Source organism: Salvelinus alpinus, chromosome 3 (assembly GCF_045679555.1).
Source record: "Salvelinus alpinus chromosome 3, SLU_Salpinus.1, whole genome shotgun sequence".
NCBI lineage: Eukaryota > Metazoa > Chordata > Actinopteri > Salmoniformes > Salmonidae > Salvelinus > Salvelinus alpinus.
Genome location: NC_092088.1, coordinates 46,774,508 through 46,892,435, shown reverse-complemented (window position 1 = coordinate 46,892,435; position 117,928 = coordinate 46,774,508). Strand labels below are relative to the sequence as shown.

The following is a 117,928-nucleotide window of genomic DNA, read 5'->3' as shown; positions in this document are numbered from 1 at the left end:
AATAACCCAATGGAAAGCTCCTTCAAAGAGGTAATATGCCAGGCCTATTGGGCCAAAATCAATGATGGCCTATTGTATAGATAATAGAACGAACATAAACAAAACTTTTAAGAGATAGGATTTTTAATCTATAAATGCTTAGCTACAATGACACACTTAGCTATGTGGCTACCCACCTCCGTTCCTTTCTGTTAGCATGTGCACATAGTAAATACACTATCATGCTTTCGGGATACTTGTCTTTTCAGATTCCACAATGATTATTTAGTTGTAGACACTACATCACCACACTCCCTCTCTTGCTCTTGGTCCTCATCTTTGTAAGTCACCTTGATTTTTCACCTGTGTGTTTTATCAGTTTCTTTATGAAAATATTTAGTATACTAGATGACAGTAGCTAAAGCAGGGGGCTATAGCAGCACACAAGTTACAAATGCATGCTGGGCCGGGAATGGCCTGAGCCCTCTTAGTGAGCTCTATTGGAGCTGGCGAGAAGACCGATGGTCCAGGTTTTGGGGAACTCACTCTGCACTCCAGTCAAATTGGGCATTGATGAACAAGGAGTACAGGAGGGGACTGAGCATGCACCACTGAGAGGCCCCTGTGTTTAGGGTCAGCATGGCGGATGTGTTGTTACCTACCCTCACCACCAGAGGGCGGTCCGTCAGGAAGTCAAGGATCCAGTTGCAAAGGGAGGTGTTCAGTCCACGGGTCCTAAGCTTGGTGACAAGGTTGGAAGGGACAATGGTGTTGAACGCTGAGCTGTAGTCAATGAACAGCATTCTCACATAGGTATTCCTCTTATCTAGGTGGGTGTGATGTGCGATTGAGATTGTGTCTATGGATCTGTTGGGGTGGAATGCAAATTGAAGTGGGTCTTGGGAGTTGGGATGATGGGAGTCTGGGATGAAAGTACATTGTCCACAGACGATGCGATCACCATCACACTGCCCTATCCCATCTGGACAGCAGGAATACCTATGTAAGAATACTGTTCATAAGGCGCTCCCGAGTGGCGTAGTGGTCTAAGGCACTCCATCGCAGTGCTAGCTGTGCCACTAGAAATTCTGCGTTCGAGTCCCGGCTTTGTCGCGACTGGGAGACCCTTGGGGCGGCGCACAATTGCCCAGCATCGTCCGGTTTAGGGGAGAGTTTGGCCGGCAGGGATGTCCTTGTCCCATCACGGACTAATAACTCCTATGCCGGGAGCAGTGTACGCTGACACAGGTGTACGGTGTTTCCTCCGACACATTGGTGCGGCTGGCTTCCGGGTTAAGTTGGAATTGTGTCAATAAGTAGTTTGGCTTGGTTGGGTTGTGTTTAGGAGGACACACGGCTCTCGACCTTCGCCTCTCCCGAGTCTGTACAAGACTGTAACGGTAGTTGGATACCACGAAATTGAGAAGGGGTAAAAAAAAATATTATGCTGTTCATTGACTACAGCTCAGCATTCAACCCCATAGTACCCTCCAAGCTCATCACTAAGCTTGAGGCCCTGGGTCTCAACCCCGCCCTGTGCAATTGGGTCCTGGACTTTAACGGGCCGCCCCCCAGGTGGTGAAGGTAGGAAACAACACCTCCATTTCACTGATCCTCAACACTGGGGCCCCACAAGGATGCGTGCTCAGCCCCATCCTGTACTCCCTGTTCACCCATGACTGTGTGGCCATGCACTCCTCCAACTCAATCATCAAGTTTGCAGACGACACAACAGTAGTAGGCTTGATCACCAACAACAATGAGACAGCCTATAGGGAGGAGTGTGGTGTCAGGAAAACAACCTCTCACTCAACGTCAACAAAACAAAGGAGATGATTGTGGACTTTAGGAGACAGCAGAGGGAGCACCCCTCTATCCACATCGAAGGGACAGCAGGTGGAAAGTTAAGTTCCTCAGCGTACACATAACGGACAAACTGAAATGGTAAACCCACACAGATAGGAGGCTGAAGAAATTTGACTTGTCACCTAAAACCCCCACAAACTCTTACAGATGCACAATTGAAAGCATCCTGTCGGGCTGCATTACCGCCTGGTACGGCAACTGCACCGCCCACAACCGCAGGGCTCTCCAGAGGGTGGTGCGGTCTGAACAACGCATCATCGGGGGCAAACTACCTGCCCTCCAGGACACCTACAGCACCCGACATCACAGGAAGGCCAAAAAGATCAAGGACAACAACCACCCGAGCAACTGCCTGTTCACCCCGCTACCGTCCAGAAGGCGAGGTCAGTACAGGTGCATCAAAGCTGGGACCGAGAGACTGAAAATTAGCTTCTATCTCAAGGCCATGAGACTGTTTAACAGCCATCACTAACACAGAGGCTGCTGCCTACATACAGACTTGAAATCATTGGCCACTTTAATAAATGGATTACTAGTCACTTTAATAATGTTTACATATCTTGCATTACTCATCTCATATGTATTTACTGTATTTCATACCATCTATTGCATCTTGCCTGTACCGCTCGGTCATTGCTCATCCATATTTGTATATATTCTTATTCCATTGCTATACTTAGATGTGTGTATTAGGTAGTTGTTGTGGAATTGTTAGATTACTTGTTAGATATTGCTTCACTGTCAGAACTAGAAGCACAAGCATTTCGCTACACTCACAATAACATCTGCTAACCATGTATGTGACCAATAAAATTTGATGATTACAGATGTGAGTGCTACATGGTATTAGTCATTGTAGCATGAAGCCTTAAGAGTTCTTGGGAACCGGAATGATGATGGCCATCTTAAAACGTGAGGGAATTACAGACTGGGACAAGGAGAGGTTGAAAATGACTGTGAATATGCCTGCCAGCTGTTCTGCGCATGCTCTGAGAATGCACCCTGGAATACCATTGGGCCCCGCAGCCTTGCAGGTGTTGACCTGATTAAAGACTTTACATAGTCCCTAGCATGAGTCATTTACTGTCAGCCTGGGTGTAAAAGGAGAGAGGTAATTGTCTCATGGAAGATCAGTTTACAGATGTAAGATTGTGGTGGATCTTGGGTATATGTATCAATGAGAACAAATTGATTAAACACACCATACATATCTCAATAAAACAGTCATTACATACAGTAATCCATTTAAATATATATTTTTATTTTATTTTTTATAATTCATAAGGCTTACATTTTCTTTCATAAAATGTGTTATAAAACATGGTTTGGATTAGAAAACAGCAATCCTCCAAAAAGTTAATATAGTCAAAATGTTGAGGTGTCCAAACAGTTGGTCCTTGGCACTGATATCCTCCATTCTGAAGGACTCTGGTCAAATCCTCATAAGAGATTCCTTTAGCTGCTCATACATATGCTGGTCCTATAGAGAGGGGACAATAAAGTGCATTTGTTTGGGTCATTAAAAATCCTGACTTTCTCTCTCCCTCCAACGCAGTTAAGCCAAAACCACGCCCCATTATTCCGAGGGATGTTCTACTACTCTCCCATTGGCTAGCTAGCTTGTCTCACTCACAGGCGATCAGTGCAGAGACAGTGACCTTCCAAGGTAAGGATGGAAAGTGTAATTTAACAATTAGCTGCCAACCGTAATGCAGGCCTATTATCATCATCATGTTTGTGTAACGGATGTGAAATGGCTAGCTAGTTAGCGGTGGTGCGCGCTAATAGCGTTTCAATCGGTTACGTCACTCGCTTTGAGACCTTGAAGTAGTGGTTCCTTTACTCTGCAAAAGCCGCGGCCTTTGTGGAGCGATGGGTAACGATGCTTCGTGGGTGACTGTTGTTGATGTGTGCAGAGGGTCCCTGGTTCGCACCCGGGTCGGGGCGAGGGGACGCCATAAAGTTAAACTGTTACATTTTTGATGTTGATCCAGGTCACGGCACCAATGTAACAGTTTAACTTTACGTCCGTCCCCTCGTCCATACCCGGGCTCGAACCAGGGACCCTCTGCACACATCAACAACAGTCACCCACGAAGCATCTTTACCCATCACGCCACAAAAGCCACGGCCCTTGCAGAGCAAGGGGAACCACTACTTCAAGGTCTCAAAGCGAGTGGCGTAACCGATCGAAACGCTATTAGCGCGCACCACCGCTAACTAGCTAGCCATTTCACATCCGTTACATTTGGTAACATTTGCAGATGTATTTATTTTCAGAGTTTCAATGAGTTGTAAAAATGTCTCAAGATAATTCCCTCAACTGAATGTCAGCTAAATTAACCTAGGCTACTAGCTCGGTATTTGAAGTTGTTATATTATCATCAGTAGTCTCAGGTAAAAGCATATGCTTATTTTTCATCATTTCTCAAATATTGATTAGCTAATCATTCAGTCGAATACGCTATGCTACAGCCATTGAATCTGTCTTTGAGCGTTAAGGGACGTTATACTATTGTAACAGTATTGCTTCCGTTCCTCTCCTCGCCCCTACCTGGGCTTGAACCAGAGATCCTCTGCACACATCAACAACAGCCACCCTTGTAACAACTACTTCAGGTCTCAGAGCGAGTGACGTCACCGATTGAAACGCTATTAGCCATTTCACATCGGTTACACTATTATATTTTTCGAACTTGAAATACAAGGGCAAATGTTATTAATCCGTGACTAAAATGTCGCGCTACGTGATATTCACTTCCGTACTTGGAGTGCTCAAAGGGTTGTAGAACGCCCCTCTGAATAACGGGGAGTGGTTTTGTCTTAACTGCGTTGGGGGGAAAAAAGACGCGTCTACAGCGGGTGGTCCCTAAAACCACAGAGTATCCATTATATTGACCAGATAGTCTAGTGGCCCCTCTAACAATGAAAATAAATGTATTAAAAAATGGAAGGCAGTCGGAAGGAGGCAAGATCAGGTGGGACGATTCTAGCCAATGAGCGGATAGGTTCGCTTTTGAACAACAGGCACAACGGTTTCCATTAGTTACCACAGACAGAAATTCATTATCATAAAAAAAAAAATGCTTTTTGGTTTTAATTTAATGTTAAGCATACGGATAGCAGTGTGGTTAATGTTTGGTTAAAAATTACATTTTAAAAAGATACATTTAAAAAAATAGGCGGTGTTTATAACTCTGGTAACCAGGCGGAACTCCGATAAAACCCTTTATTTTTCGAAGTCGAGGGGATGCCATGTGTCCTACTTATATCAGTACACTTGTAACAACCTAATCACTGCGACACTTATATTCGACCAAATAAGCCACACGTAGCAAATAAGCCATTCCATTTTTATTTTTTTATAAATATTTTTTTCTACACTCATTGACCTCCATACAAAAAAAATGGAGAGCTCCCAGTTATCCCTCTTGCTATGCCTTTTCCTCTCGGCTAAAACACAGTGTGTAAGTAAAAAGCACACGACTTCATTGTATGACCACAGGCTAGACCACGTTTACTTTGGGCTTAATTTACATCTGTACGGGCCTCCCGAGTGGCGCAGTGGTCTAGGCTGTGCCACTCGAGATTCTGGGTTCGAGTCCAGACTCTGTCACAGCCGGCCGCGACTGGGAGACCCATGGGGCAGCGCACAATTGACCCAGCGTCGTCCGGGTTAGTGGAGGGTTTGGCCGGCAGGGATGTCCTTGTCCCATCGCGCACTAGCGACTCCTGTGGCGGGCCCGGGCACAGGGCACGCTGACACGGTTGCCAGGCGTACGGTGTTTCCTCCAACACATTGGTGCAGCTGGCTTCCGGCTTAAGTGGGCATTGTGTCAAGAAGCAGTGCGGCTTGGTTGGGTTGTGTTTCAGAGTACGCATGGCTCTCGACAGCCGCCTCTCCCGAGTCCGTATGGGAGTTGCAGCGATGAGACAAGACTACCAATTGGAAACCACGAAATTAGGGAGAAAACAGGGTAAAAAAATAAAGATGTACATCTGTATGCAAATAGGGATGGAAATAGTAATTACGGAACAGTTAGTTCCCCAGAGTCCACAAACCACCTGAGGCTGTGTGGGAATAATGTGCTGACCCCCTCCTTCATTGTTAATGATTTAGGAATGCTGAGCCTAAGGATGACTGAGGCAACTCAACAAGCCATTTCCAGACACACACTCACTGGGGACATAACTAAATACTTAGACTTGTCTAATCGATTTGGATTCGAGGTGAGTCACTCACTGGGTAAATGATGACAGTGCAGGAGATTTGGGGTTTAGTTACATGCATGTCTGTGCAGTCATTAATTTGTCCATGTCCCACTGCATCTCACCTTTTTAGACACAGACGGCCGTACTTTCTTGAAGGCGTCCTCAAAGTTTCTCAAAGTGCTTGCTGACCCTGATGTCGGCCACAGGGCCGTTGGAGTAGCTATGACCTGAGGGGTTAATAAGTACAGACTCAGACGGAGAGGAAGTGGACTGGTGACCTTGAGGCTAATAGCGCAGTATCCTCCCTGGTGGAGGATACTGTACAATTGCTATGACCTTGGCTACGGTACTTATCTTGCCTTAGAAAGCATTGTAAACAGAAATCCAGCTTTCTAAATGGCAGACATGGGGAAATGCATGTGAGCAGTAAACCGAGGTTGCAGAGTGTTCCATAAAAAAATAAAAAGATTAAAGAGGCAGAGAGGACCTAGATGTCTTTAGGCCAGTATTACCTGTGTAAGATGGGTTGGGTTGAGTCAGGAGGTAGGCTCTCAGAGCATTGACAGAGGCTTCCCTCACCAACGCAGACAGGTCTGCCCCACTGCATGGAACACAGACACACATACACTCAAACGCATAATATCCACTGTGTTATTATAGCCACTGTGTTGATGAAGGCGGAGTGAACATCTGTAACAAAATCATCAGGGTGTTCTAAGGGAGTGGGTTTTATTTCTCCCGGTGGAGCAGACAGACAGGTTTAGATGCATTTTGCTCCCTCCTTCCTTCTCTGGGACACTCACGTGAAGCAGTCACTGCGCACGTCATGGGCTATCTCTTCCAGACACATCCTGCTCCAGATGAGGTTTGCTTCCCCCCTATGACAGACACAGTAATCATGAAACAACCCTTCTCCCGGCAACAAACATTATGAGAGGCTCATGGACCATCGTGAGCTTCCATCCATGGCATTCCACATTACCCTGGTGATGGTGAGTAAGATGGCGTGTCGGTCTGACGGAGGTGGGAGGCCCACATACAGGGTCTTGTCCAGACGGCCTGGTCTCAGCACAGCAGGGTCAATAATATCTACAGGGACAGCGTCAATAATGGTGAATACAAAACTGTACATGTGTCAATATAATCATACCCCAAAACACTGAATAATAATATTTGTGATAGGTGAATATCCATGTCAGTGAGGGAGTGAAATTATGCCAGACCTGGTCTGTTGGTAGCCGCCATGATGAAGACCTGCCGCCTGGCCTCCAGTCTGTCCATCTCAGTAAGCAGCTGGTTGACCACACAGACACTGGCTCCAGACTGAGGACACACCGCCACCATCACCCACATGTCAACAATACTATTCTCATCCACGCGATGGTGACCATCAGATAGCGGATTATTGGCCCCTCTCACCTCATGCCCGGAGCGGCGGGGGCACAGTGAGTCAATCTCATCAAAAAAGATGACACAAGGGGCAGAGTTCCGTCCTCTCTGGAACACCTGTCGCACAGCCCGCTCGCTCTCTCCGACATACTGAGGAACAAGAGAGGCAACGATGTCTAAGCTACATAACGCTAAGATAATAATTCAGGACCCCAGGATCCTTTGTGTTTTACTTCACATTATATAAAGTCAGTGGGCATGAGTTAGGAATGTTACCTCCCAGTGTGAACGGTATCTGATGTAATGCCAATTAAGGTTATAGATGGCTGTGACTACAGGTAACGGGAGCCCTCTCCAAGTAAATAATGCACAAGGCTGTTGGATCAGTTAAGCCTGCTTTCGAGAGCTACGGCGATGCTATTGATTTCAGTGGGGCACTTCAGTTACAAATATACATTTCAGCAGATCTACCAACACAGAGGCAATATTACTGGACAGGGCAAAGGGTCACAGGGAAAAGAGTGACGTCGAGGCACTCCAGGAATCTGTATAGCTGGATGTCTCACCGTGTTCAGCAACTCTGGCCCCTTGACAGAGATGAAGTTAAATCCAGACTCATTGGCAACAGCCTGAAATAAGAGAAAACGGTATAATGTTTTAAATGATTAATTACTTAAAACTACCACAAGCCTTCAACATTCCACTTATTTTAGCAGCTGGCAAATGGTACCTTGACCAGCAGGGTCTTTCCACAGCCTGGAGGTCCAGCTAGCAACACCCCTGCAGGAGCACTGAGACCCAGGGCTTTGAACTGCTCAGGAGAACGCACAGGGGCCTATGGACACACACAAAGTTACACACACACTGCCCTTATTCATCTAAACAGCACACTGCCCGCATTCCTTCTGATGTCAACCACATTGAATGAATGCTGGCATGCTACCAGGACTATTTGCATTGTCCCCCCTCCCCCATTTTTACGCTGCTGCTACTCTGTTTATTATCCATGCGTAGTCACTCTACCTCTACCTACATGTACACATTATCTCAATTACCTTGACTAACCTGTGCCCTCGCAGCAGTACACCCTGTATATAGCCTCGCTACTGTTATTTTATTGTTGCTCCTTAATTATTTGTTATTTTTGTGTTTTTCTTATTTATTTTTTACTTCAGTTTATTTTAGTAAATACTTTAACACTTATTTCTCTTAAAACTACATTGTTGGTTAAGGGTTTGTAAGTAAGCATTTCACTGTAAGGTCTACCACACCTGAAATACACCCTACCACAATCCCGTCTGAATCTGGTGTTTAGAGCTAGATAGAGATAAAAGGCCTGTCATACAATTTTAATGTATGTATAACAATTACAATTAGGGACAAGATGTTACCAGTATCACTATACTCGTTAGTATTGTAGCAAGGAGACAAAACACTGACAAAACAATAACTTCTTTAGGAAAACAGCCCTAATGTTAGAAACAAACACCATTATGTTGTCATCCAGAGTCAAATGTATTTTCCAAGCTGTAGCACACAATACTTCACATACAGCAGATTTTTAAAGAACCAATGAGTTCGGTCAGCTTCTTGTTTAGATTTTTGCCATGGAAAAAAGATATAGATAATGGTATCGTCCCGGCCCCATTTACAATGTGCCATTAACTCTGTGAACACTGCTATTGACCGTGTAAATTGACTGACATCATGCAGTTGTTAAATGAACCCAAAGAGAACATATGGTTCCTTGTGTTGCTACTTATTCAAATCATAGCAGTTGAGTCAAACTACCATGTTGTTGGTGAGGAAGCCAATTATATATGGTTAAGTTCCCACTGTCAATCACATGCTCAGAACAGGTATATTTCCTTTGTTCTGATGACAATACCTTCTAGGGTGGGGACAATTGCTGTATGGTGTTATGCTTTTAGAGTAGATAGTTGAATGTTTCTTAAAGAGCTAACCGCGATAGAGGTTGATATTTAACTTGGCCAACTTAGATGCTACAAGAGCAAAGGAACTGTTCAATTATACTTTAAGGAGGAGGCAAGGAGTTTTTCCTGACCATGTGACCTGACCAGAAAAACTCCTGGCCCAAATTAAGTCAAAATCTTAATATGTTGGTGCGCAGTGGCAACACTGAGCCCAACATATTAGATATTTTGTTTCAGGCCTATCGAGGCGATACCCACCAGGAGGGCCATGGTGAGCTCTTCGCGGATGTCATGCAGGGCCCCCACATCTTCCCAGGTGACGTCTGGCACCGTGGCGAAGCGTTCACGCTTGGCAGAGGGCTGCACGCTGGCCAGTGAGCCCTGGAAGTCTGACATGAGGATGCACAGGCCAGCCATCTGTTCCTCAAACAGAGATTCACTGCTCTTCAGCAGAGACAGCAGGTGACACAGCTCCCCCTGGTGGTAAAGACAGAAGTGGAACATTTTCACATCACTGAATCTGGTGAACATCCCACCTTAATAGTCAGAGGGAATAGTGGATCCCATACTATGTACAGCATTCTGCCCTGGTGAAAAACACAACTAGTCTACACTTATGGAGTCAAATATATCACCCTGAAGATTGTCTCTGTGGCCAGAGGCTGCTGCTCATCTCTCGGTGGTACGTTGCTTAGGTCTGTCATCTCCTGGCTTTCTGTGTCTGCTAAAGCCTGACAGCTCTCATCACCTGCTCCCTCCTTGGCCTCTGGGCCCTGTGGGAGAGGACATGCGCCCTGAGGCCGTTCTGACTCTCCCCTCTGCCTTGGGGACCAGCCCCTGGTTCTTGTCCTGCATCTCCAGCAGGACCCTGTTGACGGCGCCCATGGCGGCCTCGCGGCTTGGCGCCATGAGGTCAGCTCCCACGTACCCAGGGGTCAGACGGGCCAGCTGCCGGTAGTCAAAGTCCTCAGGGAGCTTCAGCTTCCGACAAAGGGTCTTCAGAATTCTGAGAGCAGGAATCAACACATGGCGGGTGACTTACAGTTGCAACACCAGAGCTAGCAACCACATTCTTGTCAACACCACTATTATTATAGGAGACAAGCCCACTCACCTGAGACGAGCTGCTTCGTCAGGGATCCCCAGACAGATTTCTTTGTCAAAGCGTCCAGCCCGGCGCAGCGCTGGGTCCAGAGAGTCTGGCCGATTGGTGGCACCAATAACCATCACCTGGGCTGTGACAGCTAAAGAGTTCAGGTCTGGAGGAACATATCGATGAGTGAAGGGAAGATGAAAGTCAACCAAAAGTACCAGAGAACGTGAATTGATCCTCTCCCAAGCCTGCCAACAAAATATGTCATATTGATATTTGTATCATAAGTACTAAAACGGAGATATTCCTATCAACAAAATGAAATTATGAAATCAACAAATGTATTCCACTAGTATCTCTCACCATCCATGCAAGTGAGCAGCTGAGCAACAATCCGTCTCTCCATGTCCTTGGATGCCACCTCTCTTAGGAGTGATTGCATCAATCTCATCAATGAACAGGATGCAGGGGGAGCTGGTCTGCAAGGGTAAAATGACCAGAATTGTTAGTTTGAGCGAGCTGTCCTTAAAAAAAAGGCACAGTTAGCTGTAAAATGACATTTTAAAAACCTAAATGTGTAGCAGCCTGACAGTAAGGACTCAGGAGTAGGGCTTTCCCCAACAACAACAAAACATCTTTGTTCCTAGAGTTGGAACTTTGAGACTCGAAATTGAGCTCAGGTGCATTCTGTTTCCATTAATCATACTTGAGATGTTTCTAGAACTGGATTGGAGTCCACCTGTGGTAAATTCAATTGATTGGACATGATTTGGAAAGGCACACACCTGTCTATATATAAGGTCTCACAGTTGACAGTGCATGTCAGGGCAAAAACCAAGCCATGAGGTTGAAGGAATTGTCCGTAGAGCGCCGAGACAGGATTGTGTCGAGGCACAGATCTGGGACATGGTAACAAAAAACATTCTGCAGCATTGAAGGTCCCCAAGAACACAATGGCCTCCGTCATTCTTAAAATGGAAGAAGTTTGGAACCACCAAAATCTTCCGAGAGCTGGCTGCCCAGCTAAGCTGCGCAATCGGGGGGGAAAGGGCCTTGGTCAGGGAGGTGACCAAGAACCCGCTGGTCATTCTGACAGAGCTCCAGAGTTCCTCTGTGTAGATGGGAGAACCTTCCAGAAGGACAACCATCTCAGCAGCACTCCACCAATCAGGCCTTTACACTAGTGGCCAGACAGAAGCCACTCCTCAGTAAAAGGCATATGACAGCTTGCTTGGAGTTTGCCAAAGGCACCTAAAGACTCTCAGACCATGAGAAACAAGATTCTCTGGTCTGTTGAAACCAATATTGAACTCTTTGGCCTGAATGGATCAAGGGAAAGATAAACGGAGCAAAGTACAGAGAGATCATTGATGAAAACCTGCTCCAGAGCACTCAGGACCTCAGACTGGGGTGACGGTTCCCCTTCCAACAGGACAACGCAGGAGTGGCTTCGTGACAAGTCTCGATGTCCTTGAGTGGCCCAGCCAGAGCCCGGACTTGAACCCGATCTAACATCTCTGGAGACTTGAAAATAGCTGTGCAGCGACGCTCTCCATCCAACCTGACAGAGCTTGAGAGGATCTGCAATTGCTGCCAAAGGTGCTTCAACAAAGTACTGAGTAAAGGGTCTGAATACTAATGTAAAAGTTATTTTTTTTATATATACATTTGCAAAAATGTCTAAACCTGTTTTTGCTTCATCATTATGGGGTATTGTGTGTAGACTGATAGGAAAAATAAAATGTAATCCATTTTAAAATAAGGCTGTAATGCAACAACATTTTGAAAAAGTCAAGGGGTCTGAATACTTTCCGGATGCACTGTATGTTTGCGACTGCTCGACCCAAATCTCGGTCGGCCAAAAGCCTATCCACCAAACAATCGACAAAATGGTGTCAGCCCTACTTAGGAGTGACACTTACCACAGCCTGCTCAAACAGCTCTCTCAGCTTCTGCTCAGACTCCCCAGACACCAGCTCTGGCGCAGACACCTTCAGCAAGGGCAACTCCATTTCCTGTTAACGCAGAGGGAAATGACTAAGTCACCTAGAAACCACTATATTATTTGCAGATTTTTCCAGGAAATGTGTAAAAAGAGCTACCAAGAAAACAGGTTTTGCACATTAGTGAGGAAAAAAAAGAAATCACACAACCAGCTACATATGGACAACATGCAGACCAAGGTTATTAGTCAACAAAAAATAATTAAAACAAAATCATTAACAAACCCGTTTGAAAAACTAAAACTATTATACTTGACTACAAAACTAACTAAAATCCATCATGAATTATGTTCAATTAGATTTTTTCTAAACTTCAGCCAAAAACCTAAGCTTTTTGAAGGTTGTCTAGTTACTGAATCTGGCAGGTAAATGTGGCTGGGAGATGGCAATGTTTCAAATAGGCCTAGCTTGTGCATCCCTATTACTAGCGATCACTAGATAACAGAAAATAAAAAAATGTCTAGGTTGCCTACTAGATTCTGCCTTTTCTACTAAAGTTAAAAAGCAGTGGATTGGTGTAAACATGGGCGAAAGAGTTTCTCTGTAACAGAGTTAAGAACGTACCATAAGCTCACGCCACAGATAGCTTGTGATGTTGCCGATGGAGCTATCGATTAGGTCTTTTTCGATAGCTCAAACGGTTGGTACGTTGTCAAGTAAATCAAATTGTCACATGAGTCTAATACAACTGTTGTAGACTTTACCTTGAAATGCTTGCTTACGAGCCCTTCCCAACAATGCAGAGTTTAAACTAAAATACACAAGAATGGAGCTATATACAGGAAGTACCAGATCAATGTGCAGGGATACAAGGTAGGTATTTGAAGTAGATATGTCCATGAAGGCAGGGTAAAGTGACTAGGCATAAGGATAGATAATAGTAAAATAAATAACTGAGTAGCAGCACACTAACGTCCATTTCACTGGTGCCATGATCCAAATCGGCAGTTGGGCTCAGCTCAACGGCTGGGGTGGCTCGCTGTGTAGTGTTGATAAAACAAATTTACTGGAGAACTGAGACGAAGTAGAGACTCTGGACAGGGTGGATGAGGTTTAATTAAATGCAATTTATTCAGAGGTAAAGATATCTGAAATAGCGTGCACGGACCCTTTTCATCAAGCTCAAATGGAACTATCCGAAAGAAGCCCAGATAACAGAGTGCATATACATTTTATACAGTACAGAAAGTAGGTTGAGTCTGGAAGTTCTGGTCCTCTGGTTGGTTCTGATGAGTTGGGCGAGGTCTCCTTCAGGCCAGTATCACTGTCCCATTGGCTCTGAGTAGAGTTCTTTGTCTTCAGAAATGTTCAGCTAAAACAGGAGATTAGGTGTGTGCGTAGATGTTCCTATTTTGACATTTCTGTGTGTCTCTGTAAAATGTTCAGACTGAAGAGGAGTTTTTGTGTGTGCGAAGATGTTCCTGTCTTATCTGTGTTTATGAAAGGTTTACGTCAGCCCTCTGTCCTTGGGTATGTGTGTGTCTCAGTTTCTCGTGATATGCAGTACCAGGCACCACTTTTCTTATCAGTCTTTATGAAAAGGCCTGTGTCAGCCATCTGTCTCTGGGTGTGTGTGGGTCTCCGTATCTGCTATGAGTTTGTGAGAAACCCTGTTTGGAAAGAAGTTAGTTATAACAATGTATTAGCAAATATGCTTGTGTTATAATAAATGATATTTATTACAGTAGCGAGTTTAAAAGGAGTGTAACAGAGTTAAGAATGTACCGTAGGCGCACTCCACAGCTAGCTTGAAATGTCACCGATGAGCTATTGAATGAGATATTTTTCGATAGCTCAAACGGTTGATATGTTGTCAAGTAGGGCGGTCACGTGCGTCTGCGAGCAGAGGACAACTGGTTTGAGCCCAGTATGGTGACAGGGAAAGAAGCTACACTGTTAGCAGTTTCACTTCCACCATATTTTTTTTACACCAGTCTCTCACAGACTATTCCTTTCAAATCCAAGTCACATTGAGATGGGTTTAAAATTATATAATCAAACCTATAACCTGACCCGTCACCTTGTATTACTGCCAAACAGTTGCAAAGTGACATCCCAAAAAAACGATTCAACACAAATGACTAGCCTAGCCTCTCATGCATGCTTTCTATCCCTAACACTAAATAATATAAAAAACGAAATATTTGTATACAACTTAAACTAAATAAAAACTAGCAAACCAGGTCTGAAAACTAACTGAAACAAAACTGCAAATAAAAATCCCAAATTGTACAGAAAACTATAACGGCAGGTAGCCAAGCGCATAGGAGTGTTGGGCCAGTAACTGAAAGGTTGCTGGTTCGAATCCCCGAGTCAACTAGGTGAAACATCTGAAATAACCTTGATCCAGACTCGCCACAGCCTGGGCAAGGAGAGTCTTTCCACAGCCATGGGGGGCCATGGAGCAGATAACCCCGTGGAGGGACAACCCTCAGCTGCTGGTACACCTCTGGGTGACGCATATGGATCAGCAGCTTGCACACCTCCTACAGTTACAAAGAGCCAAGCCATTATGGTTCAGCACCTGGGTCATCATGTTCAGTAGGATACAATGTGGCAAAATGCTTTGAAATGAATACGAGCATTCTTCATCTGTACAAACAATAGTATGCAAATATAAACACCATGGGACCACGCAACCGTCATACCGCTCAGGAAGGAGATGCGTTCTGTCTCCTAGAGATGAATGTACTTTAATGCGAAAAGTGCAAATCAATCCCAGAACAACAGCAAAGGACCTTGTGAAGATGCTGGAAGAAACAGGTATAAAAGTATCTATATTCACAGTAAAACGAGTCCTATATCGACATAACCTGAAAGGCCGCTCAGCAAGGAAGAAGCCACTGCTCCAAAATCGCCATAAAAAGCCAGTCTATGGTTTGCAACTGCACATGGTGACAAAGATTGTACTTTTTGGAGAAATGCCCTCTGGTCTGGTGAAACAAAATTAGAACTGTTTGGCCATAATGACCATCATTATGTTTGGAGGAAAAAGGGGGAAGCTTGCAAGCCGAAGAACACCATCCCAACTGTGAAGCACGGGGGTGGCAACATCATGTTGTGGGGGTGCTTTGATGCAGGAAGGACTGGTGCACTTCACAAAATAGATGGCATCATGAGGTAGGAAAATTATGTGGATATATTGAAGCAACATCTCAAGACATCAGTCAGGAAGTTAAATCTTGGTCACAAATGGGTCTTCCAAATGGACAATGACCCCAAGCATTCTTCCAAAGTTGTGGCAAATGGCTTAAGGACAACAAAGTCAAGGTATTGGAGTGGCCATCACAAAGCCCTGACCTCAATTCTATACAAAATTTGTGGGCAGAACTGAAAAAGCATGTGCGAGCATGGAGGCCTACAAACCTGACTCAGTTACACCAGCTCTGTCAGGAGGAATGGGCCAAAATTCACCCAACTTATTGTGGGAAGCTTGTGGAAGGCTACCCAAAACGTTTGACCCAAGTTAAACAATTTAAAGTCAATGCTACCAAATACGAATTGAGTGTATGTAAACTTCTGACCCACTGGGAATGTGATGAAAGAAATAAAAGCTGAAATAAATCACTCTCTCTACTATTATGCTGACATTTCACATTCTTTAAATAAAGTGGTGATCCTAACTGACCTAAGACAGGGAATTTTTATGGATTGGATTAAATGTCAGGAATTGTGAAAAACTGAGTTTAAATGTATTTGGCTAACGTGTATGTAAACTTCCGACTTCAACTGTTTTTATTTTCATGTCTATCAACATTAACGTTACTTTCACTGAGAACATACACTATATAAACAAAAGTATGTGGTTACCCCTTCAAATGAGTGAATTTGGCTATTTCAGCCACACCCGTTGCTGATAGGTGTATAAAATCGATCACACAGCCATGCAATCTCCATAGACAAACATTGGCAGTAGAATGGCCTTACTGAAGAGCTCAGTGATTTTCAACGAGGCACCGTCATAGGATGCTACCTTTCTAACAAGTCAGTTTGTCAGGTTTCAGCCCTGCTAAAGCTGCCCCGGTCAACTGTAAGTGTTGTTATTGTGAAAGTGGAAAAGTCTAGGAGCAACAACGGCTCAGCCGCAAAGTGGTAAGCCACACAAGCTCACAGAACGGGACCACCGAGTGCCGAAGCGGGGAGCTTGTAAAAATCGCCTGTCCTCGGTTGCAACACTCACTACCGAGTTCCAAACTGCCTCTGGAAGCAATGTCAGCGCAAGAACTGTTCATCGGGAGCATAAAAGCACTCTGAACAACTGCAAAATGACTGATTTATTTGTATAATTCATCAGGCAATGGAAAGTGATCCATGCCTGATGACCTTTTGATTTTGTTAGGACAACTCTGATAGGGCATTGTACTGAGTGTACAAAACATTAGGAACACCTTCCTAATATTGAGTTGCACACCCTTTTGCCCTCAGAACAGCTTAAATTAGCCGGGGCATGGACTACAAGGTGTCAAAAGCGTTCCACAGGGATGCTGGCCCATGTTGACTCCAATGCTTCCCAAAATTGTGTCAAATTGGTTGGATGTCCTTTGGGTGGTGGACCATTCTGGATACACACGGGAAACTGTTGAGCGTGAAAAACCCAGCAGTGTTGCAGTTTTTGACACAATCAAACCGGTGCGCCTGGCACCTACTACTATACCCTGTTCAAAGTCACTTAAATATTTTGTCTTGCCCATTCACCCTCTGAATGGCACACATACACAATCCATGTCTCAAGGCTTAAAAAACATTCTTCAACTTGTCTCCTCCCCTTCATCTATACTGATTGAAGTGGATTTAACAAGTTACATCAATAGGGATCATAGTTTTCACCTGGTCAGTTTGTCATGGAAAGAACAGGTGTTCCTAATGTTCCGTGCATATAATCAGATGCACAACTCGACAGTGATCACCTTACAGAAACATGAAAACTAAGAATTCTCATATGCACTTAATGGACTTCCTCCGTCAATTACTGACACCTAGATTATAACAGAGGACAATACATGTCAAGAATTACAGGTGAACTTCTCCATTATAAAATAATTCCATCATAACAGTTTCACATCAGGGAAAAACACAGTACACACTTCAAATGAAAGTTGACATTTAATTGCAAAAATACATTACATAATATTTGCAGCACTAAATCAAGGTTGAACCAAGTGAAATATAAACACAAACAAATGTCACCATGGCCCAATATGAGAGGTTTTTAAAATAAAAATGTACAGTAAGTTAATTGTCAATGGGATCAGTGGCTGGCAGCAAAATGATTCTGAACATGATAAATGCTGTATTCACCTGGAATGTCCTGTCCTCCAACAGCATTTAATGAAAAGGTGCTGTTATCCACTACAACACAATAGGGATTGTTGAAAAAAGACAACCTCAAAAGGAGAGAACAGGTCACAGGAATACAGTTTCCTTCTAACTTTCAAAGCTACAACTTCTGAAACAACCACAATGCCAAACTTACCTAATGCCAGGTCATCCACAGAAACAATCAAACCAGGACATGCAGTACAGCAGCTAAGACTTCTCATCCTTTTCTTTCTTTTTCTTCTTCTTCTTCTTTTTGTTGCCTTTAGGAGATTTACTTTTCTCGTTGTCACTGCTGGAACTGCGTTCTCCATTATCTTTATCCTTTTTGTGGGTGGGCTTTCCTTTGGTCGCAACCTCATCTGGTTTCACCCTACCGTGTTTCCCACTGGCAGGGCCAGAGGAAGTAGCACCAGAGCCCTTATCCACCATTGCCTTCTCCTCTCTCCCCCTGGACTTCTGCAGACCTGGTGGAGTGTGCCCGCAGACCATAGTCATCTTTATCCTGGGGCTTCCAGGTTGTTCCTCTTTGACATATATCTTCTCCCTGTCGTTCCTGTAACCCTTTGGGCCCTCGCCTAGTTTGCATTTAAGATCAGGATGCCTGTGATCCCTCTGGTGCTCAGGATTCCTCTGATCTCTTGGGTCTCTCTGGTCCCTCCACTTTGGGGCCAGGGGGTGTCTGCTGTGATAGTTAGGGTGGCCTCTGTCATCTTCAGGTCGTCTGTCATCTTCAGGTCGTCTGTCTCCATGCTTCTGCTATAGACAAGGTGAAACAAGTAGCTAGAAATTATATTGATACAGTTTGGGATTATAATACCGAAAATAGTATCTGGATGTGCGCATGTTCTTCAGCTTTTGTACCAAAAATAATACCACAATTATTTTGGGGGAATTTTACATTTCTATGGATTCTCAAGACAAGTGGACTGGAAAGAAACCTAAAGTTTATACTGAGGGGTAATCTAGGTTATGAACAATGCAAGGGTTTAACTAGACAATTTCTTTGGTCAATTCAGTGTAACTTCTACAGTTGGGTAGTGGTTGCGGGGAGGTTGCCTAGTGGTTACAGCGTTGCGCCAGTAACCGAAAGGTTGCTAGATCGAATCCCCGACCTGACAAGGTAAAAATCTTTCGTTCTGCCCCTGAACAAGGCAGTTAACCCACTGTTCCTAAGCCGTCATTGTAAATAAGAATTTGTCCTTAACTGACTTTCCTAGCTAAATAAAGGTAAAAAAAAATTAAAAATCTTGCCATGCTAAGCTCATTCCACCAGTGGGTTGCTGCGTGGCTCTCAGCAGTGGTCATGTCTTCAAAGAACTCCTCATACTTCTGGCAGTAGAACCCGAGATGACAAGAACTAAAAAGCTAGACCCTGAAAAATATAGGAATGAAAAGGCATTTAAGATACATTCTATTAGCAAGTAATGATAGAATCAACAAATAATGCTTAAATTATATAGATAGAGAATGACGGGTCTATAATGAATAATATTGTACCATCCTACTTTAGCAATTCCTCCAGTTCCGTCACAAGAGTCTCTTTCCTTTTCATTTGGTCCTGTCTCGATCTCCTCTGACTCGCATGGCCATCTTTGCTCTAGAAAGTCCCATTTCATCAGAATATTAAAATGCAGTGTTTTACAGTTTACACATCACAACATACTGTACACAACATACAGTACCTGTCAAAAGTTTGGACACACCTACTCATTCAAGGGTTTTTATTTATTTGTACATCAAAACTATGAAATAACACATGGAATTGTGTTAAACAAATCAAAATATATTATATATTTCAGATTCTTCAAAGTAGCCACCCTTTGCCTTGATGGGAGCTTAGCACACTCTTGGAATTCTCTCAACCAGCTTCATGAGGTAGTCACCTGGAATGCATTTCAATTAACAGGTGTGCCTTAACAGATAACATCTTGACGTCATTATGCCCCTTATAGTGTGCTCTCAAATATGGAGTGTATAGATTCTGAAATACACATTTTCACATTCATTTATTCAACATTAAAATATGAATATTAAAATCCTTAAGAGTCCAAGTAACATAATCCCCATCCAAATTCGTCAGTTCAAGGTAGAGTTTTTTTTGCATGGGCTGCGTCTCAATTAACCACATCTGCCTATGTCGGCCTTCCGTATCTGCGGTGGAAGGTGGCCGAGCTAAATTCTCACAAAAACGTCTGTAGCGTCTGTGGAAAGGGGAGATGGTGTTCTCGTTTTGTTCTACGTCCCCCACAAGTGTCACAGGACTCATCTGAAGGTAATCCACACAAATGAATGGAAGTATAAAGGTAGTTTTGTGCCAACAAATATAAGACGTTAAATATGTGTCCAAAAAAACCTCAAACATTTCCTGAGCTTTCTTATATGTCCTAGATATAGGACAGACACTTCAAAACCTTATTCCTTAAGATGTATTTTTTGACTGTCTTTTTTGCCATTTATGAATATGTTATTCAATGTGTTTCTATGGGCTATAGTAGTAAAGGCCATTTTTACATAGAATTTGACATTATAGGTCACAGCCCTCATTTTGGATTGCACATTCAGCAAATTACCAGCAGAGGGAGTTCCCTTTAAATCCGTTTAATATTAGTCCAGTGGATAGGTGCAACAATAGTGCATTTTATGATAAATGATCAAACTTTGTACACTAATACTACATACCTTAAGAAACGTTTTAAAGTCTGGGAAGCATGTCAGTCAACCAGGGTGGCCATTTGAATAAAACGGTTGCCATTCGGATTTCCTGTTAGAAAACAGGGTAAAATCATTACAAACAATATCAAATTACTTTGTAATGTTATCTATCCACTAAATAAACCCCACAGATAATATAGACAATAATTCTGAGCATAAAGTACTCAAGACCTTAATGGGGGTCATATTGAGGTCATTTTGAGGTCAGCTCGGGGATTCGATCTTGCAACCTTTCAGTTACTAGTCCAATGCTCTAACCACTAGGCTACCTGCTGCCCAATATATAAACTGTAACTTAGTAAAACCTTTGAAATTATTGATTGTTGTTTTTATATTTTTGTTCAGTATTTGAAAATACTGTCAGCTGTAACTGTGTTATAACCAGTTAAGTGTACAGTAAGTGTATATTTTGCATAGTGAAATTATTTTGATGTGAAAGTAGAGGGCTTTATGTTTCCAAAACCGCATCTCAAGCAAGATTTATTAACGCTTCTAAACGTTAAAACAGAGGTTTGGGATTGTAGTTCACATGGAGCCAGCGGTGAGTGGTACTAATGGCTAAGAACCCTAAGAATAAGGCAGGGGTTCAGTTAAAATGGCGTCGAAGAGGATGGCTGATGTTTTACATGCTCCTAACCAATTGTGCTATTTTTATAGATTTTTTTGTTGTTGCGTTGTTTAACTTATTTTGTAACTTATTTTGTACATTATGTTGCTGCTACCGTCTCGTATGACTGAAAATAACTTCTGGACATCAGAACAGCGATTACTCACCACGAACTGGAAGAAGCTTTTTCCTTTAACGAATCCAACGAGAAGGATATACTGCTCTCCCGGGAACAGGCCCAAATCCCTGTCATTTGCGTGAAGAAAAGACAGAGGAAAAGATAACGCAGATCGGGCTGCCTTCTGAGCATCTGTAGGTGAGCGAATAAACTCCCACTGCCATCCGTCCTACTTGCTAACATGCAATCATTGGAAAATAAAATTGATGACCTACGATTACCCTACAAATCGACGACGTCATCCCCACAGTGACCGTATGTACATATCCCAACCAGAAGCCATGGATTACAGGCAACATCGAGCTAAAGGCTAGAGCTGCCAATTTCAAGGAGCAGGACACTTATAAGAAATCCCGCTATGCCCTCGGACTAACCATCAAACAAACAACCAACAAACAAGTGTCAATAGAGGATTACGATTGAATCCTACCAAACCAGCTCTGACGCTCGTCGGATGTGGCAAAAACTATTACGGACTATAAAGGAAAACCTAGACGCGAGCTGCCCAGTGACGCGAGCCTACCAGACGAGCTAAATGCCCTTTATGCTCGCTTCGAGGCAAGCAACACTGAAGCATGCTGTTCTGGATGACTGTGTGATAACGCTCTCGGTGGCCGATGTGAGCAAGACCTTTAAACAGGTCAGCTTTCACAAAGCCGAAGGGCCAGATGGATTACCAGGACGTGTACTCAAAGCATGCACGGATCAACTGGCAAGTGTCTTCACTGACATTTTCAACCTCTCCCTGACTGAGTCTGTAATACCTACATGTTTCAAGCAGACCACCATAGTCAGTGTGCCCAAGGAAGCGAAGGTAACCTGTCTAAATGATTACCACCCCGTAGCACTCACTTCGGTAGCCATGAAGTGCTTTGAAAGGCTGGTCATGGCTCACATCAACAGCATCCTCCCGGATACCCTAGACCCATTCCAATCCGCATACTGCCCCAACAGATGTACAGATGATGCAATCACAATCGCACTCCACACTGCCCTTTCCTACCTGGACAAAAGGAACACCTATGTGAGAATGCTGTTCATTGACTACAGCTCAGCGTTCAACACCATAGTGTCCATGAAGCTCATCACTAAGCTAAGGACCCTGGGACTAAACACCTCCCTCTGCAACTGGATCCTGGACTTCCTGACGGGCCGCCCCCAGGTGGTAAGGGTAGGTAACAACACGACTGCCATGCTGATCCTCAACACTGGGGCCCCTCAGGGGTGTGTACTTACTCCCCTCCTGTACTCCCTATTCACCCACGACTGCATGGCCAAACACGACTCCATCACCATCATTAAGTTTGCTGATGATACAACAGTGGTAGGCCTGGTCACCGACAACAATGAGAGGTCTGGCAGTGTGGTGGCAGTGTGGTGGCAAAACAACAACCTCTCCCTCAATGTGAGCAAGACAAAGGAGCTGATCGTGGACTACGGGAAAAAGCGGGCCGAACAGGCCACCATTAACATCGACGTGGCTGTAGTGGAGCGGGTCGAGAGTTTCAAGTTCCTTGGTGTCCACATCACCAACAAACTATCAGGGTCCAAACACACCAAGACAGTCGTAAAGAGGGCACGACAACGCCTTTTCCCCCTCAGCAGACTGAAATTATTTGACATGGGTCCCCAAATCCTCAAAAAGTTCTACAGTTGCACCTTTGAGAGCATCCTGACCGGCTGCATCACCGTCTGGTATGGCAACTGCTCGGCATCTGACTGTAAGGCGCTACAGAGGGTACTGCGTACGGCCCAGTTCATCACTGGGGCAAAGCTTACTGCCATCCAGGACCTATATAATATGCGGTGTCAGAGGAAAGCCCATAAAATTGTCAGAGACTCCAGTCACCCAAGTCATAGACTGTTTTCTCTGCTACCGCACGGCAAGCGGTACCGGAGTGCCAAGTCTAGGGCCAAAAGGCTCCTTAACAGCTTCTACCCCCAAGCCATAAGACTGCTGAACAATTAATCAAATGGCCACCGTACTATTACATTGACCCCTCCCCCATTTGTTTTGTACACTGCTGCTACTCACTGTTTATTATCTATGCATAGTCACTTCACCCCTACCTACATGTATAAATTACCTCAACTAACCGGTACCCCCGTATATTGCCTCATTAATTTTATGTTATTGTGTTATTTTTTACTTTAGTTAATTTGGTAAATATTTTCTTAACTCTTCTTGAACTGCACTGTTGGTTAAGGGCTTGTAAGTAAGTGTAGACCTTACTGTGAAATGCTTTTTGTATTTGGTGCATGTGACAAATAAAGTTTGATTTGAATGCCACCTCGGGTTCTCGAGAGCATGTACAGGTCTAAAAAGGGACTAAAATAGCCACTTAAATCATGGTTTTGTAAATTGTTTGTGATACAAATATAAAAAACCTGTCAAACATGCTTCCTCCCAATCAAGTTTCTATGTGAGAATAGACTGAACAATCTGAGATACCAAACATATTTTCTGCCTATGCTGACATGGAATCGTCCCTAAACTATGTATGCATCATAAAATCCATGAACCCTGACATTTCCCAACCTCTCGTTTCTTTGACGTGGTTCCAAAGGATTGGTGGGCCACTGTGGCATCTGAAGATGCTGTGTGTATGGTGGGAGAATCTGTTGACTGCCCAGACTTATCACTGTACTGCGGTCAATGGAGAAACTGCTGCAGTGTGGGGTCTGGTTGAGGTACAAACAACATGTAAACATCAACATAGTTAGCTGACCATTGTAATCATCAACATTTTGGTGCTTTGGCTCTGTGCACCATGTCTATCAGCATCCTAGTTTAAGTATAAACCAAGTAGTTAGCGAGCTACAGTAGCGATTCCAACAGCAAAATATTTGATGAAGAAACGAACTCGGTACGGTATGACTTGTTGAAAAGCACATTCGCTGACACGTACATTCATATAATGCTCTCTCATGGGCCAGTGGAGGTATTCACTTCCCGATCCAGGAGGTAAGTGTCCAGGTGGTGGAATATGGAGTGGCGGGCCGAAGGGCCCTCCATAGCAGGGACCGGGTGGAGGTAACGGTACATGACGGGATGGGTGGACAAACGGACCAGGTCCCCTGGGAAGTTCTTCCGGATTGTGAAAACCACGAAACATTGTCGCGGCACTTCAATTAATGATAGCTATCAATCTTATCACGGATACGACCAAATGTCTAACAAATAATGTACTCGTCGTTAGCTAGGGATTGTTATGAGCTCACGACTGTGTCGAGTTTCTAAACAGAGGCGCAACTTCGCGAGACTTCTGGGAACGCTTGCCAAACAGACCATGCCTGGGTTTGAGAAGTCAATGAGTGGAACGTTCTTCCTTGTTAATTTTCTAGAAATCTAAAGGCACAAACTAGATTCGAGCCAATGTCTTAGGTAGTTAAACATGTTATTACTCCAACCTCGTGAAATTGACAAACTGACACGTTTTCATTTTCGTCAAAACAACTTTATATCGAAGTTGACAAACTGACACGTTTTCATTTTCGTCAAAATAACTTTATATCGAAGGAGTGCCCTTGAGTTGACGACATGCGCAGTTTAGCGCGAGATGACCGTTAAACCCATGACGTGTCTACAATAAATTTAGCTAGCCTACAAATCTGATTGGGGATTTATATTGGAGAAGCCTATTATCATACTGTACTGTCTTTGACGGTGTGACTGGATGCAGAAGAACTTCAAGCGGTAAAGGTTCAACAGCCGGTATCCCGCACTTCAAAATAAAAGCCCACCCTGGACCTAGGATTAGCAATAACGTTACAAGTTTTTAAATTATACTCTGATTACATTATCAATAGTTCAAAGGTGCTAAATTGGGTCCACTTGTTTTCAAATTAAGTGTACAAAACTGGTGATCACAATTAAAGCCGAAATACCCCATGTATGACCAAATAAACACATAAGATGCCAGGCATCATTAAATTAATTAGATTTTATTGCTCACCACTCATTCATTCACACATTCAAGCAGTCTTTCTTACATCCAAGTATGTACACACTTTTGTCTATAAGCAGCATTAGGTGGCGTCTTTCATTAAAGTAACTGAGGAGATACCAGTCAAAACTATTTGCAACAGCAAAAATCTTCAGCAACTGCAGCCTCTTTTTACACCATTCCTAGTTATAACAAGCTAACGTAAACAAAAACACACTGGTTTCTTTTCAAGTATTAATCAAATTCAATAAAACTAAGGATGGACTATAATACTTCCACAATTGTCAGCTTACAATATGTAGTTATGATATATACAATACTTTGAAAAAGTGTTTGCTCCCTTTCTGATTTTCTCTATTTTTGCATACTTTTGCTACAGAATGTTATCAGATCTTCAACCAAAACCTAATATTAGATAAAAGGAACCTGAGTTTACAAAAAAATAAGTATTTATTTAATAAACAAAGTTATGTAATACTAAATTCCCCTGTGTGAAAATGTAATTGCCCCCTTACATTCAATAACTGGCTGTGCCACCTTCAGCTGCAATGACTGCAAACAAATGGTTCCTGTAGTTTTTGATCAGTCTCTCACATCGCTGTGGAGGAATTTTGGCCCACTCTTAAACTCTGCTACATTTGTGGGTTTTCAAGCATGAACTGCTTGTTTCAAGTCCTGCCACAACATCTCAAATTGTGATTAGGTCTGACTAGGCCATTACAAAACTTCAAGTTTTTAGCTTTTTAACCATTTTCATGTAGACTTGATTGTGTGTTTTGGATCATTGTCTTGCTGCATGACCCAGCTGCTCTTCAGCTTCAGCTCACAGATGGATGGCCTGACATTCTCCTGTAGAATTCTCTGATACAGAGCAGAATTCATGGTTCATTCTATTAAGGCAAGTCATCCAGATTCTGAGCAGCAAAGCATCCTCAGACCATCACACTACCACTAACATGCTTGACCGTTGGTAGAAGGTTCATACTGTGGAATGCAGTGTTTGCTTTTTGTTAGGCATAACGGGTCCCATATTGTCCAAAAAGTTATACTTTCCACAGAACATTCTTCCATAAGTCTTGATGATCATCCAGGTGCTTCCAGGTGATTTTTGGCATACTTGAGTCAACTTTTTGGATGAGATGAGTCTCATTATGTCTGGCAAAAACCAAACACTGCATTCCACAGTAAGAACCTCATACCAACAGTGAAGCATGGTGGTGGTAGTTTGATGGTTTGGGGATGCGTTGCTGCCTCAGGACCTGGATGGCTTAATAGGAGGAACCATAAATTCTGCTCTGTATCAGAGAATTTTACAGGAGAATGTCAGGCCATTTGTCTGTAAACTGAAGCCAGGGGTGCAACTTTCACTGGGGACGGGGGGACATTCTGAAATTGCAGTTTTGTCATTGGAATGTGATACAATACGAGGCAACGGTGTGCTTTACGACCATGCGGATGCCTCAGAGGTAGGCTTTGATGTCCCCCCCACTTCTAAAACCAAAGTTGCACCCCTGGCTGAAGCTGAAGAGCAGCTGGGTCATGCAGCAAGACAATGATTCAAAACACACAATCAAGTCTACATGAAAATGGTTAAAAAGCAACAACATTTTTTGTTGTTGTAATGGCCTAGTCAATGTTGTGGCAGGATTTAAAACGAGCAGTTCATGCTTAAAAATCCACAAATGTCTCTGAGTTAAAGCAGTTCTGCATGCAAGATTGAGCCAAAATTTCTCCACAATGATGTGAGAGACTGATCAACAACTACAGGAAGCATTTGGTTGCAGTCATTGCAGCTAAAGGTGCCACAGCCACTTGTTCAGTGTAAGGGGGCAATTACTTTATCACACAGGGAAATTGGGTATATCTTTTTTTTGTTATTTGTAAACTCAGGTTCCCTTTATCTAATATTAGGTTTTGGTTGAAGATCTGATAACATTCAGTAAAAAAAATATGCAAAAGTAGAGAATCAGAAAGTGGACAAATACTTTTTTACAGCACTGTATCTCATAGTGAGTCATTTATGAGATGGTAAGTAATTATCTCATAATAATGACTTACTATCTCATAATTGACTTAGTATCTCATTATGACTTATGAATTTAATTATGACTTACATATCTCATAACAAAGACTCATAATTCTGACTTACTATCTCATAACTGGTAGTCAGGTTTATTTTTTTCGTGGCAGGAATGAGCGTCCATATCACTTGGTATGTTTGATTTACAATGATAAATTGTAGACGGTCTGTGCCATTTAGCCACCACTAGAGGGTGGTGGCTGATAACACACATTTTACATGTTTTCAGACATCTAAATAGAACATGAAAGGCATTTTTCCAGATGTTGCTTCCTCTTTCTAAATTAGATCTAAATTGACCTGTACCTGCTCCCTGTGGGAGACATCATGTTGTAGACACCCCATCTTCCCTCTCTACGTCCCACTGGTTCAACATGTAAAAAATACTGGTACTCCAGTCTGATAAACAGGAGTCAATTTTTTATTTGGTCGTTTACAGTGTAAAGGTCGATAGATTACATGCCACATATGGAGAAACATAATTCTTAGCACTCCAGGTGATATCTTTAAGACATGGTGCCCCCCCAGTGAAGATACAACACACATAGGTCTACTAAGCAGAGATAGAGAGAGAAGACAGAATTGGCAAATCAAACCATAGCACATGGTCGACAAGATGGAGCAGGACAACATTGACACACAGTATAGAGCAGATGTATACATAATAGTGAAATATGAAAATATATGGGAAATGAGTAGGCTACTAAGAGCAGATGGTTCATAGGAATTATGTAAAACTTCTATAAATACATTATATTATCATCACTTTATTTTTCCTTTGTTCAAAAATACACTATGTTTTTAAAGACCATAACCCCAACATAATCCATCAAGGTAATGCATTTAACACATAAATAAAAATTGTCATTTTGACCAAGGTAATGTATATATTTGGATGTAGCCTATGAAGTAGCATTTTTTGTTGTTGCTTTTTAACCATTTTCATGTAGACTTGATTGTGTGTTTTGAATCATTGTCTTGCTGCATGACCCAGCTGCGCTTCAGCTTCAGCCAGGGGTGCATTCATATTATATACATAAATCCAGTATTCAAGTTTTGATTAGTTGGTGAATTCTGCCTCTCTAATAATGCATCTGATATTGGACTGCAGTGACAGTTTTTTTGGCCTCAGAATATGTGTTGGCTTTACTTTTCCCTCAAACATAGACTGTCAGCAGGTAACAGGGCTAGAGACGGTACATTGCACTGTTTCAAAAATACGCAAGGAGTAAAAACACTGCCATATGATTGGGTTCAGGAAAGCATTGAATGAGAGTTTTCTGTGGTAACCTTCAATAACAATCTGACAATTCTAAACTGAATACTAGGTGCTGAAAATCTGTAGTTTTATACAGTACATTATAAAAATGTGTATAAATTTGCCACATCAACAAATAAAATAAAATTGGCACAGAATGGCTAATTAAACAATGCTAGAAAATGCTCTCCATAAACAATACATTAGACAGTATGAAAATAGATGACAAACGTACAATCAAGTGAGAACACACTTTTCTCAAGTAGACCAGTTAATGTTTATAATAGTGTCATCAATATTGTTGACAATAATTTAACTGAAATAATATAAAGTCTTGTTGGAATGTGTCCTGAATACAAAAAAAGTATGTCGTTGTAGAAGTGAAGTTGTCATTGTCGTAATATCCCTTATAGGCATGATAACTCAATCTTTTTCAAAACAAGCAATAAAGTCATTTTGTGGTAATTACACAACATGACCAAAAGTATGTGAACACCTGCTCGCCAGACATCTCATTCCAAACTCACAGGCAATAATATGGAGTTGGTCCCCCTTTTCCTGCTATAACAGCCTCCACTCTTCTGGGAAGGTTTTCCACTAGATGTTGGAACATTGCTACAGGGACTTGCTTCCCATTCAGCCACAAGAGCATTAGTTAGGTCGAGCACTGATATTGGGCGATTAAGCCTGGCTCGCAGTCGCCATTCCAATTAATTCCAAAGGTGTTCGATAGAGTTGAGGTCAGGGCTCTGTGGAGGCCAGTCAAGTTCTTCCACTCCGATCTCGACAAACCATTTCTGTATCGACCTCGCTTTGTGCACGGGGGCATTGTCATGCTGAAACAGGAAAGGGCCTTCCCCAAACTGTGGCCACAATGTTGGAAGCACAGAATCATCTAAAATATCATTGCATGCTGTAGCGTTAATATATCCCTTCACTTGAACTAAGGGGCCTAGACCAATCCATGAAAAACAGCCCCAGACCATTATTCCTCATCCACCAAAATGTACAGTTGGCACTAAGCATTCGGGCAGGTCGCGTTTTCCTGGCATCCACCAAACCCAGATTCTAGCTCGTCTGGTAAGCTCGCGTCACTGGGCAGCTCGCGTCACTGGGCAGCTCTACAAAGTTTCTCTTTGTAGTCCATAATAGTTTTTGAGCCCTACCACATCCAACGAGCGTCAGAGCCGGTGTAGTAGGATTCAATCTTAAACTTGTATTGACGCTTTGCTTGTTTGATGGTTAGTCTGAGGGCATAGCACTATTTCTTATAAGCGTCCGGATTAGTGTCCCGCTCCTTGAAAACGGCAACTCTAGCCATTAGCTCGATGCAGATGTTGCCTGTAATCCATGGCTTCTGTTTGGGATATGTACGTATGGTCACCGGACGTCGTCTATGCACTTATTGATGAAGCCGATGACTGAGGTGGTATACTCCTCAATGCCATTGGATGAATCCCAGAACATATTCCAGGCTGTGCTAGCAAAACAGTCCTGTAGCGTAGCATCTGCGTCATCTGACCACTTCCGTATTGAGCGAGTCACTGGTACTTCCTGCTTTAGTTTTTGCTTGTAAGCAGGAATCAGGAAAATAGAATTATGGTCAGATTTGCCAAATTGAGGGCAGGGGAGAGCTTCGTATGCATCTCTGTGTGTGGAGTAAAGGTGGTCTAGAGTTTTTTTCCCTTTGGTTGCACGTGACATGCTGGTAAAAATTTGGTAAAACGGATTTACATTTTCCTGCATTGGCTCCGACCACTAGGAGCGTCACTTCTGGATTAACATTTTCTTGTTTGCTTATGGCCCTATAGAGTTGGTTGAGTGCAGTCTTAGTGGCAGCGTTGGTCTGTTGTGGTAAATAGACGACTATGAATAATATAGATGAGAACTCTCTTGGTAGATAGTGTGTCTACAGCTTATCATAAGGTACTCTACCTCAGGCGAGCAATACCTCGAGACTTCTTTAATATTAGACATCGCGCACCAGCTGTTATTGACAAAAAGACACACCCCCACCCCTCGTCTTACCAGACATAGCTTCTTCTCTGTTTTGACGGTGCATGGAAAATCCTGCCAGCTCTATATTATCCGTGTTGTCATTCAGCCATGACTCGGTGAAACAAGATATTACAGTTTTTAATGACCCGTTGGTAGGGTAGGTCATCAATTTTATTTTCCAATGATTGCATGTTAGCAAGTAGAACGGATGGCAGGGGTAGTTTACTCGCTCGCCTATAGATTCTAAGGCAGCCCGACCTTTTCCCTCTTTTCCTCCGTCTTTTCTTCACGCAAATGACAGGGATTTGGGCCTGTTCCCAGGAAAGCAGTATATCCTTCTCGTCGGACTCATTAAAGGAAAAAGCTTCTTCCAGTTCGTGGTGAGTAGATCGCTGTTCTGATGTCCAGAAGTTATTTTCAGTCATACGAGACGGTAGCAGCAACATTATGTACAAAATAAGTTACAAAATAAGTTGCAAAAAAACTGTAGGTTAGGAGCATGTAAAACGTCAGCCATCCTCTTCGACGCCATCTTATCAAAACATGGTTTCCATGTGTTTAATGCCATTCCATTTGCTCCGTTCCAGCCATTACTATGTGCTGTCCTCCCCTCAGCAGCCTCCACTGATGGAAACCCATTTCATGAAGCTCCCAACAAACAGTTCTTGTGCTGACGTTGCTTCCAGAGGCAGTTTGGAACTCGGTAGTGAGTGTTGCAACGGATAACAGACAATCTTTAGGTACTGCGTGCTTCAGCACTCACCGGTCCCGTCCTGTGAGCTTTTGTGGCCTATCACTTCGAGGCTGAGCTGTTGTTGCTCCTAGACGTTTTCACTTCACAAGAACAGCATTTACAGTTGAGCGGGGCAGCTCTAGCAGGGCAGGAATTTGAAGAACTGACTTGTTGGAAAGATGGCATCCTATGACGATGCCATGTTGAAAGTCACTGAGCTCTTCAGTAAGGCCAATCTACTGCTAATGTTGTGTGCTTGATGATATACACCTGTCAGCAACGGGTGTGGCTGAAATTGCCAAATCCACTAATTTGAAGGGGTGTCCACATACTTTTGTATATATAAGTGTATGTGAGTGTGAGACAAGCAGAGAATTCAAAGGTCAGATTAGTGGCATTCATTAGTGTAACATTATACATGCATGTGTATGTTCTCAATACCCAACACGTAACAACCCCAGTAGAGCTATATAAGATCTGGCAACAAGATCAATGAGAACTTATGCAGACCAATGTACTCGAAAGCAGCTCAGCCAAGCATATGGAAAGAACCTCTGTGGCATCACAACACTTTGCTGTCCTTGATTTCAGCCAGGTATGATGATACTGTGGGTTTAGGAGACCTTGCAGGAACAACACATTATCCATGAGTAGTCCAGCAGCAAAGAGAGCGACATTGCTCTGACTCATGTCACCCACTAAGCACTGAATCATTGTCATCCCTTAAAGGCCCAGTGCAGTCAAAAACGTAATTTCCTGTGTTTTATATACCGTATATTTCCATAATGCCCTTTGCGTAAGAGCTGTTGGAAAAGACTGCCTGAAATTTCAGCCTGTTTTGGTGGGACAGAGCTTTGGTCTGCCTGGTGACATCACCAGGAGGAAAATTAGTTAATAGACCAATAAGAAAGAGAGTTCCAAACCTCTGCCAATAACAGCTAGTTTTCCCCTCCCCTCTCAGACCACTCCCAGACAGTTCTAGCAAAATGATTGCTTGAGAAATTGCTCTTTGCTAAGAATCTATTTGTTTCATTTTGACCATTTTAATTGAAAACAATCACAGTAAGGTACTTAATTGTTACACAAAAATAATTTGATGTTGAGATTTAAAAAAATGGCTGCATTGGACCTTTTTAACTCTTGTATATGAAGCCTTGGATATCTCGCTAATATACACAATATTTCCCCCATGCTCCTCCCCCAACATGGAGTCCTCTGACCCTGCAGTCCTGTTCTTGGCTCTGTCCTACTGTGTCGAACAGAGGTCAGACTCTATTGTCATTACAGAGACCTCCTTGTCAAACTCACCTGCCGTACCTACTTGTCCCTACCTTGAGGCCCTACAAGAAGTCTCTCTACAGATGAAAATAAACTCCCTCCCCTTACGTAACCTGCTGTATCCTTGGTGATGGAGGAACTGACCTGCTCACTCAACTGATGCCTGGCAACCACAGCACAAGCACCTGGGCTCACACCTGGTGCCATTGTAAGCAAGTGCGTAATCAGTGCTCCACTGACTGAAGGCTTAGTGGAGATTCCATTACCTCTGCCTGAATGCAACAGGCTTGATTCTTCAGCTGATGAAAATAGGTCAAAGGTCACTCAAATGGTGTCTCTATTTATGTGGACAATGAGAAACATTGTTGACTCATATTCACATATTTAGCCTGCAATGCTTTGAAATAACCGGAATACTTTAAACATTGAATCGCCTGACTATATGAAATATCACATACCTAAACCCATAAATAAATGTAAAGTCTCTGTAGTTTACCTCATTGTCCTGAGTGGATACAGAGTTCAAATCCCTTTGAAATAATAAGGCTGAAAACAATAACGCTTTCTTGACTAACCAAAAGACAACTATTCCTTAAATTTATAACACAAGTCTCAGTGGTTGTATTGTTGTTTTCCTCATGCTAACACAGCAAGTACCATTTCTTGTATTCCAGACTAAGATATAGAACTGGCACATAAACGATCGTCAGTTGTCATGCTACATGTCGTGCCACTTTTAATCCATTACCCTTAGGAACAATGTACCTGCCACTTTTAATCCATTACCCTTAGGAACAATGTACCTGCCACTTTTAATCCATTACCCTTAGGAACAATGTACCTGCCACTTTTAATCCATTGCCCTTAGGAACAATGTACCTGCCACTTTTTCCCTCATATTCATCTTCACCTTTAACTTTCTATTGCTTTACATCTTGATCTCTTAATGCATTCTCACATCTCCAAATGCATTCTCACTTTGCATCCCCCACCCAGTCCATCATAAAACGTTCAGTGTCCTCAAAATGTCAATCAAACATTATAAATTTTTGCAACTAAGCCACGTGACCCAAATAACTTATTTTTTTTCAGCAAATCAACAGTAGATAAAACACATGTGTGCTCCACAGACCACACACAAATTAAATAGGAAGCATGTACATGCTCCGACATTCATACAGGCACAGGTAGACACCCGCTCATTTACGTTCAGTCAGTCAAACACTGGTGAGCCCCAACAAACCTAAATCACATGTACTGTAAGTAGTCCAGGATCGTTTTCCAATGACACTGATGGGTTGTGAAGGCAGGGTGTGTAGAGCTGGGGAGCATTGAGGACAACGGCTTTTTCAGTCCCATCACTCACATCCCTGGTTCGGGATTAAACATCAGTATTCATATGTGGTTCACTGAAGACCTGTCTGGATAGGTCAGAGGAAGTCCATCCTACTCCAGGTCACCAAACGGGGGCCTCAAGCACCAGTGAGGAGAGCTTCCTGATGCTGGCTTCCAAGGGCCTCCTGGAGCCCTGGGTTCGGCCCTTGGTGTCTCCAAGTCAACTGTCCTGAGTGCAAGAGGAGAGACACGCACTGTAGTCACATACTCAGAGCTCACGATAGAGGAGAGAAGACAGGAACAGACTAGCCAGGTATTCCCAAGAAGTCACTACTGTAAATAGACATTCAGTTATTGTATTCTTGTTTTTCTTTACAATTAGATTGCATTGGTAACAAATAGGCCAATGATATGGTTTTACGTTCTGAAGGCTTGGCCTAAAATAGTGTATAAGAGATCATACAGGTTCTGTAGTGATTCCTATGTTGAAGATGTAAAGAATATTGTGTTGTATTGTTTATTGAGGAGCAACCAGACGCCGCACTTGACATATTTATGAAAACTATTTCAACAATTTTACTGAGTTACAGTTCATATAAGGAAATCAGTAAATTTCAATAAATGAATTAGACCTGGGAGGGCATAGGCCAACCCACTGGGGAATCAGGCCCAGCCACTGGGGAATCAGGCCCAGCAAATCAGAGTTTTTCCCCACAAAAGGGCTTTATTACAGATAGAAATACTCCTCAGTTTCATCTGCTCCCGGGGACTAGTCTCAGACGATCCCGCAGGTAAAGAAACCGGATGTGTAGGTCCTGGGCTGGTGTGGTTTCACGTGGTCTGCGGTTGGACATACTGCCAAATTCTCTAAAACAACATTGGAGGCGGCTTATGGTAGTGAATTAACAGAAAATTATCTGGCAACAGCTCTGGTAGACAATCCTGCAGTCAGCATGCCATTTGCCCTCTCCCTCAAAACTTGAGACATCTGTGGCATTGTGTTATGTGACAAAACTGCACATTTTAGAGTGGCCTTTTATTGTCCCCAGCACAAGGTGCACCTATGTAATGATCATTCTGTTTAAATCAACTTCTTGATATGCCACACCTGTCAGGTAGATGGATTACCTTGGAAACTGAGAAATGCTCACTAACAGAGATGTAAAATGTGTGGCCAACATTTTTGTGAAAAAATATTTTTGTGCATATGGAACATTTCTGGGATCTTTTATCCAGCTCATGAACCATGGGACCAACACTTTACATGTTGTGTTTATATTTTTGTTCAGTATAATAATCATGCACCCAGTAAGAAACTGACTCTAAAAATGGCTAAATCCCTGTGGATTGATGAGAAATGGAAGCATTATTGTTGAGAGGGACGAGGCAAAAGGAATGGCAAATAAGTCTGTCTACACAGCCGATTGGCAAACGTACTGTAAATTGATAAATCATGTGACTAAACAAATAGAAGAAGAAACTGTACTATGAAACAAAAATAAATGTAAAAGATTGTAATAAAATCTTTGGAGCATCATAAATTATATTTTTGGGAAAAAGGCAAACTCAGCTCCATCCTGCATTGAATCAGTGGCTCATTCATCACAAAACCCTCTATTACCAACTACTTTAATGACTTTTTCATTGGCAAGATTATCAAACTTAGGTATGACATGCCAACAACAAACTCTGAACCTTCATATCCATGCATAACTGACCAAATGATGAAAGACAAGCATTGTCATTTTGAATTTTGTAAAGTGAGTGTGGAACATTTTTTATTATTGTTGTCTATCAATAATGACAAACCACCTGGTACTGACAACTTGGACGGATTTTACTGAGGTTGGTAGCGGACTATATTGCCATTCCTATTTGCAATCTCTTCAATCTAAGCCTACAGGAAAGTGTGTTTCCTTAGGCCTGGAGGGAAGCAAAAAGAATTCCGTTATCCAAGAATACCAAAGCACTGGTTCAAACAGCCGACAAATCAGCCTGTTATATATCAAAAACTAAAATCATTGAATTTGGGACAAATCATTCACTAAACCCTCCACCTTGGTGTAACCCTAGATTGTAAACTGACATGGTCAAAACATATTGACGCAACAGTAGCTAAAATGGGGAGAGGTCTGTCTGTGATAAAGTGCTGCTCTGCTTTCTTGACATTGCTATTAACAAAACAAGTCCTTTTTGCCCTAGTTTTATCACATCTGGACTACTGCCCAGTTATATGGTCAGATGCCAAAATGAAGAACATAGGCAAATTACAGTTGGCCCAGAACAGAGCAGCACGGCTGGCCCTTAAATGTACATGGAGGGCTAATATCAATAATATGCATGTCAATCTCTCCTGGCTCAAAGTACAGATCAGATTGACTGCATCACTACTTCTTTATGAGAGGTATTGACGTGTTGAAAGCACCTCACAGAACATTGCGGACTGTGAAGTGACACACACACACACACGCACTCACATGCGGCTGTGGTGGTCATGAAATTTTGTCAGCCGGTGATTGTCGTGCAAATAACTGGCAGTCTCACAGTAACTCACCGTTAATTAACATAAACACATTTAGCATCTCCTGGCTTCCACGCAAGTCTAATCAATCTATGTAATTTAGCCTACACCACACAATAAATCCATTATTTGTTTTAGACAGGTCTAAAGAAACATGATATGAAGAAAATGTAGTACATTTTCAGAACAGAATAGCATACTCTGAGTTGTCCTTACGTTAGGCTCTGATCTGGCTATGCCATATGGCTGTGGGCTACACTAGTTCACTTAGCAGACAAGATTTGTTTAGAATTCCGTGGAATTATTTTATAGTAGTAAGAATACAATTGAACAAAACTGAATAAAATAGAAAGGATATTTTCTCCAAACGATTTGAGCTGTTAACAAAGAAATAAGTACTCCTATATGCTTAATTTAGAGTTATTTATGCAACTTTAGTTTGTTTTCAAACGTTGGGCTATATGTTTTGATTTTTAATACATTCTAACACTGCATGATGAGACTCTAATGCTGATTTGAAAAAAGTTGTTTGAAAGGCATGATCTCCTCTTTATTTTTAGCGCAGGCTATACACACTTCATCAGTCTCTCATTCACAAACTGAGAAACACTTGATAATGCCTCAAATTAGCCGGCGGCATCCCCTTTGTGTGGCCTTAATGCCCCCTAAAAAAATCCATGCCTTTTGCGGCCAGTGGCGGATGTGCCTTTGGGCTGAGTATGTGGCCACAGTGGCTGTAATACGATCATCGTAACAGTCCTAACTCTACACACACAGTAAAGTTATTGTGGATTTTATACTGTATGTTTGTAATAATTGAGTAATAATGTAATGTCTTTTGATGTTTTCTTTGATGTTTTCGATGTAGGCTGTTGTGTTTTGATGTAGTTGTTTTAACCATATTTGGAACCCAGGTAGAGTAGCTGCTGCCTTGTCAGCAGCTAATGGGGATCATAATAAATACTAAATACAGTATCTCATAATGGGATAAAGCAATATTTGGTAGTGAGTTTTGTTGAAGCTCTTAGGATGGAAACCACTTTCAAATATGTTTGATTGAATGTCTAAAAATAGAGGAGCCAGCCATGTTCGCAAGTCACCTTCCATCCTTTCATGTATATCCAAATATTCTTAAAGTAGATTACCTAATAATACCATTAGTGCCTCAGGTTATAACAGCATGATTTGTCTCGATAAAATATTCAACGCCCTGCTTTTGAGGCAAAATATCAGGTCTTTATTTAACCTCTGTAAACTGATGAAAATCAACTTTTTGACACAAGCCACCATCTTTAAAAAAACATAAATGTCCCCCTTAAACATAAAATACTTTAAAACAAGAGGAAATCAGCTTCAAGAGATTTTAAATTTTGGAAATTTGTGCCCAAATATTCCAGGCATAATAGAGAGACATATGTGATCTTAAACAAATAATAATACATAATAATTGATTGGATTTAGGCCTATGTAGCGCTTTTCTACGAACTGAGGTACTCAAAGTGCTTTACATCGTAGGGGGAAACTCACCTCATCCACCATCAATGTGTAGCACCCATCTCAGTGATGCACGGCAACCATTTTTGTGGCAGAACGCTAATCCCACCTCAGGTATCAAGTGGAGAGGTGATATATGCCAATTTGCAATGAAGGGGATGATTAGGTGGCCATGATGGAATGTAGCTAGGTTGGGAATTTAGCCATGAAACCAGGGTGAACACCCCAGTGGTCTAGTGGAGTATACCCACTTATTTTTCAGTGGGCATTGCATATACTCACTTCTTAATCCCCACGATGCGTATCACAGTAGTGTAGTGGAGGTATGCGCCGTATCAATAAATAGGGCTGATAGAACAGATCAGAATGTTTAGTTTAAAATGTTGATAAAACGATTATTTCTTCACGTTTTAGGTGCAGCAATGTACACACGGTAGTAGGCCTATGCTCGAATGTTCCAAAATGCAATTTGCGGAAAACACATTTCTAAAATACGCACCCCACATGCACGCTGTTTCATGGACAGAGATCGAAATATCCGTAAGAAAGATTGCCTCCACATTTCTATGGTGGGATTTTGGCTACAGGATACTTTGAAGCAAGGTAAGACATGCCTCATAATATGAAGTAAAACGATAGGCCAAACCGTCTTCTGTTAGATGGAAAGGCTTTCCCAAAAACCACTATTAAAATGTTAACTAGCTACAAAGTAGCCCATGCCTAGTTGTCAGAATGATATCATGATGATTATTTGCATTAATCCAGTGGCCATTTATTTTGCTAACTCCATCTCGTGTGCTACACTGCTAATCAAACAATAGTGCTAGGTGCCTGCACACTTGAATTAAAGGGTAATTACTCTCAAAAATCTAAATGTCTTAGATTTTCTCAGAACTCAAAAGTGGTCTCCTAATGTGGATTAACCATTGTTATGGGCTTAGAACATATCATTTTGATGTTTTTCTGTTTAAAAAAGTGTGACTTTGAGAACGAAAACCTGAAAAATGTGGGAAAATCTGAAACCTGTGAACTTCGGACTCAGTTTCAATAGTAGGCCTACTATAGGCCTACTGCACAGTACAGCTAGGGTTGGCTTGACTGTGAAAGACCAATATGGGATTTATAATTTATAGGTCATTCAGAGTGTATGTCACTGTTTCACCACTACAACACTGGAACACCCCTACTCATACAATAAAGTGCCATGGGTTTTTGAATGACCACAGAGTCAGGACACCCGTTTTAACATCCCACCCGAAAGACAGCACCCTACGCAGGGCAATGTCCCCAAATGTAATCAAGGATTGAAATGATTATGTTTTAGTCAAATATTATATCTGTTTAGGCTTCTTGCGGTCAATTTGCAGTCTACAAATTATTTGTTTTATTATGATCCGCCCCCCCGACCATCCGTTTAATAAAAAATTGGCCCATGGCTGAATTTAGTTGATGATCCCTGATCTAGATACTCCCAATGAATGAAAGAGAAAATGCCCCTCTGTGCCCTGTAACTGAATCCCTTGTTTCCAAGGGGAGGGAAATAAATGAGGCTTTAATAACAAAATATTATGAGGTTGTGAGGCCATAGGTCAAATAGATTCATCACTCACTGTATTATTCTGCATCCCTGAATCTGACCCGGCCAGGTTATCCATTTGGGGCTTGATAAGAAAACATGTATAACACAATAATAACTGTAAGGCTGTAATTGGGCTTTTATTAGAAAGAAAAAGACAGTCTTCAAACATCCATGAGAGAGGATCAACATGAACAAACAGAATGTGGATAATAACCACTTGGGGGAGAATGAGTGATAATGGGAGACTCAATGTGACATATGTTGTGTCACAGATAATTAAAATAACCTTAACCTTCACTAAAGACACAAAACAATACACACACACACACACACACACACACACACACACACACAAGTACTCACACTTTCCAACACACACACGCACAAGTACTCACACTTTCCAACACACAGACCAATATACAGAGATCCCCTGATCCATCTACACACTCAACACACACACATACACACACACCTCAGCAGCAATTACCTTTTCTCTGTGTGGTATTATCCCGTTCTGCACCACCTCTGCAGGTCTGTCCGTCTGCTCCTGGGATTCCCGCCGACCCCTGGGCTCCTCCTGGGCCTCGTTCTCCCAGCGGGCAAAGCCTTTGCTCTTGGAGGCCTGCCGGTGTGGTCGATACTTCATCTTGGGGAAGGTGTGGGAGCCCCCATCCCCAGACCCCCAGGTGTGCTCTGGCCACAGGTGCTCCGTCTGCGTGGCCTGGCTGGTGGTGGCCCGCTGTAAACCCACAGAGATCCGCTGGGCTGAGCCCGTCATCAGGGTGATGGACTTATGCTCCAGGTCAGAACCTCCAGGTGTCACCGAGGGGAACTCAAACATCTCGTCCTCATCTGCATGGAGGACAGTATGACAGGAATGAAATATACTGACCAAGACCATGTTAGTTGAAACGCTGTTGGTGTATCACTGTAGTGCTGCTGTACCCTTGAAGGTGGGCATGGTGGGGCTGCTGGGTAGAGAGCTGTGGGTCAGGCCTCTAGGGGAGACACTTTGCAAAGAGGTGGAACGCGGCAGCTTCCTACAGGCCAGTACCAACAGCTCCCTGCACTGCTTATGGCAGTTCACGCCGCAATCTGAAACAGAACACAAAACAGTACCGTCAGGCCAAAGCCCTCACAGTGCATGCATTGAAAAATCCCAAATGTCTTAAATATGTAGTTCTATACACATCTGAACATTACAGTCCATAGAGCCTACCTTTGCACTTGTATCCCTGTTTGATTATTCCCCAGAGCTAAGAGCAACATGTCCAGAGGGGCAGGAATTGGAGGGAGGTGGAAAAATACAAAGGAATGTTAGGATTTGTAATGTGGAAGCATATTCATGCTGCAAATATGGTCAGAAGTGTCAGTGTAAACCATTGTGTAATACCGTTTTTTTTTTTTTTTACAATCGCTTTGGTGCAATTTGCACAAATATATAGTATACTTTCACAACTCTTAGCACAAAATTCAGTAACACTTTATTTGGATAGTCCAGCTGTAGATTCTCTACAGACTGTCAATAACATTTCAACTATCTAGTAACCCTAACTCTAACCTTAACCATTATTCTAAACCTAACCGAAACCATAGCCTGCAGTTACCTATTAACAGATAGTATGGGCATCTGTAGAGCATCTACAGTGCCTTGCAAAGTATTCATCCCCCTTGGCGTTTTTCCTATTTTGTTGCATTACAACCTGCAATTTAAATAAATTTTTATTTGGATTTCATGTAATGGACATACACAAAATAGTCCAAATTGGTGAAGTGAAATGGAAAAAATTACTTGTTTCAAAAAAATTGAAAAAATTAGAACCGGAAAAGTGATGCGTGCGTATGTATTCACCCCCTTTGCTATGAAGCCCCTAAATAAGATCTGGTGCAACCAATTACATTCAGAAGTCACATAATTAGTTAAATAAAATCCACCTGTGTGCAATCTAAGTGGCACATGATCTGAGTATATATACACACATGTTATGTTCTGAAAGGCCCCAGAGTCGGCAACACCACTAAGCAAGGGGGACCACCAAGCAAGCGGCACCAGGAAGACCAATGAGCTCTCCAAACAGGTCAGGGACAAAGTTGTGGAGAAGTACAGATCAGGGTTGGGTTTTAAAAAAATATCTGAAACTTTGAACATCCCACAGAGCACCATTAAATCCATTATTAAAAAATGGAAAGAATATGGCACCACAACAAACCTGCCAAGAGAGGGCCGCCCACCAAAACCCATGGACCAGGCAAGGAGGGCATTAATCAGAGAGGCAACAAAGAGACCAAAGATAACCCTGAAGGAGCTGCAAAGCTCCAAAGCGGAGATTGGAGTATCTGTCCATAGGACCACTTTAAGCCGTACACTCCACAGAGCTGGGCTTTACGGAAGAGTGGCTAGAAAAAAAGCCATTGCTTAAAGAAAAAAATAAGCAAACACTTTTGGTGTTCGCCAAAAGGCATGTGGGAGACTCCCCAAACATATGGAAGAAGGTACTCTGGTCAGATGAGACAAAAATGTAGCTTTTTGGCCATCAAGGAAAACGCTATGTCTGGCGCAAACCCAACACCTCTCATCACCCAGAGAATACCATCCCCACAGTGGAGCATGGTGGTGGCAGCATCATGCCTTGGGGATGTTTTTCATCAGCAGGGACTGGGAAACTGGTCAGAATTGAAGGAATGATGGATGGCATTAAATACAGGGAAATTCTTGATGGAAACCTGTTCCAGTCTTCCAGAGATTTGAGACTGGGATGGAGATTCACCTTCCAGCAGGACAATGACCCTAAACATATTGCTAAAGAAACACTTGAGTGGTTTAAGGGGGACATTTAAATGTCTTGGAATGGCCTAGTCAAAGCCCAGACCTCAATCCAATTGAACCCTTGAACTTGAAGAATGGGCAAAAATCCAGTGGCTAGATGTGCCAAGCTTATAGAGACATACCCCAAAAGACTTGCAGCTGTAATTGCTGCAAAAGATGGCTCTACAAAGTATTGACTTTGGGGGGGTGAATACTTATGCACGCTCAAGTTCAGTTTTTTGTCTTATTTCTTGTTTGTTTCACAATAAAAATATTTAACATCTTCAAAGTGGTAGGTTGTGGTGTAAATCAAATGATACAACCCCCCCCCCCAAAAAAATCAATTTTAATTCCAGGTTGTAAGGCAACAAAATAGGAAAAATGCAAAGGGGGGTGAATACTTTCGCAAGCCACTATACAGATGAGAAATCCGGACTTTCCAAGTAAAATGTGACCAAAATTCAAAACAGACCATTAAAAAAGCAGTTGTTTCAAAACTCTAAGCACATTTTCAATTGACTAAGTATAACAGACAGAATCACAGTCACTTTTTCACCAAACTTAATCAGTGATTCATCTAAAGTAATTGGCTTTCACAATGCAATACTCACATTACCTTTGATATGATTTTCTTCTAATTTGTTAAACCCATTTTACTATTACTTAATCCGAATGCTTTTAATTGATAATCACTTAACCATTTGTTAAACCTACTGGTTTATCTACTATAGATTGAGAACTACATAGTGAAAATGTATGTTAGTAAAGTATAAACATACATATAAAGTTTGATATATACTGTAATATACTATTATGACTTCACAGTAAGTTTTACAAAATATGATATTGACCCAAACAGAGATGTACTGTATGTAATGCATCCTATATACAGTAAACTTGTATCCAAAATGAAGTTGCTAGGGTATTGTAACGTCTGCTTCCAACTCACACTCTCAAACACGTAGATCCCCTGAACGCAGCTCACTTTCCAGCCCACTTTCCAGCTCACACTCTCAAACACATAGATCCCCTGAACACAGCTCACTCTCCAGATCCCAATCACCTGAATTCTGATCACCTGTTCACACACCTGTATGTCATTACACACACTATTTAGTTCAGTTCTTTGCACCACATCATTGTGAGGTATTGTTTTTTTGTGACACACTTCTATTTGAGTGCTGGTTTGTCCAGTAATTTAATCCTCCTGTGTTATGATAGTTGTATGATGGTTTTTTCCTGCCTCACTAAAGACACCTATCGGATTTCCTGTTATCAACCTATTGCCTGATTTCCTGGACGTAGTTACTAGCCATTTCCCTGCCTGTACTGTTGCCTTTTTGGACCCCTGTGTTTGACCTTCTGCCTGCCCCTGTGGTCCTTTACAAATAAACACCTGCTGCGCCCTGCGCTTGAAACCAGGGGCCTGTTGCACAAAACTAGGATAAGGGATTAAGCCAGGATATCTTGGTGATCCTGGCTCAATTGATCCGTAATCCGGTTGCACTAAAGATGGATAGGGGGCAGGAGGATATGTTATGGTATAAATTACCATGGAGATTTATTCTGTGGAGCTAGCCTGCTCCAGACCAGGCTAAATTCCAGGATCTATTTAATCTCATCCCTAATGTCAGTCAGCAGTCACCACAAATGGAAACCAATAGTTATTTCACTGCTCACTATACATTGTTATCACATATAACTAGACCCACTGTTATTATTTAAACGTTTGTGATCATTAATTTCAATGATTTTGGATAAAAAATGATTTTTAGATGATGTTGCTATCATTAGATAATTTACAGTTTCCCATAGACTATAAGGCTATATATAAAATGATAGAATATTAGGGCCACAGAGGGGAAAAAAACACAAGTCATAATATTGTAACCAGTTGTTTTAAAGGAGGACAGTTGTTAAAATGACAGATGTGGGGCATTTCGTGAAATTGTACTTCAGTATGGTTTCATAAACAAAGACATGCTGATGTGCCAGAATATTAAGTATCACATTGTCATAAGTATCAAAACTGTAAAAACAATATGTAGCTTTTCTGCAGAAAGAACCAGCCTCATAAATTTATGACTTTATCCTTTTTCTTCAGTGTGGCCCTAGTACTCTGTCATATAAACAAATACACATTCCATATGAATATAAAAACACAATGTGTAACATTATGTTCCTTTATTGAATAAGGACAAAACAAAGCAGGTAAACCATCAGCTCCTTTCGAAACTGAAGTCACAGTGACTCTACAAGATGGAAAGCACAGAATCCAAGCATATTATACAAAATGATACATACACATTCAAAGGTCTGTATATAACACACCCGTGCCTTGTCTGTGGGTATTCTTTTTCACTGCTAAAACAGTACAGACAATGTGTGGGCAGGCACCTTCTGGGTACAATATATGCTTGTGCTTTGTTAAATATTAGTCAGGGACCATACCATTCTGCAGAATGTTCTTGTATTTGATTTTGACCTGCTGCCATGTCCGTTTTGGCCCGTTCATGTTTAATCTACACACACACACACACACATTTAATGGAGTCACACTGCAAAAAATTACTTGGTATTTTTGTCTTGTTTTCAGTAAAAATATCAAAAAATGTATCATAGCTTTATACAGTGTGATGGAGTTACTTTACACAATTTCACTCATATCTGCAGTGCATTTCAATTAAAAATTTAACCGTTTCATAATTACAGTACAACTGCATTTTTGGAGATGTGAATTAAATATTTGAATTGTAATTGTGATGTTTCAGCGGAGCGGTGAGTGTGTAATTGTGCACTACTTACGCATTCAGGCGGTCTGCAATACTTTGCCACGCTTTTTCTCTTTGCTTTATCACTGTGGCGGTGTTGCCTTTCTTCTTAATTATATATTTTACCTCCTCGTATGCCTCCATGAGGATTTGTGCTTCCGACGGGGAAAAGTACGCGGCTCTAGTTGCCATGGTAAATCAGTTAATCTGTGATCTGTGGCGGGGTCTATTTGAGTGAGCCGTGAGCGCGCACCTATCCAGGATTGGTTTCACCTGGCTTAATGAATCCGTGTCTGCTCATCCTGGCTTGGTCTTTGTGCAACCAATTAAGCCTGGACGCACATGTTTTGGCTTCATTGAGCTCAGCTGAGTCATTTATCCCGGATGTCTTAATTCTACTTTTGTGCAACAGGCCCCAGCTCTGTGTCTTCCATCGTGTTCATTACAGGTATTTTTGATGGTGGGGTTTCACACTGCTTTCCTAAAACTGCATTGGCCAATACATTTACAGTACTACTGTGATGTATGCCATTTACTCTGCAGTTGTATGCCACTACTCTGCAGTTGTTTGTGCCATGCTTTTACTAACTGAGCCACACAGGACCACTACAATACAATAATGTAAAATAAAGTACAAGATTACAATACAAGTGGAAGGTGTATGACCGCCATCCCCATGAGCATGCCACCCTCGTCCAGGCCATGGATGAGGTGTGCAATGACATCAATCCAGACGTATACAAGGCTTGGATTCACCATGCCAAAATGTTTTTCCACAGGTCCGTGAACAATGAGGGCATTTACTGCAATGTCAATGAGAACCTATAGCCAAATGCACAAGACCGGCTTGATGCAGACTACAGTACACCTATGCTCTAGTTATATCTGAACAATATATTTTTGCAACAATGATTATGAAAGTTGTCTTCAATTATCACACATTTGATTGCACATGGGATAGAAACGATGGAAATGTGATTTAACATTTTTGATGGGTCAAATTTGATAGGTAGTGTAAGTTTATTGCCTAATGTGAAAACAGTGTAATGTACTGTACTTTAGCGTACTGTAGTATATTACATTCAAAGGGCAATTTTGAAACCTGTATCTTGCATTTTTTTGGTATTGAATTAAATTGTTAAAACAACTATATTGAAAAGATCTCATTATGTTGTGTTCTGGTGAGTCAATCAATGTTCTCATGGTATTTCACAGTAAACTTATTTTGGTTGTGTGGTGAAAGATGTCTCCAAACAAAATGAATGCGCAATAAAAAGGTTTTGAATATAAGACTTGCTGTATTGCAAGTGTTAACAGTTTGGAGTTTACTAAGAGTTTTGAAAATGTACCACACTTGTGAAAATAGCACCAAAGTGATGGAGAAAACTAAACAGGATACAATGTCTCATAACACCCTTCCTGTAATCTCGTATGTGTGTTTTATTTGTGTACCTGTGAGCATGCTCGTTAAAGAATAGGAGGAATTATCTATAGAACTTCTCATTTATTTTCACTAAGTGATGCCTAAATCAACACAAATAGAACGCTAGAGGGAACATAATTTGTGTACATATTTTGACACGCAACAAGAACTCTTCTCTCATGTAAGACGTGCATGCTTTCATGGTTGACTATGTGAGTGTTGCCATCAACATGTAAATTGCATTATTGTTCCGCCAACACTAGTCAGTGTTTCATATAAACTTTTAAACAATGTAGCCTGCACTCATGTCAACACATTGCATCTCTGTATTTTGAAACCCCTCTATACACTGTGAATAATCTCTGTCTCAGAAGGTCATAAAGAGCCATGGGGTATCGACTTCAAGGAATAAAGATGAACATCTTCTCTCAGCACTGTATCGTTTGGTAGCTGGCTGAGGGCTTGCACTAAGTTGACGGCAATATATAGCACAGAGTGTCTGACAGAAACTACCAGAAAGCCTATACTTTTCACCAACCAAAACTGCACTGTGTCTCTGAGCATAAACAGTTCATGTTTCTCACAAGGTGCACAGTATACATACAAATCCAGCACAGTGCTCGCAGAAGGTAGGCTTCAGATACGTCATCTCCGTAAAGTTGTGGATAAAACCAGGGCCCATTTTACACTGGAGCAAGGGGTTGGCCCTCAGGAAGTAAGCCATCATCTCATCCTTACTAATCAGGCCATCTCTGGAGTGGGGGGGGGGGAGAAGGACAAAGAATATAAAGAGAATAATAAGATGGAGAGAATGACAGCTATTGTTCTGCAAACATTACAGTAAATCCCAACCCTTATTTCTGTCTTATCCAGACATGGAGAGACCTACAAAAATGCTCTAGATCAGACACCCAGGTGGTTTGTGGCAGCTCCAGCCCCTGCATGTCTTCAGTCTCCCTCCTAAGGAGCTTAGCCTCCCAGACCTATTTCCTGAGTCATGGAGCTGCTCAGGCGATCTGAAATGTGATTTGAGGCGTTCCAGTGAACAGATGAACCACCCAGGACACGAGGGCAGAGCACTGTGTGTGGCGCTGCGTGTCCTTCATGGGCTGCCATAACCTTCACCTCCCCCCTCCTCAAGCCATGGTGACAAAGCACCACTCCTAGTCAAGGCAGGGCAGGGCTAAAAGCAGACGTAACTCTGTTGTGACTTCAGAGTGTTTTCCTGCAGATTTACGATAGGAGGATTGCCAATACCAATGACCTCATTCATACTGTAGGTTTGTGTGGTGAAAAATGAGTGATGATGGCCAGTTATCTTGCTGTGAAATCACAGGGCTTATAGCACACCCACATTTGAGGTCTCATTGCATCTTGGATGCTTGTAACTGCTTTAAAGGCAAATATTAGGCACAAGAATCAGATTACTGTGTTTGTGTATAAGAGAGATGGAGAGAGATATGGGGTGCATATGTGAAAGGCAAACAAGGTGAGATGTATGAGGAGATGGGTTAAGTGTGGAAATGTCAAAATGTGGCTGCATGTGTGGAACTTGAGTGTGTGGGTGGGTGCGCGCGTGCTTGTGTGGGTTGGGTGTGCGTGTTCGGTGCCTGTGTGTGTATGAGTGAGAAAGAGGCGATGTGAGAGAGTGTTTGTTGGTGACAGAAAGAGGGAGATAGAAGAGGAGGATGAGGTGACTTAGCTGTGACACTTCTGAAGCTTTCCTATTTCAATGGTAGACAGGGTCACTCACTGGTCCTTGTCCAACACACAGAAAGAGTCCAAGAAAGGAAAGTTGGCAGCAATACTCTCAAAGTCCTCCTGAGAGATGTAGCCATCATGGTCATGGTCGTAGTTCCTGAATACAGACTTCCCAGAATAAGACAAAAACAAAGGACTTCAACTGATTTACAAGCACCAGCAATTGTGTGATTCATAGTTTAGTAGTTGTTGTGGAAATGGTTCATATACCTACTGAAATATTTGGTATTGTGACAGAAATAGCCACAGACTGATTCTTGAAGTGATGTGTGAGATATTTCTGAATGGGTAACTCATCTTATAGATAATAACATGTTTAAGTGTTTTTTTTTTTTTTTTTACTTAGTTTTCTACTACAATGTAATTTCATCAGTCAATAAGAGTTTCAGTTCAGACCACAGCTAAGCTATGTCCTCCTGGACTTTATTCAGGTGCCTTTATGTATGCAGATCAGTGTTACTGTAATGAAAGCAACTTACATCCACCACCTTCCTGATGTGCTTGTTCACCACATTGGGGTCAGGTTTGGTTGTCACACCTGATGCCCAGTCCAGAGGGCCCATTGGCTTGTTGAGGGTTGTTGGAGAAGTAGGCTGTGGAGTGGGAAAAGATGGAGTGAAGATAGGAGCACTCAGGAATCCAATATTATTTCTATACTTTATACATTTCAGTTGATATTTATAATAACCATAGATCCAACAATGCAGCCTATAGACCCCAACATGGAGACTTACCAAAGACTTTGGGTTCCGTGGTTCCCTTAGCAAGGATAGCTCATATATCTCATCTTCAGTGTAGTAAAGGTCTAGAGAGAGCTGGGGAAATCACTTAAGATTAAACATGAAAATAGACTTAGTGTTTCTGCAATAACAAAGCCATTTATGATCATGTTACTCTTCTGTATGATCCTACAAAATGTGGTTTGAGACCCACTGAAATGAAAAAATGTGACAGAACGATTAACAAGTCCATTTCCTGTTGACGGGGGACCTTTTAGGCCGGGACACTCACAGTGAGCAGGTAGATGAGGTCCATGTTGGGTTCCACCTGGGCTGCAGAACTCTGAAGGGACACCAGCTCGTTGAAGGTGAGGTAGAGCTGCTGCATCTTTACGATGTTCACCTTGTTGTCGTTCACCCAGTCGGGGAAGACCACGTGCACGGCGATCAGGTCCTTCAGGTGGACTCCCAGGATGGGGACCTTGAAGCCTTCGGAGTCTGTGAAGGCCTTGCGGTAAGCACAGTAGTTCCCATTGGAGGAGACCAGCTCCGTCATCTCATTCCAGATCTGATGGGAGGGGTAGGACGGCAGGAAGTAGTGGACAGGATCGATATTAGATACAGCACCGGAATGCTACAGTGAGAGTGACCAGTGCCAGGGAAATCTACTATGAAAATATAGTTCACCAAGCTACCAATTACTTCACGCTGGAAGAAGTTAAGCTACATTAAAGCTTCCCTTTAAAAAAATGGGATGGAGTTCCAATAATTTTCTACACCACATGGCAAAAAAGTTATGAACTACTGAAAACACTACCAAGATTTTAATTTAGTTCAACTACAACCAAGCTTCTGCTAAATGTAATAAAATTACATGTGGTTCACAACTCCCCAACACTGAATGTAACATCAAATGGCAGGAAATGAAGACGATACCAATTCTGCGTGGTGTGCTTTCTGAAACCATCACTACATGGCAGTTGATGAATTGACCTGCATTGTTCCTTAGCAGATGCTAAATGATTATGACCATGATCTAAAGTCAATTCAAGTGTAGAACCCGATCAGATGATATTAGTGAGGCTGTGACAGAGCACAGGCAGGCGTACGTGCTGACCTTGTTGACCTCGGGTGCCAGATGAGAGTGGGTCTCCTTCAGACGAGAGATTGAGCTGTGGCTCAGACCTCCAACCACGGCCATCAGCGTATTAAAGTTCTGCAGTTGGAGGAGTTTCTGAAGGACAGAGTGGCATGGAACAAAGTGGAAGAGATTGGAGGTAGAGTGAGAGAGATAAATAGAGAGATAGAGAGAAATAGAGTGAGAGAGATAAATAGAGTGATAGAGAGAAATAGAGATGACGAGGAAGAGAAAACAGTGCAAGAAAAAATTACAATTAACAACAAACAAACCTAAAATATATATATATTTTTTACCCCCTTTTTCTCCCCTAATTTTGTGGTATCCAATTGCAATCCAATTACGACCTTGTCTCATCGCTGGAACTTCCCAACGGGCTCGGGAGAGGTGAAGGTCGAGTCATACGTCCTCCGAAACATGACCCGCCAAACCGCGCTTCTTAAAACCCGCCCACTTAACCCAGCCACACCAATGTGTCGGAGGAAACACCGTCCTACTGACGACCGGAGTCAGCTTGCAGGCACCCGGCCCACCACAAGGAGTCGCTTGAGCACGATGAGCCAAGTGAAGTCCCCCCAGCCAAACCCTTCCCTAACTCGGACGATGCTGGGCCAATTGTGCGCCGCCCTATGGGACTCCCGGTCACGGCCGGTTGTGACACAGCCTGGGAACACACCCGGGTCTGTAGTGACGCCTCAAGCACTGCGATGCAGTGCCTTAGACTGCTGCACCACTTGTGAGGCCACCTAAAATAACCTTAATAAAAAAACTGTACCTAAAATAACATAAACCAACATAAATTGATCTCTTTACACTGTGCTTATGGAATCAATTGCATGAGGGGAAAGTGCTTGAACATCTTATTTAAAAAATGCGAGAAGCTTTACAAAAAAACTAAAGAGCCCTCTTGAGTTAAATGGCCACGCTTCTGCATTTAAAGGGTAGGCCATTTCATTGTAGCTGACAGATGACCTGCATAAACAATGGAGGCAGACATGAGCATGAGTGCTTGTCATTAGTCTTCTGAATAATTCCTTTATCTAAATCCTGGTAGATGATAATGGTAGGGAGAAGCCACCGGTCTCTGATGAGATTGAGAGGCCTAATAGCATGCATGATGCTTAATGTCTGTTAAGAAATACAGACAATCATTTCCACCCCCCCATGCACACAGCAATTAGACATGGAGAATCACATTAATAGTGATGAAGTGTTTTTGCTGGAGGGATGCCGTGTGCTTACATTGTCTTACGTCAGATAGCGCGAGGATTCCGCCTGCACTGATCGGTTTGGTTTATCGCAAAAAGAGAAAGGGGATGGATCAAAAGTAATTCAACGACAATGTGTCACCATAACTTTTGAAAATACTATGTGAGTTCGAGTTCGAGTTCAAGGTCACCTATGTAATGATTTTTGTGAAAGCTCCCGTGGATTAATGTTGAGATACATTGTGATATGCAACCTGCTAAACAGCATTAAGAAATACAATTTCAAGCTATAGGACTAGACTTCAATTGTTGATAAGAAGGGTAACACTGAATCTTAGCCCTCATTCTCATGTTGGCCTTTCTCAACTCAGAGAACTCTAGTGGATAATGGTTGATAAAAGGGTCATTCATCTGAAATTGAGATTGATCCACAACATCCTGTATGGCATAGTCCCCATGCATCTTAAAAGCTATTTTACTTCAGTAATACCCTGACTACACCGCTGGCATGCGCAAGCGTTGCAAAATCAATTTAGAAATCTATATTATTCAATTATTGCACCCACACTGCTCGAGTGCGTCAATGAGCGTCTGCGTTGCCAGGGGCTAAAATAGAAGTCAGTTCTATTTGTGACGCAGATTGCGCCGCAAGTCCTGCCTCTCCCATCTCCTCATTGGTTTATAGAAGCAGATACCCATGTGCCATCTCCTCATTGGTTATACCCACGTGGGTGATTGAAAGACGAACTGTGATGTCGGTCGTCGTGGCAATACTATGAAAGTTCACCATATAAGTTCAAAGAAGAAAAAGCCTGGAAGGAGGAGAGATAACTAGAAACGATTCGGTTGACCGTTTTATACATGGATTAATTGTCGGAGTAGAGGACCTCGTGCCTTTCAGGTAAAATAACAACTTAATGTTTATATCCCAGGACAAATTAGCTAGCAACAGCAAGCTAGCTAAATAGGACACATTAGCTAGCAAGTGCAAGCTAGCTACAAAATAAATTTATGCCCGATGGTGCACGTGCTTAGCTGGTTTGGGTTCCGTGTAAGTGACTCACATTTTTACGCCACCAGAGGCAGTGCCACCGACTTTGTGCAATGTCGTTTTAAGAGTTTTTGTATATGTATCTGTTGCCGGGTGTAACATTGTTATGTATTTTAAATTGTCAAACAAAATCAAATATAAAATACACGAGGAAAGCATATAAGAGAAGGCCTTTCTATAAGAGAAAAGAAAGTATGTGTGGGCAGCAGTAGATTTTAATGACCGAAGGGTGTTATGATCTAATTGACAATGTTCCAGCTCCATTGAGACAGATGATTTAATGCAAGTCTGGCTCAGAAAACTGTCTGATTAATATATGGTACATGAGTCCCTTTCCCTTCCTCTTTCTCATTCGAGATGTTCACATACTTATAATGAGAGATGTTCTGCACAAAAAGTTGGTGAAAGAAACCCCTATTCATTTCAAGTGTTACAGTGCCGTACAGTTTATATATAAAAAATATATACAGTGGGGAGAACAAGTATTTGATACACTGCCGATTTTGCAGGTTTTCCTACTTACAAAGCATTTAGAGGTCTGTAATTTTTATCATAGGTACACTTCAACTGTGAGAGACGGAATCTAAAACAAAAATCCAGAAAATCACATTGTATGATTTTTAAGTAATTAATTTGTATTTTATTGCATGACATAAGTATTTGATCACCTACCAACCAGTAAGATTTCCGGCTCTCACAGACCTGTTAGTTTTTCTTTAAGACGCCCTCCTGTTCTCCACTCATTACCTGTATTAACTGCACCTGTTTGAACTCGTTACCTGTATAAAAGACACCTGTCCACACACTCAATCAAACAGACTCCAACCTCTCCACAATGGCCAAGACCAGAGAGCTGTGTAAGGACATCAGGGATAAAATTGTAGACCTGCACAAGGCTGGGATGGGCTACAGGACAATAGGCAAGCAGCTTGGTGAGAAGGCAACAACTGTTGGCGCAATTATTAGAAAATGGAAGAAGTTCAAGATGACGGTCAATCACCCTCGGTCTGGGGCTCCATGCAAGATCTCACCTCGTGGGGCATCAATGATCATGAGGAAGGTGAGGGATCAGCCCAGAACTACACGGCAGGACCTGGTCAATGACCTGAAGAGAGCTGGGACCACAGTCTCAAAGAAAACCATTAGTAACACACTACGCCGTCATGGATTAAAATCCTGCAGCGCACGCAAGGTCCCCCTGCTCAAGCCAGCGCATGTCCAGGCCCGTCTGAAGTTTGCCAATGACCATCTGGATGATCCAGAGGAGGAATGGGAGAAGGTCATGTGGTCTGATGAGACAAAAATAGAGCTTTTTGGTCTAAACTCCACTCGCTGTGTTTGGAGGAAGAAGAAGGATGAGTACAACCCCAAGAACACCATCCCAACTGTGAAGCATGGAGGTGGAAACATCATTCTTTGGGGATGCTTTTCTGCAAAGGGGACAGGACGACTGCACCGTATTGAGGGGAGGATGGATGGGGCCATGTATCGCGAGATCTTGGCCAACAACCTCCTTCCCTCAGTAAGAGCATTGAAGATGGGTCGTGGCTGGGTCTTCCAGAATGACAACGACCCAAAACACACAGCCAGGGCAACTAAGGAGTGGCTCCGTAAGAAGCATCTCAAGGTCCTGGAGTGGCCTAGCCAGTCTCCAGACCTGAACCCAATAGAAAATCTTTGGAGGGAGCTGAAAGTCCGTATTGCCCAGCGACAGCCCCGAAACCTGAAGGATCTGGAGAAGGTCTGTATGGAGGAGTGGGCCAAAATCCCTGCTGCAGTGTGTGCAAACCTGGTCAAGAACTACAGGAAACGTCTGATCTCTGTAATTGCAAACAAAGGTTTCTGTACCAAATATTAAGTTCTGCTTTTCTGATGTATCAAATACTTATGTCATGCAATAAAATGCTAATTAATTACTTAAAAATCATACAATGTGATTTTCTGGATTTTTGTTTTAGATTCCGTCTCTCACAGTTGAAGTGTACCTATGATAAAAATTACACACCTCTACATGCTTTGTAAGTAGGAAAACCTGCAAAATCGGCAGTGTATCAAATACTTGTTCTCCCCACTGTATATTAACCCTTTGTCTTTCCAATTTTTGTGGTATCCAATTGGTAGTTACAGTCTTGTCTCATCACTGCACCGTACGGACTCGGAAGAGGCGAAGGTCGAGACACATGCGTCCCCCGAAACATGATCCAACCAAGCCGCACTGCTTCTTGACATAATGTCCGCTTAACCCGGAAGCATGCCGCACCAATGTGTCAGAGGAAACACAATACACCTGGCAACCATGTCAGCGTGCACTGCGCCCGGCTCGCCACAGAAGTCACTAGAGCGCGATGGGACAAGGACATCCCTGCCGGCCAAACCCTCCCCTAACCCGGACGACGCTAGGCCAATTGTGCGCCGCCCCATGGGTCTCCCGGTCGACAAAGCCTGGACTCGAACTAGGATCTCTAGTGGCACAGCTAGCAACTGTGATGCAGTGCCTTAAATTCTCATTAGCCCACAGGCTAGTGCTGTACAGTTAATGAGAATTTATGCCTCAATAAATTGCCCTCACCTCCTTTACAATTGCTTGTGTCAAAGTGGGCGGGTTTTACACTCTAAATTGTGAGGAGTTATGGAATATAGGATATAAGTGGAATGAATGAAGAAGCGTGAAACAGCACCTCCCCAGCTGTCAGAGCGAGAGAGACAGAGAGAGAACTATTTGCAAATCGTTACAACATGGCATATAGACATAATATGACATTAGAAATGTCTTTATTCTTTTGGAACTTCTGTGAGTGTAATGTTTACTGTTCATTGTTACTGTTTATTTCACTTTTGTTTATTATCTACTTCACTTGCTTTGGCAATGTTAACATTTCTTTCCCATGCCAATAAAGCCTTTGACTTGAATTGAGAGAGAGAGATACCATCTCTCTTCTTACCTGGGCCACATTGATGTATTTGGTGATGACCTCAGCACGGTGTTGGGGTGTCAGCTTACTGAGCACCATGAGCTGAACCCACTGGGACACTCCGTTGAACAGGGCGATGGAGCGCTCCAGTGTTGGGTTATCCACCAGACATCCGTGCATCACATAGCTTTGGTAGTCTGTGAACTGGGTTTGGGGGGTTGGAGAAAGAGAGAGTTAGTGTACGTAACATGTACAGTACTGCTGAGTTAATAACACAGACGTCATTGGCATATACCGTATACAGTGGGCCCTCAATCGCTGGTGAATTTACAAGTGAACTGCCCAGCAAATAAAACAAACTGAAATGTAGAGCAAACGTATCTAAGAACATATTCTGTGGTGGTGCGCAATTATCCTGGGGATGAAGTTAGTTGACAGCCAAAGCTTTGTTCTGTAGTTAGTAACAGAACTAAAAGGGGAAAAAAGAGTTCTGTGGAAAAAGCACTCTTGGAAAGACTCTTGAGGAATGTCACACACAGGGGTTAGATAGGGATGAAAGGGCACAAGTCTTTTTCCACCAGGGACACTCACTGATATCCTCCTGATGGACTTGTACTCCAGGAACGTGAGGTGTTCCGCCAGCTCCATGGGCTCTAGGTGGTCAAAGAGGAGTGAGGCTTTGCCCTTCTTGGCCTGCTTCTTCCTCTGGGTCAGCTTTCTCATCCAGTCATACGACGGGCTAGAAAGAAACACACACATTCTGTTGAAACTGGAAACTCTTTACTGACTGCGTGTGCGTGTGCACGTGCGTGCCCATCCTTGGGTAGTTCCTCACATGGTGGAGATGTCAATGAGTTTGTAGTGTTCCTCACAGCCCAGCTGAGCCGCCACGTCTCTGAACTCCTCAGTGAGGCGGATAAGGCCCATGTCCAGGTTAAACTCTGCAGGAAACACCGTAATCCAGTACCTGACACACACACACACACACGGATGGCTGATTTAGCACTAATATGTTGCAGTTACGCAATATGTTTACTGTTTGCATGTGGACATTATGGCTGGGCAGTCTGGCTGAACATCATAGTGTGTAGCCCCAAGCAGCAGTGCCAATAGAATATGAATGATTCACAATGATACCATAGTCTCAGAAGGAAAAGGTAGAGTTGAGGGTACTGACCCTGCACAAGGACTGCCGGGGGCTCCTTGCTCAGTGATTTGTAGTGTGATGTGGCTAAAGGGGAGTGGTGAGATGGGCAAGTCCAGCAACCATAGTCATAAACGTGGCCTAGATTTTATCAACCCAACAAATCATGTTTCCCTAATGTGGAAATAACAAATGAATACAGAGAACCATTAACAAGGGAATGGCCATTGTGGTATTCCCCCTTCAGATACAAATTAAATGCAAAATATAACATGGACTTTAGTATGGCCCCTCGTTACAGTAGTTAACATTAAATTCAGATGATTTATTTAGTATTTCATTTCATATAAAGGTTGCACACACTATAATAGGACACATTTTTAATGGATTGGCAGACGGTGGTAGATAATTGCTTTAAAGGGGTTACCAGTGAAAATGAGTGTCTGTGTACTCTGTTAAAGATTGCCTGAGGACGTTTTTGGGGTAAATAATAGATCACAAGACTCCTAATTCACTGAACGCTTTCGCCCCAAACAGTATCTCCATGATCCACGTCTCATGAGGACAGCCACTGGCTGTCAATTTTAATGGCATCCTCTCATCCCTCATTGCACCAGCCAGTCAGTCACAGAGCCCCGAGAGAGGAGCCCACAACCCTCATGGCATTTTCAGCCTAGCAATACAAAACATCTTCAATACTAAAGAGCGCAGAAACTCATTGGTATGTAGTAGTGTTTTCTTTACCTCATTAAATAGCAGATCTTCAGTCTCGTTCTTTGGCACTCATCTCCCTGGCAGTCACGGTATGTGGGGTTGTGTCAAGGACAGTTTAGCACTTTTCAGAGACGGTGTCCAAAGCCCTATTACAAAATGGACACACATTCCACAACTCCAGCAACACCCCCCCCCCAAAAAAAAATACAACAATAAAACAGCATCTTTCATGAGAAGCAGCTGTACATTTATCAGTTGGACAAAATGTCTCCTCTAATGAAGAATAACTGAAGTGTTCAAAGAGAAATGCCCAGTGTGTGGAAATATAAAAACAATGAAAGGTCTGGCCATGTGATGGACCTCTCCACCAACGCATGTGTGCATTCTCTAAATAATTGTCACTTGCCAATGTTTTTCCTCCTTGAACTGTTGAAATATACAGGTAACTGCCACAATAAAGGAAACACTTGAGAAATGAGGGATACCAAAGTATATTGAAAGCAGGTCCTTCCACACAGGTGTGGTTCCTGAGTTAATTAAGCAATTAACATCCCATCATGCTTAGGGTCATGTATAACAGAAAATGCCCGGAATTTTGCAACTCTAACCATGGCTAGAGATGTCAGTGACTTTGAAAGAGGGGTCTCAAAAGGAGCATAAGGGATTTAAAGGTGTGTGTGTGTGTGGGTTGACGTATTTAACTATTTTCTGTTGGTTGACGTATTTAACTATAACTATTGTGGGGACAACTGGGGACATCTTGTTAGGCCCCACGAGGTCAAATGGTATTTCAAGGGCGTTTAGGGTTAAGGTTAGAATTAGTGTTAGGGTTAGCATTACGTTAGGGTTAGGGTTAGGAGCTAGGGTTATTTTTAGGGTTAGGAGCTAAGGTTAGTTTTAGGGTTAGGATCTAGGGTTAGGGTTAGGGTTAGGAGCTATGGTTAGTTTTAGGGTTAGGGTTAGGAGCTAGGGTTAGTTTTAGGGTTAGGAGCTAGGGTTATTTTTAGGGTTAGGAGCTAGGGTTAGTTTTAGGGTTAGGGTTAGGAGCTAGGGTTATTTTTAGGGTTAGGAGCTAGGGTTAGGTTTTTGGGTTAAGGTTAGGGTTAGAGTACTCTTACGTACGGTTTAGGGTTAGGTTTAGGGTTAGGGGTTAGGGAAAATAGGATTTTGAATGGGACTGAATTGTGTGTCCCCAAATGGTTAGCTGTACAAGAGTGTGTGTGTGTGTGTGTGTGTGTGTGTGTGTGTGTGTGTGTGTGTGTGTGTGTGTGTGTGTGTGTGTGTGTGTGTGTGTGTGTGTGCGTGCCTCAGTCACCAGATCTCATCCCAATTGAACACTTATGGGAGATTCTGGAGCGGCGCTTGAGACAGCGTTTTCCACCACCAACAAAACACCAAATTAAGGATTTTTATAGTGGAAGAATTGTGTCGCATGCCTCGAGTTCCAGACACTTGTAGAGTCTATTCCAAGGCGCATTCAAGCTGTTCTGGCTTGTGGTGGCCCAACGCCCTATTAAGACACTTCATGTTGGTGTTTCCTTTATTTTGGCAGTTACCTGTAGATCTTAGAAGTAGCTTTGGAGAGGCCTTGGGCAGGGAGCCAGGTTGGAGCGTAGCCTGCCTACTATCACTTCCAAAAGGAACCCAGCTATTTCTCTGCCCAGGATATAGTCACAACCATGCAGCAGAGAAGACTAACCCCTGCCTTCTTTGTGGTACTATGAAACTCTCCCAGCATGGAGGGTCAGGATGGATGCTTATTGGATGTATACATGACTGTGGAAAACACACACAATCAATTGGTCTCGCCTTCTCTCCAGAACACTGAAAGATAGTCTCACGGGCTAACTCACAAACGTGGAGGCGATTCAATGAGATATACATTAGGTGTAAGAGCTAAAAAATACATCTCAGCAACAGCTGAAGGACAACGATAAGTACTGTATATTTTGTTGGGTTAATGCAAAAGCAAAAAGTGAGAGAAAGGGCAGAATAGTGCCTTTGTATTCTGTCACATAAAAGAGGCTCTCTGCTCTGGCTCTACTCTGAGGCAGCTTCATACCGCATGGAGAAGGTAAGATTTTCTGCAAACTGGTCCCAGGTTAGATATTTGTAGCACTTTCCTTACGGTAAGGTTAGGATTAGAGGTAGGGTAACCGCTAATCTGATTATAGATCTGCAAATAGGGGAAACTTCCATCAGGAGCACCACAGCCATTACTCCAACCAGCAGCAGGGAAAAGACGGGGTTCGTCAGTGGAGAGGCCTGACGCCAGGCATTGTAATATCTCAGGGTGTCTTTCCAGAAGCAAAGATATCAAACCACTTAGTGTCACGATCGTCATAATAACTGGACCAAAGCGCAGCGTGATCTGGGTTCCACATCTTTATTGCTATGTGAACCTCAAAGCAAAACAAAACAATAAACGAACAAAACGAAACGTGACGCTACAATAGTGCTCACAGGCAACTATACATAGTCAAGATCCCACAAAGCACAAAGGGGAAATGGCTGCCTAAATATGATCCCCAATCAGAGACAACAATTAACAGCTGCCTCTGATTGGGAACCATACCAGGCCAACATAGAAATATAATTACCTAGATGACCTGTCAGGTTTTGGCCAGGACTGTTCAGGTTTTGGTCACTAGATGTCCCCATTGCACCTTTTTTGTACCTTTTGTTTTTTCCTTGCTCTAATTATTGTTTGCACCTGTGTGTCGTTCCCTTGTTAGTATTTAAACCCTGTGTGTTCCTCAGTTCTTTGCTCAGTGTTTGTATGTTAGCACCCAGCCCCAGCCTTGTTGTGAACATATATTTCTCTTATTGGATTTTCCAGAGGTTCTCTGGTTTAGTGCTTGTGTATTTTTGAGTAGTCTTTTGAGGTTTGTTTTTCCCTGCTGTTTTTGCCACTTTGTGGAGTTTCTTTGTATTTTGGAGGATATCCATTTTGTGCCTCTTGGCTTTATTTTTGGACGTGGTGGATTTATATTCTTTGCCTGAAGATCTTGTCCTTTTATTAAACCACCATCTCTAGTACTGCTGAGTCTGCCTCATCTTCTGGGTTCTGCCGACTATTAGTGACTGTTTCTCTCACCGGGTCCTGACAGAAACACTGAGCCATTAAAATGAACCCAGAGGCAGCCAGTACCCAGGACTTTTTTCCCATGCTGTCCCACCACGAGGGGACTGTCCAACGTCACGAAGCTGCTCTGGTTCAGCAAGAGGCCTTACTGGCTGGACATTCTCAACTTCTGTCGGAGATGATGACTTCCATAAAGCAGATTTCTGATCAACTTTCCCCTGCAACCGCTTCTGCTCCAGTTCATCAGATTCAAGTGCCCGTGGCAGTTAACCACCTGGCTGAACCTCGTCTGCCGCCTCCCCAACGGTTCTCAGGTGATCCGAGTGTTTGTAAGGGGTTTTTCACCCAATGTTCTCTCTCCTTCGAGCTGCAACCCTCGTCGTTTCCCACCGACCGGTCCAAGATAGCATATATTATCACCCTGCTGTCGGAAAAAGCCCTAGCCTGGGCTACTGCTGTGTGGGATGCCCAAAGTCCTTGCTGTGCCAGCTACTCTACCTTTGCTGAAGAATTCAAGCGAGTGTTTCAAGATCCCACCAGGGGTCCTGACTCAGCCAAACAGCTCCTGACTCTCAGCCAAGGTCGGCGCAGCGTGACGGACTATGCCATCCAGTTCCGCACGGTGGCAGCAGCGAGTGGCTGGAACGACGAGGCGCTCACAGTGTGTTTTTTGAAGGGTCTTTCCGACACCATCCAAGATGAACTGGCCACTCGGGAACCACCGGACAACCTCGAGTCCCTGATCAAGTTGGCTTCACGCATAGACCAGCGTCTGAGAGAGAGAGAACTCAACCGTAGATCTCTCACCCTAGCTCCTATCGGTCCCAGCTCCGAGTCTCCACCTTTATCCTCGCTGACTCCACCGGAACCCATGCAGGTTGGACGCATCTCCCAGGCTGAGAGAGACCGCCGGATAAGGGAGCGATGCTGTCTATATTGCGGCAAACCGGGCCATTTCCTCTCCACGTGTCCCGGGCTCCAGGGAAAACGCACTCTCCCGTGCAGGCCTGGGAGGACTGTAACGGGAAACATAACCTCCTCCCATCCATCCAACTCCCGCCTGCTTATTCCAGTTACCCTTTCCTGGGACAACCACGAGCTTCCCCTTCAAGCCTTGGTAGACTCTGGAGCCGCAGGTAACTTCATGGATGGTGTCTGGGCGAAGGAGAATGGCGTTCCCTCTGAACCTCTTAGTGACCCCATAAGGGTTACTACGTTGGATGGAAGCCCTTTGGGATCTGGACTTGTCACTCGTGTCACTACCCCCTTGCGACTTTCAGTTTCCCAACACCAGGAAGTGATGAACTTTCATCTGACCTCGTGTTCCGAGTTCCCTCTCGTCCTTGGATACCCCTGGCTTCACAGCCATAACCCTCACATCGACTGGTCTGTGGGCACTATCAAGCAGTGGGGTCCTACGTGCCAAGCCACTTGTATCTTCCCTAGTTCCCCGAGTTCCCCTCCCGAGTCTCTAGAATCCATCGACCTGTCCCGAGTTCCCGAGTGTTACCATGACCTCAAACCGGTATTTAGCAAACAGAGGGCCACCAAACTACCACCCCATAGACCTTACGATTGCCCCATCGACCTGTTTCCGGGCACCTGCCCCCCCAGGGGTCGGATCTTTTCCCTATCTCCTCCCGAACGAGCTGCTATGGATACCTACATCAAGGACGCTCTGGCAGCAGGCCTCATGCGTCCATCCACCTCGCCGGCGGGAGCAGGATTTTTCTTTGTGGCCAAAAAAGACGGTGGATTACGTCCTTGCATCGACTACCGGGGACTTAATGCCATAACCGTCCGTAACCGCTACCCGCTACCCCTTATGGCCACAGCCTTTGAGCTGCTCCAGGAAGCAGTGGTCTTCACTAAGCTTGACCTACGGAACGCATACCATCTTGTGCGGATCAAACCCGGTGACGAGTGGAAGACCGCTTTCAACACGCCTACTGGTCACTACGAATACTTGGTGATGCCCTTCGGCCTGACCAACGCCCCGGCTGTGTTCCAAGCGCTCATAAACGATGTGCTTAGGGATATGCTTAACATTTTCGTGTTTGTTTACTTGGATGACATCCTCATCTTTTCGAGCTCCCTTCAAGAACACACTAAGCATGTCAGACAAGTGCTCAAACGCCTCCTAGACAGCCATTTGTACGTTAAGCCGGAAAAGTGTGAATTCCATTCCTCTCGAGTACAATTCCTGGGATTTGTAGTGGAACCCGGTCGAGTCCAGATGGACCCCAAGAAGGTAGGGGCGGTAGCGGATTGGCCCACCCCCAAGTCCGTTAAGGAAGTTCAGCGTTTCCTGGGCTTCACTAACTTTTACCGCAAGTTCATCAAGAACTTCAGCTCGGTGGCAGCCCCTCTCTCAGCTGTAACCAAGGGTGGCAACACAAGGTTTCTGTGGGGAAGAGAAGCTGAGACGGCCTTCCAAGGACTCAAGCAGCGCATCCTCTCTGCTCCCATCCTGACACTACCGACGGCGGATGAACCTTTTGTGGTGGAGGTAGACGCATCAGAGGTTGGTGTTGGAGCTGTCCTGTCTCAGAGGGGGGAAGACAAGAGGCTACATCCTTGCGCCTTCTTCTCTCACCGGCTTACCCCGGCCGAGAGGAATTACGATGTGGGGGATCGTGAACTCCTAGCGGTTAAGATGGCATTGAAGGAATGGAGACACTGGCTCGAGGGGGCTTCTCAACCATTTCAAGTGCTTACGGACCACAAAAATCTGGAGTATATCCAGCAGGCGAAGCGGTTGAACTCCAGACAAGCTCGATGGTCTCTTTTCTTCAGCCGATTCCAGTTTATCCTCACCTATAGACCCGGGTCGAAGAATCTCAAACCGGACGCCTTGTCACGAGTCTACTCTCCTGCCATTCGAGAAGATACTGACATGACTGTTCTTCCTGCCGCTAAGATCGTGGCTCCAATCTCGTGGCAAGTTGAGGATACCGTGAGACAAGCTCAAGCCATCGAACCGGGTCCTAAGGGAGGTCCTGCCAATCGGTTGTTTGTTCCCAAGGCAGCAAGATCCCAAGTCCTTCTGTGGGGGCACTCCTCTCGCCTCACCTGTCACCCGGGCGTAGGTCGCACCTTGGAGTTCATTCAGCGTAAGTTCTGGTGGCCCACCATAAGAGAAGACGTTGCCACTTTCGTCAAGGCCTGTCCCGTGTGCTGCCAGGGCAAATCTTCTCACCTCCGCCCTCAAGGACTCCTTCACCCTTTATCTATTCCCCACCGACCCTGGTCCCATATCTCGTTGGACTTTATTACTGGCCTTCCTCCGTCCCATGGTAATACTACTATCCTAGTCATCATCGACAGGTTTTCTAAGGCGGCCAGGTTTGTTCCCTTGACCAAATTACCTTCTGCCAAGGAAACAGCTGAGTTGGTGATTAACCATGTGTTCCGAGTCTTTGGCGTTCCGCAAGATATGGTTTCCGACAGAGGTCCCCAGTTCGCCTCAAGGTTTTGGAAGGCCTTCTGCCAACTCATAGGGGCCACGGCCAGTTTATCTTCAGGGTACCATCCGGAGTCCAACGGCCAAACCGAGAGGATGAATCAGGAGTTGGAAACCACCCTCAGATGTATGGTTTCCAACAACCCGTCCACATGGTCATCCTTCATTGTTTGGGCCGAGTACGCGCACAACACCTTGTGCTCCTCCTCCACTGGTATATCCCCGCACGAGTGTCAGTTTGGCTATGCTCCTTTATTGTTCCCGGACCAGGAGGCAGAAGTCAGAGTGCCTTCAGCCTCGAGGTTCATCAGACGCTGTCGGCTTACGTGGAAGAAGGCCCGTCTTAATCTTCTGCGTTCCTCACAGCAGTACCAGCGACAAGCCAACAGACGTCGCCGTCCCGGTCCTACCCTGTACCCCGGCCAGAGAGTATGGCTCTCAACAAAGAACTTACCGCTACGGGTGGAGTCTCGTAAGCTGTCCCAGAGATTCATCGGTCCCTTTAAGATTGCCAGGAGAGTCAATCCCGTTACTTTTCGCCTGCACTTACCCAGATCCCTTAAGATCAATCCAACATTTCACATTTCTTTATTAAAACCTGTTGTTTTTTCTCCCCTTATCCCGGCAGGCAGACCTCCCCCTCCGCCCCGTGTCATCGGAGGCCAGTCGGCTTATACCGTCCACCGGATACTGGATTCCCGCCGGGTGCAGCGGTCCTGGCAGTATCTGGTGGACTGGGAAGGCTACGGTCCCGAGGAGCGCTCCTGGGTTCCTGCCAAGGACATACTGGACCCTGACCTCATTCGTCAGTTCAGGGCCCTCCACCCTGAGAAGGCTGGTAGGAACGTCAGGAGCCGTTCCTAGGAGGGGGATTCTGTCAGGTTTTGGCCAGGACTGTTCAGGTTTTGGTCACTAGATGTCCCCATTGCACCTTTTTTGTACCTTTTGTTTTTTCCTTGCTCTAATTATTGTTTGCACCTGTGTGTCGTTCCCTTGTTAGTATTTAAACCCTGTGTGTTCCTCAGTTCTTTGCTCAGTGTTTGTATGTTAGCACCCAGCCCCAGCCTTGTTGTGAACATATATTTCTCTTATTGGATTTTCCAGAGGTTCTCTGGTTTAGTGCTTGTGTATTTTTGAGTAGTCTTTTGAGGTTTGTTTTTCCCTGCTGTTTTTGCCACTTTGTGGAGTTTCTTTGTATTTTGGAGGATATCCATTTTGTGCCTCTTGGCTTTATTTTTGGACGTGGTGGATTTATATTCTTTGCCTGAAGATCTTGTCCTTTTATTAAACCACCATCTCTAGTACTGCTGAGTCTGCCTCATCTTCTGGGTTCTGCCGACTATTAGTGACTGTTTCTCTCACCGGGTCCTGACATGACCCACCCTAGTCACACCCCGACCTAACCAACATAGAGAATAAAAAGCTCTCTATGGTCAGGGCGTAACACTTAGAGGTATGGAGTGTCCAGGAAAACACTGTCCAGGACCCTGCTAACTGAATCAGATTCAAATGCACAGTCAAGGCATACTAGGTAAAAATCATAAAGAGGAATGGAACGCTAATAGCTATCGATTCGATCCAGGTTGCTCTTCCTTTTGAAGCGGTTCTCTATCTCGAACGTTGCTCTCAAATGCATTTGCACTTAACACCTTTTATTCTTCCAGTAGTTTTGATAGGACAATCTGCCTTAACCCAGAGCTGTGCTAGAAATGACACAAACAGTTGACTGATATACTATCCCTCAAAATAAACTAGATATTTTGTATACTCAGGGAAAGTCACTCAGGGTTAGTCAGTGTCCACCCAGAAAATACATTTGGCACAGTCAGGGAACACAGCATTCCATAGCGCCCATATTACAGTATATACTCTGCCATATCTAAACACAACCAGAAAGGCTTTAAATGGCGTATGACAACTGTTCTGTGTTGGTCTGGTGAGAATCCACATGGAAGGATATATCACGAGCAGCTTCCCGGCCAGCTCTGTGGACGTGACATACCAGCGGTGCATCAGCAGCAGGGTGCGAGGGAGCTGGTTGGACTGCAACTCCCCATTGTCATCTGTGGAGAGGGATCACACCACAGAAAAGGAACAATGAGAACACACCTACAATGAGTGTACAAAACATTATAAACACCGTCTCTTTCCATGACATAGACTGACCAGGTGAATGCAGGTGAACGCTATGATCCCTTATTGATGTCACCTGTGTAGCTGAAGTGGAGGAGACCGATTAAAGATGGATTTTGAAGCCTTGAGACATTTGAGACATGGATTGAAGTGCAATTCAGAGGGTGAAAGGGCAAGGCAAAAGATTGAAGTGCCTTTGAATGGGGTATGGTAGTAGATGCCAGGCACACCGGTTTGAGTGTATCAAGAGCTGCAACCCTGCTAGGTTTTACACGCTCAACAGTTTCCCGTGTGTATCAAGAATGGTCCACTACCCAAAGGACATCCAGCCAACTTGACACAACTGTGGGTAGCATTGGAGTCAACATGGGCCAGCAACCCTGTTGAACGCTTTCGACACTTTGTAGAGTCCATGCCCAGTCTAATTGTGGCTGTTCTGATGGCAAAAGGGGGTGCAACTCAATATTAGAAAGACATTCCTAATGTTTTGTACACTCAGTGTATACTGTATGGATCACATCACACACCACTGAGATAGCTTCCCCACTGTGTTTCTGTGCCATACCAGGCAACTGCACCGCCCGCAACCGCAGGGCTCTCCAGAGGGTGGTGCGGTCCGCCCAAAGCATCACCGGGGAAAACTACCTGCTCTCCAGCACACCTACAGCACCCGATGTCACAGGAAGGTCAAAAAGATAATCAAGGACAACAAACACCCGAGCCACTGCCTGTTCACCCCGCTCTCATCCAGAAGGCGAGGTCAGTACAGGTGCATCAAAGCTGGGAACGAGAGACTGAAAAACAGCTTCTATCTCAAGGCCATCAGACTGTTAAATAGCCATCACTAGGCGGTTACCACCCGGTTACGTAACCCTGCACCTTAGAGGCTGCTGCCATACTGTATATATATATAGACCTGAAGTCGCTAGCCACTTTAATAATGGAACACTATTAACTTTAATAATGTTTACATATTTTTTGCTTTACTCATCTCATATGTATATACTGTATTCTATTCTACTGTATTTTAGTCTATGCCACTCCGACATTGCTCATCCTAATATTCTACACCTGTATTGCTTGCTGTTTGGGGTTTTAGGCTGGGTTTCTGTACAGAACTTTGAGATATCAGCTGATGTAAGAAGGGCTATATAAATACATTTGATTTGATTTTGATTTGATATGTTCCTTAATTCCATTATTTTACTTTTAGGTTGTGTGTATTGTTGTGAATTATTAGATATTACTGCACTGTTGGAGATAGAAACACAAGCTTTCTGCTACACCCACGATAACATCTGCTAAACATGTGTATGTGACAAATAAAATGTAACATGATTTGATTGGTCACTCACCAAAAGCCTGGATGCAGGAATCCAGTAGCATGTTGAGGGGGGCTGCCTTCCCCAGCGTCGATGTTCCCATGGTCCCACAGGACGACTCCTCACAGCAGAGATGGGTTCACGCCCCCCGAGCGGGAGAACACATGGTACACCTCCACACCTGGAGGTCAGGGGTCAAAGCCTGCTCAGGAGCTCTCTGTGAGAAGAGGAGACACAGCCAGGCTAAACAAAGATTGCTTACATCCCTTCCTAAGATTATTGTAAACACATGCAGACATGGGTGTGGATGTCGTTTATTCATCAGCACACAATCATAATTGCTGTTCTAATTGTGAACACGTACACAGTGAATTCACCAGGTGTATTTCCATGTACATTGCATATGACCACTACATGGATGCTATACTAGGTTTTTCAATAGACTACAGTGGCTAGTGAAAAAAGACAGTTCAGTGCATTCCTCCAGCATCATACTCCTCTCCTCCACATCTGCAGGAGTTGGACCGTCTTCTGAGAACTCCCATAGCAGCCATCAATGTTTTATGACTTTCTGATGTGCTCAGTGCGTGATTCCACCAAAACAGCTCATGATTCCATACAAATTGCGTAATACTCTTCAGGCCCAGTGAGCCAGACAAGACTACCATGGCCTGGTTGGGGACTGGGTTTATGTAATCTGGATACTGTGGTTTCTCTCTGTCTGAAGAATATCAGTGATTGTCAGTTCGTATAGTATCGCCACTGATGCCAACACAAAGTTAAGAAAAGTACAGACAAGGTCATTTTAAAATGTTATTCTAGGGTTTTAGATTCCCAGATTAGATTTTACAACACAACAATTAAGGTTGATATAGCAGAGCGAGTTGTCTGTAGTGATGACATTAGAGGTGGCGTCATCGTAAGGTTTGGTTGGTGGTTATGGAAACCGTGGCTGATTTGGATTGGTTGCAGTAGCGGTGCGTGGGTAAAATCACTGAGGAAGCCAAGCCAATAAAAAAAGCCATATTACAACCTATATTGTGATAATTGCGTTGTTTGTTCTATAACCCATTGGTTCATACACCACCGTGATATACATTAAGACCGGGACAACAAAAAGACAACAGTCACACAGTGGTGGAATAAATTCAACTACACGTGTGTTTGATTCATTACTAAACCAGAGAGCAACATCTGTCCTGTGAAGTCCCCAAAGCAAACATTGCATGTAACAAACAGTTATATGACCTGCAAAATGGTCAAGCAAGTTGTTTGCGACAGTTTACTAAACAACTACTGATTTAGAACCACCGAGTTACCGCAAGTCAGCACAAAGACAACAGGAGTGCTGCCTCCGCTACTCCCGAACCATTTCAGTTTAAACATTTAAACATCATCAAATCAACAAGGCTATATATATATGCATAGTTTAATACTCTGAAAACCAACTTAAAGATGCCAAAAACTATTTATGTTGTTAAATAACATGTGGCTGTCCATGGTACTGATTTCTGTGTGTGTGTGTGTGTGTGTGTGTGTGTGTGTGTGCGTGCGTGTGTGTGTGTGTGTGTGCGTGCGTGCGTGCGTGCGTGCGTGCGTGCGTGCGTGCGTGCGTGCGTGCGTGCGTGCGTGCTTGCAAATATTATAATTTTTTGACTCACCCTACATGCAAACTAGTTGAACGACAATGCCATCCTCCTCTCTTTCATGTTGGCAAAATGGTCTATGGCTCTGTCATACAATGCACTTTTAGTTTTTGTTGTCATAGGCTACCTAGATAAAATGCTTGCTTGCCTGACTTCCTCACATGAGCAACATTGAACCAGCTACGTTAGCTAGCTAATTAACGTGAGCCTAAAAGGGCTAGGCTGCATATTGAACTTCCACCGTCTCAGGCCAGTGGCACAACATATTAATTTATGGTTAGATCAGAATCGCCGTCATAATTATTTGTACAAGCCAATGATTTAGTCCATCTCCATCCATGGCTTAGGAAAGGGCTAATTTAGCAAGCTAGATACAGCAGGACATCAACACAATCAGACCAGAAATAAAAATGACGTTTTGCTTAGGATGTGATTTGATTGGTGAGAAGCAAAATCCAAACTGGTCTCCAAACAGACCAGAAATGAAAATTACGTTTTGCTTAGGATGTGATTTGATTGGTGTGTAGCCAAATCCAAACTGGCCTCCAAACAGACCAGAAATGGCTTCCCTTGGTGAGCATTTTTCTGCACCAGGACAACCCGCAGTTGAGCTCAGCTCAACGCTGATTGGCTAATTATTGGTGGGGGTTAGGGTCAGGAGTGGTGTGTGTGCGTGTGCGTGTGCGTGTGAGTGCGTGCGACATGCTTTTTCTGGAAATGAAATCAAGCCCTTGTCCCTTGACTGTAAGGTGATTAGTGAGCTCTCTCTAGCTGCAGGGTGAGCTGATAAGATCTTAAAAGATGGACATAGAATGGATGTGTTACCGTACTGACTAGTACGTGTCCTTCAACTCCGATTCATCTTCGTTAATGATAAGATGGATGATGTCCATGGCCTTGACTGAAGGCGACCTTTCTTAATTAAGGCTCGGCGACAAACATACGTAAATCAAGGCCTAGTCTCAGATTGCCTTGGTGCGAACATTAATCAACTCTGCCATGGAGATTCATGTCAAGCTACCTACTTCAATCCCATCTCAAGCCTCCTGCCTATCACAGTTTCAGGTGCATTTGAAACATAACAAACCGATGTACACTAGTTCCGTGATTAAGTCGCTCTGGATGAGAGCGTCTGCTAAATGAAATGTGAAATGTTCTACAACATACAGTATATATTGCATTTGAATAGTAGCATACTGCATGCATATTGATATATTGATAAATACATATTATGTCAATAGCCTATGCAAAGGGAAGAGCAAATGCGTGAGGAAGATTTGATCAACATTCAACTCAGTGGAAATATGTGAATCTGTTACGTTATTACCTAGCCAATAGCCTATCACTGCACTGAAACAAAACAGCAGATGCTTAGAGCCGAACTGGACATCATGACAGATATGCCCAAGCTTGTTAATCTCAAGCAATTACAGTTGATGAATAAGCATAAAGGCACTAACAGCAGCCCTCCTAACAGATAAGAGGTTGATCATGCACCACTGTTTTCCATCATGATCTGCGACATGATCTCAACTTCATGGACTTTGAAGCATTTACAAGAGCCATAACAATTGGTCTAAAATCCTACTAATTTCTACCCCTTATTCTGGGTATTTCACCTCCAACTCCCTGGGCAGTCAGTCACACAGTCTGCCTTTGTGTAGCTCCGCACAGAGCCAGAGTGCAGACAAATGCCAAAAGCCAAGCAGCCTTGGAGGGTCACACTTCAATCAGCTGAGAGGAGCACTGATAAACGAACAACCAAAGGTCTCCAACTCAGCTACTGCTTTGACTCCAGGTTCACCATACATTTTGTGCTCAAAGCTTACAGTGAGCTATTTGGTCAATACAGTTGTAAACACAGAGTTGTACAGTAGCGTCCTGAATGACATAATTAGTCTATGCTGTAGATGTTGTTCTGACCCCACAGTGCAGAGGGACAGACAGAACCAACATAATCATCAGCTGTCAACTGGAAACTGCATGTTTGTCCACAAGCATGTCCAGTCAAAATGGTTCTACCTTGAACCAACAAGGGTTCTTCAAAGGGTTCTCCTATAGGGACTGCCAAATAACCATTTTAGGTTCTAGATAGACTAACCACAGTAGCCCTGTGGTTAGAGTGTTCGCCCTGAAAGGTTGGGAGTTTGACCCCAGGCGGAGTCATACAAAAGGTCATAAAAATGGGACCTGATGAGTCTCTCCTTGGCTCTCAGCGCTAAGGAGTTAGATTGGGGGCAAGGCCCTGCGATAGACTAGCGTCCTGTCCAGGGGGTGTACTTGTACATCAAGCTGCCTCATACTACAGAAACAGGCTAATAACCGTTCTAGCTCACACAAGCCAAGGCTCGTTCAAGGCTACTTACTTACTTTATGGCAACACGAATGTTTGCACCACCTCAATTTGGTATATCCAATAGGTCCTCGCATTTATACTTCCACAAATACAGCAGGTAGCGTATAGGTAATGTTATTGCACCGACTACTGTATCTTACATGCCGTAGTTACATGACACCAAATGACTGTTGAGTTTGTTGTCCAGGGGTAAACGTCCCTTATGTGTCTTCTACATATACCCATGACACTGTTGGTCTTAGAATAGTTAAGACCACCCTGTGGGTGCTTAGATAACATTCTGCATGTCTAAGAGCCTTTAGCTCTGAACCCTGATTAACAGAATGAAATGTGAGCAGAATGTTGTGGCAGAGCAGTATGCTGTCTCAGCGATGTGCTAAAAGACATCTACTAAAAATGACCACAAAAATACCTTCTACAATTTCTCCTCAACCAAAAAAACCTTCCACAACCTCTCTAAATCAAACGTATTCTCCAACCAGAGAGAGACATCACGGTTAGCCACACAGGGCAGTGATGTACAGAAGCGTGCAGCACACGGCTCCTCGCGTGAAGAGTTTGCTGCCTTGAGCCTGAGGAGGACCTGGATCAGTAAATTGATTAATTGTACATGATGTGGTAATCATGGCAGGCAACTCCAGCCCTACTCTCCACAGGGACACTCCAAAGCTTGACCCCTTCTATCCCCCTTTAGTCACTCCCCTGGTCCAGAGCTGATAGGAGCGGATGGATGGAAGCAATATGACGGAAACTACTTAGGTATGGGTACCTTAGTACTATAGCAGTACTTAGTACTATAAGGTACTACTGCATATGAAAATGGAAGTGAATGAGGGCAGACGGGAGGTACAGTAAGCGAAAACATTTCTCTGTTGAAAAGCAGCCTTGCTTGACTCAGTATCACTATTTTATAATGCCATCCACAACACAAGTGAACCATAGAGAAATAAGAGGGAAGGAAGCTTGTTCTGAAAATGTCAATTCGAAGTGAACAGAATTCCTCCCTGTATTAAAGAAGCGCAGAAGCCGAAACGGAGCATCTATCTTGAAGGAAAGGGTCATATGTTATTTATAATCTGGCGTTTTCGTGTTTGACTCATTTCCTATACGCCTCATCAATATTTGATTGATTGTTTGGATGTACACGTACACGTACGTGTGTATGCTCCTGCTCCAAGGACGGAAGCAGAACGCCTGTAGAGCTACAGTTAGATGTTGCTTGTTTAAAGGACCCCAAAGTCACTATTTGTATCACAACCCAAGGCAGGGTGCTTGTTTGTAAATAAAATATTCCTTGGTGGATTCAAGGCCTTGGCAGTTTAGTAAACAAAACAGTTCTGTTTATCACAGAGCTGCGAGGGTTTTCCTAATCCAACTGACATGGATCTCTGTTTACTGTTCATTTTGATTGTTTATTTCACTTTTGTATATTATCTACCTCACTTGCTTTGGCAATGTTAACATATGTTTCCCATGCCAATAAAGCCCCTTGAATTGAATTGAATGGATCCCATACTATTGGCCTTGGGTGCAAATGCTATATATTTATTGCCACTCATGTTCATATTCCAAGAAAGTGAGTAATGTCCTCCTTCTGTTTGTCACAGATTGACAGCAGGTTATCTGTCTGTTTTCCAGAAAGCTTTACCCTTGAGACCACGCTCTATACAGCTTTAAAACACTTAAATGGTCACTATAGGCAATCCCACAGCTAAACACACTGCTATATGAGTGTGGGCGCATTTGGGGGTAAACATTGGAGTACTAAGGAAAATAAAAATTTCAACATAAAGGGTGTCCTCATATAGCAGCTTTGAGAGCACTATAGAAATATGGAACAGTTTTATATTATTTGTTATTATCAGGAGGATAGGATGAATCCGGTAAAGTAACCTCAATACTGTAACGGTTGTCGTCGGTGGAAGGAGAGGACCAAAGCGCAGCGTGGTTAGTGTTCATCTTATTTAATAAATCAAAAACTGAACACTTCAAATACAAAACAACAAAGTGAAAACCGAAACAGTTCTGTCTGGTGCAGACACACAAAGACTGAAAACAACCACCCACAAAACCAAACAGAAAACAGGCTACCTAAATATAGTTCCCAATCAGGGACAACGATTGACAGCTGCCTCTGATTGAGAACCATATCAGGCCAAACACAGAAATAGAAAATCATAGAAAAACTAACATAGACAACCCACCCAACTCACGCCCTGACCATACTAAAACAAAAGACAAAACAAAGGAACTAAGGTCAGAACGTGACAATACACACACACACCTCTACAATCCCACATGTTCTGACAACTACCCTCATCACCATTGCCTGACCACCACTCTATTGATACCAACACCTCTACACAACCCAATCATGTATCTGAGGTGCTTGAGGTTACTGGCTAAGGTAATAACAGCAACTGATGACAACACAGTAACAAGCCCATGTGTACACATTAAAACACACTAGGGCCGGGATTCCATGCTGGACAGTTACACCCTCTAGATTATCATTATAATTGCCATCTAAAATAATTGACAGGGGGGCACCATTGACTTATGTCATCAAAATGTTTCTTAAAATAAATACATATTATTTTAAAAGACTATCTGTCAAATCATTTGTATACACGGAGGGACCTGGAAATGCAGACACAGTGGATGGATGAATCAAAGTTTAGCAGGTGTTATAATGGTGCAGCAAGATGCTTCTGTTACTAGATCCTAACAATGCAGTCAAGCGTCAAACAGCAAAAATGTAAAGAAAAACAGCAAAAAAGAAAGGCAAGAAATAATGGCGGGATGAATCCAATTAACAACTCAAATAGCACTGTAGCAATATCAAAATGCAATCTATACATATGTACACCAGGGGAATATAGACAAGATAAACTAAGAATATGTACAGCAGTAGATATATTAGAGTGAACTATGTCAAGAGTAAATAATTATGCGGTGTGAATAGGGCAGTGGTGGTCACGAAATTTCGTCAGATGGTGATTGTCAAGCAAATAACTGTAATTGACCGTAATTAACATAAACACATTTAGCATCTTCTGGCTTCCACACATAGCCTACAAGCCACTGATGCAGACCTTTAGATCTACATTTTAAAAAGTCTAGGGGCCTCCCGGGTGGCGCAGTGGTCTAGAGCACTGCATCGCAGTGCTATGCTGCGCCACCAGAGTCTGGGTTCGCGCCCAGGCTCTGTCGCAGCCGGCCGCGACCGGGAGGTCCGTGGGGCGACGCACAATTGGCTTAGCGTCGTCCGGGTTAGGGAGGGTTTGGCCGGTAGGGATATCCTTGTCTCATCGCGCTCCAGCGACTCCTGTGGCGGGCCGGGCGCAGTGCGCGCTAACCGAGGGGGGCGGGTGCACGGTGTTTCCTCCGACACATTGGTGCGGCTGGCTTCCGGGTTGGAGGCGCGCTGTGTTAAGAAGCAGTGCGGCTTGGTTGGGTTGTGCTTCGGAGGACGCATGACTTTCGACCTTCGTCTCTCCCGAGCCCGTACGGGAGTTGTAGCGATGAGACAAGATAGTAATTACTAGCGATTGGATACCACGAAAATTGGGGAGAAAAGGGGATAACATTTAAAAAATATATATATATATATATATATAAAATAAAAAAAAGTCTAATAAATCCATGTTATATAGCCTATACCTTGACAATAAATCCATTATTTATTTTAGACAGGTCTAAAGAAACATGATAGGAAGAAAATGTAGTCTATTTCAGACTATATGTTTTGATTCTTAATACATTCTAAGGCTGCATGATGTGACTCTAATGATGATTTGAAAAAAGTTGCATGAAAGGCATGAGCTCTGCTTTGTTTTTTTGTGCAAGCTGTACACACTTCATCAGTCTCTCATTCACAATTTGACAAGCACTTGATAATGCCTTGAATTTCCCAGCGGCATCCCCTTTGTGTGGCTGTAAATTCCCCCCCAAAATCCATGCCTTTTGCCGGCCAGTGGCTGTTGTGCCCTTGGGCTGAATATAATAGTTATAATTCCCTTCTTGCGTGCTGCTTGCTCCGAAGCACCTCTCACTCACATGGCTCTCTGTCACATGATCGGGTCTTTCTCACAGGCTAAGTGAAAACAGACACATCGGGGACACAACTGCACACGTCCTTATCCAATTCCGAGGCGCATATTGAAGATATTGAATGAACTGTCCACATTTACTTTTTGTCAGCCAACAAGATGAGCAGACCTAATGAACAGCAAAAGCACAAGCCCACGTCAATGTACTATCCTCCATAGTACAAAAGTTGACCTATTCTATTCTGTGCGAGAAATAAATATTTCAAACATAGTACAGGACAGTTGTGGGATGTGATAGATCCCAAATTAATACAACCACTAACATCAAAACAACTTTTTTACGCAATGAGGCTGAAGCAACAGATCAGAACATTTCGCTTAAAATGTTGATAAACTATTATGCCTCAATCACACCGACAGTGGTATGGCATTTGGTACACCAGAAGTACATTAATTTCCAATGAGACGCTGCATTTGCCTTGCAGCATTGCGTTGGCAGAGGCAGTTGCAGTGCGTTAGGTGTGGTGCATACGTTGGATTTATCGAAGGTATGCGTCAAACTGTATGCGTAGACGGCTTGACAGTAATGGTAGCAGAAGTTAAATGTTGCACTTTTGTTGCACACATATCCAGATGATGCTGCGTACTATTTTGCGCAAATACACTGTTGATGTGATCAAGGCAGTTATAATGTGAAGACACAGCCTAAGAGCAGCAACGTGCACACGGCAGTAGGCTATAAACACCAACGTTCCATTAGCGGGAAAACCCCATTATCAAAGTGACTGCAAAAGCGATTGTGCATGTAATGCTTTTATTATGAAGGTGCATTTTTATGGTGAAAGTTATCTCCCCCAAACTTCAAACTCACGTGTTGCGTACGTATGCCAGTTAGGCTCTAGACCTGTTGTAAAATCAAATCAAACGTTATTGGTCACATACACGTGATTAGCAGTTGTTATTGTGGGGTGTAGCGAAATGCTTGTGCTTCTAGTTCTGACAGCGCAGCAATATCTAACAAGTAATAGCTAACAATTTCACAACAAATACCTAATACAGACAAATCTAAGTAAAGGAATGGAATATATAAGTATATGGATGAGCAATGTCAGAGTGGCATAGACTCAGATACAGTAGATAGAAAACAGTACAGTGATCCCTCGCCACTTCGCGGTTCACTTATCGCGGATTCGCTATTTCGCGGATTTTCATAATGCATTTTTTTTTTTTTTTTGGTGCATTGTGCTCTGCATTCTGATTCGCTAAAAACTCACTCCCGCTTCTTGTATCAAAACATGCTACGAATTGTGCTATCATTTTGTCGTCTCGTGCAGTTATGTGTACGTACATAAAACAGCTTGGCAAATTTACATTAAGTTGGCCAAATTATCTTGTAATTTCGAACATCTCCTAAACCCATAATGTCGACGAAACGGCCTACACGTGAGTCACTGTATTTGTATACATGTAATAGTTGCTAATTGTAAAAAAAAAAAACGAGGGATTACTGTATATACATATGAGATGAGAAATGCAAGATATGTAAACATTATTAAAGTGACATTATTAAAGTGACTAGTGTTTCATTTATTAAAGTGGCCAATGATTTCAAGTCTGTATGTAGGCAGCAGCCTCTCTGTGTTAGTGATGGCTGTTAAACAGTCTCATGGCTTTGAGATAGAAGCTGTTTTTCAGTCTCTCGGTCCCAGCTTTGATGCACCTATACAGACCTCGCCTTCTGGATGATAGGGGGGTGAACAGGCAGTGGCTCGGATGGTTGTTGTCCTTGATGACCTTTTTGGCCTACCTGTGACATCAGGTGCTGTAGGTGTCCTGGAGGGCAGGTAGTTTGCCCCTGGTAATGCGTTGTGCAGACCGCACCACCCTCTGGAGAGCCCTGCGGTTGTGGGCTGTGCAGTTGCCGTACCAAGCGGTGATACAGCCCGACAGGATGCTCTCAACTGTGCATCTGTAAAAGTTTGGGTGACAAGCCACAGTTTAGGTGACAAGCCACATTTATTCAGCCTCCTGAGGTTGAAGAGGCGCTGTTGCGTCTTCTTCACCACACTGTCTGTGTGGGTGGACCATTTCAGTTTGTCAGTGATGTGTACGCCGAGGAACTTAAAACTTTCCACCTTCTCCACTGTGTCCCGTTGATGTGGATAGGGGGGTGCTCCTGCTGTTTCCTGAAGTCCACTATCGTCTCCTTTGTTTGTTGACATTGATTGAGAGGTTGTTTTCCTGACACCACACTCCGAGAGCCCTCACCTCCTCCCTGTAGGCTGTCTCGTCGTTGTTGGTGATCAAGCCTACTACTGTTGTGTCATCTGCAAACTTGATGATTGAGTTGGAGGCGTGCATGGCCACGCAGTCATGGGTGAACAGGGAGTACAGGAGGGGCCCCAGTGTTGATCAGTGAAGTGGAGATGTTGTTTCCTACCTTCACCACCTGGGGGCGGCCCGCCAGGAAGTCCAGGACCTAGTTGCACAGGGAGGGGTTCAGACCCAGGGCCCATAGCTTAGTGATGAGCTTGGAGGGCACTATGTGTTAAAGGCTGAGCTGTAGTTGATGAACAGGATTCTTACATAGGTATTTCTCTTGTCCAGGTGGGATAGAGCAGTGTGCAGTGCAAGGGAGATTGCGTCGTTCGTGGATCTGTTTGGGCGGTATGCAAATTGAGGTGTGTCTAAGGTGTCGGGTAAGGTGGAGGTGATATGGCCCTTAAATAGCCTCTTCAAAGCACTTCATGATGACAGAAGTGAGTGCTACGGGGCGATAGTCATTTATTTAAATGATCTCCGCTTTCTTTTTACAGGAACAACGGTGGATAAGAAACACATTTCAACATCATGTGTAACCTCATGAAATCTGGGCACAATCAGAATGTGGACAAGATCAGGAAACACAACGCATGTTATAACCAGGTATAAACAGGGCTTAAAGGGGCAATCTATGTTTGCTACATCAATTTTTTGACATTTAAATTCATCATATATACCCATGGATTCCTGAAGAATTTACAGTTGCAGTCGGAAGTTTACATACACCTTAGCCAAATACATTTAAACTCAGTTTCACAATTCCTGACATTTAATCCTAGTAAAAATTCATTGTCTTAGGTCAGTTAGGATCACCACTTTATTTTAAGAATGTCAAATGTCAGAATAATAGTAGAGAGAATGATTTATTTCAGCTTTTATTTCTTTCATCACATTCCCAGTGGGTCAGACGTTTACATACACTCAATTAGTATTTGGTAGCATTGCCTTTACATTGTTTAACTTGGGTTAAACGTGTCGGGTAGCCTTCCACAAGCTTCCCACAACAAGTTGGGTGAATTTTGGCCCATTCCTCCTGACAGAGCTGGTGTAACTGAGTCAGGTTTGTAGGCCTCCTTGCTCGCACATGCTTTTTCAGTTCTGCCCACAAATTTTCTATAGAATTGAGTTCAGGGCTTTGTGATGGCCACTCCAATACCTTGACTTTGTTGTCCTTAAGCCATTTTGCCACAACTTTGGAAGTATGCTTGGTGTCATTGTTCATTTGGAAGACCCATTTGCGACCAAGCTTTAACTTCCTGACTGATGTCTTGAGATGTTGCTTCAATATATCCACATAATTTTCCTCCCTCATGATGCCATCTATTTTGTGAAGTGCACCAGTCCCTCCTGCAGCAAAGCACCCCCACAACATGATGTTGCCACCCCCGTGCTTCATGGTTGGGATGGTGTTCTTCGGCTTGCAAGCGTCCCCCTTTTTCCTCCAAACATAACGATGGTCATTATGGCCAAACAGCTCTATTTTGTTTCATCAGACCAGAGGACATTTCTCTAAAAAGTACTACATTTGTCCTCATGTGCAGTTGCAAACCGAAGTCTGGCTTTTTTATGGCGGTTTTGGAGCAATGGCTTCTTCCTTTATGAGCGGCCTTTCAGGTTATGTCGATATAGGACTCGTTTTACTGTGGATATAGATACTTTTGTATCTGTTTCCTCCAGCATCTTCACAAGGTCCTTTGCTATTGTTCTGGGATTGATTTGCACTTTTCGGACCAAAGTACGTTCATCTCTAGGAGACAGAACGCGTCTCCTGCCTGAGTGGTATGACGGTTGCGTGGTCCCATGGTGTTTATACTTGCATACTATGGTTTGTACAGATAAACGTGGTACCTTCAGGCGTTTGGAAATTGCTTCCAAGGATGAACCAGACTTGTGGAGGTCTACAATTATTATTTGTCAATGATCTGCAGTACACCTAACACTCTGTAATGTCAAAGTGGAAGAAAAATGTACATTTTTGTGTAAGATTATTGAAAAATTAAACACTAATATACCTTGATTAAATACAACCCGACATTTTAGAAACACCTTTGGCAGTGATTACAACTGTGAGTCTTCTTGGATATGTTTCATAAGAGCTGTATTGTGCAATATTTGCTCATTATTCTTAAAAAAATTGGAGATCATGGCCAGACAGCAATTTTCAAGTCTTGCCATAGACTTTCAAGCCGATCTAAGTCAAAACTGTAACTTGGCCACTCAGGAACATTCACTTGGTAAGCAACTCCAGTGTAGATTTGGCTTTCTGTTGTAGATTATTGTCCTGCTGAAAGGTCCATTCCTTTACCAGTGTCTGTATAGCAGACTGAAGCAGGTTTTCCTCTCGGATTTTGCCTGTGCTGATCTCCATCCCGTTTCATTTTAGCCTAAAAAAACTCCCCAGTCTTCGCCAATGTCAAGCATTTCCCATACCATGATTCAGCCACCACCACGCTTGAAATTAAGGAGGCAATTACTCAGTGATGTGTTGAATTTCTCAAATATAAGGCTTTGCATTTAGGACAAAAGTGTATTCCTTTGCAATGTTTTTTAATATTATTACTTTACTGCATTGGTACATACATATGCATGTTTTGGAATATTCTGTATATTTTTATTCTTCTTTTCACTCTGTCATTTAGGTAATTATTGTTTATTCACTACAATGTTGTTGATCCATCCTCAGTTCTCTCCCATCACAGCCATTGAACTCTAGCTGTTTTAAAATCACCAATGGACATATTTTGACATCCCGTAGCAGTTTCCTTCCTGTCCTGCAGCTCAGTTCAGAAGGACCACTGCATCTTTGATGTGTTTGGGCTGTTTAATACATCATCCACAGCATAATTATACATTTGACGATGCTTGAAGAGATATTCAATGTCTTGTTAATGTTACCCATCTACCAATCACTACCGTTCTTTATTGAAATTCAATACTTGACTGAGGGACCTTACAGATGTTGCATGTATGGGGAACAGAGGAAGGCGTAGTCATTAAAAAATAATGTCAAAGCCCCTATTATTTCACACAGAGTGAGTCCATATCACTTATTATGTGATTTGTTAAGACAAATTTTACTTCTGAACTAATTTAGGCTTGCCTACACAAAGGGGGTGAATACTTATGCAACGACTATATTTATATAGTTATTACATTTGTATTAATTGGTAAAAATGTGTAGAATTTTCTTTTTCATTTGACCTTATGAAGTATTTTGTGTAGATCAATTACAAAAAATTACAATAAAATACATTTCAATCCCACTGTGATTTTTAATTTTAAGGGAGTGTAGACTTTCTATAGGCTGTGTAAATGTGAACTAAAGTAGTCAAAAGTTTAGTATTTGGTCCCATATTCCTAGCACGCAATGACTACGTCAAGCTTGCGACTCGACAAACTTGCTTGCTGGATGCATTTGCAAGACATTCTAACCTCTCACCATTAACAGGGGAGGTTATAATTTGAGGGGGTATGATCCTTGTGCCTCATACTTTCTCACTCATCATTATTCATGATTCATTCTAGATTATCCGTAATCATGGTAGGATGCATCCAAATTCACGCAGAAGTGTTCAGAAACATATTATATTCTAATTTCGAGTAAAAGTGACTCCAACATGACATAATACATTATTTACCATTCATTTCCATTGGGCGCAATATAATCTGAAACACAACCAAAACAAACTGCAAATGCATCCAACAAGTTTGTAGAGTCATTTCTAAACGATAAAACAGATATGTAGGAAAATACCCTCAAATACTGTCGCCTCATATGAAACATTTGATTTCAAATCCAAAATGCTGGAGTATAGAGCCAAATCAAAAGTTTTAGCTTCACTTTCCTGTCTACGCCCTGACCTTAGAGATCCTTTTTATGTCTCTATTTGGTTTGGTCAGGGTGTGATTTGGGGTGGGTATTCTAAGTTCTTTCGTTCTATTATTTGTGTTTCTATGTTTTGGCCGGGTAGGGTTCTCAATCAGGGACAGCTGTCTATCGTTGTCTCTGATTGAGAACCATACTTAGGTAACCCTTTTTCCCACCTGTCTTTGTTGGAAGTTGACTTTGTTTATGGCACTTAGCCTTCAGCTTCACGGTTTGTTTTGTAGTGTTTATTGTTTTGTTCTGCGTCTTTTCTAATAAAAAGAGAATGTACGCTCACCACACTGCGCCTTGGTCCTCTTCTTTCAAGGCCGTGACATTTCCAAACAAATACGTAGGGGAGTGTATTTACCAAATCAGTGGCTGGGTGGCGACTTGTTAATTGTTTGATCAGCACATTGTCTCTTTAAGTGCTATGCTAACTTCTTATTACGTAACAACTCCGTGTGTGTGTGTGTGCGTGAGCTAGCATGGTGGGCTATTTGCTAAGAATCCTCTCCCGGTGAATTAATAAGGGTTGAAGTGGGATTGCAGGTATGCAGTGTGGGAGTGCGGAAGCGGCAGATCAATGGAGTCTCAAAGAAGTACACCCCTCCTTATCTCAGGCAACGTCCTTCCCCTGGTATCGGGGTCGGCATTCGGAGCATAGCGCTCGCTCAGCTTGAGCTTCAAGGCTCAAACATGTAGCTCATTAAAACCAAAACATCTCAAAACATTCATATTCAAATGGAGTCGCATTATACCAGCCAATTCAGGTAACCAGTACAAACCTATCATCCATAAATAAAACCCCACCATTTTGAAAGCATAATCCTTAGCAGTCCTCAAATACCGTACATAGTTCAACAGCACAGTGTCTACAGTCTAATACAGGAAGGGCAACGTTGATGGGGGTGGGGGCCACAAAGAATCATGAGGGGCCGCAGTTGCTCGAGGGTCTGAGCATCCCCCCCATGGGGTGTAGAGAAAAATGTTGCAGTTTTAAAGAAAGTTTGCTGTAATTCTACACATTTTGCCATTGGGTGGAGAAGAGATTTAGCAAATGTATAACTATTTCCTGTAATTGTACACATTTTGCCATAGGGTGGATAGAAATGTTTTTAATATGACATCTAATTGAAACTGACTAACAAAATTAATGTGGGCCCTCCAGCCAGTAATTTGAACATGATAGCAAGTTTAGATAGCTGGGTGCTAAACTAATTTATCAATCTGACAGTGCAAGAAACGGTGAACGCGGTTGGGCTACAACAAGACCCCCAAAACAAAGCGAAGAGCCAAAGACCTGCAGTTCTGTTGGAGCTGAGGTTGTAACTTTCCTCTAGCATTGCTCCACATAAGAAACAGTCAGGTCCTACCACTTGGATCCACCACCTTACACATATGACCTCTGATTGGGAGACTCAAATCCACCTGAGGAGCCTGGCCCGCTCCTACGCAGACCCATTCACTGGAAACACCAACATACTGCTCCAGTACTGTGTATCTTCTCTGGTCTTTTCTGTGGCTGACCCACTTCAATTGTATCCCTCGCTCTCCTTGTACAGCGTAGCGGCTAACTCCTGCTAGACCGCGGATTGTTTGTCTACATGGCAAGTAGACATCCTCCTATTCTTTCCGAACAACCTGTTTCCCTGAGCTGGACTAAAAATAGAGCCCACACAAGGTAAAGTGGAATAGAGCAGGGCAGGAAATGTGTCACAATAAGAGTCTCTCTCTCTGAGAAATAACCCTTACTAACCGATGTCTGCTTTCACTCGAAGCAGGGGGGGGGGGGGGGGGCCCTCAGGAATTAAAGTCCAATCAATTCCCCATCTCTGGAGCAGCAAAGTTAGAGGCAGCATGGACCAGACACTTAGAGAGCCCATCCGTATTCAGGCAACTTAAGTGTGTGTGTGTCTGAGTGCGTGTGTGAGAATGCTGCCAACCCAGCCCTCTCTGATGCTGCACACATTGTTTAGTCTCCTCATGAGAAAACAAAATCCCCTAAACAAATGCAGTTAGTGCATATCCTGCCGCTTGGACATGCAAGTAACAAGCAACAATGGACCGTGGGCTCCTACAGAACATCCCTGGCCATTAAATCTGCATTACCACTGCATTACCACATTACCACTGCATTACCACATTACCATGTAGCCTTCTGAAATCAAGAGACAATATTGAGGCAACATGTGACTTTTCCACACTAGCATTCATTCACATATGGAGAAAGAAATGTGTTGTTTTAACTACTGTATCATTAGTCATGTTCCTAGAATACTTCTGGTCAACTAATCTATCAAGTAGAAACATTTCTTCTCCAAGAATAGTCTATTGATGGCTATAGTTTTCTTGGGAATGGAAATCTTGCTCAAATTATTACTAATGATTCATGTCTTCGACCTTTAGTGCAGTTAATCGGGCCCAACAGAATATAATTTCTTAGATCAAAAACTCAACAACATTTGTCTCTGTGACTATGACAAATAGATTTACCCAGTTTTGCTAGTGGTATGTTGACATTTCAAAATGTTTCAAATAACAATGGGCTCTATTCAATCTGTAACCGCTGAAGTGTTACAGATTGCGCATCAGAAATTTAAAGGTAATATCCAATTGAGCCGACATACGCAGTGTTTACTGTGAAGGCAGTCTCTGCTAACGCGGGAACATTGTCTTTAAATTTCCATCGAGCTGTAACGCTGAACTTCCGCGATACGGATTGAATAGAGCCCAATGTTGTCACCTGTCCTTTCTCTCCTAAATCACTCTGTAGTCTTCTGTATCCTTAAAAGTCATTCTTGTTTTGAAAAGCATTGTTGTACGGTAGGTGCCACTGTTTTGTCATGCAGTTCACTTCATCTATTATGCAGCATGTTAGACGTACAAGGGTATGATTCATGTCTGCAAGTCTTCATTCTGTACTAGGTTCTCTTGTCAAGATACGTCAATATTTCAAGCTCGCTCAATTTCAGAGCGTTTGGCAACAAACAGAAAATGTCATCAACAAAAGAAATCATGTGTTTCCAGCGATGGGGAGTTTTCTTACGAATCCAGTGGGATTGTCTCAGAGAGATGAGGTGGACAACATACAGTAGAATGTGTTGCGTTGTGGGAAAGCTGGTTATTTCACCTGTAAACAAATGCACTTAAACATGGTCCACTGGTGTCTGTGGTGGGGGACTACGTGTTTTTTGCTTTAACACCAATGTCATATGTGGTGGTGAGGATATTTCTCTCGGTCTCCTCCGATCAAATGGTGGCAGAACTGGCGCGTGCACAAGAACACTCCTCAGACCCCCTAGAAAAGGGATTCTCAACAAGGGGGGACCGGAACCTAGAGCGCCTCAATTCATTTTCCGAGGGGTATTCAAGGACAAGCAGGGAAGAACAATGAGATAATTTTTTGGGGTGGAAGAGTACTGTCTGACTGGACAATTACACAGAAAACTATAAATATATAGGTCAGAGGCCAGTCAAACTAGACATCAGCAAGTATTAATAGACAGAGTACAAAGCCACAACTCCAAACTACCAGTCTACTAAGTATAAACATTCTTGTTGCTTAGCATGTTCTTAATACTGTCCAGAAAGTATAGCTCCACTCACACACTACCCTTAAAACCCATTAATCCCAGCCTTCCAGAGTAACAGACCACTCACCTAACTGCCACCCCATGTGCTACCTACACCGCTCTCAACTGGCCTCTTCTCTCCCTCTGTCAAGCTCTCTGTCGGCACAGTCAATGAAACACAGACACCCCCGAAAGTGTGGAGCGAGTGAGCGCTGCCAATCCATGCACGCTCACACATACACACACGCTCACACACACACGCACACGCACACGCAACCACACACACACACACAAGCACGCACGCTCGCACGCACGCACGCACACTATAAATAGCCCCAGGGTTTACTGGAAACAAAGCCCCGGCTTACGGCTTCTCTGCAAATAACAATCTGTGTAGCCTTGCTGGAGACAGAAGGAGGGAGAGGCAAAGAGAGAGGAGTGTGTGAGTGAGATAATAATGAGCGAGATAGAGAGAGAGAAAAGAGGTGTGTGAGCATTTGTGAACCTTTCCCCTCAGATTTGTCCTGTTTTTATTTTATTTTTATGTTAAATTAAGTACCAAACTTAATTTTTAAGTCCACATTTTATCATCATTATTTATTTAAAAAAAGATCTGTCTGTGGTATTTTGCAGAGGGGGCACACAGACTGGACCATGGAAAGACTACTCCTCTAACCCTAACCCCTCCCCCCCATTCTCCTTAGTAAGTGGTTCCTTCTGATGTGCACCACTGAGCAAAGATATGCTACGTCAGTGGAGGAGGAGAGACAGTGTCGATGGGTGCATGACGCCGCTGTGTGTGTGTGAGAGACAGAGAGAGAGAGAGAGAGGAAGAGAGGGAGACAAAGAGAAAGGTGGAGAAGAGACAGTAAAAGACACAGAGGAAGAGAGCCCTCTCCCATGGTAGTGATTTATCTCTCCCTCTCAGTTGTCTGCTAGTCATAATTAATCAGCTGGCAGGTGCAGGTGGAGCAGATAGGGGTGCCGATCGAAGAGAGAGCGAGGGAGAGGACAGAGAGAACAGAGAGAGGGATCGGGAGACAGAGAGGAGAGAGAAAGAGGGAAGGAAGAGAGGAGGACCTGTTAGTAAAGGTTATTAAAAAGAGGTATTAACAGGCTGGCTATCTCAGGCTGGTATCTGACTGGGACCTGACAGGCAATATAGGTGTGGGGAGGACTGTCAAGTGCCTGAGGCACTCTCTGTCTAGTCACTAGCTCCAGATGTACTTTGACATTACGCTTTCAAAAAGGGTTAAAGAAAGGAATAATAAAACAAGCATGTGACTAGAATATAGTGTCCTCCGTTCTCTCAGGATCTATAGCTACTGCTGCTACTGACGACACTGACGCATAGAAAGTCTGCAGTGGTAACGCTATTAATATGCACTATGATCATAGCATTACTATATTTTTACCCAACATAGCTATTATATGATCAACTATTACACTAACTTAATTAAACTACTATACTGTTTTAGCATCCTCTATGTGGATTACACAAGGACAGCTTGTGTGCAAGATGTGTGATCATCTTTACTGTAGGTAAGTTGCCGCATCCCCCCACAACCCTCACATGTTAACTGCCTTATATTAAATTCATGTTCTTTTATAAATCTCAATGAGGCTGTCAGGGAGCCACCCCTCTGTGATGTCATCCGCCACGCTTCAAACACGCCATGGGTGACACAGGGCAAAGCTAGATTTAATGTCTTGGACACACACACACACGTACAGTATATATACTGATAAAAAAATATAAACGCAACATGCAACAATGTCAAAGATTTTACTGAGTTACAGTTCATAGAAGAAAATCTGTCAATTTAAATAAATAAATTAGGCCCTAATCTATGGATTTCACGACTGGGCAGGGGCGCAGCCATGGGTAGGCCCACCCACTCGGGAGCCAAGTCCACCCACTGGGGAGCCAGGCCCAGCCAATCAGAATGAGTTTTTCCCCTCAAAAGGGCTTTATTACAGACAGAAATACTTCTTGACATGCCACACCTGTCAGGTGGATGGATTATCTTGGCAAAGGAGAAATGCTCACTAACAAGGATATAGCAAGGATATAAACAAATTTATGCCCACAATTTGAGATAAATTAGCTTTTTTGTGCATGTGGAACATTTCTGGGATCTTTTTTTTTTTCGGCTCATGAAAAATGGGACAAACAGTTGACACGTTGCGTTTATATTTTTGTTCAGTGTACATCAACATGCACACACACTTTTTTTGTTACAAAAGTTTTTACACGGACATACGCTCACAGCAAATACCACCTCACTTGCAACACTGCTTATCAGACCGGCCTTGAGGCTAAATTAAAGTAGTGCATCTCTCTATGTGCCCCAGACGCTGACACTCTGTCATATTTTTGGCAGAGTTATAAGTTACTGCAATGGTAGCAACTCATTTCCAGAGCTCATTAACAAACAAACGAGGTGGGATTTCTCCCCTATTTTCTATAGGAAACACATTGTCCAAAAACACCTGTTCCACAAACTTCTCTCAATCAAATAAGTATTCTCCAACAACAGCCCACCGCGCTCTTTTCTCACCCGTGTCCCTGAAATCTCTACTCAACTTCAACATTCAGGTGAAAAGAGCCTTTGTTGATGTGCACTATAGCTAGGTTGCTGAGTATGACAGACACTGAGAAAGTCTCCAGTCTCAGCTGGAGCTGAATTTGCTGTGTAGCATATTGTTCTTACCTCTGTCTCTTCTTCGCTATGGCTTACTCTCAGTGGGACAGGAGTAGTTGAGTCCTGACTCTGGTCATGCTGTGGAAACTTTCCACTCAAGCTTAGGCAGCACTGCGTGCTGTGTGGTGCTCTCTGACAGTGTGAGCGACTCTCGCTCTCAGCTGCACCGGAGAGGCTAAACAAAAACAGCGTGCTGTGCAGAGAAAGAAGCATGTGATCACAGCCCTCTGTGTCTGTGTGCCTGCTCTCTCTCTCTCGCTCTCTCTCTAGTGAACACTCTCTTGAACACATTCTCTTGAACACACTCCTTTTCTCTATGCTCTACACTCTGTGTGCTCCCTCTTCTCATATCTCTCACACTATTTCTGCTCTCTCTCTCACACACAAGAAAAGGATCCAAACATTTCAAAGGTCCCTGTATGCATGGCACTCAAGGGCTGAAACACGCACGCACGCACGCACACACACACACACACACACAAACACACACCATCTCTCCTCTCTATCTCACTATCAATGCTCTTACACTTTCTCTCAGATCACTCCTCTCGCTCTTTGGGGCTGAGTTTGGTGCAAGGCTCTCTCCCCCACTCATGACATTTGAAGCTATGTGAAGCAGTTCTGGCTGCAAGAGTAGAGTTGTACCAGCCAATCAAATACTTCCTCCATACATAAACTTAGGCATGCTCACACATTTGAAGCACATTTTTCAAACACGTACGCAAGCAGGCATACGAACAAGCACACACACATGCCTGCCAATCACGTAGTCCCTTCACAGCCAATCTGTGTAATAATTCCATGTGGATTGGATTTGAGAAAGACGGTCTGTTCTGTTCAAATAGGAGCTGTATAAATCAGATAAGATACTGCTGTCTTCCTTGCCATGGTGGAGAACAGGTTTACAGTCCAGACAAAACCTGTCTACTGCAAGTGGCTCTCAAAGCAAACTAACCTAACCCAGATACAGATGAGAGCTGTTAGTGATAGCCACTGACCTGTAGGGTGTTATAGGCTATAGATTTTCTCTCCATTTCGATACGTCCTGATTAGGGGTGGCGAGCACTGATTGAAGTTACCTCGTTAGTCAGGATGTGTTACCCCTCTATGGAAAGATGAGACTCCCACGACCACAATGGTGTTCACAAGCGTCTTGGGACTTGTCTGAAGTCGATACAGCTACACACTAATATGACCCCTCTGTGGAAAGATGAGACCCTCACGAACACGTACATGTGGTTGTTTTGCTCTAGGAAGCCCACAGGCCTCACAAGACTCGTCTGAAGGTCCCCCAGTATCAATCTTTTTTTTTTTTTCATAATTATTTTTATTTTTGTATATTGTATATTTTTTTATACTTCAAGGGGTCTTAAAATGTCAAATCAAACAGCTGAATGATCCTTGGTATGACCTTCTTAAAACAATTCATATAGGTTAGTAGAACCCCTCCCCGGCATTGTTTTGAGAGGAGATGTTGGGAGAGCTACACCCCACCTTAGCGCTTCCACTTTAGATAGTCAAACAAAGCCTGAATCTGCTTTTTATCCCCTGTTTAGTTTGGTCCACATTCTTTGTTACGCCTTATTCTAAATTGGTGTGGGCTGTTCCTTCAGATTGTCTTTTTTGTCACTGACAAACAATGTAGGGGGGTTATAAGACTGGTGAAATCAGTTTAACAATGTAATAAGCACAGAAAAAATACATGGAAGCATTTGTGGAAAATCCTAGTTGGGAGATACTAGATAAATGTAAGAAGGCAAATCTGATTAGTATGACATCTACCCATTCAAAATAAGTTGTCAAATAGCTACTCGATGCTGTTTTGGTGGAGAAGGAAATACTCCTGGTGAGAGAGGATGATTAAAAGGGTGCTACAGGTAGTAGAGTCAACCTTGTAGACGTGTAGCTGCAGGAGGTAGAACTACAGGAAAAATTGGAGCAACAGAGATTAGAGTTTGAGTTAAAGAAAGGGGAACTTGGGTTAGAGCATGCCATTTGATTAAAAGAGTTAGATCTGGAAGCACTCAGTATCCATTCAGGCCATCATGCACTCTCAACAGCGTTTGATCTTGGTCGGAACATCTGGCTTGTACCGCCTTTCAATGAAATGGAGGTGGACGTACATGTATATTTTACTCTGTTTGAACAGATTGCCACAGCCCTAAAACGGCCACGCAATATCTGGTCGCTGCTCCTCCAAAGTGTTTTTGTGGGAAAAGCTTAACATCTACGCCACTCTATCTCATGATCAGGGTTCAGATTATGACACTGTTAAAGCTGCTATCCTTCGGGCTTACGAGTTGGTCGCAGAGGCATACAGACAACAGTTCTGTAAATTGCGAAAGAGAGTCACAAAGTATTGTTGAATTCGCAAGGGAACAAGCATGTCTTTTTGATCGGTGGTGTGCTTCTCAAGAGGCAGAGGACCTTGAGGGTTTAAACACACTCATACTACTTGTGCAGTTCAGAAATTGCCTTCACGAAAGGGCTGTTACCTACATTAATGAGTACAAGGATCTCACTCTTGAGAAAAAGTCCTTGTTTGTGTTGACACATAAAATTACTTACTGATCCCTACACAAAAGGCTATCCAGAGAAGTCACCTCCCACTACAAGGTTTCAGTCTTTTTCCCCAGTGCCCAAAGACAGGGATGGGCAGAAAACTGGTTATTTGTATCCGCTAGTTCGTCGTTATGAGAAAGGCCATACTACTGTGAGAAAGGCCATATTGTGTCCTAAGTTGAAACAGAAAAATAAGAGAAAGAAAAAGCTGTTTCTTCTTGTGGGAGCCCTCCAGCCCATGAAGTCTCTGGTTGGGACTGTTTTATCTCCTAAAGAAGATTTTGGATCAGATTTGTATGAACCCTTTGTTTCAGATGGGTTTGTGTCTCTGCAGAGTGGCGATGCTGTTAGGTAGCCTGTGAAGAAACAGTGGGACACTGGGGCAGCCCAGTCCTTCATTTTGGAGGGTGTTTTGCCTTTGTCTGACACATCAGCAACTGGTTACAGTGTTTAGGTTCAAGGCGTGGAGATGCATGGAAGTTCATTTGTATAATGTGGAACTCAAGTCTGATCTTGTTTCTGTTCCCGTGGTCATTTGAGTGAGGCCTAGCCTACCTGTGAATGGGTTGTGACAAATCATGTAATTTGTAAGGTGCCCAGAGTAAAGGAAACTGATGGGTTATCAGAGAAATACCCTAGAGTGTTCCCAGCATGTGCTGTTACATGTGTTATGTCTAAGAAGATTGCCAAGAGCAAGTCTAGTGTTGAGGAGGCTGGGGAAACGGGATACCTAGTCAGTTGCACAACTGAATGCATTCTTCCGCATTTTAACCCAACCCAAATAAAGTGCAATATTTTTTGCTCATATAATTTAAAAAAACAAGTTGTTAGGTGTAAGCAGGGCCATAAGTAAAAAGGTAAACTGGGATGTGACTAAATAATTCATCAGGGTGAGTTTTTCCACAACAGACAGGTGTTGGCCTTTCCATGGCAGCAAAATCTTATCTAATTTGTCTAACTTTCTATTCAAATGTATTGTAGTGGGATCATTTCTTTCTTTCGAAATATGAATACCAAGTATGTCCACTTTACTGTGGGACAATTTTTTGGTAAACTACATGGTAAACATTGTTATTTTTAGAGAGCTAATACATAATTTGGTGCATTTATCATAATTTGGTTGTAATCCAGAGAGGTTAGAAAAAATATCTAGATCCTCCATGAGGCTGTGCAGGGATCCAAACTGCGGATTAAAAAGAAAGCGACATGAATCGTCAGCGTACAAAGACACCCTGGATTTCTAGCCCCTTGATATTATTGTTGGATCTGATTTTAATAGCTAACATTTCGATGACCATAATAAATAAATATGCTGATAGTGGACAGCCTTGTTTTAATCCTCTTGACAATTTAATACTTTCTGAGAAGTAGCCATATTTATTATTTTTCACCTGGGGTACTATATATTACTTTAACCCATTGTATAAGAGATTCTCCAAAATTAAAATAGTCCAGGCATTTATATATAAATTCAAAGCCATCTATGAATACCAGGCCTGCTTTCTCAAATGGTATGCAATCCAGGCCTGGAGTTTTCCAGGACCTTAAGGCTTTAATTGCATCTATAAGTTCTTCCTCTGTAATTAGGCCTTAACATTAGTCTTTCTGTAGAGCTGTTCATTTTACACTATTATTAGAAAATAAATCCTTACAATTAAGTTCAGTTTGTGGAAATGGAGGAGACAAATTTAAACTCCGTCATTTGTAACAAGCTTCTGTAAATTATTTTGGTAGCATTTCTGTTGAAGATTTAAAAAAAATATTTGGTGAATTCTGCCCATATTCCATCTATTTCTTTTTGTTTTTCCTCTAACTTATTATGTGCCTTATGTTACCGTGTTTATTGCTATCTATCTGTATGGTTAATTCCTTTATTTCCTAAAAAAACAACACTATTTCACCTAAAATGTTTTTGTTTTAAAGATGAGTATTGTATTGCATTGCCTCTAAAGGCACATTTAAAGGGGATCTGCTGTACCAATGTTATGTCAGAAAAGGTCAGTTATAAATTATTCTGTCCTAGTTAAAAACAAGTTATCATAGGCTTTGATTAAATTTCCAATATCCTTGCCAATGTGGAAATTCTGTAAGAGTAATAAATATGCCAATTATTTAATGGTCCGACCACATTCTGTGCCCTATCACCACTTTTTAAACGTTTGGTAGCAGCGAGAATGACATAAGGAAGTAGTCAGGATGACTAGCTTGATTGAGCCTCCACCATGTATATCTCACTAGGTCAGGATATTTAAACCTCCATATATACACTAGTTCCAATATATCCATAATATTCGTAATTTCCTTAAGTGTATGAGGGTGACAGTTTATAGTGTGAGTTCCATATGTTCGATTGAGGTACTTAAAACCGAAATTATGATATTTTAAATGAAACCTTTATTCAACTAGGCAAGTCAGTTAAGAACTAATTCTTATTTACAATGACGGCCTACACCAGCCAAACCCAGACGACGCTGGGCCAATTGTGCGCCGCCCTATGGGACTCCCAATCATGGCCGGTTGTGATACAGCCTGGAATTGAACCAGGGTGTCTGTAGTGACGCATCACGCACTGAGATGTAGTGCCTTAGACTGCTGCGCCACTCGGAAGACCAATAATTGAGTCATGTATTGCCTGTAAGCTTGCTAAATTATTATATATCTTTTCAAAGAAAAGTGGGATCATCAATATTTGTGTGCAAAGCTGTCATCAAGGCAAAGGGTGACTACTTTGAAGAATCTCAAATATAAAATATATTTTGATTTGTTCAACACTTTTTTTGGTTACTACATCATTCCATGTGTTTTGTTTCATAGTTTTGATGTCTTCACTATTATTATACAATGTAGAAAATAGTAAAAAAAAAAAAAAAAAACCTTGAATGAGTAGGTGCGTCCAAACATTTGACTGGTACTGTAGGTTTATCTTTAGGAAACGTAACAAGGGCAAGACTTCGACAAGAGAAGGGGTCCACTGCTGCATATCAAACCCAACAGAAGGCATACAAACTATGAATTCACAAATGCAAACAGCGGTCCCTTACCATCTCCTGCTGGACTCAGTGTAAGGTTGCTTCAGCCAAGAGTACAATGCTACTCCTTAAATGTAGAACTACTTGGTACAACTTATTTGACACAGCTCTTCTTTTCCCTTGTTCTTTAGCAGACTGCTCAGTGATACATGATTTAGGCTTTAGGGGCCGATTCCGATTTAGGAAATTACACCTTTCTTAGGCACGCTTTTCCTACGCACTTCTCAGTAGTTGGTCTCTAGACTTACCTTATGAAGGTGCGTAACAGGCTTTGCAGGTGTGGTTCCCTTGCGTGCACTGAGTAAATGTATTTCAACTGCTGAAAACCCTCCCACTTGCTGGCTAACAGATTTTCTCCTGGAGTTTTCATTCAATAGGGTTTTCAGTACATTTATCTTAAGCCCTCTCTTTTTAAATAGGATGTACCTTTTAGTTAGAATTTTATCAACAGACTCAATAGAATATATTGAGAAAGGTTTCAGAATATTAATGAAAGAAAGCCATCTAAATATATACATATTCGTCTCTGTTTCAGCACCTATTGGTAGATTTAAAAATACTTTGATCTTGTATATTATTCAGCGTTAGGAAAGTATTTATGAATCATAAAAAAACAGGCTTGGAGAGCATTTATGCAGGAAAGAAAAACATTGCCACATTCCGTTCTTTAACACATGGTAATGTTGGACATTAGTGTACATAGAATAATAAAAGGGAGAATAGTGTACTATAGTAAACTATAACCTTGTCTATTGCCTGCACTAACCATGGAACTGTGTTAAATTGGCAGTGTGTTGTTATTAGGCCGACTGACAGTCGGTACTGAAAGTGGGCTAATATTTAACAAGAAAGAAATGGGAAACAGAGATAGTCGGGGTAGCCTATAACTCCTTTCATGCAGTTGAATCGGTGGAATGTTATTAATATTTTTCATAATTAACTCTTCTTTTTTTTTACGACGAAAATCCAGTGTTTCTATGTCAAACGCTTTCGTTATATTTCAGTCTTCTGTGATGTGTGTATAAAATGTAATATTGTGACACAAACTCAACATTTCATGAATGTCATCTCTATATATGACATGGTACATGTGTCGTCTTTTAAGTGCATAACAATGTGTGTGAGGTGTACCCTTTTTTGTTTCAAAGTAGATTTGTTTAAGACTACCAAGAAACACTCTGTGTGACCCTGATTTACACCACTGCAGTAAAAGGTTGACAATGCCCATCCCTGCAAGTTAAAAGGCCTACAATTTAAATTCTGCATAAAGGCACAGCATTTCATCAACTTTACTGTGGGAAAGTTTATATCCACTTCCGGCGCCGAAAAGAGATGGCCGCCTCGCTTCGCGTTCCTTGGAAAATATGCAGTTTTTTGTTTTTTTATGTGTTATTTCTTACATCGGTACCCCAGGTAATCTTAGGTTTCATTACATACAGTCGGGAGGAACTACTGAATATACGATTAACGTCAACTCATCATCGTTCCTACCAGGAATATGACTTTCCCGAAACGGATCCAGTGTTTTGCCTTCCACCCAATACAATGGATCTGATCCCAGCCGGCGACCCTGTGCGACGCCGAAAAAGGGGCAAACGAGGCGGTCTCGTGGTCAGGCTTCGGAGACGGGCACATCGCGCTCCACTCCCTAGCATACTACTCGCCAATGTCCAGTCTCTTGACAATAAGGTTGATGAAATCCGAGCACGGGTAGCATTCCAGAGAGACATCAGGGATTGCAACGTGCTCTGCTTCACGGAAACATGGCTAACTCAAGGGACGCTAACGGAGTCGGTGCAGCCAGCTGGTTTCTTCATGCATCGCGCCGACAGAAACAAACATCTTTCCGGTAAGAAGAGGGGCGGGGGGGTATGCCTTATGATTAACGAGAAGTGGTGTGATCATCATAACAACACACAGGAACTCAAGTCATTCTGTTCACCTGATCTAGAACTCCTCACAATCAAATGTCGACCGCATTATCTACCAAGGGAATTCTCTTCAATCATAATCACAGCCGTATATATTCCCCCCCAAGCAGACACATCGATGGCCCTGAACGAACTTTATCTGACTCTTTGTAAACTGGAAACCACACACCCTGAGGCTGCATTCATCGTAGCTGGGGATTTTAACAAGGCTAATCTAAAAACAAAACTCCCTAAATTCTATCAGCATATCGATTGTGCTACCAGGGCTGGAAAAACCCTAGATCATTGTTATACTAATTTCCGCGACGCATATAAGGCCCTCCCCCGCCCCCCTTTCGGAAAAGCTGACCACGACTCCATTTTGTTGATTCCAGCCTACAAACAGAAACTCAAACAACAAGCTCCCGCGCTCAGGTCTGTTCAACGCTGGTCCGACCAATCTGAATCCACGCTTCAAGACTGCTTCGATCACGCGGATTGGAATATGTTCCGCATCGCGTCCAACAACAATATTGACGAATATGCTGATTCGGTGAGCGAGTTCATTAGGAAGTGCATTGACGATGTCGTACCCACAGCAACGATAAAAACATTCCCAAACCAGAAACCGTGGATTGACGGCAGCATTCGCGTGAAACTGAAAGCGCGAACCACTGCTTTTAACCAGGGCAAGGTGACCGGAAGCATGACCGAATACAAACAGTGTAGCTATTCTCTCCGCAAGGCAATCAAACAGGCTAAGTCCCAGTACAGAGACAAAATCGAGTCGCAATTCAACAGCTCAGACACAAGAGGTATGTGGCAGGGTCTACAGTCAATCACGGATTACAAAAAGAAAACCAGCCCCGTCGCGGACCAGGATGTCTTGCTCCCAGACAGGCTAAACAACTTTTTTGCCCGCTTTGAGGACAATACAGTGCCACTGACACGGCCCCCTACCAAAACCTGCGGGCTCTCCTTCACTGCAGCCGAGGTGAGTAAAACATTTAAACGTGTTAACCCTCGCAAGGCTGCAGGCCCAGACGGCATTCCCAGCCGCGTCCTCAGAGCATGCGCAGACCAGCTGGCTGGTGTGTTTACGGACATATTCAATCAATCCTTATCCCAGTCTGCTGTTCCCACATGCTTCAAGAGGGCCACCATTGTTCCTGTTCCCAAGAAAGCTAAGGTAACTGAGCTAAACGACTACCGCCCCGTAGCACTCACTTCCGTCATCATGAAGTGCTTTGAGAGACTAGTCAAGGACCATATCACCTCCACCCTACCGGACACCCTAGACCCACTCCAATTTGCTTACCGACCCAATAGGTCCACAGACGACGCAATCGCAACCACACTGCACACTGCCCTAACCCATCTGGACAAGAGGAATACCCATGTGAGAATGCTGTTCATCGATTACAGCTCAGCATTTAACACCATAGTACCCTCCAAACTCGTCATCAAGCTCGAGACCCTGGGTCTCGACCCCGCCCTGTGCAACTGGGTCCTGGACTTCCTGACGGGCCGCCCCCAGGTGGTGAGGGTAGGTAACAACATCTCCACCCCGCTGATCCTCAACACTGGGGCCCCACAAGGGTGCGTTCTGAGCCCTCTCCTGTACTCCCTGTTCACCCACGACTGCGTGGCCATGCACGCCTCCAACTCAATCATCAAGTTTGCGGATGACACTACAGTGGTAGGCTTGATTACCAACAACGACGAGACGGCCTACAGGGAGGAGGTGAGGGCCCTCGGAGTGTGGTGTCAGGAAAATAACCTCACACTCAACGTCAACAAAACAAAGGAGATGATTGTGGACTTCAGGAAACAGCAGAGGGAGCACCCCCCTATCCACATCGACGGGTCAGTAGTGGAGAAGGTGGAAAGTTTTAAGTTCCTCGGTGTACACATCACGGACAAACTGAATTGGTCCACCCACACAGACAGCGTTGTGAAGAAGGCGCAGCAGCGCCTCTTCAACCTCAGGAGGCTGAAGAAATTCGGCTTGTCACCAAAAGCACTCACAAACTTCTACAGATGCACAATCGAGAGCATCCTGTCGGGCTGTATCACCGCCTGGTACGGCAATTGCTCCGCCCACAACCGTAAGGCTCTCCAGAGGGTAGTGAGGTCTGCAGAACGCATCACCAGGGGCAAACTACCTGCCCTCCAGGACACCTACACCACCCGATGTCACAGGAAGGCCATAAAGATCATCAAGGACCACACCCACCCAAGCCACTGCCTGTTCACCCCGCTATCATCCAGAAGGCGAGGTCAGTACAGGTGCATCAAAGCAGGGACCGAGAGACTGAAAAACAGCTTCTATCTCAAGGCCATCAGACTGTTAAACAGCCACCACTAACATTTAGCGGCCGCTGCCAACATACTGACTCAACTCCAGCCACTTTAAAAATGGGAATTGATGGAAATTATGTAAAAATGTACCACTAGCCACTTTAAACAATGCCACTTAATATAATGTTTACATACCCTACATTACCCATCTCATATGTATATACTGTACTCTATATCATCTACTGCATCTTGCCATCTTTATGTAATACATGTACCACTAGCCACTTTAAACTATGCCACTTTATGTTTACATACCCTACAGTACTCATCTCATATGTATATACCGTACTCTATACCATCTACTGCATCTGCCATGCCGTTCTGTACCACCACTCATTCATATATCTTTATGTACATATTCTTTATCCCTTTACCCTTGTGTGTGTGTGTAAGGTAGTAGTTGTGGAATTGTTAGGTTAGATTACTTGTTGGTTATTACTGCATTGTCGGAACTAGAAGCACAAGCATTTCGCTACACTCGCATTAACATCTGCTAACCATGTGTATGTGACTAATAAAATTTGATTTGATTTGATTTTGATTTGATTTGATATGTTGATATGCTTCAGTTTGCTGCTATATGACTGGTTTCACATTTGTCTCCAGCGATTGTAAGGTAAAAACAAGTGCCATTTAGATTTACAATTCCCTTATCCAAACGGATTTCTTATTTACCTAGCACTTATCAAGTTGTAAATTACAGTGCATGGAAAATGCTGTTATTTCTCTCAGACAAAATAAAGTACAGTCGTGGCCAAAAGTTTTGAGAATGACACAAATATAAATTTTCACAAAGTCTGCTGCCTCAGTTTGTAGGATGGCAATTTGCATATACTCCCAAATGTTATGAAGAGTGATCAGATGAATTGCAATTAATTGCAAAGTCCTTCTTTGCCATGCAAATGAACTGATTCCGCAAAAAACATTTCCACTGCATTTCAGCCCTGCCACAAAAGGACCAGCTGACATCATGTCAGTGATTCTCTCGTTAACACAGGTGTGAGTGTTGACGAGGACAAGGCTGGAGATCACTCTGTCATGCTGATTGAGTTCGAATAACAGACTGGAAGCTTCAAAAGGAGGGTGGTGCTTGGAATCATAGTTCTTCCTCTGTCAACCATGGTTACCTGATAGGAAACATGTGCCGTCATCATTGCTTTGCACAAAAAGGGCTTCACAGGCCAGGATATTGCTGCCAGTAAGATTGCACCTAAATCAACCATTTATCGGATCATCAAGAACTTCAAGGAGAGCGGTTCAATTGTTGTGAAGAAGGCTTCAGGGCGCCAAAGAAAGTCCAGTAAGCGCCAGGACCGTCTCCTAAAGTTGATTCAGCTGCGGGATCGGGGCACCACCAGTACAGAGCTTGCTCAGGAATGGCAGCAGGCAGGTGTGAGTGCATCTGCACGCACAGTGAGGCGAAGACTTTTGGAGGATGGCCTGGTGTCAAGAAGGGCAGCAAAGAAGCCACTTCTCTCCAGGAAAAACATCAGGGACAGACTGATATTCTGCAAAAGGTACAGGGATTGGACTGCTGAGGACTGGGGTAAAGTAATTTTCTCTGATGAATCCCCTTTCCGATTGTTTGGAGCATCCGGAAAAAAGCTTGTCCGGAGAAGACAAGGTGAGCGCTACCATCAGTCCTGTGTCATACCAACAGTAAAGCATCCTGAGACCACTCATGTGTGGGGTTGCTTCTCAGCCAAGGGAGTGGGCTCACTCACAATTTTGCCTACGAACACAGCCATGAATAAAGAATGGTACCAACACATCCTCCGAGGACAACTTCTCCCAACCATCCAGGAACAGTTTTGTGACGAACAATGCCTTTTCCAGCATGATGGAGCACCTTGCCATAAGGCAAAATTGATAACTAAGTGGCTCAGGGAACAAAACATCGATATTTTGCGTCCATGGCCAGGAAACTCCTCAGACCTTAATCCCATTGAGAACTTGTGGTCAATCCTCAAGAGGCGGGTGGACAATCAAAAACCCACAAATTCTGACAAACTGCAAGCATTGATTATGCAAGAATGGGCTGCCATCAGTCAGGATGTGGCCCAGAAGTTAATTGACAGCATGCCAGGGCGGATTGCAGAGGTCTTGAAAAAGAAGGGTCAACACTGCAAATATTGACTCTTTGCATCAACTTCATGTAATTGTCAATAAAAGCCTTTGACACTTATGAAATGCTTGTAATTATACTTCAGTATTCCATAGTAACATCTGACAAAAATATCTAAAGGCACTGAAGCAGCAAACGATGTGAAAATTAATATTTGTGTCATTCTCAAAACTTTTGGCCACGACTGTACATACTTTTTCCACTTGGAACCGGTAGGTTCGCTAGACCTTATTTATGGTTTCGTTACGTGTAAAGCCGGTGGAATTATTAAGGAATTAAGTCAAGGTCAGAATATCTGCCATATCTGTAGACACACCTCCGCCACACCTTCATTTATTCTATCTCCACCCAAAATGAATAGCAGGTGAATAGCATACTATTCTCAAATTCAAGGTCAGAATACGCATAGAGAGAAGCGCATAAAAAGGGAATTCCGTTCCATTTGCGCACGCTTAACTCGGGTCGGAATCGGGCCCATGGGGACTAGAAAGATGGACTTTTGACCTTGGAGGGACAAGTTAAAGTCAGCCCTAACCATTGGCTGAGCCTGAGCCGATCTAAGTCCTGACATCAGAAAATATCCCATACCCACAACAGGAACCAAGCCCTCAAAAACAACATGGGCTTAGCAGGGTAGGAAGTGACGCCACATAGAGGGCTTGGTGACTGAAAAAACATAATTTTCATATTATTGGGGAGTACATTACATAAGCATTAAACATACAATATTCTTAAAGTAGCAGTCTACAATGGTCAAGGTAGAAGTCAGCACACTATTCCAGTTAAAGATTCTACAGAGTGGGCTTCTGATGTGATTGAGAGGAAACATGGGAAATGCCTCGTCTCTTCCAAATGACCTAACAGGGGGAATTCTCGGGTTACCACCCGGGTCGCTCTTTTGTTCGGCAGAAAGTATGGTCAAGCCTGGCGCTGGAGGTGCTAAGCTAGTTTAATGCAGTTTGAGTCCCCCGTCAAAGGTTTCCGCTGTCCCCTTGTCACTGTGGGAAAGCCCCATCTGGGTAGCCAGCCAGGAGGAAGGCAACAGTAACACTTAACATTTATTAACTAACTGGCTGTGGTGTTTTTACACTGGTCCTGCTACTGTGCCATTCAGATCCTAGTGGTTATATCAGGGCCAAAATCACAAACACACAGATCTATAATAACCAGATCCAACCACTGAGCTTCAGCCATGTCACTGTTGAAATATATTAAGAACAGCAGCAGGGAAACAAAATGATTGCTCAGGTTTTCTACGATGTGTTAACATCAGAGCTGTGGTTGCGCTGTCTGTGTCAATGGAAAACATGACAGAGGGGACACTGGAACATGGGGCAATAGGGAGGGTGGGGAGTGACAGGCATGTGCTGAAATCCTCAAGATCTGCGAGCAGCAACAACAGCAGCAAGGTCATTGGTAGTTGAAGCGACTCGGTCTCTTTTCCTCTGATCAGAGGAGGGTCTTGACACTCTGGTGCCAATTCATATTCCTATAATGCAGAAAACATCATCTCCGACCGAGGTATTTCTCTGCTGATCAACCAGTTCATGTTAAGTGAAGTGGGTTCACCCTAACCCTGAGACTACACAGGCTAATAATAGCACTGGTTTGAGGGTTATATGGAGTGACCAAAACGATGAACATTAACAATATGAATATGATACGAATTAACCATATGGAAACAGAGGGTTGGAAAGGTGTGATAGAAAATGTATTGATAGTAACAGGTGCAAAGGTGTAAAGATGACCCATTTATTTTGTGTCCATTGTGGTCTAGCTTGTGTTATCGGACATGGGTCACATGACTAGGGTCACATGACTATGGTTCTAGGTGCAGCTATTGAGCACAATGTGAATAGGTCTTTGTTGCTTCACATACCAGGGAGTAAGTAAGTTCCATCACATACCAGGGAGTATAAATATCACCATTTGTGATTTATTACCAGGGGTTTAATATACATCATAATATGAATATTCATACAAGAGCTATTTTTCATGTACAAATTACAAATACATAAACTGGTTTCTCAACTCTTCTGTTTAAATGTACAAAATTTCTCCCACGGCTGTCCCATAGCAGCTTTGCAACCTGGCAAGACTTTTAGACATTGCAGTAAAATGCAGAAAAAGGTTTCATTAAAGTATGAAAAAAATCCAAGCAAAATGTCATATAATTTTTGTTCAAAGAAATAAAACAATATCTCAAGAAAAAAAAAAAAATGGTAGGGAATATGACTGCTCCACAGGGCAGGCAAGAAACAAAATAAAATAAGATATAAAAACCTGCTATTGTCCAATGTCCAAGACACAGAGAAGTAGTTTTGTGTTTGCACTTATCATTAATAGAAAAAAAATGCCTAGAAAAAAAGCTTATTCCAAAGAATTTACATGAAGAAAATTATATTACAGTAGTGTGCATACTGTATGTTTGTGTGAAGCCACGGAGCAAAGATCTTATGGCTGTCCATTCATGACCAGGCAGGCAGTCCTCCACAGCCACCGTACGGGGAGGAGGACTGTGAGGAAGAGGGAGAACGGGGAGAGCAAAGGGACGGCTGGCCTCTTCACTGAATTAAATATCCACACACAAGGCGTTTTGGACTGGGTAGAAAATAAAACGTTGTCCCCCAGTAAGAGTTCATAGGGTTTGTCGTTGCGTTAGGAGAGCGAAAGCTCCTCTAGTGCGCATAAACTCCTTCTAATATAAAAAGTTAAACTTACAAAAAACAAACATACATTTTATACAATGTTGTGTTTCTCCGTCACAAGGCACCACATAGTTGGTTAAATTGGATCTTCATCTCAAGTAAATGATTTTGTTGTTTTGTTTAGTGTGTTTTTATACAGTGCAGAGTATATGGGCTTGGATTAAATAAGTGTGTTTTTAGTGTGTTGGGTGTCCCTCTACTGGCCATGGGGGCTCATTCCCTCTCTGTGTGCGCTGCTGCTGCTGCCCCTTGTTCCCTGGCCACGCAGTAGTTAGGCTGCTCAGAGGGGGTGTATCCCGGCAGGCACACACACTTGTAGGATCCTTCCGTGTTGATACATTTGGCGTTCTTGCAGAGGGACATCCGGTTATTGAGCTCGGAACATTCATTCACATCTGTGAGAGAGAAGAGGGGTATTATGTTAGCACAGTCTACATACACTCAGTGGACAGTATATTAGGCACACCCATCTAGTACCGGGTCGGACCCCCTTTTGCCTCCAGAACAGCCCGAATTCTTCGGGGAATGGAAACATTGCTCAATTGGTATCAAGGGACCTAACGTGCCGTTCTGCACACCACTGTTGTACTGCGCCGTTATTTGCCCTGTTTGTGACCCGCCTGTTATCATGCACGATTCTTGCCATTCTCCTGGACTGCCTCTCACTGGATGTTTTTTGTTTGTCGCCCCCATTCTCGGTAAACCCTACACACATTCTCTAAGACCTAACGCTCAACTGGAGTTGAACATAAAGGGCGTGACCCTTGAGGAAGCTGAACTCTTAGGAGCTCAAGTTGCTGTGAAGATGGGGAGAGGTATGTACTGTATGTCTGTTATAAAAAGATCATCTGCATTTTTGACACCGCTCGACTGTACTTGTTGTTCAGGCTCTGATCCTGTCCCATTAACATGGCCAGGAGCATCAAAGAAAGACCTAGCATAGCTGCAACTGGCTTAAAACAGAGCAGCACGCCCTGCACTTCACTGCACGCACAGACCTAACATCAACAACATGCGTGATAGCCTTTCCTGGTTGAGGGTTGAGGAGAGATTTTCCTTCTAGTCTATTCAGTGTGTGTGTGTGTGTGTGTGTGTCCTCCACCCATGTCTTACCCACACACGCCATGCGGGACATATCCAGGGTGTATCCGTCGAAGCAGTCGCAGGTGTAGCCCTCCTGTACCCGCACGCAGCGCCCGTTCTCACAGCCGTTCAGAATGCCACACTCTTCCGCTCTCAGGCCCTCAAACGCACCGTACGGGTCTGCAGGACGAGGGCAGGGAATGAGGTGTTTCATTAATCCAAGTCAGATGAAGATATAATTCATGATAATGACTTATTTCATGTGTGAATGCGGTGAAATGATGATTTGAAAATCCTCTACATTTAACTAGCTTGACTAGATAAACTAATGAATAATGAATCATCTCTTTTATGTTCTTGGAGGACCTTGGTTACACTGAAAATACAGAAACTGTAACATGCCTACCATCTGTGCCTACCTACTGAAAACAATATGGTCATGGCATGTAGTAATTCTTGTGGACACAAGATGGCAGAAAAGAGCTATCATTGAGAGAATGCTATATCCCCTCTGCATGTTTGAGCTTCATCAGTGTGTTGTACAGTGTGGTGGGTACTGGTTCACTCACTCTCCTCGTCCTCGTACAGGGGCAGGGCACCAGGCTGGTCGGGGCTAGGTTCATAGTCCAGGCTGACCTCATACTCCTGGATGGGCTCAGCCACAAGGGCGTCGCGACCATACGGACGCCCCTGTCCTTCACTCATTGGCACGTTACACATGGAGGCATAGTCCTCTGTGAGAGAAGGGAGATAGACTGAGTCATGGCCCACAGAGAGAGAGAGAGAGAGATAGTCTTCTGAGAGAGAGAGTGACAGAGGGAGAGAGAAGACTGAGACACAGCTCTCTGAAACAGAGACGGAGATGTAGCCCTGTGACCACAGCTGAGATCAGGAGCTAGAGAATGCATGTGATGCTGGGAGCTATTTACAATGTACTCATAAAGACAGAGAACATGACAAAAACCTACTACGTTTGATCAACACAACACGTTTCTGTGATTTATAAGAACTGAAGCGTATTCAAATGTCAACACAAGGTTTTTTCGAAGTAATTACATTGCCATCATCACTTGGCTTAGTAGTCAGGGGATATTTGACTGAACTGAATACTCAGGTTGTGACTAGGGGCCCACTTCCCTCCTGAACGTGGCGTTCAACACACACCACAGCACGGCACCTGCTCTGAGTTCCCTCCTCATTGGTTACTGTACTGTGGGAACCTAAACCAGAGTCTTTCATCTGCACGCCATGGCCAGCCATCCCCTACAGTCCCCTGCTAATCCCACGCACCTGCTTGCCTCTGTTCGCTCCCACAAGAACGTCTACACAGGAAGCGCATCAGAGAGGGACCGCAGAGCGATCTGGATGGGCCTGATGAGAACAAACGACTGTGTGTTCTGTTCTCTCTGCGGAGAGCAGCGGTGAGCTCACACACCTGCATCTCAGTTTCTCAGTAAGGATTAAGGATCCTAGTGGGGACCATGTTGGCCGATGTTGGACAAGAAGTCTTAAGTGGAACACCAAAGGGTGTTCCACGAATCGTTGAAAACCTGACGAGGTGTTCTCTGTTTATAAGTGACCCGGACATTCAACTTTGAAATGGCTAACTTGGATTCCTGTTAATGTTTCTCAATGACTTAACAAAAACTGATTTTATAAAGAGTGTGCAACTGTCATAGCTGTAGGCCTATGTTGCACAGCTGCAACGTTCCTGGAGAGCTCTCGTGACTTAACTGCGCTCACTAGGCTGTCGGTTCAACATCATTCTCACATGAAGCTACGAATTCCTAGTCAAACTGCTGGGAAATCACTCAACATTTAAAAAAACCCAACTCTACCAGTTCCATCTTCCAGTGGGTTGGAATAACAGTCTTATTTTATCGGAGGGAGGGAAATGATCCAGTTCAGAGCCCTGAGGATTGTCCCCACATGTTCCAGTCCACAGGTCCCCATAATGCACACTGCAGCCATCTGCCCTGGCAGCATGATGAGGATATGCATCAGCGACCAGACCTCCCTGCCTAGACACACTCCAGGTATTGGATAAGGGAGGTGGGGAAACAGGAAAGGGGGGGGGGGGGGTAAAGGATAGAAGATCGGCCACAGGCAGGCTAGATCTCAGAGGCTCCAGGAGACAGGAGCATTAGCAGGCAGCTGGCAGACCCCAAGCCTAATGAGGTGTCACTAGTCCTGGGTCTGATGTCTGGGAGGCCCTGGCCCGTCTGGTTTAAGCACTGACCAACATCATCACTCTGAGACCAGCTGAAATATACTGTGTGGGGATCTATATTATATCTCACACGAGACTAGATGAAGAAGAAGCATCTACCTCAAATGAATGACTAACTATTTGAAGAAATGTCTCGTAGATCTCTGAATGTTAAGTTTTCATAGCAGGACAGTGTAAACATAGTGTATTCACTCCAAAGATAATGGATCATAATAGGTAAAGGATAAAGTCATTATAACAGTAGAGTTGATAGATGGACATGAGTGCTGGTGTAGAAGGGCTGTATTTTTGAACCTGTGTTCTTCAGGGGGCAAAGGGCACAGTCCATGCCCCAGGCCTCTCCAAACAGACAGCAGCACTCTGTGAAGGTGGTCTTTCTGTTGGCTAGGGGCTTGGTGCAAGTCCTCCGGGCGCCCGTTACCGTCTGCCAGCAAATACCCTGGTAGTCAGTCTGCACGGAGTGTTGCTCTGCAACAGACACGTTACATCTCAGTCACAATCATTATCTCACTATCGGAGGCACACCATGACATGACAAGGCACACAATCGCCATGAGAAAGACATACACAAAACAACATGTTTCCAAAAACAGAGACAGTATGAGAGGATGCTTATATGTTTGCATCCAGGCTAAATGAGGGTTCTTACCAGCCACTTCAGGGGCGATCACGCAGCGCTTGTTGTCAGAGTCCAACACCATGGGGCGTGTACAGAAACACATGTAGGAGCCCTGTGTGTTCAAACACTCTCCCCCCACACAGCTAGACTCATCATGACACTCGTCAATGTCTGCAGGGGAGGAGAGGAAGGGAGAGAGATGGAGACCAAGATCTCAAGAGGTCCTGTTGGGTGTTCTGTTGTCTCACAGCCCGATTCTCAAGGATTGTCACACACAGGCTGTGGTACAGTAGCACTAACTGCTTTTCATGTGCGTGGACAGTGTAATGACACAGGGCTGTGGAAATGGTATATTAGTAGACTGAGGGCTATTGATTCCAATCTTTTAATTGTCGCAAAAAAAACTGCATGTTGTGAGTAAATCATGTATGTTTGGTGCTGAATTAACACTAACTAATGTGAGTGACCTGCCCACTGACCTCTGCACTGCAGCTTGACCTCGTCGTAGTACAGGCCGGTCTTACAGTAACACTCGTAGCTTCCTGCGCTGTTGAGGCAGAAGCCATCCTTACAGATCTCCTGGCCAAACAACGCACATTCATCTGCATCTGGGAGGGAGAGGACAAGCCCTGTTTCTTAGTAACAGCACACGCACACACACATTTTCAATGCATCTCTTACTATTTAGACAACAATGTAATCATGCAGTTACTTCCCCGCCGAATCTGAGGCAACGCCAATACCCCTCAACGGGAACATACATGTCCAGTTGTCAAACAGTCTCTACTCTTTATGTTTACAGGAAGGGGAGACCAACTCAACGCTTTAACGAGATGAAATCCGGAGAGGCGTAGAGAAAACCTCCATCAACAAACAGGTCTGCGTTACAGTACTCTACTCTTCCTTCGGTTGAGCGTTGGTGTTTGCAACCGAGACCAATAATCGGCCGTGCAAACAGGTTGACTAATCGAAGACATATCCAGACTGATGCTCAGGAAATGTGTCTGGCAACACGCCTTCCCAGCCCGTCTCTGTCTGTCTCGCTCTCGGAATACACCACATTCACTTGCTGCCAGCCCCTCTCGACCAGAATCCCCTTGCTGTAATAAATGACATGATTGAATTAAGGCTGTTGGTTCGATGAATTAGCTTTCGCGCCAGGTGAACAATCTAGGCTTGAAGGGGCTGGGAGAGGGAGAGGGAGAGAAAGAGAGAAAAACAGGAGAGAGGGGAGAGGGGAAGATATGCTAGGAGGAGAACATGTGGAGGTCACATGTCTCCAGACATCTAAGGCTGGTATTTCTGCTCTGTGACTCCAAGGCTGAGTGACAGAAACCACAGACAGAGACACACACACATAAACAAACACTTACACGATAAGAGCACAGACACAGGCCTGAGAGAGAGGCAGCGGTGACGAGACTAATAGCAGCATCTCAAGAGTTCAGCAAGGCCATTCAAAATCGTGGGTTTGTTGCGACCTCATTATCGGATTCATGAGGCTCTCACAGCGTTCTCTGAACACTACTGTTGTGAGCCAAGGCTCCGTTCAGCCTATGCTGGGTCTCTGAGTTCACATACCTTTATAGCTCTCGGCTGCGGTCACTCCAAACACAGCGTCACCAGTGGGGACACTGCCTCTCCCAGCTGGACACATCTGGGAAAACTGATCTGTCGAAAGAGATAGACAAGAAAATGTGTAATAAGTAGTGCGTGTGTGTGTGGATATAATACGTGTGTCTGTGTGTTCATGTGTGTGCTTCCTCACCAGTGCCATGGACGGGGCAGGGGTGCACCTCACAGTTGTCCCCCCAGCCTGCTCCCAGTGTACAGCAGCACTCCTCCATGGTGACACTGCTGGTCAGCACGTTCTCACACAGGTTCTCATCGTTGAGGTTGTAGTAACACTCCTTCCTCTCTACTGACGAGGCTGGGGAAAACAGGGGAGAAGAAATACGAGGACACATGAATAGATTAGTGTTCGGTAATATATTCAGTTGAGGGTGTGAAGGAGTAACGTTTTTTTTTTAGTGCTAAAAATGGGTTAACCCAGGAGGAATGAGTCTCTCTCGTAAACTGAGACAATTACAGCCTGCTGGAGAGATGGGCCACGTGATGACTGTGATCTGGGTCTTCACACTACTTTAATGATATACCTGGAGAGAAGAGAACAACCTCCCCCCCTTCCCATCTCCACCTCCTCTCCTTGGTTTCCCCTAAACCCTCCACATGCACGTACGCACACGAACACACACACACACGCGCACGCGCACGCGCACACGCACACGCACACACACACACACACACACACACACACACACACACACACACACACACACACACACAGCGGTGTCTTTATCACAGTTTTGTGATCTGTGAATGCCTCCGATAATTATAGATTACTAGAGATTCGCATCCAATTGCCCATTCTCAGAAAAACACAGCTTTTATTGCTACAACATGGAAATGGCTTTTTTACATTCTTCTAAAGCAATCCTACTATTATGTAACGTCTGCGGTTGTGAGCACAGAGCATGCTCTAATTCCTAACATTATATAATGAGAAACTATCCTCCTTAAATATTTGGGAGTGTTCTCAGAGGTGAGAGAACATACTTGAGGTCAGCGGGGTAAGTCTGACAAGGAGCCTAGGTTAATGTTGAGCTTTGGGACCTAAAGCCCTGTATTATACAGTATATCCACCAGACAGACAAGACACACAGTTGGCTCTGCTTCTCATTAGGGTTTAACACTCAGGCAAAGACAAAGGAGGCCCCTAACCCGCGGCTGTGTTGTTAAACAGAGCCAGGCCCCCTCATTCATCAGAGCACCACTCCACTCAAATGAAACTCCAAGCTATTAAAGGCTATTTAAAATGAAACATTTAAACTGTGCTTTATATAAACTAGGGGTCTTCATTTGTCTTCAGGCAATGTGTGGGTCACCTGTGGGAGCGGGACTGCACTTGGCGGTCATCTGGTTGTACTCCTGGTCCTCGTCGGGGCACATACACAGGAACGAGCCCTCCACGTTCTCACACAGGGCCTCGCCACACACACCGCTCAGCAAATCACACTCATTCACATCTGCAGGGAGAACACAACACCTTGGTTAGCGGTTAGCACTAATGAGCATGGTTAGCAACCTCGCAGGATGCATCTTGTTTATATAATGTCTCACATATGTGGCATGTGTGGTTTCATTCACAAGACAAGTAGCTAATAAAGATACATTAAGATACTAAGTGGTGTACTGTATGGGGAGCTGGTGATATACTCTTGGAAATAGATTTTTCTTAAACAAAACACTCAATGTTTTCAAAATCACTGAATAGGCCTATACATTGAGGAAGAAAAACACTCAAATATCTATTTCACACTCCAGTAACATGTCTGTTTTCCTTTGACCTGGCTGTGGTTATAGCTGTGCATCCATCCATGTATGTCTCTCCAGGTATGAACGGACGTGAAGAGAAAACACATACATCAACACCGACGTGGAGCTTAATATAAAAAGACAACAAAGTCTCGTGGTTCCGACGTGCTCTGAACTGCTCTGCATTCCCAACACGCTGTCCAATACTTCACACTGGGGTGTGGGCCAGTTTGTCAATGAGCTAGAAAGTGTTAAGGAGAGGGCGGGGAGGAAGAGAGTGGGTGCGTCGCAATAGGGGAGCACTAAAAAGGGGAGAGGTCCAGAATGACAATGGAAAAGGCAGATTTTTCTTCATAGGATAATATATTTCAATATATTTCACGGCCTTTCCTGCTCAGCAGAATGGGACTACCATTTGGAGGAAAATTTGTTTTCCATTTCAGTGGATTCTGTCCTCATGCATCTGTGACTCCTTTCAGGAAACTAGGTGTATGTCGCGGGTCACTACTTCACAGGAGGCATTTGAACGTAACATTTAAAATAAAATAAATCTAAATGCATTCTATGCCAGAAATTCCTTCTGGAACTTGTGAACTTTCATGTGCCTTAATAACAAACGTGTATGCCATCTGTAAATATGAATAACATTGTTAAATTATGAGCCTAGTTGGTTTAGCCACAAAAAAAGACAGGAACCTTCCTTCTAGCCATGATTGGCTAAGATAATGGATGGGCTGGACATGCCGAGAGAAGAGTTCGGATTCCATGTAGCGTGCTTCTGTCTTTCACATGATCTGCTCAGTATGTGTAGGTAATCCTTTCTAACGCAGCTTTTATGAAAGATATCACGAAGAACTGTGATAATGTTGCTAATGCTCTCCACTTTCTGGAGGACCGAGTTTTGAAATCTGTGGAATGCTCGTTGGAAGCTAAGGAGACGTAGAAAATTCAGGCGTTTGATTTTGCGGAGGGAGTCTTAAAGAGAACACACAAAGGCTGTTGTATAAAACACCTGTCTCCGGATTACATCTTCAAACTAAGGGCAACCATGGCATCCGTGACAGAGAGGGAGAAGCGTTCATCCATGTATACGGGTAAGAGAGTCTAGCTAGCTACATTTTCAAATATTGTCAGAAAGTCATTTTCATTGCAAGTTAAAGCGTACTGTTAGCTAGCTAGCTAACGTTAGCTGGCTGGCTGGCTCGCTAGCTAACGTTACATGTATGATCTGTTTAGTAATATTATTCGAATCTCAGAACCATTTGCATTGCCAGTTATAGCCTAACGTTAGCTAGCTAGCTAACATTGAACCTAGTTGGTTAGCTTTAGCTACCTGTAGTTTCATGCAGGGTAGTAATGTTATGCGTTTGGATTATGGTTCATTGTTTAGATAGCTAGCTAGCTAGCTAGCTACATGTTTAAACAAAAAACTCCACTATGCAAGTAACCATTTCACTGTACCGTTTACAACTACTGTATCCTGTGCATGTGACAAATAAATATTGATTTTATTTTATATAGTGTGTGTTTACCAGAGACGGTAATGTGAAGAACAAAATGACCTGCACCAAAGTCAAATTAGGATATAATGTTAGGCCAACAAGACAGAGTCCAAGTTCAAAAATTCTCCAGTAGAATGCCCTACTTTTATTTCATTACACTCACAAACGTAAGCTATTTTCTGTAATTAGCTCACCATTAACTTGTAAATAATGATCTTGTTGTGAGTATATTTTCCTGTAATAATGAATACAAATTAGCTAAAGTTAAGACATTGTCAGCAATATGATATGGCCATTATTTGAACTGGCTAGCAAGCTAACATAACAAGCTAGATACTGACCAAAATATTGTGTAGAAAGTTGCTTTTAGTTACCTGGTTTGCTAGATTGACACACACAAAATTCATTTTTAAACAGGTGGGTTTATTGGTGTTAAAATACGCCGGTCATGCTATTTTGAACCACCAGGCTACTGATGTCATGCAGCCTGTAGTTTTTGTGTTTGTACTTTTTCCTAACGACAAGTTTTATGTCGGACAACAATAGAATGTTCACGATGTCACTGCGGCAACTGTCTACAGACATGTCGATAGACGTAGTATAAACCAGCCTTTAGTCTTGAAATCTTTGGTTATTTAGTACACTACCATACTCACTCTGCTTAGCCCCGCATGTGAATCCTTAAAGAGATGGGTGGGGCTAAGGCTTAAGAGGGTTTGAACAATGCTGAATGGGTGTAGACAAAGAAGAGCTCACCAGTAGGTGTACCTAAACATTCAAGGGCCATTTTCTCAAAAGTGGGGTTTCAAGTTTATCAACTTTCAAAGCAGAATTACTTTCCCAATTGTTCCTCAACTGCAGTGTATGATTTACAATTTTCTAGCCCGGAGTCAATTTTATCCAATGTAAAAAAAAAACTACATTTAAAATGTTGCTATATAAGACCGAATCGAGCCGGTCGATCACATTTAGGTTTACATACCACAATTTGGCTATATAGTACATCTCTACTGCCCAGCCAATGGAAATGATGTTTTCATGTGTAAACGTAGAGAAATGCTGAGTTACAGTATAGTACAGATAGGTTAGTTAGGAGAAGGATTTAACCTTGGCTCTATTTCCATGGCTATATACAACTTATTTTTATGCACGCAGAGGCAAACATGCTTTCCTGCGTAGTTAACTTTATTGTTGTTAATTCAGTATGTGACTGGGCAGAAATAGCCAGTCGCAAGAGCCATAGAGACTGTATCATAGTTTGATTCAGAGCACAGATGGCTTGGCATACCCTTCCACAATGACCGCCACCGCATATATCTGCTGCCACGGATTGGAAAGCTCATTAACGGCCAGGTACACAATGCAGGAAGCAGACAAAAATAAAAAATAAAAAGTCCCTCCTCCTCTAGTTATAACCCTTCCTCAATGCTCAGCTCAAAGCGCACCGCTACTGAGGAGAATCTATAATTCATTAGCTGACATTAAAACCTGCTGCTGCTTTTCTGGTAGTAGCCCGCACCGCAGTGCCCTCATTAAAAGCCAGTCTGTCTGGCGTGACCCTGAAGCACCTTGTTCGCCTTGCACAGTCACCATCTGGGTTCAGCCCCAACCGGTACCCCAACCCCTACCCCTACCCCTACCCCTACCCCAACCCCTACCCCAACCCCAACCCAGCAGAATGAGAAAAAGCTGGTTGAATCTTGATCTTGATCAACGTTGCAGCTGGACTAGAGGGAGAGAGAGGGAGTACTGTCCATGAAACGTGTCACTTAAATCACTTGACAGTGAGAGAGAGTTCCGTTCAATGACCTGAACTGTGAAAGGAAAGGACACAGACAGATAAGCTACGTTGTCTGATTCCCAGTCTGAAGAATATGTACCAAACAGCACTGAATCACAACACAAAGTCATTCAACTCCAAAACAGCCTCTTCATCTGGGAAGCAGCAAACAATCCCAGAGGCTCAGAGGTTCATCTGTAACCAGAGACAGGGAGAGGAGCGGGGGGAGAGGAGGGGTTGGTTGTGGACTACTTCCAATAGTTTTGGGGGGTGGGGAAAGTGAGCCCATCTGTGCAAGACACAGCAGAATGATGGGCTGGCAGGAGAATGGAGGCAGCTGGCTGTACAGGGCTGGGGTGGGACCAACTAACACTTGCCAAGGTACAGATGGAGAGTGTGTGTTTGAGAGAAAGAAAGCAAGAGAGACCATACGTGTAAGTTTGCATGACTGTGTGTGTGTGTGTTTGTTGCGTGGAGTGCATGTATGTGTGTGTTTGCGTGCGTGCGTGCGTGCGTGCGTGCGTGCGTGTGTGTGTGTGTGTGTGTGTGTATGTGCGCACAGGTCAGAGGAGAGATCTGGCTGGAGGAAGTGTTCTATCAGCTTCAATAGGGGAGTGCCTGCGACCCACTTTCAGGGCTCTGACAGGCCTTCCTGTAGGAGGAACATTTAAAAGATGGAAACTGCATGGGCCCCGTTAAGAAAACCACCAAGAAAAAACAAGCTCCAATTCTTCACCTTGTCCCAAAACATGAACTCACTGACTCTCTATCTGATTGCGATCCCCCCACTCACCCAAACCCCCTCAAACTATGAGAATGAAATTGAAAGCTGCAAACAAAATGGCATTCTTCTGATTGAGTGAGAACTGGCTTTCTTTGGGTCTGCGTAAGAACGCCCTCAATGCCCACTGGCTTGGCTGAGGAAGACATTAATCCAGGACGCTGGTTTGATTTGGTGGCAGGGATGGACTTTCTGACAGAACACTCTCACCTTTTCTCACTGCACCCCGAGGCTGAAATGAAAGCCACGCATCATTGACAGTTAGCGGTGCCACCACAGCCCAGCCCTGACCGGAAAAAGCTATTGACTGAGAAATAACCTGGTCGACCACACATGCAGTATATTACATCAAGAAAGAAAATTGAGTGTAACCTACACTGAGTGTACAAAACATTATGAACACTTGCTCTTTCCATGACATAGACTGACCAGGTGAAAGCTGTGATCCCTTATTGATGTCACTTGTTAAAGCCACTTCAATCAGTGTAGATGAAGGGGAGGAGACAGGTCAAAGAAGGATGTTTAAGCCTTGAGATAACTGAGACATGGATTGTGTATGTGTGCCATTCAGAGGGTGCATGGGCAAGGCAAAAGATTGAAGTGCCTTTGAACGAGGTATGGTAGTAGGTGCCAGGCTAAAAACTGTACCCCTGCTGGGTTTTTCACGCTCAACAGTTTCCTGTGTGTATCAAGAATGGTCCACCACTCAAAGGACATCCAGCCAACTTGACAGAAGTGTGGGAAGCATTGGAGTCAACATGGGGCAGCATCCCTGTGGAACGCTTTCAACACCTTCTAGAGTCCATGCCCCAACACATTTAGGCTATTCTGAGGGCAAAAGGAGGGGGTGCAACTCAATATTAGGGAGGTGTTCTTAATGTTTTGTCCATCCAGTGAATAGATCGTCTTCAGACAGCTCCAGTCTTGAAACAAATCAAATCAAAAGGCGAAAATGCAAATACAAATCTCTGTCTAATAGTCAATCTTTCTCTTCAGTGGGGATAAGTAGACAGGAACCAGAGGCCCGGACTCCGACAGGAAGACAGACAGCTGCCATACAGCTTCATGGCTCCGGCTCCATTACTTTCACTGCAGCGGCGTATGTGTGCCACTGTGTGTGTGCCACTGTGTGTGTGCCCATGTGTGCGCCAGTGTGTGGGAGACAGCTTGGCTAAGAGTCTAAGCTCCGGTGCCTTTCCAATCCCAGGGTCTGAGGAGCACTGCAGACACGGTGGGGATATGTCTAAAACATCACAGAGAACGTGCGCTACACCTTCAAATTGAATGAAAATAAATGGTCACATTAATCAAGCGTCTGCCATCTTTTTCTCCTGCAGAGAGGGAAACTACTGTCCACATTTGAGAGGACAGGGGTATTTAAAGTCCCATCAATCTGCCTCAATATGGCCCACACCACATCATTACATTCAAGTCTTTCATGACATATGATTTAATGTCTACAATGCTTATACTATCTTTAAGAGAACCGTGAAGCATGACGCATACGTGTCTAGCACTGCCACCACCAACAAATAGCTGTCAGGAAAATACACTCAATCATACTTCCTATTGCTTTGCATGGACCACTTCCTGTCTATAATTGGCAAAACGGCTACAGCAGTTGTCACTGAATCAGAAAATAAATCTCATTTTAAGATTAAAAGGTTACTGCCGGTATTCTAGGTCGGCAGATTCAGCCATGGCAGACTACCCAGCGTCTCCATAATAGGGGTGAGCTGTCATTCTGTCGCCATGACAACCCCGCTGAAGTTCTCAAGACGGGAGCAGAAGTTTTAGCCGTCAAAGGCTCGCCGTTTGGTTTTGAGAGTGTTCCAGTGCTTTCAGCAGGACCCTAACAAGGAAAGCCTTGTAACTTCCTTGTAAAGAATGAGCACCTATATCATCAAAGCGCACACATGCACTGACATGAAATAGGTGCTTCTGAGAATCTGACCAAAAATATATCAAATGGTAGACCATAATGTCATTGAAAATTTAAGTCAAAGCAGGTGCCAACTGTTCAGTATATTCTAGCACATACTGTCGATGTACTAAAGACTATACCATATGGTCTCTATGAAGAAGCAGACCTATCCTTGCCCATGTCATACACTACTGTCTTCATTCCTTCCCTGTAACCCCCTCCCCCTCCCCAGACACCCAACCACCCCCCAACACCCACACCCATCTAATTCTTACTATTCTTGTGAGGACTTTTTGGGGAGCAACAATTGATTCCTATTCAAAAACCTATTTTCCCTAACTACTAACTCTAACCCTTACCTTAACCCCTAACCCTAACTCCTAACCATAATTCTAACCCTAACCCCTAAGCCTAAAATAGCCTTTTTACAAGTGAGGACCTGCCAAATGTCCTCACTTCTCTGAATTTTTGTTTAATTACTATTCTTTGGTACTACAAGTAAAGTAAAGTACACACACACACACACCACTCCTACTCACCCACACAGCCGAGGCCCTCCATGGACTCCTGGTAGCCCCGGTCACACAGGCAGCGGAAGGAACCGACCGTGTTCTCACAGAAGCCGTGGTTACCACACACCGTGGCGTTGACGTTGCACTCGTCAATATCTGCAAAACGAGGAGGAGAAGGGTCAAGGGCTAGTTAGCCACTGTTCTTTACAGTCTCCGTGGCAAAGGTGGTCCCACAATTAGGACCAGTTGACCCACAGAACAGCACCCACTGAGCTGCAGTGGAACTAGTCTCAGGTTTGAAGCACATCTCTCATTGGTGCCATTGCGATGAGTATGAGCATCCAGAGTTCAAGCTGACAATGTGTCCGGAGTTGAGGCAAATCAGAAAAGTGCAGCATACCACGAACACACAGAGGCAAGGGCTAAATAAACAAAAGGCAGATCCATACACTGAAAAAAAGTGTGTGTGTGTGTGCGTGCGTGTGTGCGTGCGTGTGCGTGCGTATGTGTGTGTGTGCGTGCGTGCGTGTGCGTGCGCGTGTGTGCGTGCGTGCACATGAGACTCCACACCCTGCAAAGACTATAATAAAAATGCTCAAATATTAACACGAGGGAAATCATGGAGAGTGATAGACAAAACACTTCACACACACAAACATCCTCTTGGCTGAGGTGAGCAAACAGAGCACTCTAAACTGTAGCTGGAACACTGTGTAACCCAAACAGTCCAAACGACCGCCTGACCCCCAAAACAAGCAAACGCAACAGATGTAATGTTGCTGCCTCACGACAGATGCTCAGAGTGAGTTACTATGGTCAATGAGGAACCTGTTCTGTGGAGTTAATTCGTAGAGAACCAGCTGGACCAAAGAGACAGTACAACTCCGTTAGAACACCCACCCCCCCCCCCCCCCCCCCATACATGTACTGGGGTCAAGTCAAGTTGACTCTTTGTGGTGATCAGTGTCTATTACAAAGCAGAGGTGATAGGACGGAACATACATGTTTGAAGATGGATGGGGAACAGCATGGAAAGGCGTATTGATGGGTGAGGGAGTAAGGTGAGTTTGGATGGATGGATGGATGGATGGATGAAAGGATGGATGGATGGAGGAGGGTAAGATGAGATACATTGATGGGTAGAAGAGAAGCACAAAGTAAGACACTTGATTGGCACATGAGCATTTCAAAGAATTGGATGGGGCCACAGCTGAAGCAACGGAAAGTTGGCATGGATGTGGTTTCCTTTTTGATGCCCCCATGATGCTGACTCACCAACACAGATGCCTTCTGGGCCACGGTCGTGTCCGGGGGGGCAGTCCACCACACACCTATAGGAGCCCTCTGTGTTCTCACAGAGCCACGCGCCACAGATACTCTGGCCCAACTCTGCACACTCATCGATATCTGGGAGAGCACAGCACCACAGTACCCCAGTCAACACTCAGCTAAACACCTGTATGCCCCACTGAAGTGAACACAGTAGCGATGCTTGAATTGCAGTCCTCGGGATATCATGATTGGTATAGAGAATGATGGGATATGTAGTTGTGTGACAGAGTGTTACCAACCCAGGCATGTGTCGGTGTCTGGCTGCAGGCGGTAGCCAGTGTCACACTGGCATCTGTAGGAACCCTGGCTGTTCTCACAGGAGCCGCCAACACACCTGGCGTCATCCGAGCACTCATCCACATCTGCAAAGAAACACACAGTCACGCTCGGCATACCTTTGACTTTGACG

At 43.5% G+C, this 117,928-nt stretch overlaps 3 protein-coding genes and 1 pseudogene across 11 annotated transcripts in view; all 4 read right to left on the bottom strand.

The window, feature by feature from the left end:
- Positions 1-3,085: 3,085 nt before the first annotated feature.
- On the bottom strand, positions 3,086-12,485 carry LOC139569816 (nuclear valosin-containing protein-like; annotated as a pseudogene).
- Positions 12,486-17,560: 5,075 nt separating this feature from the next.
- On the bottom strand, positions 17,561-24,714 carry LOC139570829 (splicing regulatory glutamine/lysine-rich protein 1-like). Of its 2 annotated transcripts, none has more exons than XM_071393039.1 (6): positions 24,202-24,714; positions 21,282-23,974; positions 20,475-20,556; positions 19,301-19,392; positions 19,047-19,167; positions 17,561-18,551 (listed from the first exon to the last, which is right to left on the bottom strand). In XM_071393039.1, the coding sequence occupies exons 5-6, from the start codon at positions 19,098-19,100 to the stop codon at positions 18,003-18,005; spliced, it is 603 nt and encodes a 200-aa protein (XP_071249140.1). In that variant the 5' UTR covers positions 19,101-19,167; positions 19,301-19,392; positions 20,475-20,556; positions 21,282-23,974; positions 24,202-24,714; the 3' UTR covers positions 17,561-18,002. The 2 variants fall into 2 exon arrangements, with proteins under 2 accessions (XP_071249140.1, XP_071249139.1); XM_071393038.1 differs by having other exon boundaries at positions 19,293-19,392; positions 24,202-24,713.
- A 3,010-nt stretch (positions 24,715-27,724) lies between these two features.
- LOC139570854 (ras guanyl-releasing protein 3-like) lies at positions 27,725-67,297 on the bottom strand. 2 transcript variants are annotated; one of them, XM_071393134.1, is made up of 16 exons: positions 67,199-67,297; positions 65,671-65,773; positions 57,193-57,255; positions 56,140-56,271; positions 55,896-56,043; positions 55,335-55,508; positions 50,113-50,229; positions 49,288-49,563; positions 49,011-49,091; positions 48,756-48,869; positions 48,269-48,384; positions 47,120-47,267; positions 40,735-40,771; positions 40,461-40,610; positions 40,003-40,367; positions 27,725-34,150 (listed from the first exon to the last, which is right to left on the bottom strand). In XM_071393134.1, exons 1-16 carry the CDS (start codon positions 67,266-67,268, stop codon positions 34,142-34,144), a joined length of 2,103 nt encoding a protein of 700 aa, XP_071249235.1. In that variant the 5' UTR covers positions 67,269-67,297; the 3' UTR covers positions 27,725-34,141. The 2 variants fall into 2 exon arrangements, with proteins under 2 accessions (XP_071249235.1, XP_071249234.1); XM_071393133.1 differs by lacking the exons at positions 57,193-57,255; positions 65,671-65,773; positions 67,199-67,297 and adding an exon at positions 56,482-56,566.
- A 34,290-nt stretch (positions 67,298-101,587) lies between these two features.
- Positions 101,588-117,928, bottom strand: part of LOC139570847 (latent-transforming growth factor beta-binding protein 1-like) — a 116,158-nt gene continuing 99,817 nt past the window's right edge. For 5 of the 7 annotated variants that reach the window (XM_071393121.1, XM_071393123.1, XM_071393122.1 and 2 more), the window contains 12 exons: positions 117,759-117,881; positions 117,463-117,594; positions 116,215-116,343; positions 109,259-109,399; positions 108,082-108,243; positions 107,895-107,984; positions 106,793-106,921; positions 106,344-106,484; positions 105,989-106,162; positions 104,034-104,198; positions 103,495-103,644; positions 101,588-102,776 (listed from right to left, as the gene is read on the bottom strand). In XM_071393121.1, coding sequence (XP_071249222.1) covers positions 102,595-102,776; positions 103,495-103,644; positions 104,034-104,198; positions 105,989-106,162; positions 106,344-106,484; positions 106,793-106,921; positions 107,895-107,984; positions 108,082-108,243; positions 109,259-109,399; positions 116,215-116,343; positions 117,463-117,594; positions 117,759-117,881 — 1,718 coding nt within the window. In that variant the 3' untranslated portion in view covers positions 101,588-102,594. The remainder of the gene's footprint in view (positions 102,777-103,494; positions 103,645-104,033; positions 104,199-105,988; positions 106,163-106,343; positions 106,485-106,792; positions 106,922-107,894; positions 107,985-108,081; positions 108,244-109,258; positions 109,400-116,214; positions 116,344-117,462; positions 117,595-117,758; positions 117,882-117,928) is intronic. The other 2 variants (XM_071393126.1, XM_071393127.1) reach the window with 1 other exon arrangement.

Excerpts from the sequence above, each read along its gene's own strand:
- LOC139570829 (XM_071393039.1), bottom strand. The coding sequence starts at position 19,100 with ATGACCACTGCTGAGAGCCACGCAGCAACCCACTGGTGGAATGAGCTT. Across the intron at positions 18,552-19,046 it reads GGTGGAATGAGCTTAGCATG|CAGAAGCATGGAGACAGACG; the intron begins GCAAGATTTTTA and ends CCTTGTCTATAG.
- LOC139570854 (XM_071393134.1), bottom strand. The coding sequence starts at position 67,268 with ATGGGAACATCGACGCTGGGGAAGGCAGCCCCCCTCAACATGCTACTG. Across the intron at positions 56,272-57,192 it reads AAGATCTGCTATTTAATGAG|GTACTGGATTACGGTGTTTC; the intron begins GTAAAGAAAACA and ends TGTGTGTGTCAG. Across the intron at positions 56,044-56,139 it reads CTCATTGACATCTCCACCAT|CCCGTCGTATGACTGGATGA; the intron begins GTGAGGAACTAC and ends GTTTCTTTCTAG.